Source organism: Xenopus laevis, chromosome 9_10L (assembly GCF_017654675.1).
Source record: "Xenopus laevis strain J_2021 chromosome 9_10L, Xenopus_laevis_v10.1, whole genome shotgun sequence".
Classification (NCBI taxonomy): Eukaryota; Metazoa; Chordata; class Amphibia; order Anura; family Pipidae; genus Xenopus; species Xenopus laevis.
In genome coordinates this window covers 29,767,252-29,911,430 of record NC_054387.1, presented here as the reverse complement: position 1 = coordinate 29,911,430, position 144,179 = coordinate 29,767,252, and the positions used below count along the sequence as shown (strand labels likewise).

At 39.1% G+C, this 144,179-nt stretch overlaps 4 protein-coding genes and 2 pseudogenes across 7 annotated transcripts; 2 read left to right on the top strand and 4 right to left on the bottom strand.

Moving 5' to 3' along the window:
• Positions 1-9,017: 9,017 nt before the first annotated feature.
• Positions 9,018-30,104, top strand: csnk1d.L (casein kinase 1 delta L homeolog). Of its 3 annotated transcripts, XM_018235120.2 has the most exons (10): positions 9,019-9,393; positions 12,677-12,787; positions 12,916-13,064; positions 15,108-15,336; positions 18,037-18,207; positions 18,862-19,010; positions 19,263-19,434; positions 19,957-20,096; positions 23,538-23,602; positions 28,511-30,104. In XM_018235120.2, exons 1-9 carry the CDS (start codon positions 9,318-9,320, stop codon positions 23,568-23,570), a joined length of 1,230 nt encoding a protein of 409 aa, XP_018090609.1. In that variant the 5' UTR covers positions 9,019-9,317; the 3' UTR covers positions 23,571-23,602; positions 28,511-30,104. The 3 variants fall into 3 exon arrangements, with proteins under 3 accessions (XP_018090607.1, XP_018090609.1, XP_018090608.1); XM_018235119.2 differs by lacking the exon at positions 23,538-23,602 and having other exon boundaries at positions 9,020-9,393; XM_018235118.2 differs by lacking the exons at positions 23,538-23,602; positions 28,511-30,104 and having other exon boundaries at positions 9,018-9,393; positions 19,957-20,894.
• Positions 30,105-41,102: 10,998 nt separating this feature from the next.
• On the bottom strand, positions 41,103-44,974 carry LOC108701006 (annotated as a pseudogene).
• Positions 44,975-70,002: 25,028 nt separating this feature from the next.
• Positions 70,003-74,250, bottom strand: LOC108701005 (monocarboxylate transporter 4). The gene is made up of 5 exons (XM_018235117.2): positions 74,054-74,250; positions 72,659-72,900; positions 72,337-72,480; positions 71,314-72,099; positions 70,003-70,997 (listed from the first exon to the last, which is right to left on the bottom strand). The coding sequence occupies exons 2-5, from the start codon at positions 72,879-72,881 to the stop codon at positions 70,675-70,677; spliced, it is 1,476 nt and encodes a 491-aa protein (XP_018090606.1). The 5' UTR covers positions 72,882-72,900; positions 74,054-74,250; the 3' UTR covers positions 70,003-70,674.
• A 20,132-nt stretch (positions 74,251-94,382) lies between these two features.
• On the top strand, positions 94,383-110,447 carry LOC121397896. Its single transcript, XM_041575999.1, has 2 exons — positions 94,383-96,518; positions 110,404-110,447. The coding sequence occupies exon 1, from the start codon at positions 94,383-94,385 to the stop codon at positions 95,775-95,777; it is 1,395 nt and encodes a 464-aa protein (XP_041431933.1). The 3' UTR covers positions 95,778-96,518; positions 110,404-110,447.
• LOC108701003 lies at positions 109,857-117,655 on the bottom strand (annotated as a pseudogene).
• Positions 117,656-125,317: 7,662 nt separating this feature from the next.
• LOC108701004 (monocarboxylate transporter 4) lies at positions 125,318-129,196 on the bottom strand. Of its 2 annotated transcripts, XM_018235116.2 has the most exons (5): positions 128,962-129,194; positions 127,917-128,158; positions 127,605-127,748; positions 126,198-126,983; positions 125,318-125,865 (listed from the first exon to the last, which is right to left on the bottom strand). In XM_018235116.2, exons 2-5 carry the CDS (start codon positions 128,137-128,139, stop codon positions 125,510-125,512), a joined length of 1,509 nt encoding a protein of 502 aa, XP_018090605.1. In that variant the 5' UTR covers positions 128,140-128,158; positions 128,962-129,194; the 3' UTR covers positions 125,318-125,509. The 2 variants fall into 2 exon arrangements, with proteins under 2 accessions (XP_018090605.1, XP_041432727.1); XM_041576793.1 differs by lacking the exon at positions 127,605-127,748 and having other exon boundaries at positions 128,962-129,196.
• Between the last annotated feature and the right edge of the window lie 14,983 nt (positions 129,197-144,179).

Genomic DNA, 144,179 nt, shown 5'->3' with positions numbered 1-144,179 from the left:
TCTGTTACAACTGTGTCTCACAATGTTATACATTTGTGAGACATATTTGCTTGTTAAAATTGTATGGATATCATTATATTTCAAACTCCATTCTGCACATTTTAGTTTTTGTAATATAATGATATCAATTTGTGCTCAAAACAGATTTTGTTCTCAATCTTATATAGAAATAAATCTTTTGTATAATTTTATCAGTGTATATGGTCACAAATACTTATTACCATGAGAGACATTCATTCTGTGTACTAGGAAATTTTTCGTATAAAGAAAGTATTTGGGAGTAAATCCATATCCATCCAAAAAGATCCGCACTCGCAGGTCTTAAAAGTAGAAAAAACCTTTACTAAATAAAAAGCTACAGAGTCGGACTAAGGTTTCGGCCTACCCTAATGCTTTTCTCAAAGTACCAATTTGCTGTGAACATGCTTTACATCTACATACTGGCGGGGGGAACTGTCAAGGATTAGGTAGGGGGAGACTGAAAGGGCGAGTCCTTGAGGCAGGAGCTGTATGTGCCTAGGGAACACTTGAAGGGAATGCAGGAACAGGTTGATGAGGGTGAAGAGTCAGTCTGGATCAGGTGCAGAACAGGACGGAGAGGGCGAAGATCAGGACTGGACTGGACTAGGCAGGAAGAAGAGGGCGACGACTCAACAGGAACAGGCTGGACGGGGCAGGAGTGGAACAGGAACAGACTGGATGGGACAGGACGGTGCGGGCGTAGATCAGATCAAACTGTGGGTAGAGTGCAGAGGGATCCTGGAGCGGATAGCAAGACAGGACTGGAGCGGATAGCAAGACATGAGCAGAAGGAGACTAGAGTGGATAGCAAGAGAGGACTGGAGCAAGATAGCAAGAGGGAGGCAAGGTACAAGGCAGGGTCAGAAAGCCAGAATCAGGCGAGACAAGGTCAGTACAAGGTGAAGTCAGGGCAAGATACAAGGTGGAACAGGAAGCAGAAATCAGGAACAAGCAAGGCAGGGTCGGATCAAGGTCTAGGCTGGGAAGGTAAGATAAGGTAAAGCAAGACAAGACAAGGACAGGCAGACAAAGGCAAGGAGGAATAAGGGAAAAGGGGCAAGAGCTAGAACTACCTAGTTAGGGGCACTGCTGCAGTACTAGGAAAAACCATGCAATGCTCTGGCCAGGAGTGGTCTAAGTGCTGCCCTTAAATAGGTAAGAGTCAGCCCTGATTGGCTGATTAAACTAGGCAGCAGCTGGGTTGGGGCTGTAGATGCCAAACAGGCTGCAGCTGAGCTGGGGCTGGAGAGGCCAATCAGGCGGCAGCTGGGCTGGGACTGCAGAGGCCAGGTTACACATAGTGAGCAACCCTACAAACTGCTCACCTGGCCAAATGGTTAAGGTATCGAGCCAGAAACCCAAAGGTCCCCAGCTCGAATCCCAGCAATACCTGACAGGAACAGCAGCAATAACGTTGGCGCTTGATCATCATCAAAAAGAGTAACTAAAAACACTGAGTGAAAGAAATTCGATTAGACCAACTATACATATATATATATATATATATATGCATGGATTATTGAGCTCATGAGCATATGATTATGTTCACTAATGTGTATCAGAAAGTTAGGCAGGATTGTATATTAACATGGATGCTGGATGGATTCCTGGGGCACATAAAGTAAACAGCACATGAATGGCAGTATAAAGATATGGAGATTGACAGAGAGCCGCAAAGAGTTTAAGGACATATGAACTCTAAGTTTGGTTAGGTGCAGTGGTAGAACTAAAGTGAAGTAAAAGAAGTTGAAAGGGAAATTTCCTTGCCGTATCAGTGAACAAGGAAGACGCATAAGCAAGTAAAAAATGTAATGACCGTGAGGTATATTTCTCCAAGTTAGACCTTAAAAACATTCTCAATGAATGATACATTAGTAACACCGGTAACATAGTTCATTCCTGTCATTGATTATATAAGAGGATGTTATATTTTGTCTTGTTTTTAACTATTGTTGTTACTACAGCATGTGTATAATTATTTATGAATTGTTCAAGTGGGTTTTTTTTTAGTAAATATACTAAAAAAAAACACTTGAACAATTCATAAATAATTCATGGGGCACTTAAATTATACGGATTGTATGAGGATTTTAAGGAGATATGTTTAATTGATAGTCGCTCGTTTTTGACGATGATCAAATGTCATTGTTATTGCTGCTGTTTTTTTTCCCCGCCAGTATGAAGACTTAAAGCATGTTCAGAGCTAATTGGTACTTTGAGAAAGGCCTTAGGGTAGGCTGGGGAAAAAAAAAAATATATATATATATTTATTTTCTTGACTTCTTTTCCCTATACAAATCATACGATTGAATGATTGTTATATAAAGCCATCACATTAGTTACACCTGCTTAAAGGAAAACTATACCCCCAAAATGAACACTTAAGCAACAGATAGTTTATATCAAATCGAATGACATATTAAAGAATCTTACCAAACTGGAATATATATTCACATAAATATTGCCCTTTTACATCTCTTGCCTTGAACCACCATTTCGTGACTCTATCTGTGCTGCCTCAGAGATCACCTGACCAGAAATACTACAACACTAACTGTAACAGGAAGAAGTGAGGAAGCAAAAGGCAGAACTCTGTCTGTTAATTGGCTCATGTGACCTTACATGTGGTTTGTATGTGTGCACAGTGAATCTTACGATCTCAGGGGGCGGCCCTTATTTTTTAAAATGGCAATTTTCTATTTATGATTACCCAATGGCACATACTACTAAAAAAGTATATTATTATGATAATGGTTCATTTACATGAAGCAGGGTTTTACACATGAGATGTTTTACTCAGTATCTTTTAATAGAGACCTACATTGTTTGGGGGGTATAGTTTTCCTTTAAGTAGAGAGTGATTTCTAAGACAATTTGCAATTGGTTTACATTTGTTAATATACGTGGTTTTTTAGCTTTTTATTCAACAACTCTCCATGTTCCAATTTCAGAAATCTGGTTGCTAGGGTCCAAATCACCCTAGCAACCATGCATTGATTTGACTAAGAGACTGGAATATGTATAGGAGAGGCCCTGCATAGAAATATGAGTAATAAAAAGTAGCAATAACAATACATTTGTAGCCTTATAGAGCATTTGTTTTTATATGGTGTCAGTGACCCCCATTGAAAAGTTGCTTAGAATTGGCCATTCTATAACATACTAAATATTAATTAAGGTGAACCACCCTTTTAATCTGAGTTTGTAGCCCCGAGGAAACAAATGGCCTGCTCTCATAAAGGGGTCATTATAGCAAAAAACTTTAAAAATGTGTAGTTAATGTACAGTATATTGGAAAGTTGATTTGAATTACACTGTGCAAAAAAGAGTTTTCAGGTGAGGGTATAAGTTGGAATAATTCTAAAATCCAGAGGAAAACTGGGGTGATATTACTGTTTACCATTTTTCTATTTATTTTTCAAAACACTCCCCTTATTTTTCATTCAGTTATATCATCTAGCTTGGCAATGAAAACGTTCCCAGGTCTGTAATGTTATGAGGTAGGCTGTAACTCTATAGCTAGGCAAACTCTAGGCTGGAGAGCTGCAGAACATAAATATAATAATTCTTCATTAGTTAAAAAAAAAAATGAATAAATTGCCTATATCAAGCTAAAATATGACATCAGTAATTGCTTGAAAATATTGCAGAAAACTTTAAATAATTTATAAAATACAAAATAAATAGATTGTCTGCCTCACACTTGGGGGCAGATTTACTAAAGGGCGAAAAATTCGCCAGCGTGACGTCATTTTGTTACTTCGCTGATTTACTAACGGACACAGGCGTAATTTCGCTAGCGAAGGAGACTAGCGGTAATTCGCTCTCTTACGCCTGGCGAAGTTGCGCTCTGGTGAAGAGACGTAACTATGCAAATTCACTAAGATGCAGATTTTACTAAACGTTACCTCTTGCGCCAGACTTGCCTTCGTCACCTCAGACCAGGCGAAAAAAATGTAAGTCCCAAAAAACGCTGGTGACTTTTCATTTTTCAGGGTGATAGGCTGCAAAAGATCGTAAATTTTTTCTGGGGTACCCGGGTTCCCCCCCCTACATATCCTAACATATGGCACATAAACTATACACTGGGCTCATGTGTAGGGCAATATAACAACTCTATTTTATTTTATTAAGGTTTCCCGGGCTTGTGTAGTGTAATATATTGGCTGCAACATATATGTCCATTCAACTTCCCGGCGTATGCAAATTAGGCAACGCTAGCGCAACTTCACTTTGCTTGCCATTAATGCTAGCGCAACTTCACCAGCGTTCGGCGCCCCGGACGCAACTTCAGATTTTTAGTGAATTAGCGCTGTTCTGTCTAATCTACACCTGGAGAAGTGTTGCGCTGTGAGCAAAGTGGACACTAGCGCAAATTCACCGCTTAGTGAATCTGCCCCTAAAACTGCATCCTTCCCTGATAATAAAATTACACCAATATTTGCTTTTAGTGGAGCTGATTTACTTAGGTTGGTGCTAGATTGTGCCAGCGCAGTTGCCCATAGCAACCAATCAAACTTGTATTAGATCAACCAAAACTCATTGCTGCTATGGACAAGAGTACTGGTACAATTTCTGCTTGCACCTGCACCATGACTGATAAATGATCCCCTCTAGTGTCCCCAGAGGTGAAACCTATCAATAAAATGTATAATGCTTCTTTTTGATTTCCGAGTGAATAAAGATCAAATGAAGCACCCAGTCCCAGAAGACTGCTCAGTAAGAAAAAGCAATTGTTATCCAGTCTCTTTCACAATAGAGGCTGACAGTAAGTTCAGTTTCTCTTCATTTCCATTACTGATACATTGCACTTTGCAGTTTGTCAATTGCATCTTTTAGCTGGTCCATGATAGGAATATGGCCAGAGAAGTTGTTGGTTTCTATGTCTTGCAGCATCTTCCGATACTCAAGTGGTAAGTCATTCTGTTTTGCTCCCATGCATAGGATCTGTTATAATAAGCACTTGTTTTAAATCCATATCTGCTTATACAGTAGAAACACATGCCTTTATCAAAACATCCATTCTTGAAAGGAGAACTCCATTCAAAATACATTTGTTTCAAATCAATGTAACACTAGTTAGAAGATGGAGTACTCTCTGATACCTACAACCCTTCACTTTTACCCAACTTGAACTTGGTCAATTGCAACTCCTGGTAGAGCATGTGTTACATGGGACCCCTTCTCTCAGATGGGCCCTCACTGTGTTGGTGGAAGATGGGTTTTACCACAATGAATTATTCGTGCAGAACTTGATCTCACAATAACTTAGGTGCCAGTCATTCTTTTTAACAAAATGTTAAACTTTATTTGCTGAATCTCACAGTCTGTTTGCTGGTGCTGCTTAGATGGTATAATAAACCTTCACTTGATATTACAATCCAGAGGTTATATGTAACTAGTCCCCATAGCTAGCAGATGCTCACAGTGATGAATTACTCCAGAAATCTTCTATTCCAGAGCCTAACTGCTTGAGTCCCTATATTGGCAGGTGACACTACAGGGTACTTATTCTTCTGGCCTCCTTGGTGGAGCCTCTGGCTGCTCTACTAACTTTCCCAATACCAACTTTCTCTCTGTTAGAATTCTGGATCTTTAGCTTATGAATGTGGTAGTCAAATGCCTTATTTACACTTGCTTCCAATACAATGATTAGGAAATGGCTGTAGTCTAAAAGTCTTGTATTTTATAGCCCTTACAGTAAATGTTCTATTTTAACCCCGTCTTCCCCAGCTCTAAAACTGATGAACTTGCAAAAGAGCATTAAGCACACAGCAAGAATGAAAGCAAGATACAGAGCATGTAGTAGTCAATTTTAGCATTTTCTTTTCAGATATTGTTCAGGGTTTCCCATTTCACAACTTTCTAACTAATGCAGTTTTCAGTGAACAGGAACACAGGTCTAAAGTATCATCATCATCATCATCATCATCATCATTTATTTATATAGCGCTGTCAAGATACGCAGTGCTTTAAAGTATCATAAAGTATCCTAAATTAGAACTTGTCCTGTAATTAAAAAATTATAAATTATTGTATTGCAATAGACAATTGCAAAAAAACTGTAATTTGATGTAAAATTGCGATGACTAGTAGTGAAAGCATACTGAACTGTAAAGCTTCTTACCTGCTTGTATTGTGGAGAAGTAAGGCCAAAGACACACTTTTTCATTTGGTAACATTGACAGGTGAGATTTCCTTCAGCTGTTTGAACATTTATCTCTATGGGTTCATAAATTCCATCAGGAACACCTTCCTGCCTGAAGCATATCAGTAACAATTAGACTTGATACAAGTGACGACAACAACATATTTCACACTGAATAATGCATAATGGTCATTCGATAAAAATTATGGAAAATGTGATCTTCTACATGCATCAACACGTAGCTTTCTCTTTGGTAACTGCTGAATTTGATGCATATAGAAGTTGATAGCAGCATGGATAACTGCTGTTATTAAGTCAGGGATACAAGTGTAAGGTGTCAATCAGTTGTCACATATATCCAGACATCGATGCCTGAAAGTCCCAGAAGAAAAATGGGACCTTGAAGCCTAGTCACAATCAGGTGCCTTGGAAGATCAGTTTTGGAGGGTGGGGCAAGTTTTGCTGCAGGCATGCTCAGTGCTTTCATTTTAATGTTAAACAGCGCCACTTTAAGGCACTGGTGGATACATGGCAAAGATTCCGTTTCTTAATAGCCCTATGTTTTCCTACTTTCTGAAATCAAATGTATCTGGGGCTTATGGGAAGGTACTCGGTTGTGAGTACAACTAATTCAGGGAGAAAATTCCACAGCTTCACAGTCCTCACTGTAAAAATGTTTTTTTTTAAAAAAAACCCTCTCTGCATCTTATCTTTCAATTCATTTGCTCTCCTATTCAATGTCCAGTCTGTTATTCAAACCACTGTCTGGTTGCTAAGGTAATTTGGACACTAGCAACCAGATACCTGCTGAAATTCCAAAGTGCTGATGAATAAAAAGGTTAATAATTAAAAAATGCACTTGTACATCATACTAAAAGTTAATTTAAAGATGGGCAGTTCCTTGCATTTGATGTAGACAGAGGCCCAAACAATTCCCAATTGTGCATGAGGGAAAGTGTTGATAGGGGCCTTGTCCCTTAAGGTGGCCATACACTCACCCATACTATTGTACAAAACAAATCTTCGTACGGTATTCGGTGCATGTATGGCGGGAGACGAACCAACCAAAATCGGCAGAAGATTTGGATATCGGCCGGCTCATCGATCAATGAGTATTGAAACTAACAATCTTTCCTGGAAAGAACTTTTCTAGGGAATTGCCTTGTTGCCTCCTACTATTTTGCCTTAAAGTAATAAAGGCTATTAGAATTTACCTTAGAGACCACAACTTCTCATGATGCCATAAATTAATGGAGGGGTACATTATTTATACAGAGGAGGAAAAAATCACTACCAGAGTCAACGTATGATCGATCCCCTTTAAGTAAGGTGTGGAATGCTGCAACAATCCTACCGTACTCCATACAATACATTTTACATATGTATGTAAGAACGCATGGAGTTCACACAGGATTTCATCCAAAAGAGCATCACTATTTTCCTTCTATTGCTTTTAGAGTTGATTCATCTTTAATAGATAAAAATTGCCATTTTACATCTCTTGCCTTGAACCACCATTTAGTAATGGTCTCTGTGCTGCCTCAGAGATCACCTGACCAGAAATACTACAACTCTAAAGCTGGCCATAGACACAAAGATCTGATCGTACGAATCGAGGATTCATATGATTTTCGGACCGTGTGTGGAGGGTCCCAGCATTTTTCATCCGGCAGAGATCGGTCGTTTGGTCGATCGGACAGGTTAAAAGATTTCTGTCGGCTGCGGGTAATATCTCTGCATGTTTTGCCGATTGTACGATTTTCAGAGGGAGACTGTCACTAGCTTTTGTTGGACATAACTTTAGTTTGATTGCTGTCAGGGGCAGAACATCGGCTGATCTGTTCTTTTGTACTTTATTTGATCGGAATGGTTAGTGGCAGCCGGTCGTAAAATGATTCGTACGCAGCGGCGATTCTTGCCTCTTCGCCGCCTGAGGCTGCCTTCCTTTGCCACCCCCACCCCTCCTCACGGCGCTCACCTTTTCAGCGCTGGAGGGGGTCGGGCAGTGCACGTCGCTAGTGTATGCACTAGAAGAGCGAGTGGCTCAACTCGCCTCATTGGTGGAGCGCCCCTGTTCATACAATCAGATGGCCAGTTTAACTGGAAGAAACACAAAAAACAAGTATAGTTTGTTTGTGTGCACCTTGAATCATATGATCCCAGGGAGCAGCCCTTATTTTTTAAAATGGCAGTTTTCTATTTATGATTACCCAATGGCACATAATACTAAAAAATATATATTATTATTATGAAAATGGTTTATTTACATTAAACATAGGAGTTGTTTTATGCAATATCTTTTTAAAGAGATCTACATTGTGTGTGGGGTATAGTTTTCATTTAAAGAAAATATCCTCTTGTCTCCAAGATGGCGACCCAGTCTCCAGATCTATTTTGTACTAAGTTCGTTTCAATAACCCTGTATTTTCTCAATTGCTTACAAGCCATCCAACCCCTTCTTGAAGCTACCTTAGTCACTCTTTGGGTTTTGTTTCATTTAGATCTATTTTAAAGACAGGGGTAGAAAACTGTGCTAAAAAGTAAAGTTACAATAAATAATACCTCAAGGAAAAGTACCCTTCTGCCTATTTATTACAGTGGCCCTAAAGTTAATATAAATATTACTAATTTGTTTCTATTATGGAGAAATGGATTCAGCACGGCATTATTTCTCAGGAGCATGATGTATTTTTGATAACAATAAATGAGTCTCCCTGACACAATCCATTTGCAGACAGGAAGCTTGCTCGTTTCCTTATTAGTTCCTAACTTATTATCATCGACCACAAGATGGGCGTAAAAATCGAGTTCGTAAACTGATCATGTGATATCTACCATGCTCCTCCTTCCCATCGCCGCTAGTTTGTTGCTAGGTAGAGTGACGTCACGAGTTTCGGTGACAGCCTCTTGCTTGGTTTGTTTGTTGGAATCGGCCTAGGGGTTCGGTATAATCCACCCAAATCCTTCGTTTTGACGCTTCCCGGGAGCGCGGAAAGGAAAGGAACACAGAAGGCACTCTTTGATCTATCGCCCCGGCACTATTTTATGCTTCCTAGTGCCGGATGGAAAACGTCAATCGATGGTGAAAAGTGGCCCGGGCTTTTAGAGACCAATAGCTGGGGAAGGAGGAACGGGCCCGCACAGCAGGATGGAGTTGAGAGTCGGTAACCGGTATCGGTTGGGCCGAAAGATCGGCAGCGGCTCGTTCGGGGACATATACTTGGGTAAGAAACTAAGCTTCCCCCCCCCTCTTCCCCCACAGAAATGGTACGTTTTCCGCTCAGATCTTAGTGACAGGCCCAAATATGTAAAGGACTACGGTACAACTACGGGGGTTCTGCGAGTCTTCGTACTGCACAAGCTGGGATCCTCCCTGGCCCCAATACACACTGTATTAGATCAGGTTTAGGACCACTAGGGGCTGTGGTAGTCATCTGGTATATAGTCTTTGGGGGGGGGGGGTCATGGAAATGGCACCTTCCTACAAGGATGAAGGAAAATATTGCTGGGCTGGAATCTCTTGAGGAGACAGGCCTGGGAGTAATGCTTGACAGCAGTCTTGTGTCTTTAAATGACAGCTGATTTACTCATAGGAAAGTACCACCCCATCATCCTGGAGCCTTTTGGATCTGGAGTCCTAAATCCTTGCATTTTACAATAAGGATCTTCTAAAAAGACATCTCCACCCCGCGCACCCCTTTAAAATAATAAGCATCCTCATTTTGAAATCCAGAGCACCTTACTGGGCTGCCTTTCAGTTAGATGCAGGAATAATGATGAAGGTATTTGCTTCTATTCAACCGTATAGATTTTAGCTTCCTATCTGACCTGTAACTAACCGTTCAGCTTAAATACAGTAGTAAAAGAACAAATCAGACCATGTTGTGGCCATGACGGCAATCGTATGAAAGTTATGTCCGGCAAATAGCAGAGACGGTCACCCGTTGATATCGCCAGATAGGCAATAGATGCAGAGATATTCTCTTTAGCCGACAGAAATCTTCCAGCCTGTCCGATCGTATAAACGAACGATTGCCATGGTACGAAAAACCTTGGGACAAGCTGTACGTCCGAAAAACGTACAAAACGAATTTTCGTGCGTCTATGGCCAGCTTAAAGGAAAACTATACCCCTCAAACAATGTAGGTCTCCATAAAAAGATATTGTATAAAAATGCTCATATGTAAAACCCTGCTTCATGTAAACAAACCATTTTCATAATATACTTTTCTAGTAGTATGTGCCATTGGGTAATAATAAATAGAAAATTGCCATATTAAAAAAATAAGGGCCGCCCCCCTGGGATCGTACGATTCACTGTGCACACAAACGAACCAACAAACCATACTTGTTAGGTCACATGAACCAATTAACAGACAAAGTTGTGTCTTTTGCTTCCACACTTCTTCCTGTTAGAGTTGTAGTACTTCTGGTCAGGTGATCTGAGGCATCACAAAATGGTGGTTCAAGGCAAGAGATGTAAAAGGCCAAGATTTACTTAAATATATAGACCAGTTTGGTAAGATTCTTTAATATGTCACTTAATATGATATAAACAATCTGTTGCTAAAGTATTCATTTTGGGGGTATAGTTTTCCTTTAAGTGGGCTAATACTAGTCTAATCTAATATGACTTGCAGGTTGATGTTCCTGGTCATCCCCCCCCCCCCCCAGGTATTTTATTTTATTTGCAGACTAGTCAAGTTTCACTTTGCCTCAGGGGCATTACCTTGCTGAAACAGGAGAAGGCCCTAACCCACCCAGTAGGAGGCAGGCAATTGTTAAGGCTATTGTATGCTGTAGTATTTAAATTTTCTGTCGCTGGAGCCGAGGCCCTACCCCAAACCACAAAAAAACAGCCCAAAGCATTTGATTCTCTCATACAATATACTTTTGGGCAGATAGGTTACCTCTGGCATCCTCAATATACAAAGCTGTCTTGTCTGGTTGTCGAAATGATGACCAATTTATCATTCCACAAAGTGGCACCAATAACATGGGCCTTTACACCGTTCGAGCATAGGCTTGGCATTATGCATGGTGATTTAAGGCTTATGTCTTAAGTCATGATTGACCATGAAAAACCCATTCTTCAGATGTATAGTTCTTGTACAGATAGACCGTTTGCAACTCTGCAATGAGCTTTCCAGCTTAAGACATGCAATTTTTAGAAGTGGTGTCCATATGCTTGTGGCCATAGACTGTATTAGTCTTTTAAGTCACTGCTATTCCAGTAACATCAACTTTTTAAAAATAAAAAAAAATCGTTAGTATATAGCAAGAAAAAACCCACAAAGACAAATGAAACTTTGAAATAGAATATTAATATTAAGAATTAACTTAGCGAAACTCCACTGCACTCCTCTTCAGAAAAGGTGATCCATCATTCGGCGCTCGATTTGTCCTCCATGCCTTCATTATCGGAGATAGCCAGGGAGGAGAAATCGAGCGCCGTATGATGGATCGTCGCCTTTTCTGAAAAGGAGCACAAGCAGAGTTTCGGTAAGTTATTACTTAATAAAGACTTAGCGATTTCAAAGTTTAATTTGTTTTTGTGGGGTTTTTTTCGTTGTATACTAACGAATTTAAAAAAAAAAAAAAAGAAATTCGATGTTACTGGTCCTTTAAGATATAATTCCTGTGAGCAGTGCAATTTCGACCCTAAACCTTGATGCCTAAGTTACAATGTTGGGAAGAAGTGGGATGACTCTAGAGTAAGCTTATCGTTGAGAAATAATTCCAAAAATCCTGCTAGAAGGCCTTCACTCATACACAACAATTTTAAATGGAATTTAAATGCAATCCATTCAGCCCAGCAAAATGCATCTATTTTATAGTGTCTCCAATGTGTCAGATGATTTGGTATTCTTACTGTTGCATCAGCTTAGATTGCAATAGTTGCTCTTAGTCTCCCACTTTAGTCAGCGGGCCATAACATGTTGCTCTGTCACATGCCAGAACTATGTATAAGGCTAACATCGCACAAGGAAGTTTGACAGCATTAGTAGCCCTAAGCCTTTTTTTTTTTTTTTTGTGAAAAAATAATGGGGGAAAAATGGGTGGAATTGTTTCCAGTCACTTCCTCATATAATGCAGGTGCTGTAAATATTCTCTGGAATGAGAGTTCTGTATATGTTGTTGCTGCTGTTTAGGGGGCCTCAATTATACTACTTTTTATCACTATGTTTTTCATGCAGTGCGATTAAGCATCTAGAGAAAAAACAAAATGCCAAATTTTATTTATTCATGCCTCATGGAACCCCAGACATCTCGCCTGCCTGTTTGTCCTGGCAGGTACTCTAATGGCTAATAAGAATTTAATAAACCATTGCTCTAATCTGGGCTCCCAGTTTTAAGAATCAATCCTTAATAGTTAATCACTGGGCATGTAGGTACAGTATTCCAATGAACAATGTGTAAATATTTTTTATATATATATATATATATATATATACACACATTTGTAATGTATTACAGAATATCATTTCATCTTTTTCTGTTTTTTAGGCACTGATATTGCAGCGGCGGAAGAAGTTGCAATCAAGTTAGAATGTGTGAAAACAAAACATCCTCAGCTTCATATTGAGAGCAAGATCTATAAAATGATGCAAGGAGGGGGTGAGTTTTTCTGTTTTAGCCTCCTTTCCCTTACCATTCTGGCTGCTCTAAGAGGAATTTATTTTTGTTGTTTTGTTTTTTGCAGATCACATACCCTTGCTTACAGAATTTGTCATTTTCTTTTTCAGTGGGAATTCCAACAATAAAATGGTGTGGCGCAGAAGGTGATTACAATGTCATGGTCATGGAGTTACTGGGACCAAGTCTGGAAGACCTCTTTAATTTCTGTTCCAGGAAATTTAGCTTGAAAACTGTTCTCCTTCTTGCTGACCAGATGGTAAGTTTCTTCTCCCCCGTGGATTCTTTTAAAAGGAATGCTCACCTTGCAATTTGTTATTTTTTGTGTATGGTTTGTAAATGTGTCATCCTGTTCCAATTTCTACAGTAATTCTTCCATTTTGATTTCAAAACTACTAGAAAAGTAGCAGAGGCAAATTGCCAGAAAAGGCTTTGTGACATTAACTTAAGATTTGTTTCCCTTACAGCTGACGTTTACACTGCATTTTGTAATATAAGACCTGCAGTTTGATAAATGACTCCCTGTTTTGTTGGGTAGCTTTTTCTATACCACCCTATAACCTTCTGGTTATCTAAGCAACAAGGAAGTAAAATAATATTCATAAACATGTACTGCTACTTGCCAAAACTAGAAGCACTAGTATTACTGCCATTGTTTCAGAAAGCACCATAACAAGTGATTAGCCAGTGCAGCGTTTTTTTCTTCTTTTAGTTGGTCAATGTGACTCCTGCAGTTCTTTCCTATATATGCAGTTTGGAAACTTTACTGGCTTGATAAATAGTACAATTGCATTGACAATTGAAGTTGTGAAAAGACTTCTGAGGCCAATAATAAGTCTCCAATATTAAAGGAGTTGCAATGTCTTGATGCAAAGGTCGCACAGCAGCAAATCTGTGCTTGGTCCCCAATGTGAAATCAAATGTCAGTTTGCTATAGGAGGAGAGCTAAATAACCAGTTTATTTCACCTGTAAATACAGGTATGGGCTCTGTTATCCATGAAGCTCTGAATTATGGGAAGACCATCTGCCATAGATTCAATTATAATCAAATAACTTTTTGAAAACTGAATCCCTGTAATGATAAAACAGTGCACTGTACTTGATTCAAACTACAATAACATTAATCTGTATTGGAGGCAAAACACTCCTGTTAGTTTAATGTAATATTTACACAGTATAGCAATCCAGATTACGGTATTTTATCTGGAAAACCCCATGTCCCGAGCATTCTGGATAAAAGATCCCATGCCTGTACCTGCTTCCTCTGGGTTCTCAAGCAATGTGGCTTAGTACAATACCTTTGCTCTATACAATTATTGGTGCACCATGACTTTCCCAGTTGCAAATATGCATGTGTAATATAAAAGCTAACATTTATAAGAGAGAGAGAGATAGAGATATACAGCTATATATATATATATATATATATATATATATATATATATATATATATATATATATATATATATATATATATATATATATATATATATATATATATATATATATATATAGAGCCTTCGTCAGGGAAAAGAAAATTTTCTTTTCCCTGACGAAGGCTCTAACATGGAGCCAAAACGTTGGAATAAATAAACCTGGCTTATCACTAATTTTTTTTGGCATTATTTTCTTCCTTGGAGTGCTGTTACTTGGCGGAATATGTTTATCTATACCCAACTGGCACCCAGGCCTCGGCTCTCTTATGGAGTGCGGTCCAAATTCGATTTGTATATGTGTATATATTTATATATATTTATATATATATATATATATATATATATATATATATATATATATATATATATATATATATATATATATATATATATATATATATATATATATATATATATATATATATATATATATATACACATATATATACACATATATACACACACACACACACACACACACACACACACACACACACACGTGTGTGTTCCTTTCAGCCGCAGACCACACTTATTTTTTTGGAGCATCTATATAATACTTTTATGATTTGGGAAGTCTTGTGGAATGTGGCACTATTACTGAATGTAAATCTATTCAGCTATATGTAGGTATATCTGCCATTGTTCCCAAGTGATATACTTTGTGAGCAAAGAGTTAACAGTACAGGTGGAGCAAGGTTTTTGTGCCACATGGTTTAGGCTTCATATTTAATGTAGACGTTGATTCTCATCAAAAAAAGATCATTCTGATATGATTCATGTTTGATGAAAAAAAGTGTTCACTGGGAAAACCCTCTGTTCCATTCTTTGGCATTGATTCAGAAATAAAATGTTTCTTACGTTATAGATCAGCCGAATCGAATACATCCATTCCAAAAACTTCATCCATCGGGATGTGAAGCCTGACAACTTTCTGATGGGACTTGGAAAGAAAGGCAATCTAGTATACATCATTGATTTTGGGCTGGCCAAAAAATACAGAGATGCTCGCACACACCAGCATATACCATATCGTGAAAACAAGAACCTAACCGGAACGGCTCGCTATGCATCTATTAACACCCACCTCGGAATAGGTAATTTTATTCAATTATTATGGAAGATTGATTGCTGTGTTAAATATATTATTTTAGTCTTTGGATCTCTATTTTAGTCTTTGGATCTCTGCCATTTGTGGCTAATTCTGATATTCAGACAAATGGCACGCAGATAGGTTTCATCAGCCTAATGTCCAGATCAATGTAAAGTGAATTATGTGCCAGGAATAAGCATACTCTAGCTTGCATTTGCTAACATTCTTGGCAAATGCAAGAAGAAAATGCTCTGCTTGTCTTAAATCTGGCCAATGACTGTCCTGTATATGTTGTCATTGGCAAAAGAGGCTGCAGTCCCCTGATCCAGACATGCAGAATGGATTTTGTAATTGGCTCTGTTAATGTGCTGGTTCTGTGTTTTGGACATATCTATACAACTGATGCTCAGTTTGCCTACATATTTTGTAACCCTGGTCACTTTATTTTATACAAGCAGAACATAAACTATTTATTTTATAGTTTTACAATAAATTAAATCATTTGAATATGTTCATTGGAAGCCAAGCTGTGTGTGCTGAATATGCAGTGCTTAAAGGAGAATTCAACCCAAAAGTTAAAAAACCCTACCCTACATAGACCCCCCCCCCCCCCCCGTTCTGTCCAGCGGAGTTCACAGGCGCCATCTTCAGCAGCTTCTGTAATATTCGGAATGAGACCGGCGATTCGGCATTTTAGTGATTTTTGGCGCATGTGCAGAAAATTGCTCCAACTGAGCATGCTCCACTACACCGGCGGCATTCCGAAGATTACTGAAGCGACTGAAGATGGCGCCCGCTGGACAGTAAGTAAAGAGTTAGGGGCATTTGTCCAGGGTAACAGCTAGGCTGGAGGGAGGGGGGTCTATGTATGTTTTTTTAACTTTTCGGTTTAGTTCTCCTTTGAATGGAGAACTTGTCTGCATGTTCTTTTGTTTTTGTATAAGAGCATTTTTTTTAACATGGCTTTTCAGGCTTTGGCTTACTAAGGATTTATTTAAAGCTAAAAAATGGTACAGGGCTCTACTGAGATTATTGTTTCAAGTTTATTGTGCAAAATAAGGCTGGCCTTCATTAGAAAAGAACAGGGAATAAGTTGAACTTGTGCTGAACATACATTTTTCCCAACGTTTTTTTTTTCTGTTTGTTTTTTAAACTGAACAGATTAAACAAAAACATTTCAACTGCTTTCACTTTCCTACATCCTGCTTCTAGCAACCGATTGTGGCCAGAGTAGTTAATCATGTTTCAGTGCACAGTTAAACCCCTGTGTAATTGGCATCTTATCTAGAACCCAAAACAGAGCTTTAAGTGATACTGACACAAAAAAATCTAAAGCTAAAGACTCTCTGTGTCTCACTTCTGTGTGCTGTGCTCACTGAAACAACACTTCAGTGACAGCTCTCAGAGTCACGTGACTCCCCTCCCCCTCCTCACCTGCAGGTCCTGTACAGAGATCTCCATGTTGGTGAGGTACAGGTAAGGGACTCCACTGCCGGCTCCCTTAAGTATGCTTAAAGCGATTCTGACACGTTCCTATAAAAATCATAGGAACGTGTCAGTATGAAGAAAATGCTGCACATAAAATATTTCTGCAATATTATGCTGCACATACCGGTAAAATATTTCCTGCAAAGGCCCCCCCGCAAATCCGCCCCCAGCCCTGCGCACCTTTCTCAGCCGAATCGGTTCCTGCACTGACTGATCTTCCGGGTTGCTTCACTGACGCAGGGCTGGGGGCGGAGCGATCCTTATATGGAAGGATCGCTCCGCCCCCAACCCTGCGTCAGTGAAGCAACCCGGAAGATCAGTCAGTGCAGGAACGATTCGGCTGAGAAAGGTGCGCAGGGCTGGGGGCGGATTTGCGGGGGGGGGGCCTTTGCAGGAAATATTTTACCGGTATGTGCTCAGCCTATGGAAGGATCGCTCCGCCCCCAGCCCTGCGTCAGTGAAGCAACCCGGAAGATCAGTCAGTGCAGGAACCGATTCGGCTGAGAAAGGTGCGCAGGGCTGGGGGCGGATTTGCGGGGGGGGGGCCTTTGCAGGAAATATTTTACCGGTATGTGCAGCATAATATTGCAGAAATATTTTATGTGCAGCATTTTCTTCATACTGACACGTTCCTATGATTTTTATAGGAACGTGTCAGAATCGCTTTAAGCATACTTCCGGGGTTCTGCAGGGGTTCTGCAGGTCAGAAGCTGCCGGTCGGAAGCGCATCAGTAACTGACCCGCGTATAAGCCGAGGCAGCGTTTTTCAGCTTGTTTTGGGTGCTGAAAAACTCGGCTTATACGTGAGTATATACGGTAAATCAAAATAGATAGTGATGATTTGTTTTTTTTATGATAGGGCTTTTTTTGTTATTGAAGTTCCTAAACCTGACTTTTGCCAACCTGACTGTCTCTTCTCAACCTGTCAAAATACTTTTATGGTACAATTACAAATAAAAATGTTATGATAGACAATGGTGTCAGTATCTCTGAAAAATGAGTGACTTGTATATACAGAGGTCATTATCTCTATTTAAACTAACTGATCTGATTAATGGGAAGGGGAGGTTACTATAAAACATATCAGTGATCTATTTATGGTATTAAGGAAGTGTAGAATATATTTCACAGTACATATCCAAAAATAAGGCTTTATTTGAAAGTAAAATTTCTTTTTATTTGTGGTTATATTTTATTTTTATTTTTTGTGTTTCAGAACAATCACGCAGAGATGATTTAGAGTCTCTTGGATATGTTCTTATGTACTTTAACCTTGGTTCCCTCCCATGGCAAGGGTTAAAAGCTGCCACCAAGAGGCAAAAATATGAACGAATCAGTGAAAAGAAGATGTCTACACCAATAGAAGTTCTTTGTAAAGGCTATCCATGTAAGATATATAATTTAAAATGGCCATACTGGCTATATTCGTACATGATGGGTTTTGCAGGAAGTGCTCTGTTGGGGGGTAAAATCACTCTCTAGGTACTGGAGGTTTTAAAGTGGAGTCACAATGCTACATCGTACATAAACGCTTCAGGCCAGGGCCAGACGATGGTGGATCTCAGCCTGCGCTTCTTCTCTGCCTGCATATACATACAGCGAATTGTGGCGCAGATATGTTTAGCATTTTGCGGCGAAATCCGCTGCAGTTGAAAGGCAAGGTAACCAGCAGGGCAGCGGATTCTCTGCCTACTTAACATCGTCTGGCCCTAGCCTCATAGTCTTGCACAGCAAATAAAAACAATGCAGTCTCCTTTAGCTAAAGCATGCACCTCTACTCACAATGCACCAGCTGACTGTGCCACTCACTTGAGGAAGGGGAATGTTTTACGTGCTATCTATATTGCAACTGCCGTGTGCACTTTCTGGGGCCAAATAACAAGTCCTAACAAGTCCTATTCCTTTAGTTTATGTTTAGGTCTGAAAGGGTATACCTCCCCTTTATTTCCTACCTAGATAAGAATTAGCAGAGGAAACTAAATAAAAAAATCAGCCAGCCTTTGTTGAAAATGTATATGTATATATATATTTTTTCTTCTAGCTGAGTTTGCTACATACCTGAATTTTTGTCGGTCCTTACGTTTCGATGATAAGCCAGACTATTCTTACTTACGACAACTCTTCAGAAATCTGTTCCACAGACAAGGCTTTTCATATGACTACGTGTTTGACTGGAACATGTTGAAATTTGTGAGTATTTTATAGAATTCAGAGTTAGATTTAAAGCATGAGCGAAATCTAAAACGGGTCATACATGGGCCACTATAAAAAATTGCCGAATTGGCAAGTTTAAAAAGCCATTCGCACAATGACCACATCTGCCCATTGATGTTGATTTGTGTTTACATAGGTCACTAAAAATTAGACACTAGATCCCTTGCCTGTATAGTCAACACCAGTCTCAAAATTAATTCTGTTTTTATTGACTGTTATTACTTTAAGGGTGCAAGTCGTGCAGCTGAAGATGCTGAGCGTGAAAGGAGAGAAAGAGAAGAAAGGCTCAGACACACAAGGAACCCTGCTGCAAGAGGCATACCCTCTACTGCTTCTGGCAGACTACGAAGCACTCAGGAAGTAGCGCCATCCACTCCAATTACCCCAACGTCACACACTGGTATGCAATAGATAAGTTTCCAAAATAGTCTCCATGTACATTAATAGCACTGTAGGATTGAAATGGAAAAAGTTTGGGTAGATCACACATTTTGTAGCCACTAACATCAAAATGAGTGTGGACTTAAATGTCAGTTTAGGGGGAATGCAGATAATGTATTTTCATTGTTTAAAAAAAAAGTTGCCAAGTAAATGTGATGTGCCAATGGCTTCAAAGAGCAGTTCTGAAGTTAAATGGAAGAGTGAGCTGTCGTTCCTCTCACTCCTGCCTTTGATATTCACTCCTAGAAATATTATTAATACAAAGTTGCATTGGTGGAATGGATGATAAAGGATTGCAGGATGGTCTGTGCAAACTATTCTCCAAAGCTGACTGTAGCTGCACCATTGGTTAGGAAACAAGGCTAAAATTAACCACACTGCCATATTGATGCATATATGTCCCACCTTTATACTCCGGAATGGCCTGTTCCTTTCACATTTGCTGCTCTGGATTTTACAGTTAGTTCTGTGTTTTTGCCAGCAAACACCTCTCCTCGACCTGTATCCGGAATGGAACGTGAGCGAAAAGTCAGTATGAGATTGCACCGGGGTGCTCCAGTTAATGTATCTTCCTCTGATTTAACTGGCAGACAAGATACCTCACGCATGTCAACTTCTCAGGTATGTGTGCTGTCAGAATGTGCAAAAGATGCCCTATTTTTGACTAATGGAGACTAGAACATGTTTGTGTCTGAATAATATGAAACTAGTCACAATTTCCACTAGTACTTTAACCTGACAAGTAGTTTTCCAGTAAAACATAGAGCAAATACTAATTTTGATTTCCTGAAATATTTTTGGTTTTTATTCTTCTAGTGAGGCACATTGCCACCTGGATGGGATTATAATTTAACTAATGGGGGGGAGGGCAATGGCCTTTTGTCCTAAGAACAGTTGATATGAGTGGGGGGGGTCAAGAAATGGAATACTCCATAACAATAACAATTTTGTGGTTTGCTCCGACTTTTTCCAGAGACTGACCATAAAGCTACTCTAGCATAGGCTTTCTTCTAGACTTAAGCACAGTTTCATTATAACAAGATGGACGCTTCACAAAACTGTGAAGGATTGGCCTGCAAAAGGATCACAGCTGTTTTGGATTATATATTAGCCTGTTGTTTAGTGTTAGAGATTGTATAATGAGAATGGCCATTGTTTCCATTCTCTAATAAAATTATTTTCACATTTGTTTATCCCCTATTCACAGGAAGGTTTGAAAATGTCATATGCTAATGCAGATTTAGCGGCAGATTTATCAAGGGTCGAAAAACTCCCATGAACTCGAAATTCGAATTAATTTATCCAAAAATTCAAATTTTTCAAACTCTGCTGAATGGGATTGACCCTCAAACTCTATTCGATTCGAGTTTTTTCTCAGAAAAAAACTATTTTCAGGAAGCCTGCAAACAACTCCAAATCCCAGAACATGCCCCATAGGCTAAATCAGCAATTCGACAGGTTTAAGGTGACAAATAGTTGAATTTGAATTCTTAGGGGCAGTACATGATACATTTTGAGAATCTAATTCAAATTTTTTTAAAAACTGTTGCTTGGGTTGCCTAGAACGCCCAGCCATCTTTGCCCGCCACTGGTTGTTTATATGCAATAAACAACATGGGTTAGCAAAACCGTACGATTTAAAGATACTTAAAGGAAGAATGGGTTCCCTTTATCACTAAAAATATAGCTAAAACTAGATATAAACTCTGCAAGCGGATGTTCTAATTTAGGCTGAGGGCTTTGCAGAAATCATCACTAAAATGGTTAAAGGGAAATATAGCCATATTTTCGACATGACCTAATTCAGCACTGCTTGTGTAGAAGAGGTGCATAAACACTATCGGAACTTCCAGAGAAAAATCTGTATGTATTATTTTTACTCTCCCCTTGGTCCGTTCTGAAGTGATGGTTTCTAGGCCTTGAAGTCCTTCTCTTTAAAGCAGAGGGATGTTTGCTTGTAACCTGGAGTTTGTAAATACAGGGTTCCTAGATAACTTGGAGCACTATGCCTATGCTGCAACACTGAAAAAAATATTGAAAAATATAATAAACAGGATGGTTTTGTGATCAGCATGGCATCTTGATATTACTATTTAAGAGAAGCTAATCTATAAAAAACAAATGAAGAATTGCTTGATTAAATAGGGACGTTTAATGGCATTACTTGGAGCTTTCTGGGTAATGTGTGTTTGCAAGAAACTTATATTAAAGTTAAGCTTAACAAAGAAGTATGCTAAAAAAACTGCACATTTTGTTTTCTGTAGCAGCCCTTGGCAACCATTATCCCTTTAGCAGTGAAGATCTGTTATGTTACGTGAAGCTTATGGACTGGCTCACAATATACTACATATATAGATGATAAATGCCCCAATTTATAGTTATTACTTCAGATTTGCATTAGATTTCATCTTAGAAACCAGCACCATTTATCATTATAATCAACCCTGTAGCTTCAACTTCTATGAAAAACAAACCTCGTTTTCAATCCCTAAATTTAGCTTCTCCACAGCTGCCCAGAGCACACTGAGCATGTGCAGTGTCACTGACACTCCTAACAACATCCAAGAGCCCCGTGCACAACTTTGAAGGCACTCATATTTGTTTTTAGGCTTTAGTTTAAAATACTAGATACCATACATAAGCCAGTGGGTTGATCACCGTATAATGTACATGTATCTTGACAAAGCCCCTTTATGAGAAAAATGGCATAACCAGTTGCTTTCTTCCCAGCTCAATTTGATCTTTGTAGCATGACCGAACACCGCTACTGAAGGCCAGAAAGAAGCAGAGCATGATGTAGACCTCTGGCCTTATTTACGAAAGAAAAATTTTGTATGAACAGTCAGTCATTAATTCCGTGTAGCCAGCAATTGTAAAGTACAGTATGGCACAGTTTCTACTTTTAGCTTATACAGGTGTTCCCAGTTTTCACTAAGGTGAAAATCCTGATCTGCCCTATCCTCTGTGTGGGCTTGAAAACTGGGCAGATTATCTTGTTGAACCCCCTTTTGTTAAAGCGATAGACATGTTCCAGCATAGAAACATGCCACTATCCTGATATGTCCTGCATAACAATTGTTGCTAGAATTAAACCTTGTCCCGTATCACTTTAATGAGGTTTCTGTAAGGCTAATGGCACACAGAGAAAATCTGTGACATTATCACCAATTTCTTACACAAACAATAGAGCTCTTTTCTTATTACCTCCCATTTCTGCCGATGGGAATCCTCTTGATAGAGACAAAGACCTGGATACTTTGAAGGTTGCTGCTTCCCCTAGTGGGATCTTCTAGATTTCCAAATTGTGGCGGAGGTGTTTTAACACTATTTTGAGCTTAAGAAAAAAAAGTTGCTCTCAAAACACCCCCGAAATCTCTGCATGTGCCATAAGCCTTAGGTTGAATCATGCGATTCCTTTTTCCTTCATTCTATTTATGCAGATTCCTGGAAGTTGGTGGCACTTATCTCTGTTTGCACTGTGTAATAATGATTAGCATAATTCCATTAAAATATATTGAACACATTTTTAGCATTATTGAACTTAAAGGACCAGTAACATAAAAAAATTGTTTCTACATAACGGGGAAAAAAACACCAAGACGCATTTAACTTTAAATTCGCAAAGTCTTTATTAAGAAATAATTTAACGATATACCGCTTGCGGCCCTCTTCAGAAAAGGCAAAAGGGCGACGATCCATCTGCGGCGCTCGATTTCTCCTTCCTGGCTATCTCCTATACAAGGCAGGGAGGAGAGATCAAGCGCCGCACGATGGATCATCACCTTTTCTGATGAGGAGCTCTAGTGGAGTATCGGTAAGTTATTTCTTAATAAAGAATTTGCAAATTTAAAGGTAAATGTGTCTTGGTGTTTTGTTTTTTTTTTTTTCGTTATGTAGAAACTATTTTTTTTTTTTAATTGTTACTGGTCCTTTAAGTTGATTTTAGGTGTGCAATGTCCCTTTAATTCAGGGTAGCTTTTTGGAATGCTGATAGAAGTAAATTGAGTGCTTGTGCTCGAATACTTGGGACCATTACAAGCAGCTGTCTTTTCCCTACCCCAGAATAGCCTTCCTTTCGAGCATCCCGGTCAATAAGAGCTCACCTCGTTGGTTGAAGGCAGCTCTCGGTGAGTGTCCTTAACAAACAACTGCAGTTATTGCTTAGATCTCCATAAAGTGCTTGTACTTTGGACAGAAATTATGGGAGCTCGCTGTGCCTGGCAATTATTAAGGAGAAACGAAAATGCAGGCTCCTCGAGCTGTATTTTTGTGTGCAATTTTGTTTTAATACATTTTATTCTTGGTTTTCTGTCCAGCTTGGTCTCCCACTTTGCATATATTCTGCGTTATATTCTTTAAGGAATAGTAAACTGATTATTTTGCCAATTAGCAGTATGGAAGAGTCCAAACCTATGTATGCTGCGAGTCTGTACTGCGTAATAGTCTTGATTAGTAGCTGCCATTCTGTTGCCTTTTTGTAGCGCTTGGGATTCATCGCACCTTGTGATGACCAAGGGCAAAATACAAATTCGTCCAGTGAAGGTAGGGCATAGACAATGACAGGAACGCACATTGTGGGTATTGTGGGAGTATCAATACTGGGCAAATTTGCTCATGGGCAGTAGCCTATAGCAACCATTTTTTCCAGCCAGCCTCAGGTAGAACGATGAATGCAACAATTTGATTGGTTGCCATGAGTTACTGCCCATTGTTCAATGTGCACAGTGTTGATAATGACCTCCAATGTCTTTGGTGCATATACCATATCTTGTGCCTACCCACTGGGGTTTTCTAATCGTACAAAGAGTGAGATGTTCAAAGTAGGGTTTACTATTCCTTTAAAGGAAGGCTAAGCTCCCTGATCAAATTTTTTAAATTTAAAGGGCAACTGAATCCTCAAGCAATGTTTTTGCCATAAACAGCTAAGCTCTTATTATAGGAGGTATTTAGTTGTCCTTTAACTCTCTAGTGCTACTGTAACTTCCCAATGTAGTCTTGTGCAGTGATCCATCTTCAGTACCACTCACCTTAACTGGCTTTCCTGGCTGGAATTGTTCATCCCATTGTGTGTGTTATAGGCTTGTGCCACGCTGCACACCGTTAACGCCACATGCCAGTCTGTGCATGTTCATGTAGCCAGCATGTAGTATGGGCCAAGGAGCCAGGAAAAGTGAGGACAATTGTTTTTGTCATAGGACTGCTGTGGATCATAACTTGTACAGCAGCTGCATGGATTTGCATATATAATTTTTGGCTTTAGCTGCCATTTTAGAATGTATGTGCATAGCAGTTATGTTTCCTTCGATAATGTACATGAAATGTCTGTGTATATTGCAATATGCTGAAAGAAGTTAAATTTTTTTACATTTAATCTGAAACTTTATTTCAAAGCAGTGGTGCCCCAGAGTCTACATTTTGTATATTGGGGTCTTCTCAAGTGTTATCCTGCCATCAAAAGTGCCACATGAGACAATACGCACCCATTGTTATTAGGGATGCACCGATTTCAGGATTCTGCATTTTTCAGCAGGATACGGATTCGGCTGAATCCTTCTGCCTGGCCGAACCAAATCCTAATTTGCATATTCGAATTAGGGGCTGGGAGGGAAATTGCGTGACTTTTTGTCACAAAAAAGGAAGTAAAAAAGTTCTCCCTTTCCCACCCCTAATTTGCATATGCAAATTCGGCTCGGTATTCGGCCGAATCTTTCGCAAAGGATTCGGGGGTTTGGCCGAATCCAAAATAGTGTATTCGGTGCATCCCTAATTGATAAGTTTTATTTTATTTTTTTGTACATTGCTCTACTGCTTTGATCCAGTGGCTACCAGCTCATAGGTTACTTGTAGCTAAAGGCCTCTACATGATTGCAAACCATGGTTTGTTTTTTTTTAAAGTTTCATTGTGCTTCATTGTAATTTTTATTTCTGCACACCAGAAAAAAAAATTCTGTAAAATCCAATACTACCTGGGTGCTATCTCTGGCAAAATGATCCAAATAGCAAAGTAAAAAAGATGCACACCAGGATTTGTATACAAAAAGTTCAAATTCCATATTTATTGGTTTACGTTAAAAAATCGGCCGTTTTTTTAATGAAAACAAAACACTCACACACATACTCACACTCTCTCTCTATGCAAGGTTTTATAATATAGTATAAAATACAATGTTGAAAAAGGATATATATATATATATATATATATATATATATATATATATATATATATATATATATATATATATATATATATATATATATATCTCTCTCTATATATATATATATATCTCTATATATATATATATATATATATATATCTCTCTCTATATATATATATATCTCTATATATATATATCTCTATATATATATATCTCTATATATATATATCTCTATATATATATATATCTCTATATATATATATCTCTATATATATATATATATCTCTATATATATATATATATCTCTCTCTTATGTATATAATATAGTTTAATAATATAGTATATAATATGTAGTAGGGACCTAGCCGAAACGTTAGTTGTTTTTTTTTTTCTGTTAAAATAAAAACCTTTTTTTTCTCCTGTGTGTGCTAGCTTCTTTTGAGCCATTGTAAATAGTAATATATATATATATACACATACACCCCATAATTCTAATTAACTTAAAGGGGTAACTGACGTTTAAATTAACTTTCAGTATGATGTAGACAGTGCTAGTCTGAAACTGGCTTTCATTTTTTATTGTTTGTGGTTTTTCATATGTTTAGCTTTTTGTTAAGCAGTTTGCCAATTTGATATTTCAGCAGCTATCTGGTTGCCAGGGTCTTCGTTACACTAGCAACCAGGCAGCGGTTTGAATGAGAGACTCGAATATAAATAGGAGAGGGGCTGAATAAAAAGTTTGATATAAAAAGTAACAACTATTCCTAAAAGAGGAATAGTTTTTCAACTACAGGGGTCAGTGTTTCCCATTTAAAAGCTGGAAAGAGGCAATCGGCAACGAAAAAAAATTAAGACCATTTGTAAAGTTGCTATGAAAGGAGATTCTATAATCATGCTAAAAGTTAATATGAGGTGAACTACCCATTAAAAAGACCGTATTCATATAGTTCATAGCAGTGACGGGCAACCTGCAGCCAGCAAACCCTTTTGCTGGTGATTGGAAATCAGGGGGCCTGTACTAAACTCCTAACCTTAGGCATGTTGAAGGGGTGGTTCACCTTTAAGTTAAAGGGATACTGTCATGGGAAAAAAATTTTTTTTCAAAATGAATCAGTTAATAGTGCTGCTCCAGCAGAATTCTGCACTGAAATCCATTTCTCAAAAGAGCAAACAGATTTTTTTATATTCAATTTTGAAATCTGACATGGGGCTAGACATTTTGACAATTTCCCAGCTGCCCCAAGTCATGTGACTTGTGCTCTGATAAACTTCAATCACTCTTTACTGCTGTACTGCAAGTTGGAGTGATATCACCCCTCCCTTTTTTCCCCCAGCAGCCAAACAAAAGAATAGTGGGAAGGTAACGAGATAGCAGCTCCCTAACACAAGATAACAGCTGCCTGGTAGATCTAAGAACAGCACTCAATAGTAAAAACCCATGTCCCACTGAGACTCCTTCAGTTACATTGAGAAGGAGAAACAGCAGCCTGCCAGAAAGTATTTCTCTCCTGAAGTGCAGGCACAAGTCACATGACCAGGGGCAGCTGGGAAATTGACAAAATGTCTAGCCCCATGTCAGATTTCAAAATTGAATATAAAAAAATCTGTTTGCTCTTTTGAGAAATGGATTTCAGTGCAGAATTCTGCTGGAGCAGCACTATTAATTGATTCGTTTTGAAAAAAAATGTTTTTCCCATGACAGTATCCCTTTAACTTTTAGTAAGCAACTTTTCAATTATTATCTTTTTTAATTTAATTATTTGCCTTCTTCTGTCTCTTTCCAGCTTTCAAATGTGGGTCACTGACCCCAACTAAATTCAAATTCTCTGTAAGGCTGCACATTTGTTATTGCTACTTTGTTACTCATCTTTCCATTCAGACCCTTTACTATTTATATAACAGTATCTTATCCAAATCAATGCATGGTTGCTAGGGTCATTTGGACCATGGCATTGCAAACTGGAGATCTGCAGAATAAAAAGCCAATTTTAATACTAAAAGTTAATTTAAAGGTGAACAACCCCTTTAAGAAGTTACTTGCCTGTTTTTGCCCACAGTGAGGCATTAGCCACCCTTTGTGACCATGTTCTGTCACATTTTTGGAAGCCTGCTGTTTGGAACCTTTTAAGGAAGTTAATGTATAACTTGTGTTTCATTCTATGTATATTACCTTTGAAATGACCTTTAATAACTGGTCTTATCTTATACATCATGTTAAAGGGGATGTTCACCTTCTAACTACTAGTTGCTTTCCGATAGATCACCAGAAATAACGTTTTTTTCCAATTACTTTCTATTTTCTATGTGTCGCCATTTTTCTAATATTCAAGTGTACAGTGTTTTTTCACCTTTTAAAGCAGGGGAGGGGTCGCTGACCCCCTAAATTGCTCTACATTGATACAGTTAGTTGACACATTTCTTATCTTTGTCCCTGCTGAGCAGAATCCCTAAGTTTCATTACAGGCAGCTGTTAGAATTGATACAATAGTTGTTAATACTCCAGAGATGGTGCTGAGAAACTCAATGTTGCAAAATTGTAACCGTTAGAGTCTGCTCCTGAATTACTGAGCTGCCAGACTCAAACCCCACAGACCGGAACATTCAACTTTAAACTTAGATTTTGGAAAAACAGTAAAAAAAGAAATAATGGAAAGTAATTGAAAAAAGTCTTTATTTCTGGGGAACAATCTGAAAACAACTGAACTGAAAAAAGTTTTTGGAAGGTGAACAACCCCTTTAAATGAAATGTGATTTTTAAACTGAAAGGTTAAAGCAAGACTGCTTAGTTCTGGGTGCTTGGGCATTGTAGTTCAACACGTGGCAGGTCATATCTAGTCTAGAAGCCAAAGTACGAATACTAATGGTTTTATTATGTTTCAGATTCCAAGTCGTGTGACTTCCAGTGGTCTTCCATCAACAGTACACCGATGAACACGTTCCCCACGCAGGGCGTATAGTGCATGGCTGATCTTACATTGGCTTCACGAGCAAACCGTATCACAAAAAACAAAATAAAAAAAAATAAAAGCTAATCTCTAAAGAGAAGGAATCCCAGGTGGTGTTTTCCATGCTTTTAAATGATGATGTTTTGTGAATGGAATCGTATTTACCAGCTGCCGACGTGAAGTTTCGAGCAAACTTCTATTGCGGCAAAAGCAGGCGTAGACTGTCACAAGCGCCAAATCTAGAATTGCCATTTTATTTTACCTTTCAATGGCCCTTTTTATTCTACTGTATCTAATTGGTTTTTGGAGATTTGTATTAGTTTGCTAAATAACCTCACATGTATATATACTGCATATAACTGTGCCAGTTTTGTCTGTCTATTACTTTCACAAGGACAGTGTAGAAGGTAGTTGGAGAATAGCAGTTCTGCCCTGTTAAGGACATGGGCAGGACCATTTTTTTGTAAGAGACCATGGGCTTGGATGAAAGTTTTTAAAATTGTGAATGGAATATGTAGATTATATAATTTAATGCTCCACTGAAATGCACTCATCACTCATTCCTGAACTGAAAGGTGAGCGTGTGACATTTTTAATGTGGGTAGGATACGTATAGCATTCCCAGACACTCTGTGGATCAGTAGTTAAGGATTTGTTTTGTAAAGCGTTTGCAGCAGTAATATGCAGAATTCTTAATTTGTCACTTTTATGGATGTCATGTATATATTTTTTGTTTTATAATTTGATTCCATAACCCAGACCTTGAACAGTGCATTAAAGCAGCACCCGTTGTAGCAGTGAGGTGCCTTTTTAAAACTTGCATCTGGCTGCTTGTAGCGTATGACAGGGGGTAGGCCAAGTAATATGTAAAAATGTCAATAAAATATCCTGAGCTACCCATTTTCCTGAACAGGATGAAATTATTTTCCCTTAGATCGTTTCCATATAGGGATTGTGCAATACGGGGCGGGGGGGGGGGGGTCCAAATGTTAAATGTAGTCCACAAATGTCTTTTAAAATTTTAAAAAAAAATGTATGCTCTTCACTAGATGTATAATCCTTGTATATTTTAAGGTACAGGAGCAAGAAGCCTGTTTACTAGATGGATATTCGCAATAGATGGCGATTTTGTGTTTTTAAGATCGTTCTTACTGAGTGTTTTCCACATTTTGAGGATTGTAATGGAAAGACTTGTATGTGTATGCTAGTTAACATGTAATATTTTCCGCATGTCTCCTGTTCTTTGTACAATTCTGCGCGTGGTTTCTCTGTAAATATTAGTGGATGTCATGCTAACTTACAGTCCTACTTTTCTAACCACTGTACACAAGTTCTCTGTGGACTAGATTGGGAAGCATACCGAACAACCTTTAAAGGGGGCGACTTATCCCCCTCTTTGGCCATAACAGTATGTACTGCTGAGATCTGAAAACATTCTGAATGATACTTATTGCTCAGCTACCAGTTTGTATCACTACTGTATTTGTGTACTTTACAAAGGTGTGTAAATAATAAATTCATAACTTCTAGTCTTGCTGATCTTTTATTTTCTTTCATTTGTGTTTGAAAGTTTTCTTAGCACTATATTCCCTTTTCATTTGAAAACCCTATGCCTCCGCTAGGGCACAAATGCAGATTTGTATTTTATGATTTTTGGTGGATTTTGGTGTACGATCAAACCCACAAGTGAGTTTTCACAGCAGCACACCATAAACAAGGCAGTATGACCACACTAAGAACCTTACTCCAAGTAGAGAATGTCCCATTAACAACCACCCTCTGTACCTGATCCTGTAGCCAGTTTCCTATCCATGTGCAAATGACTTCATTAAGTCCAACAGACCTTAGTTTAGAAAGCAGTCGTTTGTGGGGCACAGTATCAAATGCTTTGGCAAAATCCAAATAGATCACATCTGTCTGACATGACCTATCCTACATAAAGCCATGCTGATTACTGCTCATTATGCCATTCTCCAGGACATAATCTTGAATGTGATCTCTTAGCAAGAATTTACCCACCACAGGTGTCAAATTAATGGGCCTATAATTAACAGACTGAGATTGTAATCCCTTTTTAAATATTGGGATTGCATCTGCATTCCTCCAGTTCATATGTAGGCATTTAAAGCATTTAAATTGAAAAAGAGGCCTGGCTAAACCCAAACTAAGCTCCCTACATACTTACAGGAACTCCACGGACGATTTTGGAGCGATCCGACGCGCTGCGCAAAAATGCAGGCGTCACGTTGGATGCGACAGAAATAAGGTAAGTGAATGCATTGTCGGATGGTGTCGCAGCGTTGACACGACTGTCGGATGCAGGCGCATTGTCTGCGTCCGACAGTCGTGTTTCGTTGGATCAATGCTGCGACACCATCCGACAATACCATTACTTTCCTTATTTCTGTCGCATCTGACATTACGCCTGCTTTTTTCGTAGCGCGTGTCGGATCACGCAGAAATCTTCTGTGTAGTCCTATCCTACCCTTATTGATTAAACCTTTATATGCCATATTCTGTGTCAATCAATGACCTACCTATCAGTCTTCATTCCCAGCATATTTGCCTTTACTGTAACAAAATGACTTCCATTATTTAATAGAGCCACACTCTGTTTATTAATATAATTTAAAAAACTTTTTGGGGGCTAGTGTTATCCTGTGCCACAATCTTTCCTTCCTAACTGTTGGTTTACAACACTTGTTATACTAGCTGTGTTCTTTAAACATAGCTTCTGTCCCCTCGGATTTGTAGTCTTTTAAATGCTCTCCGTTCATATCAAAAAAGAAAAGCAACTAAGCTGGTAAAGGGTATGGGACATTAATGAATAAGGACTGGCCAAGTTGTGACTGGATACACTGGAAATGGGACACCTAAGGACAGATAAGATAAATATGTATAATTATATAAGGGAACCATATAATAATCTCTAAATATTTATTTACCAGAAAGTCCTTCCAGCTGACATGAGGGCAACCTGGTTTGAACAAAGGAGTTCCCATCTTCATATTCGGAAAGGACTGGTCAAACTGGCCATAGACGTACAGATTTAGTCTATGTTGGACAAACGATCGTCTGTGCCAATCTGACGACGTGCAACTAACCATTCACGTTAATACAAAGTAGTAAAGAGAACAAATCACACAATGTTAAGGCCATTAATTGACAGACAGCAATGTTATGAAATTTGTGTCTACCAAATAGAAATGACAATCTCCCACTGATATTGTCAGATAGGCAATACATGCAGAGGTCTTAGTGGCCGATATAAATCTTTTAACCTGTCAGATCGACTAAACGACCGATCACCATGGTACAAAAAAATGTCGGGACACTTCACACACAGTCCGAAAATCTTACAAATCATAGTTTCGTACAATAGTATCTTTGTGTCTATGGCCATCTTTTGTAGAAATATGTAAAATAAGAGGCTCAGCGCCTTGCTGCAATTTCACTTCACAGATTATTGAATCACAAATGCGCAAGTATTAGAACACTTGTGTAATACTGACCAATGTCTATTTTAAAAATAATTACAGGTATGGGACCTGTTATCCAGAATGGGGTTTTCCAGATTTGTAATTTGGATCTTCATACCTTAAGTCTGCAAAAAAATAATTCAAATATAAAATAAACCCAATAAGATTGTTTTGCCTCCAGTAAGGATGAATTATATCTTAAAGGGATACTGTCATGGGAAAAAACATTTTTTTCAAAATGAATCGGTTAATAGTGCTGCTCCAGCAGAAATCCATTTCTCAAAAGAGCAAACAGATTTTTTTAAATTCAATTTTGAAATCTGACATGGGGCTAAACATATTGTCAATTTCCCAGCTGCCCCAAGTCATGTGACTTGTGCTCTGATAAACTTCAATCACTCTTTACTGCTGTACTGCAAGTTAGAGTGATATCACCCCCTCCCTTTTCCCCCCCCAGCAGCCAAACAAAAGAACAATGGGAAGGTAACCAGATAGCAGCTCCCTAACACAAGATAACAGCTGAGTGGTAGATCTAAGAACAACACTCAATAGTAAAAACCCATGTCCCACTGAGACACATTCAGTTACATTGCGAATTTCAAAATTGAATATAAAAAAATCTGTTTGCTCTTTTGAGAAATGGATTTCAGTGCAGAATTCTGCTGGAGTAGCACAATTAACTGATGCGTTTTGAAAAAAAAACATGTTTTCCGATGACAGGATCCCTTTAATTTGGATCAAGTACAGTGTAGTGTTTTATTATTACAGGTAAAAAGGAAATCTGAAAAATGTGAATTATATAATTAAAAGTCTATGGGAGATGGCCATTCAGGTTAACGGATACCATACCTGTATAAGTAAGGCAAACATAAAAACTTAGGATCACATAGACTGGGACAATAGGATTTCCGCTAAAGACATTTGGTGTATAATTGACAATTAACGACTAGCGTTTTAACCCATGAAAAGTAGTGGAAGATGAATAATTATTGTTATTGAAAAATGAACACACAGCTTACATTAGAGCAGCACTACATTCTATTGCATCAAGTCCTTCAGCTTCAAATATTTTAGACCTTGTGCTGTCATTTCTTGTTTCTAGGGTACACCTAACCTTCTGAAACAAGGCGCCCCATGCTTATTAGAGAAAGACAGTTATTTGACCACAGTAAGATTATGGAGTTAAACTGTTTTAAAAAGAATATGAAGTTCACCAATCTCTTACCAAATTTTGCGAATAAGCTCACCAAATCAGTTACACAGGGAGTACTGGACCTTAATGTACCTGGAGGTAGCCAACAAGTGTTTTGCTCTTCGGCAAAGATATGAAAACCATAATTATTATGAATTATGGGATAAGATGCAACATTAAATTTACTAAACTCCAAATGCAAAAATCCGTAAATCCGTAAAATTCGTAATTTTTTTTTTTAAATCAGACTTTTAAAAAAATCACTAATTTTTTGGAATTTACTAAACCCCGAGGATGGAAAAGTCCGAATCAGAAAATCCGGCATCTCAGGCCTGTTGAGTTTGCTAATAAATCAATTCGCCATTTCGTTACTTCGTCGATTTACTAATGGGCGCTGGTGATAATTCGCTAGCGAAGTGGTCCTACTCTAGCGCTACTTCGCACCCTTACGCCAGGCGAAGTTGCGCTATGTCGAATGTGACGTAACTACGCTAATTCACTAACTTGCGCATTTTACTGAACATTACCTCTTGCGCCAGATTTGCCTTTGCCACCTTAGACCAGGCGAAGTGCAATAGAGTAGATAGGGCTTTCTTCAAAAAAAGTTGAAATTTTTTCCCAAGTCCCAAAAAACACTGGCGTCTTTTCATTTTTTAAGGGTGATAGGCTGAAAAAGATCATAAATTTGTTTGGGGGCACCCTCCTTCCCCCCTACATTTCATAACACATGGCACCTAAACTATACTGTGGGGACATGTATAGGGCAAAATAACACCTCTATTTTATTTTATGAAGCTTTCCCAGGCTTCTGTACTGTAATGTATTTGGTGCTACATATACGTCCATTGTACTTTAACCTGGCGCGTATGCAAATTAGCTTTCGTGTGGCGAAGCTGTCGCCGGCACAACTTCGGATCTTAGTAAATTTACTCTATTATATTTAAATAATCCAAATTTCCTTTTAATCTGTTATAAAAAAAACAGTAACTTCTACGTGATCCAAACTAAGATATAATTAATCCTTATTCTAAGCAAAACCAGCATATTGGGTTTATTTAATGTATACATGATTTTCTAGTAGATTTAAGGTATGAAAATCCAAATTACGGAAAGATTTGTTATCCGGAAAACCCCTCGTCCTGAGCATTATGGATAACAGGTCCCATACCTGTACACAGGCTGTATAGTATAGCACAGACACACATACACACAATGGGCACTATACAGGCAAAATCTCTTTATGCATGTGCTGTTTACAGCCCAGATTAAATGCTTGGTTGGGATATTGTTTAGCTCTTATACAGTGTGGACTCTTCCTGTATATACTGACTTACAATACCAGCACTATATAATTAGAAGCCTTGCTGGATTCGCCTGCTTATCTGTGGCAACACATTTGGCCTTTGTCTTTTCCCTGACCCCATTAAAGTGTCCAATATTAACTCTTTCTTATATTTCTCAATGCTAGCAATAAATGAAACACAAGTGGCACCTGGAGATGGCACTTGAGTTTGATGGCCTGGGCTGGATTTGAGCAATGGGCACCCCTAGGCTGTGAGGTCCTAGCGCCCACTGCGCTCTAGTGAGCGCAGGTAAACCGGAACTCCCTATAGAGTTGCTGGGCAGCATGCCGCCCTAGGCCCGGGCCTTTGTGGCCTCGCCACAAATACGGGCTTGTTGATGGCACTCAAACTGAGTGGACCCACCTAGACCAGGGCCCACGTTGAAAAATCCTAATAAGCTATACACTGCTAGTCTATTCTGACACTACCTTCCCGTCTCGTAATTTGCACATCATTCAGACACACAAGTTATAGAGCTGTGACAGACACCACAGGGGCCACATCGGCACACTGTACCTTGTTTACCCTGTTTTTAAAAAAAATCATTAAAAAGTGCATCAATTCATGGTATTTTAAAAAGAAAACAAACAGCTTCATTACTGATTATACAGCACTGTTTCTTAACTCTGGGGCTGCAGATGTTGCTGGACTACTAAAGAAACTGCAAATGCAAAAACTTTGCATTTCCTTCTTCTTGCCATGTTCTCAGGAAACAGCCTGGCACAAATCTACTTGCTGTAGCTGCTTCTTAGGGCGAACACTAGCTTGCAGCTATCGGGACATATTTGTGAATACAGTTCCACCCATCAGTTTTTCAGAACTATGAGTATATGAAGTATGCTAGGTGGTAGCAGAAGTGGGCTAACACCATGGCTCTGTGGGTAGCACTCATTATGCCTTGCAGGAGTCGTGCTTTACATTGTAAGATCCATTGTGGCGGGAACTGATTGATGTGAATGATGTATAATCTCCATACTGCAGAAATGTTTTGGTGTTATATACACTACATAATAAAAAGTCAAAACTACAGTAAATCGAAAAACTGGAGCACCAGTCAACAGGTGCAGTTTCCCTGCTTGGTATGACATGCTTATGGCTGGTTATTCCTTTTTGGGATGCTATTCCCATAACTTAAACTCATTAAAAGTATCCCTGACAGCTTTATACCTCAAGTTACAGCCTTGTATCAGTTCTTCAAAATGCATTCAACTGCTTTGTCATTCCTTGGTTTAGAATGCACACAAGTGGATCTGGGCTCACAAGGGACCCACCCAGTCCGACCCTGTTCAGATGCCAAAGAAGCAAATTTATTGTGTCTACAAGTATATCCACTTTAGGTAGAAAATTCATGGCACTTTAAAAATCCTTTCTGCATCTGAATATTAATCTCAATGGTTGCCTTAGTGCCCTCTACAAAAATCTAGGTGAAAATTGCACCAAATAGTTTTTTATATGTTCCCCTTACATATTTGTAGAAACTAATCATACCCCTCCCTTAAATCTGCACTAAATGCAAAATTATTGAGATTTTCAGCCAACTGAAACATTTTTGAGTGCATTTTCATTATTTGGTTTTGACTTTGGTTTTACCCTCTTGTTATAATCTATTGCACTGGGACACAAGCAAACTGTGTGACTTTCTTCTCCACCTTGTTAAGTGCACAAGAGCTAGACTTTGTTCTTTTCTTTGTTTCATAAATACAAATACAGATTATATACATACAGGATATTCACAATGCATAAGAGCACTCATTTTGTTTATAAGCTTGGTTGGTAACAGAAAGGAAGTATTTACAAAGACTGTATAGTAGAGTTTGGTTCCTATCAAACAATAACCCATTACAAATTCACCTTATTTTTACAGGCACCAGCACACATTACTCTGGCTCTTTCATTGCAAACACCACCTTGCTCTTAATCCTAGCCTTTTGGCACCGGGATGGACAAGAATTTCCACAAATCCGCGAATTAGTCTGGGACCACTTGTCACCTTATGATTTTATCAATGTATTGATCTATTGGCAACTTGTCACTTTACCTTTTTTGCACTTTTGGATCTAGTGCACTAGATCTCTGAGTCAAAACACTGATCTGGGGGGGGGGCATTAGGCTCCTTCCCCTCTGAATTCCCTGGCCCAGAAGAGGGGCGCAAAGTTGCTTGTTCCTTTTTGGAGGACCATCAATATTCCCGACCCCTCATTTGCCTTTTGGCTTGAGAGGAAAGGAGTAAAGGGACAACCCTAGTCTTGTAGCAAAGTGGATCCGAAGATGCTTACCTCCTGCGGGCCTTTTGGCCAGGAAAGTTGGGGACAAAAGGCCTCCCCTAGCCCCAGTGAAGGGGAGTCTGTAGACTTCTCAATTATTTTTGTGTCTTTTGAGCCGGTCATAAATTCCCACTCAACTAGCTTCAAACTAGTTGTACATTGAAAAAATGTGCTTTTATATTTTAACAACTGAGTTTTCCAGAGAACAGTATGTGTAACAGAAGTAAAGCAATTTACAGTTCTTAATCAATAGTCAGAACAGGATAGTGCTACACTAGTCCTTTACAGCAAAGTTTTAGCCCCACTTATGGGTCCAGTCCATACCAGGACCAAATTGGGGGCAAACATAATGGTCTTGTAAAATATGTTTAGATTTATTTACCAGCACCAATGACACACACAAATCTACTGTGTGTCCTTGTTAACCATTTTGCTCTGAACATAATTAAAAATTACAAAGATTCAATAGTTAACCATAGGTAGAGGGTCAATTATTTATTAGGGGAGGCTAAAGGTGGGCATATATGCACTAATTTAAAAAGGACTTAAACACAATTAGAGTGGTCCTCTGAGTCCTTTTGCAATTTAAAAAGTAAAATATTGTAAATTAAAAAAATGCTCAGAGATTTTCGAGGATTAGATCCCCTTTAACAACTACTAACTGAATTTATTAATTACTGTGGCCATTCACATCATAGATTTTTAAAGGGGAAGTTTAATTGTATTTTTACTTTTCTAGTTCTAAAAAGTATACTTTAAAACATTGTAAATGTAAAAAATGCTTAGAGACGCACCATGACTACGTTTTATTTTTGAGGATTAGATCCACTTTAACAACTACTAACTGAACTGGTTAATTACTGTGGCCATTAACATCATATATTATTTAAAGGGGAAGTTTACTTTTATTTTAACTTTTCTAGTTCTAAAAAGCTTACTTTAAAGGAGAATTCAACCCTAAAGTTAAAAAACCCCTATCCCCCTACCATACATAGACCCCCCTTTCCTCCTCCCCCCCAGCCTAAGTGTTAGCCGGGGCAAATGCCCCTAATGTTTTACTTACCCCTCGGTGCAGATTTAGGCATCTGAGTTCACAGGCGCCATCTTCTTCTCTTCAGAAATTTTCAGAATGAGGCCGGCGTGGTGGTGCATGCGCAGTTTGAGCAATTTTCTGTTCCACGGCAACTGCCAAAATCCTGGACAGCGCACTCTTCGGATCACTCAAGGAATCGCCTGGTCATCAATTCATTGGTAAAAAACTTGATTTTTATTAAATATTCAACATATTAACAAGCTGTATAACCCTGCGCCATGAGGTCTGACGCGTGTCGTGTCACTGCACTTCATCATCATTCAACTGCGCATGCGGCGAAACTCACAAAAATTGCCGAAGCGCCGGTCTCATTCCGAAGATTACCGAAGTGGCCGAAGATGGTGCCCGTGAACTCCAATGCCTGAATAGGCACCAAGGGGTAAGTAAAAAGTTAGGGGCATTTGCCGCTGAGTAACACTTAGGCTGGGCTGCTGAGCCAATACTTATTTTTCCTCTGCATTTAACTGGTTATACTTAATTCCTTAAGTATTAAGTTAAAGTTGAGGTTTAACTCAAAAAAAGAAGTGGGCATAGCTTACTCCATGCCAGCCACCCTCTACTGTGTCACTGCCACCATTCTTGTACCCCTCCTTGAGTGCACCATAAAACACGATACTTGCAAATACAAGGCACTGTCAGATGATTTTGTGACAAACAGAAGTAAATTGATCAGGTCAGCAACTGTTGGGTAATGGGTGGTGCAGCTTGGCTAACCACAGCTACTTCTTACATACTGCGCGCATAACATGAGTAGGAGTGTATTCAAGAGAAGCAGAGATCTGTGGCATCACCTTTTCACCTGACTTCCCCAGCTCCTGAAAAGAACGGGCTTGCCGCCTCCCAACCCACCTCACTTTGTTCCTTGTAGAAGGAATGATACAGTAGTTCGGCTTGGCTGGTGGCAGAGAAAGGGATTATTGGAAAGTGGCCTCACCAGCCCAGTCAAAGGGGATTTTACTGAACAAAAATGCTGAACTCAAATATAATTTTTTTGCCTAATAAAAGAAAACACAATTCTAAGAAAGTTTGCAATATACTTTCATTACACATTTTCTGTGGTTTTTATGTTATTTATATCTAATATAAGTAATTATAAAACAACTGGACTTGTTGAGTAATTGTTGAAGACATTTCACAACACATCTGAGCAGTGACACGTCTTCTTCAATAATTACTCAACAAGTCCAGTTGTTTTATAATTACTTATATTAGATAAACCATGACCTGGATGAATGAAAATCTTCACAGTCATATTCAAAGCAGTGTTTGTCTGTCCCTTTCTATTCTCTGCCCTGTGACTGTTGATGCAATGGGCCAGATTCAATTCAGTGAGAAAAAGTTATCTCATGGTTTATCACATGAAAGCTCATGGATGTGATTCAATATGAGAAGAAAAACTTTTCTCCAATTTAAATCCAGGTTTTTCCCATGGATTTCAATTGAGTTTTCATGTGATAAACTGTGAGATAAGTTTTTCTCAATTTAATTGCAATTCAAATTGAATCTCATCCAAGACTTTTAAGGTGATAAACATTTTCTCACTGGATTGAATCTGGCCTAATGTAAGACAAGCCAGCTGATTAACAGATCTGCGTTTCTGGGGAACTAAGACTTTTGCAACATTGGACCAGATTCAATACAGGGAGAAAAACTTATCTCCTGGTTTAACATGTGAAAACTCATGGACAAGATTCAATTCAAGGAGAGAAAACCAGTGTTGTTAGTGGAGTACAGCAGGGATCTGTACTAGGCCCCTTGCTTTTCAACTTGTTTATTAATGACCTGGAGGTGGGCATTGAAAGTACTGTTTTAAAATTTTTGCAGATGATACTAAATTGTGCAGAACTATAGGTTCCATGCAGGATGCTGCCACTTTGCTGAGTGATTTGTCTAAGTTGGGAAACTGGGCAGAAAACTGGAAAATGAGGTTCAATGTTGATAAATGTAAGGCTATGCACTTTGGCAAAAATAATATAAATGCAAGTTATACACTAAATGACAGTGTGTTGGGAGTTTCCTTTAATGAGAAGGATCTTGGGGTTTGTATAGATAACAAGTTGTCTAATTCTGGGCAGTGTCATTCTGTGGCTACTAAAGCCCCTTTTAGCTCTTTAAAACCTCAGATATTTTTTAATAAAGGTACATTGAAAAGTTGGTTAGAATTATGTTTAAACACTTTCATGTTCTTGTTACTCTTCCCTTAATCCTTAGGGAATTCTATACCTATGAAGACCCCTGCCATTCATATTTAGAGTGTTTTATCATGGTACCTAATAACATGTGATGTGGGAGATGAGATCCTGCAAACTGCAAGTTTTTAGAAGAGTTTCAAAATATATATGATCAGTAAGATTTATAACAATCAGGTGGATTATTATATTTGTCTATTTTTATGAAAATACTGTTGTAAATTTTCAGATTTCAAATACATTCAGTTGAGAACACTATTGCACTGATTTATAATTGATTTATATTTTTTTAACTAGTATGCAACTGAGTCATGTTTTGTATTATTGCGTAAAGCTGGCCACAGACGCAAAGATCCAATCGTACGAATCAACGTACGATCGGACTTCCCCATCTCCCGACCTGCCACTAACCATTCCGATCAAATAAAGTACAAAAGAACAGATCAACCAATGTTCTGCCCCTGACAGCAATCGAACGAAAGTTATGTCCGACCAAAGCTAGTGACAGTCTCCCACTGAAAACCGTACGATCAGCAATACATGCAGAGATATTACCCCCAGCCGAGAGAAATCTTTTAACCTGTCCGATTGACCAAACGACCGATCTCTGCCGGACGAAAAATGTCAGGACTCTCCACACACGGTCCGAAAATCGTACGAATCCTCGATTCGTACGATCAGATCTTTGCGTCTATGGCCAGCTTAACACTTTTTTTCCTTCAGTAATGTGAGTAAATAATTTTAGCAAACAAAAAAAAACCAATTATTACACTATTTTAAAATAAATTGTATTAAAGAGCACACGCAATTACAATACATAAAGCAAATTTTAAATATAAATAATAATAATACCCCATGTTTAAATTCAACATGGAACACAGCAGTATGTTGCCAGCACTTTAAATTATATTTTGCTATTTTTGCCAGAGGTATAAATATAAGCATTTGTTATAAGACATGCACAAAAATATTCAAAACAAAGCATGCACTTTATGACAGATATATTTGAATACATTTTTGCAGTCTTTTCTTGTTTCATCCTATTGATCTATTCAATTACTGCAGGATCAGCTTTTTGATTTTCCTCTAGTTTACCCTCTGAGGTATTAACCACCACATTTCTCTCAGTTTCTTTTTTCTTCTCAGGTTCTTCTGTTTTGATGTTCTCATTCTGTTCAGTTTCTTTTATGCCAGTGGTGACCATTTCCATTTGCACAGTATATACAGACATAGCTTTCATATCATCTTCTGCCTTTTTAAATTCCCCATTCTCTGCACTTCCTTCTTTACAGCTCGGCTCTTCTACTCTTTTCCTCATGCAGAAGAGATTTCCCGACATGAAAACCAAGGATGAGAGCACAACTTCACTACCAGCAACAATGAACACAAACATGTACTTTCCTGTTCCATCCAAGATTCGTCCTGCAATTCACAAACACATAATATAAGCATTTTGTGGTTGTTTTGAGTGTTTTCATAGATTGCTTTACAAGATCTATGGTTAATAGCTGATAAACATGATCTCAAGCTTTAATAATATTTAAAATGTAAAATTAGCACAAAAAAAAAAAGAAAATGTATAAAAGCACATACCAGCTAATGCATTAAAGCTTGACATATTTTTATGAGCCCATTTCTATTCATTTTAAAGAAAAAGAATTTATGATTCATTCTTAAAAACAGAATTTTAAAAATTACCTGCTGATGGCGGACCAACGAGAACTGCACAGGCCTCTGCCAGAAGGACCAGTCCAAGAGCACTGGGGAATTTTTTTGTGCCAACCAATGTCATCAGGACTTCAAATTGCAGAGCACCGACCATTCCATAGGAAATCCCAAAGAAGATGCAGAAAACAACCAGTCCTCCAAAGGAATCTGACATAGAGCCCATCAGATCAGTGAAGCCATTAAATATCATGGCAAAGCCAAATATGTAAGCTGAATAAGGTCGAATGCGTGGGAGACCAACAAAGATGCCACTTGTGGGTCTTGCAAAGATATCAACACACCCAAGGATTGTGAGAAGAAAAGATGCCGTTGTATCTGGGACATGAATGTCTTTACCAAAACTGACCACAAATACAGGTGGTACAAAAAGTCCTAGAGCCATGATGGTGGCAGCTAAGGTGTAGATAACAAATCCTTTATCTTTGCACACAGTGAAGTCAATTAGCTTTTTCTTGGGGGGGTTCTCAATGTTCTTTTTAATATCTTCCTCTGCTTGTTCCACTTTTGCCTTTTTGGGGGCTACCAGTGGCCTCATCAGAGCCCCACATACAGTGCAGTGAAAAACTAATCCACCACAATAAGAAAACCTCCACGCCAACCATACGTATGCTGGAGTGTTTGCCCAAGAGGCGATAAGACCGATAGGAACACTGGACTTCCGGCTGCAGCCAATCCATTAGCCAGTGGGCGCCGCTTGTCAAAGTATCGATTTAACATGATAAGGGAAGGCTGAAAACTTAATGCCAGGCCCAAACCTGCAATAGAAAATTAAAAGATACACATAACCATAAAAACATACACTGTGGAATTTTACAGGCAAAGTTAAATGAAAAAAAAACTGAGAAGAATTTACAAGAAATGTTTACAACCAGCAACCGCAACAACTAAATCTATAATAAAGTCAATTATCTACAAAATAATTTTTTTAAAAAATGTATCAATATGGTCAAAAATCAAGAGCGTTTCTTACTTATCTTCCCTATTCAAACCCCTTTCTCCTTTATCTTTGGTCTGTAAATATGAATGCCTGTGTTAAACAGCAGAACTATAGTACCCTCATTTATTCTGTTTTTAAATAAAATCTAGAAGATTAATAAAGTTAATAAAAAACAATATAAAAACATGACCAAATTAAATCAAAACTGCAATGTGATATTGCTCAGTGCTGCAGCTTAATGTTTTTGTTTGCACAGTTTTGTTTAGGTTTGTATAGTTTTAGTGATATGGAATTTACCTGTGACAATGCCAGCACAGATGTAGATTGTGATAATGCTGGTGCAGAATGAAGCTGCCACCATCCCAGCACAGGCCAAGAGACCTCCTACCATCATTACAGGGCGGCATCCAAACCAGTTCACACAGATGCTGCACAAAGGGCCTGTATAAGAAGAAATAGTTTTTTTAATGCCTTTAAGATGATGCTTTTATTATTTTAATCAGTAGATATGATACAGTACATGATCCAACTCACCTGTCCCATAGAGCATAGCCAGTAGAATAGAAGAAATCCATGCTGTGTCACTGTATCCTATCTCAAACTCTAAAATCAGCTCCTTGAAGAAGACACTGATGGCTTTGGGAAATGCATAGGAGAATCCAGTGATCACGAAACAGCCAACGAGGACGACCCAGCTCCATCCTCTGTCAGGAGCCTTGGCATCAGCTGGTCCATCATCCACAACTGCTCCTCCCATAGTAACACAATTTCACGAACTGTAAGAAGCAATACATATTTTTTTTAGAATATAAAGAATACAGTCAATACATACAATATCCATTAGGAATACTGGGAATTATTAACCAACAGAGGACTCACAATTGAATTGGATTTTCATTAAAAGGGTGGTTCAGCTTGAAATGAACTATCTGTATGCTATAGAATTGCCAATTTTAAGTAACATTTCAATTGGCCTTCAGTGTTTATTTTTTTTTTATAGTTTTTAGATTGTTTACTGCCCTTTTCTCTTCTTTCAAGCTTTCAAATGGGGGGTCACTGACCCCAGGAGCCAGAAAACGATTGTTCTGTGAGTAAACTAATGAAAAAACATCAATAATAAAAAATGAAGACCAATTGCATATTGTTTCAGAATAATACTCTCTACATCATACTAAAAGTTAACTCAAAAGTGAACAGTCGCTTTTACATCTTTTGCAAATGGGTTTGGCTACACCCTAGATACTGACATGTAATTTGCAGCAAACACTCATGTCCTAGATCAGTGATCCCCAACCAGTGACTCATGAGCAACATGTTGTTCACAGACCCCTTGGCTGTTGTTCTCAGTGGGCTCAAAACAGGTGCTTATTTTTGAATTCCAGACTTGGAGACAAGATTTAATTGCACAAAAACTAGATATACTGCCAAGCAGAGCCTCCTGTAGACTGCTAGTCCACACAGGGGGCTACAAAATATCTAATTACAGCCCTTATTGGGCACCCCAGGATTTTTTCATGCTTGTGTTACTCCCCAACTCTTTTTACTTTTAAACATGGCACAAGGGTAAAAAGTGTTGGGGACCCCTGTCCTAGATAGTAATGTTCTATCTAGCTTTCCTGCATTTCCCATTGCCTTGTCTGATGAAGACATTTTGTCATTGTAACCATCATAACTATTTTATAATATATACAGATACATGTAAAAAAGTACAATATATAAAATGATAAAAAACATAAATTAACATGTATCAGGTACTATGTAGAGCAAATTTAAGTTCTATCCGGTAGGAAGCAATTTTGATTAATAGTTATTTGCTATTATATCACAGTGGAAAATAATGACAATTGCTTCTCACATCTGTCCAATAAATTATACATCTGTACATTTGATTTCCAGCTATTTTCCAGTTTCCAGTTTTTTATACTTGATGTATTATGAGATTTAAAGTTACAGAGCATTACCGGTATGTCTTATTACATTAATTAGACCTACTGGTCTCATAAAGGAAAATATCTGAGGATGAACTTACCAGATCTTATTTTGGACCTTCCAGTGCAGGTTTCAAATTCAGTTTCTAAACCTCTTTTAGTAATCTGGCTTGTTTAGAGCATGCCTCTAGACTCATCTGATAAATGTCCTCCAAGTCTTTATGTCTTCTGTGTATTCTTTGAAAAGTAATAAGGATGCAGCACTTTGCAACATAAAATCTCCCTGTAAGCAAGCCTTCTTTTAAGGACAATTTGGGACCCACCTCTAAATCTTTCTTGATTGGTTTGCATGTTGCTGATATCACCCATGACATTACCTGCCAACCCATTGTCTGAGTCCTTTGTTTTCAGGTGTCAGGTTTATTTGTTTTTTATTGTTCTACCAGGCTGCAGTAGATGATTACCACTAATAAGGTTTAGTTCATTGAAAGTCATGATTTAACATTTAACTTTAAAACAACAGAAAAATTAAATGAAGATTTTATTTCTTGTTTGTAGTATAAATGTGCAGTTATTTTAAAAACCCAACAAAAGAAAAAAATAATACATTATTTGGACATGTAACAAATTCTGAAATGTAGTTCAGAATACCCAAAGACATCATTGTGTTTTTCTAACTTTAATGCCGATTTCATTTCTCTGTTTATACTTATTAATTTGATTTGATTCATGCACACTGGGGTGCAAATCGTATACATAGACTATCCATCATACCATTGCTCTGGAGATCACACTTTTGTTTATGTGTCCTGTACTATGATTCAGACCAGGGCCAAGCCACCTGGTAGGGCTGCCACCTGTCCGGTTTTCACCCGGACAGCCGTTTCTTTTTTCCAAATTAATAGATCTGAACAGGTATTTCATAACCCCGTCCCCATCGTCACCAGGCCTGCCCCCTGCCCGGTCTCGCTGTAAGTAGGGTTGCCACCTTTTCTGGAAAAAAACACCAGCCTTCCTATATATTTATGTTTTTTCCCTATTAATAACATTGGAATCAACCATCATTTTTAAATGATGGTTGATCCCAATGTTATTAATAGGGAAAAAACATAAATATATAGGAAGGCCGGTATTTTTAAAATACCAGCCAAGTGGCAACCCTAGCTGCAAGCAAAAGGTGGCAACCCTATGGCCGGCTGCCCTAGGCAACACATCACAGGGGAGGAATATGCACAGAGTCGTAATGGAGACAAGAGGTAGTGACAAGCGGTGGTGGGGGAACAAGGGCCTACACCAGTGGTAGGCAAAGGAAGAGGTACCGGTACTTGCCTGGCGTCCCATGTGTCTTCTGACTTCCCCTAGTTTCGGACCTACTATGATTTTATTTTTAATCTAATAAAAGTTATTTTTAAATGATCCCTTTTTTTCATGCTTGGGTGTTAGCATGCATTGTGGATGGTGTAAGTAAGGAAAGGGCAGAGGCAGGCTTTTACCTTTTACCTTTGTTACATATACCCGCTAAAGTTTCTGAGTGAGTTTCCCCAGGTGCACAATAGAGACTTAAGCACAGAGGTGGATTTACTAGCTGAGGGCAGTTTGCTCCAGGATCCCTGCAAGACAATACAGTAATAGCACACTGAAAGTGAATGGAAAGATACGAGTTTGGAATGAGTAACAGATATCTGAAACACAACAACTGAAATAAAGTAGAAATTGCACATCCAGCAACTTTTCCAGGACAATATCTTATTCCTTGCTATTGTCATTTACTCAGGAACCAACCTGGTACATTTCCACTTTGTTAATTCTTAGCTCTGGGACTGGTGATGTGCGGCTTGAAAACATTTTTTGCACCCGACCTGAATCTGGCCGCCAACTACATTTACAACTGCGCCAGGCCTGACAATCTCTGATGTTGTGAAAGGGGATGGGGCAAGAGTATGCCTATAAATGGAGTCTGCCGTAGCTGAAAGTCGGCAGAGTAAGGCTGTGGGCAGGGAGAGCAGAAGAAGACACTGGTATACACTTTTGTGTGTGCAGTTGTTAATCGTCGCATTCTGGGTGTTGGTTAAGGTTTTAAATTATTTGATTAAAGGGGTGGTTTATCTTAAGTTAACTTGTATATTATAGAGTTCAAATTGGTCTTCATTTTTTTTTTTTTTTTGTAGTTTTTTTAATAATTTGCATTCTTCTACTGACTCTTTCCAGTTTTCAAATGGGGGTCACTAAAAACAAATGCTCTGTAAGGCTACAAATGTATTGTTATATATTCATATTCCAGTCTCTTATTCAAATTAATGCATGGTTACTAAGGTAATGTGGACCCTAGCAAACAAATTGCTGAAATTGCAAACTGGAGAGCTGCTAAATAAAAAGCTAAATAACTGAAACCACAAATAATAATAAAAAAAATGAAATGAAAACCAGTTGTCAATTGTCTCAAAATATCACTCTTTACATCATACTAAAAGTTAAATCAAAGGTGAGCAACCCCTCTAAAATGGGAGATGGCTATCTCATAATTTGAAGCTTTCTGGATACCAGGTTTCTGGATAATGGATCCCATGCCTGTATTTGCAGTGTAAAGGATCCTTTGCACTGGCATATACATTAGGTGTCCTTAAGTCAATATCAGAAATTTGGTGTTAAATTGGGGTCTAGTGCTATTATTCCAACTTTTCAAAGTTAAAAAGCATTTTGTTGCCCGGCGACAAATCTCCTCTTGGGGTGACTAATCTTTCCGAACTGCCTTCCCCTGCCTTTCATCGGGTAGAATCAAAATCACCGGCCGGAAGGCACTCTGAGCGCTTTGTTTTCCAAAGTCGCCCAAAGTTGCCTCACGAAGAAACTTTGGCGACTTTGGAAAACAAATTGCTCCGAGTGCCTTCCCGCCGGTGATTTTTAATCTAGCCGGCGGAAGGCAGTTCAGGAGATTAGTCGCCCTGAGAAGAGGAGATTTGTCTCCGGAAGATAAATCTCCCCGAATCTGCCAGTATGTCTCTGCCCTTAGTCAACTATAAATTACCCCCAGACATGCTACACATAGATACTAAGACCAGAATAAATAACACTGAAAGCTGTTATCTCTTTAGCAATAGAGACTGGAGCACAGAGGCAGATTTACTGGTAGAGATGTCGCGAACTGTTCGCCGGCGAACTTGTTCGCGCGAACATCGGGTGTTCGCGCTCGCCGGAAGTTCGCGAACGTCGCGCGACGTTCGCCATTTTGGGTTCGCCATTGTTGGCGCTTTTTTTTGCCCTCTCACCCCAGACCAGCAGGTACATGGCAGCCAATCAGGAAGCTCTCCCCTGGACCACTCCCCTTCCCTATAAAAACCGAAGCCCTGCAGCGTTTTTTCACTCTGCCTGTGTGTGCTGAAGAGATAGTGTAGGGAGAGAGCTGCTGCCTGTTAGTGATTTCAGGGACAGTTGAAAGTTTGCTGGCTAGTAATCGTTTTGATACTGCTCTGTTATTGGAGGGACAGAAGTCTGCAGGGGTTTGAGGGACATTTAAGCTTAGGTAGCTTTGCTGGCTAGTAATCTACCTTCTACTGCAGTGCTCTGTATGTAGCTGCAGTGGGCAGCTGTCCTGCTTCTGATCTCATCTGCTGACTGCTGCAATAACAGTAGTCCTTGTAAGGACTGCTTTTATTTATTTTTTTGTTGTTTTACTACTACTACTACTACTACTACTACTATAAGAGCCCAGTGCTATTAGTCTAGCAGTGTTGGGGAGTGGGACTGGTGTGCTAATCTGCTGCTCCTAGTAGTTCAGCAGCACCAACTTTAATTTTTTTTTTTAATATTCTTTTTTTTTTATTTTACTTTTTTTTATTTTACTACCGCTGTAGTAGTGTATAAGTTGACCTTTTAGGCATTATTTGCCCTGTAGGCATTATTTGCACACTGTTTTCTTCAACCCGCCATCGAGCTGTGTGACCTTGTTCACATTCTGTCTAAATATCCATAATATTACCGTCTCCAGAAAAAACACCGGAGTCACTTTTTTCAAGCAGCCATAATATATTTTACGTAATCCGTATCCACCGCTGTAGTAGTGTATACGTTGGCCTTGTAGGCATTATTTGCACACTGTTTTCTTCAACCCGCCATCGAGCTGTGTGACCTTGTTCCCATTCTGTCTAAATATCCATAATATTACCGTCTCCAGAAAAAACACCGGAGTCACTTTTTTCAAGCAGCATTCATATATTTTACGTAATCCGTATCCACCGCTGTAGTAGTGTATACGTTGGCCTTGTAGGCATTATTTGCACACTGTTTTCTTCAACCCGCCATCGAGCTGTGTGACCTTGTTCCCATTCTGTCTAAATATCCATAATATTACCGTCTCCAGAAAAAACACCGGAGTCACTTTTTTCAAGCAGCATTCATATATTTTACGTAATCCGTATCCACCGCTGTAGTAGTGTATACGTTGGCCTTGTAGGCATTATTTGCACACTGTTTTCTTCAACCCGCCATCGAGCTGTGTGACCTTGTTCCCATTCTGTCTAAATATCCATAATATTACCGTCTCCAGAAAAAACACCGGAGTCACTTTTTTCAAGCAGCATTCATATATTTTACGTAATCCGTATCCACCGCTGTAGTAGTGTATACGTTGGCCTTGTAGGCATTATTTGCACAGTGTTTTCTTCAACCCGCCATCGAGCTGTGTGAGCTTGTTCACATTTTGTCTAAATATTGATAATATTATCGTCTCTAGAAAAACCACTTGAGTTACTTTTTTTCAAGCAGCATTCATATATTTTACGTAATCCGTATCCACCGCTGTAGTAGTGTATACGTTGACCTTGTAGGCATTATTTGCACACTGTTTTCTTCAACCCGCCATCGAGCTGTGTGAGCTTGTTCACATTTTGTCTAAATATTGATAATATTATCGTCTCTAGAAAAACCACTTGAGTTACTTTTTTTCAAGCAGCATTCATATATTTTACGTAATCCGTATCCACCGCTGTAGTAGTGTATACGTTGACCTTGTAGGCATTATTTGCACACTGTTTTCTTCAACCCGCCATCGAGCTGTGTGAGCTTGTTCACATTTTGTCTAAATATTGATAATATTATCGTCTCTAGAAAAACCACTTGAGTTACTTTTTTTCAAGCAGCATTCATATATTTTACGTAATCCGTATCCACCGCTGTAGTAGTGTATACGTTGACCTTGTAGGCATTATTTGCACACTGTTTTCTTCAACCCGCCATCGAGCTGTGTGAGCTTGTTCACATTTTGTCTAAATATTGATAATATTATCGTCTCTAGAAAAACCACTTGAGTTACTTTTTTTCAAGCAGCATTCATATATTTTACGTAATCCGTATCCACCGCTGTAGTAGTGTATACGTTGACTTTGTAGGCATTATTTGCACAGTGTTTTCTTCAACCCGCCATCTAGCTGTGTGTATTATCGTTTCCAGAAAAACCAACTGAGTTTTTGTTGTTGTTGTTGTTTTTTTAAAAATAATGCCAGGCAAAGGCAGGCCGCCACGCAGAGGCCGTGCTAGGGGCCGTGCTGCTATGCAATCCTGTGGCCCTAGCAAATTTCCCAGTTTTAAAAAGCCAATGACCCTGAACTCCCAAAATGCTGAAGAGGTAGTTGACTGGCTTACACAGCACACCCCATCCTCTACCGTTTCTAACTTTACCACAACATCCTCCTCATCCTCCACTGCTATGGCCACCCCACGTAACACTTCCTCCACCACCGGTGCCCCTTCTTCACTGGGGTCAGAGGAGTTATTTTCCAATGAGTTTCTTGAACTGAGTAATGCGCAACCATTATTGCCAGAAGAAGATGAAGGAGATGAGGACCTTACACCAGATTTAATTCTGGCAGAGAACACGATAGAGATGGACATAATGAGTGATGAGGAGGAGGTCCCCGCTGCTGCTTCCTTCTGTGATGTGTCAGAAGAAATTGATGCATCTGAGGAGAATGATGATGAGGAGATTGATGTTTTGTGGGTGCCTAGTAGAAGAGAGCAAGAGGAGGGTAGTTCAGATGGAGAGACGGAGAGTCAGAGAGGCAGTAGGAGAATAAGACTTAGAAGAAGCAGGGAGGACAGCCCGCAGGGATCAGCAGGGCAACAACATGTATCGGCACCTGTGTTCAGCCGGCCAACGCACCCGCCATTGCCGCCAATACCGCCAACTCCGCCAACTTCTACTGTTACCGCCAGATCGCACACTTCCAAAAAGTCAGCAGTGTGGGATTTTTTTAATGTGTGTGCCTCTGACAAAAGCATTGTAATTTGCAATGAGTGCAGTCAGAAACTGAGCCTTGGTAAGCCCAACAGCCACATAGGTACAACTTCTATGCGAAGGCACATGAGCGGCAAGCACAAAGCACTTTGGGAGCAACACCTCAAAGGCAACAGGCAAACTAAAAGCCACACTCCTTCTGGTCCAGCATCTTACTGCTCTACCTCTGCTCTCCTTGACCCGTCTGAACCACCCTCCACTCCGCCTTCCACCTTGACCACCTGTTCCCATTCCCAGTCATCTGCCACCAGCCAAGTTTCTGTGAAGGCCATGTTTGAGCGTAAGAAGCCAATGTCTGACTGTCACCCCCTTGCCCGGCGTCTGACAGCTGGCTTGTCTGCACTCTTAGCCCGCCAGCTTTTACCATACCAGCTGGTGGACTCTGAGGCCTTCCGCAAATTTGTAGCAATTGGGACACCGCAGTGGAAGGTACCCAGCCGCAATTTTTTTTCTAAAAAGGGAATACCACACCTGTACCAACATGTGCAGAGCCAAGTTACCGCATCTCTGTCACTTAGTGTTGGGCCAAAGGTCCATATGACTACTGACGCATGGTCCTCCAAGCATGGTCAGGGCAGGTATGTCACCTACACTGCCCACTGGGTGAACTTGGTAATGGCTGGGAAGCAGGGAATGGGTAGCTCAACAACAACAGTGGAGTTGGTGTCACCGCCACGGATTGCACGCGGTTCTGCCACCACCTCTACTCCTCCATCGCTCTCTACCTCGTCTTCTTCTTCTTCTTACTCTGCTGCTGGGTCCTCCTTCTCCTCCTCCACACCTGTGCACCCCCAGCTCCCCCTAGGCTATTCGACGTGCCAGGTACGCCGTTGTCACGCTGTCTTGGGGATGACGTGCCTGGAAAGCAAAAACCATACCGGATCTGTACTCCTGTCATCTCTGCAGTCACAGGCCGATCGGTGGCTGACCCCACACCAACTGCAGATCGGAAAAGTGGTGTGTGACAATGGAAGCAATCTGTTGGCAGCGTTGAGACTAGGCAATTTAACACATGTGCCCTGCATGGCACATGTGTTAAATTTAATAGTCCAACGTTTTGTCTCCAAGTACCCAGGATTCCAGGACGTTCTCACCCAGTCCAGAAAGGTGTCGGCCCATTTCAGACGTTCCTACACAGCCATGGCACGCCTTGCTGACATTCAGCAGCGCTACAACATGCCAGTCAGGCGTTTGATTTCTGACAGCCAGACTCGCTGGAATTCAACGCTCCTTATGTTGGAACGTCTGCTGCAACAACAAAGGGCCGTCAACGAGTACCTTTTTGAACTGGGTGGTAGGACTGGATCTGCACAGCTGGGGATTTTTTTCCCCCGTTACTGGGTGCTTATGCGCGATGCCTGCAGGCTCATGCGACCTTTTGAAGAGGTGACAAATATGGTCAGTCGCACCGAAGGCACCATCAGCGACCTAATACCCTTCGCTTTCTTCCTGGAGCGTGCCGTGCGACGAGTGACAGATGAGGCTGTAGACCAGCGTGACGAGGAGCTGGAAGCGCACGATTTCTGGTCGGAATCACCAGAACGAACCCAGGCACCTGCTGCAACGCAGGGAGAGGTGCCAGAAGTGGAGTCAGAGGAGGAAGGTGGCTTTGTGGAGGAGGAGGAGGAGGACCAACAGGAGCAGGCTTCCCAGGGGGCTAGTGGTGACCTTTTGGGGACCCCTGGTCTTGTACGTGGCTGGGGGGAGGAGACCGTGGATGATGCAGTCCTTGATAATGAGGAAGCGGAGATGGATAGCTCTGCATCCAACCTTGTGAGAATGGGGTCTTTCATGCTGTCATGCCTGTTGAAGGACCCCCGTATCAAGAGGCTTAAGGAGAAGGACCTGTACTGGGTCGCAACGCTACTAGACCCTCGGTACAAGCATAAAGTGTCAGAAATGTTACCAACATACCACAAGTCCGAAAAGATGCGGCATTTACAAACCAGCCTGCAAAACATGTTGTACAATGCTTTTAAGGGTGATGTCACTTCAGGAACTCATCAACATTCCAGGGGCAGAGGTGCCAGTAATCCTGCCACGAGCACACCTGCAAGGACAAAGCCCTTTGGCCAGTCTGTAACGTCAGACATGCAAATGTTTTTCTGTCCAAGGCAGCGCCACAACCCTTCTGGATCCACCCTCAAAGAACGCCTCGACCGGCAGGTAGCGGACTACCTGGCATTAACTGCAGATATCGACACTCTGAGGAGCGATGAACCCCTGGACTACTGGGTGCGCAGGCTTGATCTGTGGCCAGAGCTGTCACAATTTGCCATGAACCTCTTGTCTTGCCCAGCCTCAAGTGTGCTCTCAGAAAGGACCTTCAGTGCAGCAGGAGGGATTGTAACTGAGAAGAGAACTCGCCTAGGTCACAAAAGTGTCGATTACCTGACCTTTATTAAAATGAATGAGGGGTGGATCTCGGAGGGTTACTGCACGCCGGAAGACTTGTTCTGACTTCTATGCAGCTGTCCTTCTCTTCAAGCCTCATGACTCCACACACAGCTGTCCTTTAGCGTCCTCCTCCTCCCTCCGCCACCGTTACAAACTAGGGTGCAAACCCTACTGGTTTAATTTTTTCTGGCCTCTGTGCTTCAGTGGCTGCAACCAAAAAAACTGGGCAAACAATGTCTACAAGGTCAACGTATGGCAAAAAATGACTATTTTCAGCATTTATATGGCATATTTTTTCTGGCAACTGTGCTTCAGTGGCTGCGTCCAAAAAAATGCATATTTTCTGCATTTATATGGCATAATTTTTCTGGCAACTGTGCTTCAGTGGCTGCGACCAAAAAAATGCATATTTTCTGCATTTATATGGCATAATTTTTCTGGCCTCTGTGCTTCAGTGGCTGCAACCAAAAAAATTTATATTTTCAGCATTTATATGGCATAATTTTTCTGGCCTCTGTGCTTCAGTGGCTGCAACCAAAAAAATTTATATTTTCAGCATTTATATGGCATAATTTTTCTGGCAACTGTGCTTCAGTGGCTGCGACCAAAAAAATTACTATTTTCAGCATTTATATGGCATATTTTTTCTGGCCTCTGTGCTTCAGTGGCTGCGGCCAAAAAAACTGGGCAAACAATGCCTACAAGGTCAACGACGTTGACCTTGTAGGCATTGTTTGCCCAGTTTTTTTGGCCGCAGCCACTGAAGCACAGAGGCCAGAAAAAATATGCCATATAAATGCTGAAAATAGTAATTTTTTGCCATACGTTGACTCAACGTATATGGCAAAAAATGACTATTTTCAGCATTTATATGGCATATTTTTTCTGGCAACTGTGCTTCAGTGGCTGCGACCAAAAAAATGCATATTTTCTGCATTTATATGGCATAATTTTTCTGGCCTCTGTGCTTCAGTGGCTGCAACCAAAAAAATTTATATTTTCAGCATTTATATGGCATAATTATTCTGGCAACTGTGCTTCAGTGGCTGCGACCAAAAAAATGCATATTTTCTGCATTTATATGGCATAATTTTTCTGGCCTCTGTGCTTCAGTGGCTGCAACCAAAAAAATTTATATTTTCAGCATTTATATGGCATAATTTTTCTGGCAACTGTGCTTCAGTGGCTGCGTCCAAAAAAACTGGGCAAACAATGTCTACAAGGTCAACGTATGGCGAAAAATTACTATTTTCAGCATTTATATGGCATATTTTTTCTGGCAACTGTGCTTCAGTGGCTGCGTCCAAAAAAACTGGGCAAACAATGCCTACAAGGTCAACGTATGGCAGTTGTTTAAAGAGAACAGTAGATTACTAGCCAGCAAAGCTACCTAAGCTAAAATGTCCCTCAAATCCCTGCAGACTTCTGTCCCTCCAATACAGAGCAGTATCAAGCAGATTACTAGCCAGCAAGCTTACTATCATCTGTCCCTGAAATCACTAACAGCTCTCCCCCTACACTATCTCTTCCAAGCACACACAGGCAGATTTTTCAGATACATTTTTGCCCTTGATCCCCCTCTGGCATGCCACTGTCCAGGTCGTTGCACCCTTTAAACAACTTTAAAATCATTTTTCTGGCCAGAAATGTCTTTTCTAGATGTTAAAGTTCGCCTTCCCATTGAAGTCTATGGGGTTCGCGAACCGTTCGCGAACCGCTCGCATTTTTGCGCAAGTTCGCGAATATGTTCGCGAACTTTTTTTCCGACGTTCGCTACATCCCTATTTACTGGCTGAGCCCAGTTGCACTGGGATCCCTGTCTCATTAGCAGGCAATAATGACAACAATAGCGGGTATTGGGCCTGCCTGCACATGACTGTCTGAGACATATTCGTGAATACAGTGCTTAGGGGCCTAGATTGCTTGTGCTTTTCATCCAAAGCAAATTTTAAGGAAACCCCATGTCCATTTCCTAACTAACATGGGTTTCTCTAATTTTATCTGAACTTTTAAAACAAATAACTTTTTCAGCACCTAAAAATTGGCTCTGTGTGTTCCCAATGTGTTCCATACATAAAACTTTCCATAATTCTGCCATTTTTAATGTCATACCACTAGTATAGGACATTATTATATATTATTTGAAAAGAAAACCTGTAGGTGACAATCATTTATAAATAATACATTTCAAAAATGGTGAATTGTATTGTTCTAAATGATTGTATTGTTGTAAATTGCTAGACTGTCCATTCTGATAACAAAAACCTTAAATACATTAACAACTGAATTAAGGTAGAAACTGCATATCCATCTACTTTCCAGGGACAATGACTTATTCTAAATGATTGTATTTTTGTGAATGGGTAGACTGGCCACCCTGATAACTAGTGTGGGACCCCAGCAAAAAGAACCCAAATTACTACTGTATGACAAACTCTTTTATTTTACATAAAATAGGCACTGCTACAAAACTGACCAAAGGAGAAACATAACATCTACATTGGTAAGTGGTACAGCACCCCCAGGCTATGATTGCTTCCCTATAGGATTCAGAGCCTGATAATCTTGGCATCATCAGGACAGGTTCTTGAAACAGATTTCCCGATTATAGGGATAGGCACAATATTAGTGGAAATGCCTCTGCCTAATATAACTTTATCATTTAAAAGGATCTTGTTGGCGCTATATAAAAAAAATGATGAAGATGATTCTGTACATAAAAATCTATACAAAAAGGAAATAAAGGCTCAAATAACAAATTAATGTTCCACCTGAATTGTTTTATTAATAAGAGCAATTTAGTGCCTTGGTATTGTTGGTATTGGGTGTTAAGCTTCAAAGTGCAGAAAGGCCGTGTCTCATAGACCCCATTATAATCAAATAATTACATTTTTTATAAATGATTCCCTTTTCTCTGTAAAAAAAAAAAAAAAGATACCTTATACTTAATCCCAACTAAGATATAATGAATCCTTGCTGGAGGCAAAACCAGTCTATTTGGTTTATTTAATGTTTACATGATTTTATAGTAGACTTAAGATATGAAGATCAAAATTACGGAAAGATACGTTATCTGGAAAATCCCAGGTCCTGAGCATTCATGATTACAGGTCCCATACCCGTATTAGCAAATCTATCATTATAACAATTAGGACATTTAAAAATGAAATTAAACATTTATCAAAGCAGATATATTTCCCAGTTTACCAAAATTAAGCTGCATTGAGATTCGTTGTGATGCATTTTATAATGCATCTATCTGAAATGATTTAACTGTACACCAACACAAAAAATGAAATGGTACAATGAATTTGGCTTAGGCAAAATGTTAGTTGGTATATACAGAATTTGATATGGAACAACACTGCTCAATTTCTTTAAATTAAAAATGCCTTTATTGCATTATTTTCCAGCATTTCAGCTACATTTCTGGTGCTTCCTTGGCCCTTAATCAAGCTCAAATATCCACAATTTATACCCTATTACACCACCTAGTGGATATTCTCAAGAACTTAAAACACCCGGGGGCAAATTTACTAAGCTCGAGTGAAGGATTCGAAGTAAAAAAACTTAGAATTTCGAAGTTTTTTTTGGGTACTTCGACCATCGAATAGGCTACTTCGTTCTTCTACTACGTCTTCGACTACTAATCGAATGATTCGAACTAAAAATTGTTCAACTATTCGACCATTCGATAGTCTAAGTACTGTCTCTTTAAAAAAAACTTTGACTACCTACTTCGGCACTTTAAACCTACCGAGCACCAATGTTAGCGATTTTTCCTTCGATTGTTCTATCAAAGTATTTGCAGTAAATCCTTCGACTTTGATATTCGAAGTCGAAGGATTTTACGTTGATGGTCGAATATTGAGGGTTAATTTACCCTCGATATTCGACCCTTAGTAAATGTGCCCCCCAGTGTATCCAATTACACAATGTATCATTGTGAACAGTTAAACAATGTAACAAAGAGAAATGTAACAAGATTTATAAATGTCCAAACATATGTGTCTCAAGGTATATAGTGAAAAGTAAGTCCATATTCAGAATATCTGTAAAAAAATATAAAAACAATAAAATATCCATTAAAAAGGAGGACTCATCTAAAAATAGGACCGATATCATATTCGTTATTTAGGCCTAATTGATTCAATGGGGCAAATTCACTAAGATTCGAAGTTGCGCCAGGCGCAACTTCGCCGCACTTCGCCAGGCGTACTTTCGCCAGCGCTCCGCAAATTCACTAAAATCCGAAGTTGCGCACAAGGGTAGCGTAAGTTTGCGAAGTTATGCTAGCGTTGATTTGCCAAGCGAAGCGAAGTTTCGCTAGCGATGGTTCATTTGCATACGGCGCCAAATTCAAATTTCAATGGAGGAATACATATCAGCACTACAAATGCCTAGAAAACCTTCAAAACATCAAATAAAAATTTTATTTTGCCCTACACATGTGCCCACTGTATAGGTAAGTTGCCATGAGTCAGGAAATGTAGGGGGGAAGGAGGGGAGCCCTAAAAAAAAATTCGATCTTTTTCAGCCTATCACCCATAATGTAGAAAACACGCCAGCATTTTTTGGGACAATCCCTATCTACTCTATTGCGCTTCGCCTGGTCTGAGGTGGCGAAGGAAGTCTAGCGTAAAAGGTAGCGTTCAGTACACTGCACGCGTTAGTGAATTTGCGTAGTTACGTCCGTAGCAAAAATTCGCCAGGCGTAAGGGTGCGAAGTAACACTAGCGAATCTACACCAGCGTTCGTTAGTGAATTTGCGAAGTAACGAAAATGCCCAACGCTAGCGAATTGACGCTAGCGTTCGGCGCTTCGGTGCTTAGTGAATTTGCCCCAATGTTTCTAGCTTTCTAATCCAGAAGGCTTCCCTATACAACAAATCTTTTGTCATTTGGGTTTAACTGTTTCAATAACTTGAAATTTCATTAGCCTTTTCATTTTCCCTATGACCTTACTCAACAAAGTGACCTGCTACCGCCTGTTCTTTCTTGATTGTATTTATGTTCTCAAATCCGCTACCACTCGGTTCTCGTTGTTTACTCGACATTTGTCAACCCACAAGGGAACTTGATGTCAAAAATAGCATATGTTGGTGGTGAAACAGGAAGCAGCGTTTCACGGGCTGCTGCCGCCTGAGGTGGCAGCCCCGATGCATAGCTGTAATGTCTTAAAATGCTTAAAAATATAGATGAATAAGACATCTCAGAGTTTGTAGTCCCTTACATATTTGTAAATTGTGATCATAGCCCTCCCTTAAAGGGGAGAGAAAAGGAAATGTAGAAGTATTGAGAATTACAACATTTATGTTGGTGCAAGGATGTTGAAGGTAACACACTGAGCTTGAAACCATTGTGGGGATATTACCTTGGCAGTATTCTTCTTCTGACTACACATTTATTGTTATTGCTACTTTCTATTCAAACCAATGCATGCATGGTTGCTAGGGTCATTTGGACCCTAGCAACCAGATTGCTGAAATTACAAGCTGGAGAACTGTTGAATAAAAAAGCTAAATAACTCAAAAACCAAAAATAATAAATTATGAAAACCAACTGCAAACGGTCACAGAATATCACTCTTTACAATCTACTAAAAGTTAAATGAAAGGTTAACAACCCCTTTAAAATAGGAGATGATTGATAACGGATTTACGGATAATGGATTCTGTACCTGTATTTGCAATGTTAGGGCAGAGACAGACGAGAAGATTCAGGGAGATTAGTCGCCCGGCGACAAATCAACTCTTCTTCGGGCGACTAATCTCCCTGAACTACCTCCCCACTGGCTAGAATCTAAATCGCCGGCAGGATGGCACTCGGAGCGATTATTTTTCCAAAGTTGTCCGAAGTTTTGGACGGGTGACTAAATCTTCCTGAATCTTCTGGCCTGTCTCTGCCCTAAAGGACCCTTAGCACTGGCTTATACATCTATTTAAGCATGGGTGTCCTTTAGTCAAATTTGGTGTTAAATTGGGGTTTAACACTATTATTCCAACTTTTATTTTCAAATCTTTTTATTGAGTTTTCAAGCAGAAAATTTTATTTCCCCCAGATAACCACTCAATTAAATATTGTGTAAGAGCCACCAAGATAGAAACTCTAAAATCAGGCAAATTCAACCCGCCCTGAGAAGATCGTAATCTCAATTTAGCATGGACAATCTGTTTTTTTCTTACTCCAGATAAATATGCTTAAATTCTTATCCAAAATGTTAACATCAGTATGTTTTAGGGTCAGTCCACACTGGGCATTTTGGGGAGATTTGGTCGCCTGGTGACTAATCGCCTCGTTTTTGCGGAGACCAATTTCCCAAAAATGCCTTCCCTCACTCTGCACCGGCTAAAATTAAAAAATGCCAGCGCTAATCACACGCAGCGATTCATTTTTCGAAGTCGCCCAAAGTTGCCTCACGACGAAACTTTGGGTGACTTTGGAAAACGAATTTGCCTCGGAACTTCGGCGACTATGTAAAATGCATCGCTGCATGTGCTTTAGCGCAGGCGACTTTTCATATTGACTGTGGGAAAACACTCTGAGGCAGTTGATTGAGGCGGGGTGATTGTCGCTCAGAAGACGAGGCGATTAGTCGACAGGCGACAAAATCTCCTTGAATCTCCTCGTGTGAGAAATTAAAGAATAATTAATCCATTTATCACACTGTGAAATGATACATTTAATTATCTGGGATATATTTGAATGAAAAAGTCTAGAGCGATCTGAAGATAATAGCATATCCAAATATTTAATTCGATTTTTTAGGAGGTTTCAGTGTAAGATCAAGTAGTAGCTTAAAATAATGGTTTTCTCAATATTTACTTAATATATTAATATTTCAAAGACTTTTTTTAAGTGAACTTTGTGGATTCTCTAAGATGATCAATAGATCATTAGCAAACACAGAGACCTTTAAATGTTTTTAATTTTTTCTAATACCCTGAAGATGCTTAGAAGATTTAAAAATCTAGTTTCTATACTAATATTAAATAATAATGAAGATAGTGGAAAATCCTGATGGTACCCTTATGAATGGAACATACATCAGAAAGTTCACCAGCTGCCAAAATTTGTGCCATTGGTCTAGAATAAATGAGAATTCCTATCATACTTACCATAATTCTCTTTTCCTGGAGTTCCCCCATGGCAGCAACTAATGGGTTAATCCCCTATCATGAGAAGGACAGGCTTAACAAGCAACCAATTAATTATCCATAAGAACCCTCTCCCTCCCCTTATTCCTTGTCTTTGTCCAAGCCCCGAGGGTGGGAGCGAGTGCTGCCATGGGGGAACTCCAGGAAAAGAGAATTACGGTAAGTATGATAGGAATTCTCATTTTTCCTGGGTTCCCCCATGGCAGCAACTAATGGGAAATAAAAAGCTAACAGGGTGGGCAATAATCACAAAACGCCATCTGCAATTCAAAAAAAAAAACTTTACTGATGAGGAACTAAATCAAGAACTGCAGAAGCAAACTGAAAGGCATCTGAAGGATTAACTTCCAATTTATAATGTCTCAGGAAGGTTCTGGTTGATCGCCAACTAGCTGTCTTGCAAATGATGTCAGTAGGAACCTTCCTCTCTGCTGCCCAGGATGTAGCCACTGCCCTCACAGAATGTGCTGTGATTCCCACTGGAATCTCCATCTTCTGCTCTATATAGGCCCTCTTAATCACCGAGATTAACCATCTGGCCAAAGTCGCCTTCGTAGCAGGCTGACCCTTCCTTATTCCGGCTGGAATGACGAAGAGACTCTCCGAACTCCTCCAAGGAGAAGATCTCTCCAAATATACACTCAAGCTTCTTACAGGATCCAGAAGGTGAAGAGTCTCCCTTCCTCTGTTCTCCATGCTTGATAATGCTGGTAAGACTATCTCCCTATTAAGATGAAACTGGGAAACCACCTTTGGGAGTACTGAAGGAAGTGGTCTCAGAATGGCCTTTTCCTTGTCACACACTGTGAAAGGCGGAGAAGCCGACAAGGCATATAAATCCGAGACTCTACTTGCCGAGGCCAAGGCGATCAGGAAAACTGTCTTGAGCGTTACAAAGTAGTCAGAGGCTTGTTCCAGGGGCTCGAACGGAGCCTTTGATACACCATGCAGTACTAGAGGAAGGCACCAAGGGGCAGACAGTTTTCTGCTTGGGGGTCTTAACTTTAAGACTGCTTTGAAAAACTGAATTATTAATTCTTGCTTTGCCCAATGGAAATTAGTAAGGGCTGTAAGAGCAGAAATTTGCACCTTTAGTGCACTCAAGCTCAATCCTTTCTCGAAACCTGTCTGGAGAAAGGATAAAATACTGCCAATAGGTGGAGAATACGGGTCCACAGCCTCCTTGGTAGCAAACTGGATAAACTTCTCCCAAATACGATGGTATGCAGCATTAGTCGAAGGCTTCCTTGCCCTTAAAAGCGTAGACACTACTGGAAGGGCAATCCCCTCCTTTAGTAACCTTGACCGTTCAATTTCCATTCCATTAAATTCAAGCTTTGAGGGTCTGGATGGAAGGCTGAGCCCTGCCTCAAGAGACCTAGTCGACTCGGAAGTTTCAGGGGAGGCCTTACTGCTAAGCTCAGAAGAAGAGGAAACCATGGCCTGCGTGGCCAATATGGGATCACTGCAATTACCTTGGCCTTCTCCTGACAGATCTTCTTCAGCACTGCATGAATCAACGGAATTGGAGGAAAGATGTATCCCAGTGGGAAAATCCAGGGTATTGAAAGAGCATCCCCTGCCAGCGCCTTGTGATGTGGTTTCCAGGAATAAAAGCGGGGAAGCTTGGTGTTCCAAGGGGAGGCCATGATATCTACCCACGGAACCCCTAACTTCGATGTTATCCATGAGAACACTCTCTGATCCAGCTCCCACTCGTGATGATCTATGAATCTCCTGCTTAGCCAATCCGCCTTCTGATTCTGTGCTCCAGGTAGATGTATTGCCATCAAACTCTTGACATGAGTCTCCGCCCACTGCATGATACATGCAGTTTCCTCTAGCAACTTCCGACTCTTGGTCCCTCCCTGCTTCCTTATGTACGCTACTGCTGTAGAGTTGTTCTATTCTTAACTTTACATCCTTTCCCTCTAGGTGATCCTGAAAGGTAAGTAGAGCCATCCTCACTGCTCTCAGTTCCAGAATATTGGACGAGTCTCTCGACTCTAGAGAACTCCATTTCCCCTGCACACTGAACTGTAGGTAATGCGCTCCCCAACCTAAAGTACTCGCATCCGTGGTCACCAGACTCCAGACTGGCTCCTTGATAGGCAGACCGTCCTGCAGATTCCTTGTTACTAACCACCATTCCAACTGTTCCCTGAGTCCCTCGGGGATTACTATCTTCTGGTTCATGGAGCAACGATTCCACTCCTGTAGGAAGAAAAACTGAATGGCTCTCGTATGCCAACGGCTCCATCTCACCATCTGAAAGGACGACGTAAGAAGCCCTAAGAGGCGAAGCCACTGTCTTGCTGACAACCCTTCCTTCGCAAGAACCTCCGCTACTACTTGCTGTATCCTGTTCACCTTTAATTCGGGAAGCGATACTCGATTCCTCTGCGTATCGAGGAGGGCTCCTAGATAGATCAGCTGTTGTCTTGGTACTAAACTGCTCTTCTGATAATTCACTAGCCAGCCGAATTGCTGCAAGACTCGAAGCACCCGCTCCGATATGGTCAGTAACTGCTCTCGGGAGGATGCCAGAAGGAGGAGGTCGTCCAAGTAATGGTAAATTCTGACTCCCTGTTCTCTTATCAGAGCGATTAACGCCACCAGAATCTTCGAGAATACTCTGGGAGAGGTGGACAGACCGAAGGGGAGACAGACAAACTGGAAATGACCCTGTATCGTTGCAAATCTCAGGAACTTGTGATGCTGTTGTGCAATCGGGACGTGTAAATAGGCATCTTGAAGATCGATAGATATCATCCAATCCCCTAACTGCACCATCTGAACAATTGTCGAGAGTGATTCCATCTTGAAATGTTGAGGACTGATGAATTTGTTGAGTTGTCTTAAGTCCAGAATTGGTCTGTATTCTCCTGAGGCCTTTAACACGAGAAAGAGAGGTGAATAGAAACCTTGAAATCTCTCCTCTTCTGGCACAGGTAGAATTGCCCTCTGGAGAAGAAGTTTCTGGACATAGTGATGAATAGCCTGTAACTTGGCTGGAATAGGTGGAATGGTTGAAGGAACATAATGAGGGGTTTGAGGTCTTTGATTGAACTCTATCACATACCCCTCGCTCACCACTGTGCGTATCCAATTGTCTTGAATTGAGCCAGCCCAAACCCCAGCAAAATCCCTTAAGCGACCTCCTACTTCCTGGAGTTTGGCTGGCAGGTCTTAAGAAAAATCTTGTATTCTTGCCTCCTCGAAAGGAAGGAGAAGGTCTTTCCTTCTCCAACTTAACAGAAGATTGTCCCTCCTTCCATGTACGTGGCCTTCCATACTCTCTTCCCGGCCTATAATTCCTCTGATTATTGGAGAAGAGGTTATCTCTGAAGGATCTTTTATTAGTAGAAGAGAAGAACCGGTTCTGGCGTCTCTCTTGCGGTAGAAACATAGTCTTTCCACCTGAAACTTTCTTGATGGCCTCATCCAGCTTCTCTCCAAACAACTTCTGACCCAGAAAGGGAAACACACAGAGATTATACTTGGAATTATTATCCGCCTGCCATGAATGAAGCCATAATGCACGTCGAACCGAGACCGAAAGGGCCACACTCCTAGCTGAAAGTCGTATAAGGTCTAGAGAGGCTTCTGCCATGAAATCTGCTCCCAATTTGAGTTCATTCATAGCCTCAATGATTTTCTCTCTGCTAATCTTCTTCCTTAAGGCTTCTTCGATATTCGCCACCCAGAATCTGAAAGCTCTAGACAAGGCAGAGAGAGCTACCGCTGGTTTAAGGGCAGATCCGGAAACTGTGTAGGCCTTCTTTAGCTCCTTATCCATCCGTCTTTCCATAGGGTCCCTGAAGCTGGTAGCATCCTCCACTGGAAGCGTGGATCGTCTAGCCAACCGAGCTAAGGCTGCGTCAACAGCTGGAGGAGAATCCCAAAACTTAGAGTCTTCCAGAGAAAAAGGATAAAGTTTAGCTAATCTATTTCTGATAGATGGTTTCTTCTCCATCTTGCTCCATTCCGAAGCGATCATTTCCTTTACTTCCTCAAAAATCGGGAAAAAATTGGATCTCTTAGGTTTCAACATGAATAATTTCTTAGTGGTAGAAGATTTGTCTTCTTCTTCCCCACAGTTCAAGGCTTCCTTAATGGCCTTAACTAATGAATCCACCATCTTGAAATCAAATAAATGTGTAGAATCCGTCTCTGATTCTTCCTCAGAAAGGACTACTGAATGTTCATCCATTTCTGACTCCTCCTCGCTCCCATCTTCCTCCTGAGAAGTCTTTCTCGATCTCTTCCTAGACTTCTGAGCTGAGGAGGATTGAGTCGCAGAGCGCATTCCCTCTGTGACAGCTCTTTTGATCATCTCCAAAACATCTGAGGATTCATTGGAGGTCTCTCCAGCCACCTCAGTAAGGCACTCCCGGCACAGATATTTCCCATTCAAAACCCTATTAGGGCATGCTCTACATATGGGAGTCGCTGTATCTTCCCCAGCGATAGGTACTGAACCTTCCTTGGAGCCAAGCTGACCTTCTATATTGCCAGAACGAGACCTTTTTGCAGAGAGCCTGTGAAGAGAAAAAGCACAAGACAAATGAAAAGAGCGCATAGAAGAGAGACAACAATAAAGAAAAATGTCTCATGGTCCCACCTAGAACTAGAGCAACGAGCGCTACGGGCAGTGGGGGAATCCATGGTAAGGGCTACTCAGACCAGGACACCGCAAACAGCAACAGCCAAAAACAGCAACCCGCACTGCTACCTTGGCGTCCCTTTAAATACCTTGGACGCCACGATCCGAAAAACCCCGGAAGTGACGTCACTTCCTGCCGATGGAACGCAATGGCGCTGTGGAACGCAAAGCGCTACCAGCACTGGTCTTCCCCCACTCCCAACAGCGCCTAGTCTCTCCCCAACCACGCAAGTTACCCTGGCGTCCTCAGAGGAACGAGAGGGGGGGGGAGAGACCCTCTGACAGGCAGAGCGCCGAGCGGATACCCTTTGCAGAGGCTTCACCGAAGTGGAAAAAGGCCAAGATGACCCAGGTGAGACCAAAAACAAAAAATAGCCTATCCAACTCAGACAGGAAAAAAAAAGACAAGGAATAAGGGGAGGGAGAGGGTTCTTATGGATAATTAATTGGTTGCTTGTTAAGCCTGTCCTTCTCATGATAGGGGATTAACCCATTAGTTGCTGCCATGGGGGAACCCAGGAAATATATATTGTATAACGAAAAATATTAAGACAGTTAAGTAACTGATCACATTTAGCGTAAACTATTTAAAAACAAGGGGATCTTACTCTTCTTAGCGGCATATATAGCTGAGATTAGTTACCTTATAGTTCTGACACTTGAACAACCTTTTATGAAACCATTTTGTTCTGAAGAAATAATAAAAGGAAAAATTAAAGTCAAACAATCTGCAAATATCTTTGATAATATCTTAATATCTTGGTTAATTAGTGTGATAGGCCTAAAGGAAGCAGGGTTTGTAGGATCTTTGCCTTCCTTTTGAATCTCTTTGATGTACGAAAGATTACTAGAGGGTAAATTCCTCCCACGAAAAACCAATTCTTCTAAAGATCTGTCAAAAGCAGCATCATTTTGAAATCTAAGATCTTATAAAAGTAAGGGGAAAACCCATCAGGACCTGTGGCTTTAAGCTTTTTTTAAATTCTTAATCACCCTCACAACTTCCTCAGCTTTAATAGACACATTAAGGGTCAGGCCACATTGGGCGTTTTGGGGAGATTTGGTCGCCTGGCGACAATCTCCCCAAACGTCTTCCCTCACTCTGCGCCGGCTAAAATGTAAAAATGCCGGCGCTAATGACACGCGGCGATTCGTTTTCCGAAGTCGCCAGGCGACCAAATCTCCCCAAAACGCCCAGTGTGGCCTGACCCTAAAGGAATTAAGTTGATCCTCATATTAGACAGATAAGAGGAAAACTCAGTTTATTCATGAAGCTATCTCTTTTACCAAAATCAAAAGTAGAACTCAACTACAAAAAATGATGATAATCTTGCATAATCTTCTGGGATCATTTGTGCAGATATTATTGAAGTATTTTAGCTATATCAGTTGTTTAGATAATGATCAGTTTTTTGTCATGTTGGCTAAAAACATATTAAGATTATTACTTAAATTCTTAAATCTAGCTCTGGAGTACAATGAAAAAAACTGGTTTCTAAGTTTTGACCAACATTTGATTTTTCCAAATTTTAAAAGTCAAATATAATTTTTCCATAATTTTTCCAAAACAAGTAAGATATTTGTTAATGATTTTGTGGTGTAAGTAAATGAATGTTACTCCAATCCAATGGGAAGATTTGTTGGCCGCGATTTTTTATGCATGGCTGTGGCGACAAAACTCCCAAAAATGCCTCTTTGCTTGTGGTATGTCCAACATATCGCTAAATCACCCAAAGTTTTCTCTGGAGGCGGCTTCGGGTGATTTATGGATAAGTTGTGCATACTGCTATGAGAGGTTTGTTGCCTGCAGACGTGCATCTTTCCATGTTCCACTGCCCTAACTCCATTATAAATACCCCCCAAAAGTGCTACTCATAGATACAAAGACCAGAATAAATAACACTGACAGTTGTTATCTCTTTAGCAATAGAGACTGTTGCACAGAGGGGAATTTACTGGCTGAGGTTAGTTGCACTGGGATCCCTGACTCATTAGCAGACAATAACACAATAGCAAACTGAAGGTGGGTGAAAAGATATGGGTTTGGAATCGTAAACAGAAATCTGAAACAACTGAACTAAAAGTAAAAAACAAGGAATTGTTCAATTGAAGGAATTGTTCAATATAAACAACTTCGGGCGACTATAGAAAGCGCATCGACGCGTGTGCATTAGCGCAGGCAACTTTTCATTGTAGCCTATGGGAAAAAACTCAGAGGCAGTTCGGGAGATAGTCGCTCAGAAGACGAGTCAATTAGTCGCCAGGCGAATCTCCTCGTGTGAACTAAAGCTGGGGGCTGTTACAAGTTTTGTTTGCTTTGAAATGTCAGTAAGGGAAGGTGTTCAGTTATCCATGAGGATCAAAATCTTTAATTTTTTTGAGGACAGCCTATACTGAAGTTGCCAGTAAATTTGTAGTTGCTCATCTTCTCCTCCCCTCACTAAAATTATTTGATGATAAAAACTCACTTTTAAACCCTCCCTCTCCTCTTCGGGCAATACTGGGGGCAGATGTGACATGGGGGTGGAGGGCTAGAGCAGATATAACACTGACATTTTTGGGCACAGGTGTGACATTGGGAGGAATGCAGGGGCAGGTCTGACACTGATGGATATGTTATTGGGGAAAATATCGGGGCAAATATGTCTTTGGGGGAAATGCTGTGGCCAGATTAGTTTATTGGAAAAATATTGGGTGGCAGATGCCATTGGGAAAACACTGGGGGGCAGATGTGTCATTGGGGAAAATATTTGGGGCAGATGTGTTATTGGGCTAAATAATGGGTGCAGATATGTCATTAGGAAAAAATACTGGGGGGCAGATGTGTCATTGAGGAAAATACTGGGGAACAGAAATGTCATTGGGAAAATAAGGGAACATATGTGTCAGATATACTGTGGGACAGATGAATCACTGGAGAAAATACTGGGGGTGCAGATTTGTCATTGTGGGAAATTACGGGGGAGAGACACAGGGCAAAATACAGGGGACAGATGAAACATTGAAGTATTGGTTAATATTGGAATAATGTTTTGTTAAACAGGTGTGGAATTTGGGGTGTTGCCAAAAGTGGGCATGGCTTAAAAAAATGTTGACGCGATATTCGCGCCAGGGGTGTTGGGGCCCGCTAGTTGACTTTTTGCCCAGAGCCCACCAAGGCTTTAAAAAGGCCCTGGCTCCAGGTCTGGAGTAGGTGGTGCATGAAAGCAGAAAAGTAGGGTGGCCCCGAGACAATTCAGCAATGTCTCTGCCTATATCTCTCTCTTTCCCTGAGCCACTTCTGCTGCCAGTCTTGCTCAGTCCAAATCTGCTCCCTGAGCCAAATTTATAGGTGCAGAGCTGGGTTATGTCACGCTCAGCATCATATATATATATATATATATATATATATATATATATATATATATATATATATATATATATATATATATATATATATATATATATATATATATATATATTTACTTTGAAAGCAGCTAGTAAGTTGCAGGTAAAACGTATTCGTCCCTTTTATAAAATGTATAATGAAACCATAGAATTCTTAATGAATCAAATGAAAATTGAGCATAGGACTGGCCAGATATGGGATGACTTTGACGTAGTTGGCCAGCTTAAATATATTGCAATATATGGACAAATAATCCCTGTTTTGTTTAAAGGGTAAGGCATTTTTCAGTAGCAGTAGGCACAAAATGTCTCTGTCTTAAATATATTGATAATGGGTTGAGTGCAGAGGAATCTTGTATTTGTCTATATATATATATATATATATATATATATATATATATATATATTTATATATACAGTCAGTTCGTATGGACGCACACCTTCAGCCAAAAACTTAACCTGGGTGCTGGTCGAAAAAATCAATATATATCCGACGTTTCTTTTTGTTTGTAATTCCTTGGAGTGCTGTCACATATATATACAGGGCTGCCATCAGGGGGGGACAGGGGGGAGAGTTGTAGGGGCCCAGAGGGTATTTTTTTTCTCATGTGGGGTCCTAGTCACCAATATTTTTTAATGGGGGGCCCTGGCCACAAATGTTTGTTTATGGGGGGCCCTGACCACCAAAATCTTTTTATTTTTTATTTACATGTGGGAACCCTAGCCACCAATATTTTTTTTGTTTTTTTTACTGTGTGGTGGGGGGCGGACCTGTGAGGTCCCCTACAGACAGGGGTGGGGAGGGCGGACCTGTAGGTGGGGCTTGCGGTGGGCCCAGGAAATTTTGTTGTATGGGGCCCTGCGATTTCTGATGGTGGTCCCATTTATATATATATATATATATATATATATATATATATATATATATATATATATATATATATATATATATATATATATATATATGTATATATATATATATATATATGTGTATATATATATATATATATATATATATACATAGACATCCCACTATTTTTATCAAGGTAGATCTCCTGATGAGGGCCAGGTGTCGAGAGATCCCAGAGTAACAAAGTCTGGGCACACCTGATTTAGTTGATACATTTCTTATCTTTGTCCCTGCTGAGCAGAATCTCTGGGTTTCATTACAGACAACTGTTAGAATTGATACAATAGTTACTAATACTCAAGAGATGCTGCTGAGTAATGTATTAACTAAATGTTGCAAAATTGTAACAGTTCAGAGTCTGCTCCTGAATTCCTGAGCTTCCAGACTCAAGCACCACCGACGGGAAAATTTTAAACGTTAACTTTAAACTTAGATTTTGGAAACACAGTAAAAAATAAACAATAGAAAGTAATTGAAAAAAGTCTTTATTTCTGGGGAACAATCTGAAAACAACTGAACTGAAAACTGTTCTAGGCAGTGAAGCAGCCCGCTATAATGTTGTCAAAAGGGATTTGACTTTATGAAAAAAGCTTCTGGGTAAAATAGGAGGCTGACCAAAAAAATATGTACATTTGGAAAGGAGAATCTTTTTAAATAAATTGATTAGACCAAGGAGTGGAAGATTATACCACGCCGCAAGAATTTAGGGGGGCGGCATGCTGCCCAACCACACCCACATTGGTTCAAAAACACTGGGGATGCGCTGGAGATACAATTATTTTTTAAATTTCCCGTGCGCCAATCCCTATTGCTCCTGTTCCCCTGAAGGGGACAGGGGCGGCAAACGATAGTGGGCCTAGGGGCGCCGACTATGTAAATCCGGCCCTGACTCCAATGTTCAGTGAATCAAATTTTCTTTATTGCATACATCTGTGTATCCAACGTTTCCGATATGTACACTCCTAGATATTTGCGTGTTGTAGACCATTGAAGATTAAAGTACTATTTTTGTACTTCAAGTGGGAAGGGATCAATTGGGAAAAGATATAAAAATATTTAGATCAAATCCTACACATGATTCAAATAGATTTCCTATTTCTTGCTCTATTCAATTCCTGAAGGATAAGCTTTTGGATTTCCTTTATTTTGCCCTCTGAGGTATTAACCAAATTCGTTTCACTTTTTTCTTAATCTCTGTTTTGATATTCTCATTCTGATCAGTTTCCTTTAAGTCAGTGGTGAACATTTTCATTTGCACAGTATATAATAAGATAGTTCTCATATTATCTTCTGTCTTTTTACATTCTCCGTTCTCTGCACTTCTTTCTTTACAGTCCGGCTCTTCTCCTTTTTTCCTCATGCAGAAGATATTTCCCGTTGTAAAAACCAAAGATGAGAGCAAAACTTCACTACCAGCAAAAATGAACACGAATAGGTACTTTCCTGTTCCATCCCATATTTGTCCTGCAATTCACAAACATGTAAAATAAGCATTTGGGTTTTTTTGTAATTTGTTATATGAGTGTTTTCATACAGTGCTCTACACAATCTATGATAAATGGCTGATAAATACAACCTCAACCTTTAATAATATTCAAAATGTATATGAATATAAATTATTTTAACTATTTAAGTGGAAGTATAACATTGGTAACACTCTTACAATAGACGCAGTAAAAAATCAAATACCAACTAATATGCTAAAGCTTTAAATAACTTATGGACCAATACCTATTCATTTTAAAGAAATACATTCTTAAAAACCAATCTAAAAAAATACCTGCTGAAGGTGGGCCAATGAGAACTGCACAGGCCTCTGCCAGGAGGACCAGTCCCAGAGCACTGGAGAATCTTTTTGTGCCGACAACAGTCATCAGGACTTCAAATTGCAGCGCACCAATCATTCCATAGGAGATTCCAAAAAAGACACAGAATACAACCAGTCCTCCAAATGAATTTGATATAGAGCCCATCAGATCAGTAAAGCCATTAAATAACATGGCAAAGCCAAATATGTAGGGTGTGTAAGGTCGAATGCGTGGGAGGCCAGTAATAACGCCAAATATGGGTCTTGCAACGATATCAATACACCCAATGATTGTGAGGAGATAAGATGCTGTTGTATCTGGAACTCCACTATCTTTACCAACATTGACCACAAATACAGGTGGTACAAAAATTCCTAAAGACATAATGGTGGCAGCTAAAGTGTAGATAACAAATCCTTTATGTTTGCACACATTGGCATCAATTAACTTTTTCCTGCGGCTTTTCTCAATGTTCTTATTGATGTCTGCTTTTGCTTGTTCCACTATTGCCTTCTTGGGAGCTACCAGTGGCCTCATCAGAGCCCCACATACAGTGCAGTTAAAGATTAATCCTGCCATAATAAGAAAACCTCCACGCCAACCATATGTATCCAGGAGTGTTTGCCCAAGAGGTGATAAGACCGATAGGAACACTGGGCTTCCTGCTGCAGCCAATCCATTAGCCAGTGGGCGCCGCTTGTTAAAGTATTGATTTAACATCATCAGGGCAGGCTGAAAACTCAATGCCAGGCCTAAACCTAAACAAATGAAAAGACAATTATATACTATTGATTATTCCAGGTACATTGACATGATAAACAATAACTGAGAAGAATCTGTCAGTTATAAATAAAAAGACTTTAAAAATCTCAATATCAATCTAACAGCAGGGAATCATCCTGGATTTTACAATTTAATCCATAATAAATCAGACCCTAATTGTTTTGTTTGTCCAGTTATCTTTGCTAATAGTTGTGTGTTGATATGTTATTTACCTGTGACAATGCCAGCACAGATGTAGATAGTGATAATGCTGGTGCAGAATGAAGCGGCCACCATCCCAGTACAGGCAAAGAGACCTCCCAGCATCATAACAGGGCGACACCCAAACCAGTTCACACAGATGCCAACCAGAGGGCCTGTATAAGAAAAAAATGGTTAATTTTTTCTACAATTTTAACACATTTTATAAAGTGTTCAGTTTAAAATATACAGTTTATATTCAACTCTAGCCTTTAAGGTAAGGTAATGTTTTTAGTATTTCTAGCAGTTTTTTAATCAATAAAAAAATGATCCAAAATATATGATCCAACTCACCTGTCCCATACAGCATAGCCAGTAGAATAGAAGAAATCCATGCTGTGTCACTGTATCCTATCTCAAACTCAGCAATCAGTTCATGGTAGAAGACACTGATGGCATTGGGAAATGCATAGGAGAATCCAGTGATCACGAAACAGCCAACGAGGACGACCCAGCTCCATCCGCCATCAGGAGCCTTAATGTCAGATGGCCCATCATCCACAACTGCGTCTCCCATAGTAACACAGTTTCACTACCTATAATATGCAAATATCAATAAATATATTTTTAGAATACAGAGAATATCAGAGAGTCAGTGTAGCTACTTAGAATAACAACCAAAGAGTGCACCAGAAAAATTAGCCAATTTGCTTTTCTGACATACTGATATAATTGCATTATTTTAACATCAGAATTAAGGTTTCCTGTGCTTATAAAAGTTTTAAAAAAAAATCTGAACTTTTTTTTTACTTCATTGTTTCCAATTATAGGGGAAATGGGTGCAAGCAAACATACGGTACATAGATTTCTGTAAAATACCATTTAATGCAAACACTTGTCCTAAATAGTAGCATTGTATTGTGTTTTTTGTTCATTGAAAAAATTCTATAGATACAATGATAACAACTAGAAATTAGCATTATAGGAAATATATAGGAACCAATTTTGATTAATACTAATACTAATACAGTAGAACAGTATTAACAGGAAGTGACACTGGATGGAGGACAATTGCTTCTAACATCTAATCTATAAATAACTGCACATTGCATTATACATTTATATATTTTTCATTTCCAGTTATAGGCTGTTTTACAATTATTGCTCTGCAGCTTAAAGATTCTTTTTGTTTCAAAATGCATCAGTTAATAGTGCAGCTCCAGCAGACTTCTCCACTGAAATCAATTTTTCAAAACAGCAACAGGTTTTTTTTATATATAATTTTGAAATCTCACATGGGACTAGACATTGTCAGTTTTTTCCTAGGTGCCCTTAGCCATATCACTTCAGTCGCTCTTTACTGCTGTACTGCACTGCAGTGTGATATCACCCCCTCAGCATCCTAACAGCACTCAATAGTAAAAATCCAAGTCTTACTGTGACTACTTCAGTTACACTGAATTGAAGAAACAATAGCATATCTGAAAGCAGTTATATCATAAAGTTCTGGCTCTGGAGATGGCTACCTACACACCAATATCATAACAATTCTACTGGCCTAGGAATAACATTTTATATAGTAGAGTGAATTATTTGCAGTGTAAACAGTGGAATTTAGAAATAAATACTACATCATAAAACAGCGATGTTTTTTTATGCTCAGTATATTATGAGGTTTATAGTTGCAGACTTTGTATCGTATACAATTAATAAGAGTGGTTTCAGAAAGATATCTGAGAATGTACTTACCAGTTCTTATTTTGGACAATATCTCAGGTACATTTAATGTAGAATGTTTAGCCAGGACAGCTTCTGAATCCAGCTTTTTAATCTTCTTTAGTAATCCGGCTTTTTTAAAACGTGTTTCTTGACTCATCTGAGAAATGTCCTCCAAGTCTTTATGTTCTGTTTCCAGCAATCCAGAAAATGTAACCTGTATCCAAGCTGAGAGACTTGTTTAAAGACATTTTTAGCCCGCCTCTAAATCATTCTTATCTTGATTGGTTTGCATTTTGGTGATGTCACCCATGACATTATCTGCCAATCTATTTTTAGAGTCTTTTGTTTTCAGCTGGCATGTTTCTTTCTTTTTATTTTACTTTTGTACAAGACTGTAGTAGATGTTTACCACTTATACAATTTAATTTATAGAAATGGTTGATTTAGTACATATATCAGAAAAGCATTTGTATTGTGCAAGTCTGAGCTCACATTAATCAATATTCTAAATTCACATTCCTCAATATTCCACAATCTCTCCTTTTATCACAAAGTCATAACAACCACCTGCCCCAATCCCCTCTGGTGTCTGTGTTGTCTACTGCAAAGCACAGAAAGATAAAAATGAATATGCACAGAAAGGTAAAAATAAATACTATGTTAATACAAACATATGTCTAAGTTGCATTTAAAAAGTAAATGTACCTGTTCCAACTTACATACAAATTCAACTTAAGAACAAACCTACAGACACTATCTGGTATGTAACCCGGGAACAGCCTGTACTGTTTTCTTTTTACAGAAAAAAGGGAAATATATTTTAAAATTTTGAATTATTTGATTTTTATATAGTCTATAGGTGATAATTGTCCAATAATTTTGAGATTTTGGGAAAATGGGTTTCCGGATAACGGATCCTATACCTGTATATTATTTGTGCATGTGACATATTTGGAAATGTAGTTCAGAATATGGCAAAATATAATTGTGTTTACTTACCACGATTATATTCTCTGTTTTTTTTTAACAATTTGACTGTGTTCTTGCATTGTTTTATCAGCTTTAAGTATAGCAAAGCCATTTGCGCTGTTTATGCTTATTTATTCTGTTAATGCTTATGAGAAAAAGCTTTATAAAAGCTTAAGCCACATCAATGCTTTCTTCTTGCAGACACATCTATTAATACTTATAGTTACTCTGCAGGTTTTGGAGGGTATAAGCACACTGGGTTGCAAATAATATATATATATATATATATATATATATATATATATATATATATATATATATATATATATATATATATATATATATATATATATATATATATATATACTACCCATCACACCATTTGGTCCAGAGACCACACTTTTTGACTTAGATTTATGCTATGCCTTATTGAATGGTATAGAGCATAGCCTATAGCCTCATCACATGCCTATCAAAGAGTGGACATTTTCACTCTGGCTAAAAATTCATTTTTTGTGATCTTTTTTTTCCATGGGCTTCTTCTTTTAATCTTGGATGTTTGTCTGCCCTGTACTATGATATTATGTATCTAATAAAAGTTATGTGTAAGATAAGAGTCACCTTTTTCATGCTCAGGTGTTAGCTTTCAGGGTTGGCTATGCAAGTAAGGGTAAGGCTTTTGCAGTGGGGGGCCTTTGGCCTTTATTCCATACATCCACTCTATTGCATTTTTCCCAGGTGTGTAATAGAGATTGGATCACAAAGGTGGATTAACTGGATGAGTTCAGTTGCACCGAGATCCCTGCATCATTTGCAAGATAATACAGGAATAACAACCTGAAGGTGGGTGGAAACATATGGGTGTTGAATGAGAATCAAAAATCACATTACATTAACAACTGCAGTTAAGTAGAAACTGCACATCCAGCACATCCAGGGATTCCTGTTTTCATTTACTCAGGAACCAGCCTGGCATATTTCCTTTTAGTTGCCATTTGGGTTTATCATAGCTGCCAAATATTAGGACATATTTTTTGCATATATAAGCACATGTAAAGGGGACTTGCCAGTCTAACAATTCATAACAATAATTATAAATATTTAAAACATTTTAATTGTATTGTTCTTAATTATTGTATTGTTGGGTTTTGGTAGACTGGCACTGATAATAAGTGTGGGACTCCAACAAAAAGAACCCAAATTAGTACTGTATATCAAACATGTTTGTTAAATTTTACAAAACTGACCAGAGGAGAAACATAACATCTACATTGGGTAGTGACACAGCACCCCTAGGCTATGATTGCTTGCCCTATAGGATTCAGAGGCAAATCATCTTGGCATCATCAAGACAGGTTTTAGAACCAGGTTTCCTGATTATAGGGACAGGCACAACATCAGTGGATAGGTCTCTGCCTAATATAACTTTATGTGAAAAAGGATTCTGTACATAAAGTCTTGTACATTAGTCCTGTAATGTAGTGGCTGGTTATTGTTATAATTAGAGTTATTAACAGATCTATATTCCTGTCAATAAGGAAATTTCAAAATTAATTGAAGCATTTATCAAAGCAGATACATTTGTCAGCTGACCAGAGTTTGTTCAGCTTGGTGTTTCTTTTTCAAGATGCATTTTCACGATCAATCTGAATTGATTTAACTGTAGACCAACACATAAAATAAAAATGAAAAATGAAGATGAAATGGTAAAATGACTCATTTAGGCAATCCAGTAATTGAGAATGAATAAAGACTTGCCTTTATTAAGTTTAATTTTTTCACAAATCATCTCTATCTTCCAGGGGCTCCATGTTTCAGGATAAAACCACTAGACCAACTCTGGTTTGCCCAGAAATAAGTCACAAGTGGTAATGACTCTAGTATGACACTATGACAAGTTCAAGTTCAACATTAATACCTAAAACCTTGTATTTCAGATGCTAAAGAGACAAATCCATTGTGTCTACCATTACTCTTTCTGCTCCTGAATATTAAACCATGTTTCTTCAAATCTGAAGAGATTGTCCTATTTCTCTTGCATATACTCTTGGTGAATAAGGCCCCAAAGAGATGACCATCCATTACAAATTTGAAGAAATCGCTCATATCCCAACTTTAAAGAGGCATTATTGTGAAATTATCTTTTTTATTTGAACTTGAACTAAAATGGCTATTTTAAAAATATATATAATTATTTCAAATTCTTGTTTTTGAGTTATGGGAATTTTCATGTCGGCCTCTGCTAACCAATCAAAATCCTGTTTGTCTGCTTCCTGTAGGTCAGACTGGGGAAGTACACTCCTCCACTGCTCCCCAAGAACCAGAGGCACGCACATAAGAAGACTTTTGTACGTGTTGGTTGTGGGTCCTACAATGGCAATATTTTGCAGGTTAGGGTTTGGTGTGGGTTGAGTTTTTCCTTGACCCGAATATCACTTGCCTGAACTCAATAGTATAATCTCTTGCACCGAGTCTCAAGTAAACTTTGTGCTTTTCCTTTCCACTTTGTTAAATGCACAAGAGCTAAACTCTGTGACTTTCTTTCCCAGTTTTTTCCTCTATGAAATGACAAGTTACCTAAATAACAGCAAAGGCAAGCCACCACTCAAGAGCAACAACTATGAGCTGGAAAAAAACATTGGGCCAGATTCAATTGAGTGAGAAAAAGGTTTATCACATGAAAACTCTTGGACGAGATTCAATTTGAGATGCAATATTTTCAGAAAAATGTATCTCATGGTTTATCACAATAAAACCCTATAGTCTATGGTGAAAAAACTGGAATTGAATTTGAAAAAAAAAATCTCCATAAATTGAAAATGGCCTGATATTTGTTAATTGCATGAGGTGGTCACATCTTGCCATGTGTGTTTCACAATACATGCAGAATGTACTAATGCAGAACAATGAGAGCAATGGCATTTCCAGATATTATAAATTAGTAAAGATATGCAGTAGTTGCACATGTAACAACCATGTCCCATTACTGGGATTACCTTTCCTGTCAAGCACTGTATCTTGTGTCATGTTTTGCACTACAATTGGTACTGAAAGCCTGTCAATTAGTATGAAAACTACCCATCTAGGGCATGGACATTATCCACTATGGGACTGTGGATGACCCTTGAAATATACTTTGGAGGTGCACTTTTTAGTATTATTTTTCTTTGCTTTCATTGTGTTGTGTTTTAAATGTCCATCAACCATTGTTAAAAAAAAAAAAAAAAAAAAAATATATATATATATATATATATATATATATATATATATATATATATATATATATAAATAAAAGGCATATGTAATAAATTTAAAAACATTTTTAGTCACTGCTTATGCAAAACTGCTTGTCTGGAAAACAAAATAGTATCACTATCAGCCTCTCTGGAATATGTCTCTTTTCAGGCAGAAGTCAGATTTTGATTGGTAGTTAGAGCTGTTACATCTTTTTGGTGGGCTCCCTTTACCAAGAAGATTTCTCCAATGTAACCAACTTCGGCACAGATCCTACATGGTGATGGAGTGGGTTATTTTGAAAGAGTGAGCCCTATTATATTTTTTAGAAAAACAGTGCATTATATCTGTAGGATGCTGCATACATGTATATAATAGCAGTTATGAAAAATAAAATAGGAATATACATTGTCAAATGTGTCAGTTTATGGTATTTCAACAATGTAGATGAAAAACAAAGAATAATGTGCTTCATTACTAGTTACAGTAATAGTTACTTCATTACAGCATTCTTTCTTAACTCTGGGTCCCCAGATTTTGCAAGACTGCAACTCTTAGGATTCCCCACCGTATGATAAAGTTACTATTATTAAGGCAGATTTATCAAGGGCCAAATTTTCGAAGTAATGGGAACTCCCATAACTTCGAAATTCGAATTAAAAAAAAGACCAACCTGAAATTTATCCAAATAATCAACGTTTTTTTTCTGAGTGAATAGGCCGTTTTCATTCAAATTTAAATCGTACGAATCAAAGTACAGCACATTAGATCAAAGAAAACTGGAAATGTATTCCTCAGTGATCCACCAGTAGCTTTAGTAAATCAGACTCTTCCACAGACCAATGGAGTAGCCATCTCCACCTCAGTAACATGAAATAACAAGAAAGTCTGGAGAGTCTTTGCAAGTGTGTAGTTTTATTATCGCACTACATGTTTCGGACCCATCTGGTCCTTCCTCTGGTGCATTAGATCAAAGTTTTTCGATTCAAAGTTTTTCCAAAAAAAACTTAGATCTTTTAAAGACTCCAAATAGGTTCTAGGAGGTCCCCCATTGGCTAAAACAGCAATTCAGCAGGTTTTACATGGCGAGTGGTAAAAGTCGAATTTTTAACGAGACAGTACCTGATCAATTTCGATATTCGAATTTACGATTTTTTTTTCAAATCCAAATCGAATTTGGACTATTTTTCGAATTTTTTTAATTCGAATTTCACTTGGACCCTTGATAAATCTGCCCCTTAAAGTGTGGCTCCTATTTCTTCCTAAAGAAATATATGTTTAATTTGACATGACTTTGTTTTTGTTGACAGTGGTATTGAAACAAATAAATACAAAATAATAATAATATTAATAATAATATAGTGGGTACGAACGTTCAGATTAAGCCCAATATAGCCATGCCCGTTAGTGGCATTTCGGGGAAAGATCGGCTCGTTTGGCGATGTCGCCAAACAAGCGGATCTTTGTGTCTATGGCCACCTTAACTCCACTTATGTAAATTCTCCCCCAGAAGTGCTAAAGGCCAGAAGTTATAACACTAAGAGCTGTTATCTCTTTAGCAATAGAGATTGGAGCACAGAGACGGATTAAACAGGCTGAGGCCAGTTGTACTGGGATCCCTGTTTTATTTGCAAGACAATATAACCGTGAATGTAAAAAGATTTGCTAATGAAGTAAAGTAGAAACTGCACATACAGAAACTTTCCAGGGGCTAAGTTTAACATGTAGAACTTATGCTGAAGGCTGTTCCTTCCTTTTTGAGTTCTTTAGCAAGGGTCGAGTTATGGAGGTTTTTTTTTTTTACCTGGAATGGACTGGAATGACCTTTCAACTGGAATAATATATTTTTTAAAGGAACTGTAACATAAAAAAATAAGTGTTTTAAAGTAATAAAAATAAAATGCATTGTTGCCCTGCACTGGTAAAGCTGGTGTGTTTGCTTCAGAAATACTACTATTGTTTATATAAATAAGCTCCAAATCCACAGGTTGTGGTGTCCCTTAAAAAAGGGGAGATGGGAAAAAACAGTATACAAAAATAGTGTAGCGTTCCTGGTATGATCACACACCCAGGGGCATATTTATCAAGGATCGAATTTTGAATTTGAAAAACTTCGAAAGTCGAATTCAAAAATGCCCCAAAATGCAGTCAAAGTTTTTTTTTGGCCAAATAGGTCAGTTTTCTATCAAATAGGTCTGTATTCGGTCAAATTCGAATTGTACGAATGGAAGCAATAGAGCATTTGATCAAATTCGAATGAAAGTTTTTCCCACACAAAAATTAGATTATTAAAAGTCCACCAATTGACTCCAAATGGGTTCTAGGAGGTCACCCATAGGCTAAAACAGCAATTTAACAGGTTTAAGATGGCGAATGGCTCTTAAAGCATCAAGTTGTCAGTGGTTGGCCAAAAATGGATAGTAATAATGCTGTTAATACCCACAGTTCAGTTCATGTGAAACTCTGGTGGTACATTATACTCACAAAAATCAGAAAAAACAATTGCACATTTGGGGGTACATTTACTTAGCTCGAGTGAAGGATTAGAATAAAAAATACTTCGAATTTCGAAGTATTTTTTTGGCTACTTCGACCATCAAATTGGCGAACTTCGACCTTCGACTATGACTTCGAAACGAACGATTCAAACTAAAAATCGTTAGACTATTCGACCATTCGATAGTCTAAGTATTGTCTCTTTAAAAAAAACTTCGACCACCTACTTCGCCACCTAAAACCTACCGAGGTACAATGTTAGCCTATGGGGAAGGTCCCCATAGGCTTTCCTAAGTATTTTTTTATCGAAGGAAAATCGTTCGATCGATGAATTAAAATCCTTCGAATCGTCCTTTGAATTTTTCCTATGATCGTTCGAACAAACGAATTGCGGTAAATCCTTCAACTTCGATATTCGAAGTCGAAGGATTTTACTTCGACGGTCGAATATCGAGCGTTAATTAACCCTCGATATTCAACCCTAAGTAAATGTGCCCCCAAGGGTTACAACTGTTAAAAGCCACCTTCCTCCTTAGTGGACAATAAAGAGAAATGTGCGGAATCATTTTGGTACTTTAATAAATAGTAGTAAAATTGCACTGGTCACATTCGGGGGAATGTAATAAAAGTCGGTAAAGGAAAAATTATTTGCAATGTGAAAAGTTATGTCTTTGCGTGAACAAATTTTGCCTTGCACGAATTTAAAATAGCTTTTGCGAACCCAGAAACTGTGTAGCGTCCACTTCCGACAGTGGAAGACCGTTTGTGAATTTTATAGTTTGCGCCAAAGCGCAGTAAATGTAATAAAACTTCTTACTGAAAAAGTCATTACGTTTGCTCCAATAGATTACAACACCTTCAAGCACTTCTTAAGAGTGCGCAATTAAAAATAACATTTTAAGGAACAATATTACAATGCGAGATGTGGATTTTTATTCTTGGTGTGAATGGTTTTGCACTTTTATTACATTCCCCCAATTGACTTCTGCGTGAACTCTGCAGGTTTTAGGTGGCTATCAAATTCGAGGTTGTTTGAGGTTGTTTGAGATAAATCTCAAATTTGAATTCAAGTTTGGATTATTCCCAACTCCAATTTGTGAGCTTTGACCAAAAATCCAACTTGAAAATTCAAATTTGAATTTACAATTCGAACCTTAATAAAACTGCCCCCAAGTTTACATGTATCACAAACCATTAGCTACCTAGCTAGCTTCCAGCTGTTCCCTATATCAAGATAACAAATCTTAGGCCATTTTTTTATTTGCCCCAAAAGTAGGTAACAAGGGACAAGTATGGCTCATTACTCAAGACTGAGTGAATTTACACTTCAGAAGTATCCGAAAGCAACCACTAAGTAATTAGCATTTTTTAAGCAACTGCAGGTAAAACAATGAAAACATTATTTATTGCTCAAATAAAAATTGTCCCAGTGTTGATCAATGCACTCTGGTGACTTACGTGTGGCTAAATGATAAGATCTATATCAAAATTACACAATTTGTATTGAAGACTCACAGTTATCAAGTTGAACAAGTAAATCTTGCGTGGCTGGCTTCCAGCTGGTAGAGATGATGAGAAAAAATATTGGATCATCTTAAAAGGGTGGTTTAACCTTCAGATAACTTTTATAGAATACATTTTAAGCAACTTTTCAAGTGGTCTTCATTATTTATTTTTTATAGTTTCTGAATTATTTGCTGCCTTCTTCTGACTCTTTCCAGCTTTCAAATGGGGTGTCATTGACTCCATATAAAAACAAATGCTCTGTAAGGCTACACTTTTATTGCTATTGCTACTTTTTATTACTCATCTTTCTACTTAGGCCTCTCCTATTTATAATCCAGTATTTTATTCAAATCAATGCATGGTTACTGGAATAATCTGGACCCTAGCAACCAGATTGCTACATTTGCAAACTGGAGAGCTGCTGATTAAAAATCTAAAAATCTAAATAATTTTCTTTGAAATTACAACAGAAGAACTCCAGTACAGGTATGGGACCTTTTATCCAGAATGCTTGGGACCTGGAGTTTTCTGGATAATGGGTCTTTCCATAATTTGGATCTTCATACCTTAAGTCTACTAGAAAATCATGTAAACATTAAATAAATCCAAATAGGCTGGGTTTGCTTCCAAAAAAGGATTTATTATATCTCAGTTTGGCTCAAGTACAGGGTACTGTTTTATTATTATTATTATTATAGAGAAAAAGGTGTTAAGATCAGAAAAAATAAGCAACAGGCCTCAAAGACAGGTCAAGCTGCTTATGCTCTTAATACTGCTGAATTGTGATATTGAATTCATTTGGAAAATAGGAACAGAAAGTGTTTGCTGTGGTATGTCGTTCTTATCAAGAAGCCATGAAACAATCAAAGACATTGAAAAACAGTTGAAAACAGCTCAGTGTCTCAAGGATATTATGTCTGCAATTTCTTGAGGTTTTTTTAGGTGCTGAGATAATGTCTGTATAAAAAAAAACGAGAAATAAATTAAAATTAAATATGTGATATAATAACCTATATATGAAATTGAATCAAATATGTTCCGTAATCAAAAATGTTGATGATGTTTTGACCTTGGTATAAAATTATTGTAACGTTCACGTTATCGGGAACCTTGCACAGTGATGGGTACCTTCAGACGCACAGGTGGACCCTGTGGATCCCAGTGTTCACCGACACCCTTTTGGGGACCCTGGATTTCTGCTGCGGAAACCAACAAGGAAGTGCGTAACTAGAATCAAGTCCGTAAGTGAGGTACAGGCAGGGATTTAGAAAAGACGTAGTCAGAATCAGGCAAAGGGGTCACGGCAGGAGGTAGGAAACGAAGTCACAAGTCAGGCAGAAGTCAAAACCAGAAAACAAAATCAGAATCAAAATGCTTCGGCATGAACAGAGAACTGAAACCAGCTTGGACACCATCAAAATGGAAGATTGGCCATTTAAAGGAGTTTTAGCGGCAAAAATTTAAATCCGGCGCCTCTAGTGATGTCATGGCGCTCGGCGTCAAACGCCAGCGCCATTCTAGATGTGGACAAGGAAGTGCGTACCTGCACACCAACACCCTAGGAGAGACGCATCGGGAGGTAAGAGACTTCGGCAATCTCCCGGCGCGTCTCACAATTGTATTACACAGTGTGAAGAGGGCCGAGCCACTGTTCAGACCTGTCTGATTGCTTTTTTGCTAATCTGCAGTTTGGTGCACCTTTGAGCATTATCCATGTGTCCAGATGTGGTAATTACGTGGGAGTTTAACTACCGAACTCTTCATCTGGAGTCAGAAGTGTGATCCACCGTACCTCAGGATGGAATCTTGGACTGTCAACCATAATTGTGTACAAAATGGGCTCACAAGGTAAGCTTTTACCTATTTTTGCACTCACTTATTGATTGATGTACTATTTCTGTCTCCCTATAAGGCTGGATTTTAACCGTTCACTCTCAGTTGTTTAAGTAGTAGACGTCTTGATAAGATTGACTGTTGTAATGATTGCTTTAGTGTGTTGACAGTGTTTGTTTCCTATTTAGATTAGGCAGGAAAATTTTGTTTGATGGATGGTTAAGCGTAATTAGTGGCTCTGGTAAAGAAAAAGAGAGTGACCCTATTTGTGCTTGTTGTCAGAGGATTGTCTTTCGCTAGGCCTTCTCAGAAAAATAATGCATTAGGAAGTAGCTAGGGAAAGTGTTCACTTGTGACTTAGAGAATTTTTGAAAAGGTTTATTTAAAGAAGATTTGGTTGGGAACACTGGACTAAGGATAAGGGCACACGAGCAGATTCGGGGAGATTAGTTGCCCCGATGACAAATTGCCTCTTCTTCGGGACCTGCCTTCCCCTACCTTCCCGCTGGCTATAATGAAAAATCACCAGCGGGATGGCACGAGCAGCGATTATTGTTTCTGCAGTCGCGCAAAGTTGCCTTATGAGGAAACTTTGGATGACTTTCGGAAAACGATGCTGGCATTTATTCAGTAAAGCCGGTGGGAAGGTAGGGGAAGGTAGTTCCGGGAGATTGTCTCCGAGGGCGACTAATCTCCCCGAATCTGCTTGTGTGCCCTTATCCTAAGCTGCTTCATTTTATAGTATTAAGATATAAACTGCAGAAGGGGAGATTGTAAGATTACTTGTTATTGATTAGGACAATTTGCCACAAACAAAAACTAGCTCCTCACAGAAGTGTGACCTGAAACCACCTGAGGCAGCAGCATTGCTAGTGCAGTGAGCGGTATTTCGATTGCTGCACTAGAAGAGAGAATTTCCAAAAAAAATTTTAAAAAATGGAAATTCGGCTCTTAAAGTTACCAGAGGTGGCTTTTTGCCGCCCCTGGTAACTGGCCACTCGGTCCCGCCTGAGGCAAGGTTCTCACCTTGCCTCATGGCCGGGGCGGCCCTGCCCTAAACAGCAATAACCATTGCCCCGTTCTGACATGATTCAGTAGAAAACCTTGACTTGGCTAATAATTGGTTTTGCTTTTTGTATTCTTGTATTGGCCTTGTACAACTGTTGTAGCCACTAGCTGGGGAGGGGGTGCCCCCAGTAGTGATATAAATGAGATAAGAGAAGTACCGTATATGAGATATAAGAGAATTAGAGATATAAGATAAAAGAGTTGTTGAAGAAAATGAGAATTGTTGTCTGCTCTTTAGAGCAGACGAGGCTTACTCCCTAAATATGAGTAAATAAATACAGAAACTGGGAGTAATCATTGCCAAGGGAAAGAGACATGGGAAAACAAATCAAAGGTGGTTGATTGTATGAATAGTAGTAAGGTTACTGCTAGAAAGTCGTGTATGTTTCTGTTATAACTAATAAGATGTAAACCATGATGATGATATCCTAATATTTTCTGCTAGTCTGTCTGATCTGTCTGATCACCGTACCCATGTCCATGAGGTATTGCGCAGGTTGAGGCAAAATCACCAATCAATAAATGTGTATTCGAGGTGTTTTCCGGTTAATTTTGTCCCAGCAGGTTTTAGAAATGGAGCCAGCTAAGGTCCAGGCCATCTTAGATTGGGCACAAAACCTCTGATCCAGAGGTTTTTAGGATTTGCTAATTATTACAGACATTTTATTAAAAAAAATTCTAAGCCAGTGACACCCATCACGGCTCTCCCTAGGAAGGGGGCTGATTCCAGTATGTGGCCTAGAGAAGCGATAAAAGCTTTTGAAGTTTTAAAAGAGCCATTTATTTCAGCCCCGGTACTGCGGCATCCAGACTCTGTCCTTTTCTGGTGGAGGTGGATGCTTATGAAATCGATGCAGGGCCAATTTTGTCTCAATGGCACCCTGTTACCAATAAGGTTTATCCCTGTGTGTTTTTTCTAAAAAATTCTCGCCTGCTGAAGTGAACTATGATATTGTTAACAGGGAATTGCTGGCCCTCAAGTGGGCTTTCCAAATGGAGACATCTTGTAGAGGACACTAAACATGTAGTCACAGTCTTTATGGATCATAAAAACCTGTTGTATATTGAATCCGCTAAACGCCTAAATCCCAGATAAGCCAGATGGGTTTTGTTTTTTACCCGCTTTAATTTTGTTATTACAGCCGAGAGATAAGAATAATAAATCGAATGCCCTGTCTAGAAGTTTTGCCTCCAGTCCCAGAGAAGAATCTGAACCAGACTATATTGTGGGTAATGAAGTGGTTTTGGCGGCTCTGAGTCCAGATCTGTCTTCCTCATTGTCTAAGGCTCAGAGTAATGCTCCTGCCAATATGCCTCCAGGCAAACTTTTTGTTCCTTCATGAGGTTATTCTGGTTGAAACTCATGATTCTAAACTAGCTGGACATCCGGCCACACGAAGACCTTCATTTCTGTCTCACACACTTTGGTGGCCAACTTTGAAACAGGATGTTGGCAATTATATAAATTCATGCCCAGTTTGTCAATGTTCTAAACCTTCTAGGTCATTACTTCAGGGGCTGTTACAATCGCTTCCTGAAAAGCCATGGACCCACATATCCATGGATTTTTTATTGTGGAATTACCTCTCTCTAAAGGGAACACTGTTATTTGGGTGGTAGTGGACAATTTCAGTAAAATGTCCCATTTCATTCGCCTTCCCACCCTCCCTTCTGCCAAATGCCTTGCAGAACTCTTCCTATCTAACATATTCAGGCCTGGTTGTCTTCTAAGAATATTTCTTTAAAAGTACCTTCAGCCAAATTAAGTCCCAAATTTATTGGTACTTTTCCTGTATCTGAGGTTATTAATTCCACTTCTGTCAGGTTAAAACTGCCTCCTGAATTTAAAATTTCAGATGCTTTTCATGTGTCCATGTTAAAGCCTGCCAGAGTGGTATGACAGTTTTCTTCTTCTCCTCTTCCAATTTCTGTGGAAGGTCAGTCTGAATATGAAATTCAAAGGTTGGTGGATTCTCGCCTTTCCAGAGGTAAACTACAGTTTATCGTACATTGGAAAGGTTATGGACCGGAGGAGAGATCTTCCCTACCTCTGACGTTAGGGCTGATCAGCTTGTTAAGCAGTTTTTTTCCACGTTTTCTAACAAGCCTAGGGGTCCATACCAGGTTCCCTTACAAGCCTAGGTGTCCAGTGGCCCCCTCTAGGTGGTCCAGCGGGGTGGCGGGGATGCCCGCAGCCTTGCATTTTTTACATGCGCACTTCTGGGTTTGACACGTGCCAGCATCATGACATCGTGCCTTGGCGCAAATTTAAAAATATAAAGGAGCCTTGGGCAGTTACTCATTGCCCAACGTAAGTCTATTTCTGAGTTCCTGGGTGCATTTCTAGTGTGAATCTTCTGTATTTGACCCTGCCTGTCCCTGTTCCTGCCTTGTCTGCTGCCAGTCCTGACCCTAGCCTGTACTTTGATGATTCTCTCAGATCCTTTCTTGAACCTGATACTTTGGTATTCTGACCCGGCTTGTAAACCCGACTATGTTTTGTCTCTTGATTCCGTACTGCACCGCCTGTTGTGATTCTGACATGGCCTTTGACCCTGACTATCAGTGTCGGACTGGGACACCAGGGGCCCACCAAAAAACCTTAGATCAGGGGCCCACCAAAAGTTTTTAGACCAGGGGCCCAGTCTCAGTACTATTTTCTTCCTCTCCTCACTCAAACTCTATTCTCCTAGTCTCTTTTCTTTACATACTATAATCTATTATTCCACCTATTTAGAGACTTTGTGGGACATTCACTAAGACTTGTAGTTGCGCTCCGCAAATTCACTAAAATCCGAAGTTGCGCTCAGGGGTAGTGTAAGGTTGCGAAGTTGCGCTAGTGTTAATTCGACAAGCAAAGCGAAGTTACGCTAGCGATGGTTAATTTGCATACGCGCCAAATTGAAGTTACAATGGAGGTATATGTAGCAGAACTACACAAGCCTGGGAAACCTTCAAAACAGCAAATAAAATTTTTATTTTGCCCTACACATGTGCCCACTGTATAGTTAAGGTGCCATGAGTTAGGAAATGTAGGGGGGAAGGAGGGGAGCCCCAAAAAATTTTCGATCGTTTTCAGCCTCACCCATAATAAAGAAAAAACGCCAGCGTTTTTTGGGACTTAGAAAAAATGTTAACTTTTTTTGAAGCAATCCCTATCTACTCTATTGCGCTTCGCCTGGTCTGAGGTGGCGAAGGAAGTCTAGCATAAAAGGTAGCGTTCAGAACAATGCGCGCATTAGTGAATTTGCGTAGTTACGTCCGTTGCGCAAATTCGCCGGGTGTAAGGGTGCGAAGTAACACTAGCGAAGTTACGAAGTTAGGCGCTTCAGCGCTTAGTGAATTTGCCCCTTTGTTCTCATAGAAATAGGGAATGGCAATGAAATAGGCCAAATATTTAGCAGCATGAGGGCCCACTGACACCTAGGCCCACCGGGAGTTTTCCTGGTATCCTGGTGGGCCAGTCCGACACTGCTGACTATGCTTTGCCCCTCGATTTGGTACTGATTTTGGTTCTGACTCCAGATTTTGGCACTGCCTGTCCTGTGACCATGGCCTTCCTATATTTTTTTCTTTTTCCCTATTAATAAGGCATCAAGCTGGTAAAATAAAGGCAAGGTGGCAACCCTAGGCCTCTTCCCTTTTAGGGTCAGTCACACCAGCTTAGCTAGTGGCTCAGTTCTACCCAAGAGGAGAGCCAGGACTAACTACTGGTAGGGTTGCCACCTTTTCTGGAAAAAAATACCGGCAATCCTATATTTTTATGGTTTTTCCTTATTAATAACATTGTCACCAAGCAGCATTTTTACCAGCCAGGCCAGTGAAATACTGGCTGAATAACTGGTTCCAAGTGTTGCCTTTTACGTGCCTTCTGTCCTGCCTTTGTCCATAGAAGGCAAATATGTTGGTATAAGTGAAGTAGAGCCTGCACTTGCAGATTTACTTCAAAAAGTTTTATTTCACGTCATGTTTCGGGCAAAGCCCTTTATCAAGTGATATCCACAATGCAAACAAGCATACACTAAAAAGAGTCAACCACACCCTCTAGTGTAATTACATAGGAAAGTCCACTGCTGTGGGGAGTAACATGATGAGCCTAGCCCTTAATTAATAGTAATATATCTGGTTTTGTAAAAAGTCCTTTTGGGCTCGAATTAGTTACAATCATACAGTGTAAAAATATAAACCTTTATTCAAGCATTTTAAAATGGTAGTATGAAAAAGCATGCCCCACACTAAACAAAGGGCTGTTCACTCAACGCGTTTCATGGCTCTCGCCACTTCCTCAGGAGCTAACAGACACCCCAAACACCAGATATATATAAGGGACATCAAGCCCCTCCCTGTAGCAGGCCCCCACCCATCCCCATAAGGTTTAACCCTTTCAGTGAAAACCATATGTAAACATGCATCTTCAGACAAAGGTTAACCCCCACATTAATACTCAAAACCTATACAATAAAATAAAACCAAACACAATATAACGAATCATCGTAAAAAGCAATACATAGTATTCATCTTATCTCTCCCACTCCAGATAAACACTGTTGCTAATAGTAGCTAAAGACTCCAAAAAAGTGAACATTGATGTAATAACCATTTCGCTTATGTAATATAAATCTAGAAAGCCCTAATAATCCCCGAAATAAATAAATATAACGAAATGTATCCCTCATTCAACATTTAACTCATTATCAGCATATTAACATAAAGGATACAAACATTATCAGTGTATCTTAATAATGACTCAATGGATTGAATATCCAAACCCCATGATATCATGAACAATGATCCGCCAAGAATTAATAGAAGCAGGAAACCTCCCACTCCCTATTCAACCCCCCAAAAGATTCAGTTGACCTAAGCTGATATATCCAGTATGCCTCCTTACGTAGTAACAATTTATCCAAATTCCCACCCCTTGGTCCCACTGTAACTGTATCAATAACCTGGTAATGTATTTTAATATCCCCATTATGTTTGTCCAGTATATGCTTAGCCACTGCGGACTTAGTGTCCTTTCTGTTCACTGAGGAAAGGTGTTCCAGTATCCGTGTACCCGCTCTTCTTACAGTTTTACCCACATATTGGGCCCCACAGCTACATGTGACAAGGTAGACCACCCCAATCGAGGCACAATTAAAATATCTCCTTATACCATAAGTTCTCCCCGTTGACGTTGATCTGAATTCCTTTGAAACAAGTAGATAATGGCAAGATTTGCACCTGATTCTGCCACATCTATAGTTCCCCTTATACCTAAGCCATGTCTTATTGTTACCACCCCTTCTGGAATCATAAAGGCTTTTCGACAGCCATGACGCTAAATTCCTATTCCTCTTGAACACAAAAGAGGGGTGGGGGTCTAAAACAGCCGCCAATATCGGATCCTGCCTCAAAACATTCCAGTATTTACTCACACTAGTTCTAATGAGTCTGGTGCTTCTATCAAAAGTAGTGCAATACCGTAGCGTACTGTCTTTACGACTCGTTCCCCGTCTACGATCTTTGTCCCTAGCCAAAAGGGCTTTTCTATCCAGCGAGACTGCCTTCTCATACGCCTCCCTGATTACCTCATTCTCATAACCTCGTTCCAAGAACCGGTCCCAAAGTTGCATTGCCTGCACATTAAACCGCTCCCAAGACGAGCAAATCCTACGTAGGCGAATAAATTGCCCTACCGGGATTCCCTTCTTACAGCTAAGGGGGTGGGCACTGTCAGAGTGTAGTAGTGTATTCCTTGTAATTGGTTTCCTATATAGGTCAGTGACCACTGCATCCCGTTCCACTGAGAATAGGACATCCAGAAACGGAATATGTAACTTATGTGTCTCCATGGTAAAGGCAAGACCCTGCACTCTCCCATTGCAATATCGGACAAACTCCTCCAAAGACTCCTCGTCTCCATCCCAAATACCAATACAATCATCGATGTAGCGAAAGAATTTAACCAAATGACCCCGAAAGTGGTAGGGGGCCTGAAAAATGTGGAGTTGCTCAAACCACCCCATGTACAAGTTAGCATACGTTGGAGCGAACGAGGCCCCCATCGCCGCCCCACACTGCTGAAGGAAGAAATGACCATCGAACAAAAAATAATTGGTGTGTAACAGAAAATTAACTGAGTCAAGTATAAAATTGCATTGTACGTCGGGGAATCGAGACTCACCATGTAGCCAATATTTAATCGCCTCCATCCCTAAGGCATGGTTAATAGACGAATATAAAGCTACCACGTCCATCGAGAACCACCTATAGCTTGACTTCCAGCTTGTGCCCTGTATCTTATTAATACACATTGTCGTGTCCCTAAGATAAGTGGGTAGCTGTTCAACTATGGGGCGTAACAATTTATCTACATAGGCAGACAAACCTGACCCCAAGGACCCAATGCCTGCTACAATAGGGCGCCCCTTAACCTGCTCCAAGGATTTGTGCACCTTGGGCAGTGCATGGAATATGGGTATCACCGGGGATTCACACTTCAGACATTCCCATTCATTTTTGGAAAGTACCCCATCCTTGTAACCCTCCATAAGAATGACCTCCAACCGTTCCTTAAATTTAGTAGTTGGATCACGATCAAGACGTATATACGTATTATTATCATTCAACTGACGTAGAATCTCTTCACGATAGTATACATCATCTAAGACCACCACAGATCCCCCCTTATCCGCCTGTTTCACCACAATTGTATTGTCATTACTGAGTTCCATCATAGCCTTAAATTCACCTGATGTCAAATTCTTGCATCTATTTCTATTACTGCCACACAAACTCCTTTCTATATCAGATTGTACCAATTTTTGAAACATATGTATCTGCGAACTTCTAGAGTTAATTGGATAAAAATCAGATTTATTCCGCATTCCCGAATGCTTAACTGCCACATCTAATCCCTGATTACTCTCCTCACTCAATTGACATAAAATATTTAGAGTGCTTAAATCATCAAAATCATATAGATCCGTAGTCGGTACCCCATCAACACTCCCAGTTAACCCCTCATATTCCGAATTAATAGGATCAATCATAGTATCATCAGGGCTACTGAGTATAGCAGCAGAATCATCAGTTATCAATATTCCCATATCCTCAGCCTCGGTATTAGTATTCATTAAAGCAAAATGTCGTTTCAAAGTCAAATTCCTCACAAATCTATTCAAGTCCATGATCAATGAAAATATATCGCTATTCAAATCCGGGATGAAGTTAAGTCCACGTGAAAGGACAGATAGTTCATCTCGTGTCAACACTCTTGATGATAGATTAATAACATTGTTCAAATCACTTACAGTCGATGTTTTCAGTGAGGCCGACCCAGATGCATCCAAACTTGGTAAAAGACTTCCCTCCTCTCCGGTAATCACCGCCGTCTGGACCGGGACCCTCTCCCCGGCCGCCATTGTTGAAACGGCTGCTCCATACCTGCGCCCACCTCGCCTCTTCCTCCTCCTCTTCCATAGCTGCGGGTTCTCATCGGGTCCAACCCTGGCGTGGATTGATGCCTCTGATAGTATGGTTGTGGCTCCCCTATCCAATCGTTGTCTGGGGTCTCGGGGTCCGACCTTAAAAAAGAAGAAGAAGAAGGGGAGGGGGGAGGTGTGCGAGTATACGATGCCTCTGTCCCACGCTCATTAAAGTGTACGGCACGATCTCTTTTGAGTATGGATCGTGGCCCTGTGCCACCATAGGAGGAACTCCATGCGCCAGCTCTCTGCGGGGTGAGTGTTGAATCATTACCCCTCCAGACATACACCTGGCCGTTCTCATAGTCCCGTTTATCCCTCTGGAACTTCTCTCTCTTTCCCGATTTGACAGTATGTTCAAACTGCTTAATCTGTCTTGAAAGAGTATCCAACAAGGTCATATCAAAACCAGTGCATTTAGCCGACTGCAAAGTATTATGAGTGTCCGTAATGTCTCTCTGGACCTTCTCTAACTGCTGTTTGTCATAATCAATTATAAGGCCCATTAGCTTAATGGAGCAATCCGTCAGTACTAAGTTCCAAGCAGTTACAAACTCGGCTGATATATCAGAAAAGGTAGGATACTTTTTAATTCTCAGGCCGCGAGGTATGCGGTTACATTTAATATAGTTCTCCAATGAGGATATATCCCACCATAAACGGACTTCTCGCTTCATATTACGTTCTAATGAACGGAATAAATGTTGTGCATCAGGTAAAGAATCCTCCTCCATTAACCCCTCATTAGTCAATGTCTCTGCAAATACAATTTCTGCTTGCCGCAGTCTGTGTTGATCCACCTTGGTTGCGAGGGGAGGAGGCATATTAGGTAGCATGCAACGATCCAATCAAAGGTATAATAAAAAGTTCAATAACCATGAAAAAGAGTAACAAAAAATGTGTACCGGGTGCTACAACCACCGAGGGATCCTCTTAGGTAGATACAAAACTTGCAAAAAATAGTGGGAGCACTTACCAGGTACTAGGATTCACCTGTGCATGTCACAAAACCGAAGATCCCAACGGTTGCTTCCAAAGAGAGAGTGAGTTTGTAGGTGCAGCACCAAGGAATCCAGGAGGTAGAAAAATTAAAAATATAAACCTTTATTCAAGCATTTTAAAATGGTAGTATGAAAAAGCATGCCCCACACTAAACAAAGGGCTGTTCACTCAACGCGTTTCATGGCTCTCGCCACTTCCTCAGGAGCTAACAGACACCCCAAACACCAGATATATATAAGGGACATCAAGCCCCTCCCTGTAGCAGGCCCCCACCCATCCCCATAAGGTTTAACCCTTTCAGTGAAAACCATATGTAAACATGCATCTTCAGACAAAGGTTAACCCCCACATTAATACTCAAAACCTATACAATAAAATAAAACCAAACACAATATAACGAATCATCGTAAAAAGCAATACATAGTATTCATCTTATCTCTCCCACTCCAGATAAACACTGTTGCTAATAGTAGCTAAAGACTCCAAAAAAGTGAACATTGATGTAATAACCATTTCGCTTATGTAATATAAATCTAGAAAGCCCTAATAATCCCCGAAATAAATAAATATAACGAAATGTATCCCTCATTCAACATTTAACTCATTATCAGCATATTAACATAAAGGATACAAACATTATCAGTGTATCTTAATAATGACTCAATGGATTGAATATCCAAACCCCATGATATCATGAACAATGATCCGCCAAGAATTAATAGAAGCAGGAAACCTCCCACTCCCTATTCAACCCCCCAAAAGATTCAGTTGCCTTAGGGATGGAGGCGATTAAATATTGGCTACATGGTGAGTCTCGATTCCCCGACGTACAATGCAATTTTATACTTGACTCAGTTAATTTTCTGTTACACACCAATTATTTTTTGTTCGATGGTCATTTCTTCCTTCAGCAGTGTGGGGCGGCGATGGGGGCCTCGTTCGCTCCAACGTATGCTAACTTGTACATGGGGTGGTTTGAGCAACTCCACATTTTTCAGGCCCCCGACCACTTTCGGGGTCGTTTGGTTAAATTCTTTCGCTACATCGATGATTGTATTGGTATTTGGGATGGAGACGAGGAGTCTTTGGAGGAGTTTGTCCGATATTGCAATGGGAGAGTGCAGGGTCTTGCCTTTACCATGGAGACACATAAGTTACATATTCCGTTTCTGGATGTCCTATTCTCAGTGGAACGGGATGCAGTGGTCACTGACCTATATAGGAAACCAATTACAAGGAATACACTACTACACTCTGACAGTGCCCACCCCCTTAGCTGTAAGAAGGGAATCCCGGTAGGGCAATTTATTCGCCTACGTAGGATTTGCTCGTCTTGGGAGCGGTTTAATGTGCAGGCAATGCAACTTTGGGACCGGTTCTTGGAACGAGGTTATGAGAATGAGGTAATCAGGGAGGCGTATGAGAAGGCAGTCTCGCTGGATAGAAAAGCCCTTTTGGCTAGGGACAAAGATCGTAGACGGGGAACGAGTCGTAAAGACAGTACGCTACGGTATTGCACTACTTTTGATAGAAGCACCAGACTCATTAGAACTAGTGTGAGTAAATACTGGAATGTTTTGAGGCAGGATCCGATATTGGCGGCTGTTTTAGACCCCCACCCCTCTTTTGTGTTCAAGAGGAATAGGAATTTAGCGTCATGGCTGTCGAAAAGCCTTTATGATTCCAGAAGGGGTGGTAACAATAAGACATGGCTTAGGTATAAGGGGAACTATAGATGTGGCAGAATCAGGTGCAAATCTTGCCATTATCTACTTGTTTCAAAGGAATTCAGATCAACGTCAACGGGGAGAACTTATGGTATAAGGAGATATTTTAATTGTGCCTCGATTGGGGTGGTCTACCTTGTCACATGTAGCTGTGGGGCCCAATATGTGGGTAAAACTGTAAGAAGAGCGGGTACACGGATACTGGAACACCTTTCCTCAGTGAACAGAAAGGACACTAAGTCCGCAGTGGCTAAGCATATACTGGACAAACATAATGGGGAAATTAAAATACATTACCAGGTTATTGATACAGTTACAGTGGGACCAAGGGGTGGGAATTTGGATAAATTGTTACTACGTAAGGAGGCATACTGGATATATCAGCTTAGGTCAACTGAATCTTTTGGGGGGTTGAATAGGGAGTGGGAGGTTTCCTGCTTCTATTAATTCTTGGCGGATCATTGTTCATGATATCATGGGGTTTGGATATTCAATCCATTGAGTCATTATTAAGATACACTGATAATGTTTGTATCCTTTATGTTAATATGCTGATAATGAGTTAAATGTTGAATGAGGGATACATTTCGTTATATTTATTTATTTCGGGGATTATTAGGGCTTTCTAGATTTATATTACATAAGCGAAATGGTTATTACATCAATGTTCACTTTTTTGGAGTCTTTAGCTACTATTAGCAACAGTGTTTATCTGGAGTGGGAGAGATAAGATGAATACTATGTATTGCTTTTTACGATGATTCGTTATATTGTGTTTGGTTTTATTTTATTGTATAGGTTTTGAGTATTAATGTGGGGGTTAACCTTTGTCTGAAGATGCATGTTTACATATGGTTTTCACTGAAAGGGTTAAACCTTATGGGGATGGGTGGGGGCCTGCTACAGGGAGGGGCTTGATGTCCCTTATATATATCTGGTGTTTGGGGTGTCTGTTAGCTCCTGAGGAAGTGGCGAGAGCCATGAAACGCGTTGAGTGAACAGCCCTTTGTTTAGTGTGGGGCATGCTTTTTCATACTACCATTTTAAAATGCTTGAATAAAGGTTTATATTTTTAATTTTTCTACCTCCTGGATTCCTTGGTGCTGCACCTACAAACTCACTCTCTCTTTGGAAGCAACCGTTGGGATCTTCGGTTTTGTGACATGCACAGGTGAATCCTAGTACCTGGTAAGTGCTCCCACTATTTTTTGCAAGTTTTGAATCATACAGTGTACAATTATTAAACCATTTCTAGAAAAACTATTTTTAGAAAAAGTGACAACCAAGAAGCTGGAGTGAATAAATCAAGTCCATAGATTAAAGTCCATAGTTTAAAGTCCATATTTTCAAAGTCTTTAAATGAACAACTCCCAGGTACTGCCATTCTGGCCTACCTAAAGGGTCAATTGCTGTAATAAATCCATCATTAAGCACACGTCTGCATCAAATACCACATTATGAAAATTATTGTTTAAATATTTTATCTGCCCAATAATTATGTTACTTTTATGTCTTACGGCACTGTGGGTTTTCATTAATCGTTAGAAAGGGCAGCAGAATTTTCTGTTTATTTTATCTGAAAAAGAGGAACAAGATATAAATAATCACAAAAATGGTGCAATGCTCCAATATTCATTTAAGCCGAAGGGAACCAGACTGTTTAGTCTCTTAATCCTTACTGACTCTCGTTGGAGGAGCAATTTCTTCATTTCACCCCCTCTCTGTGGTTTAAATACAACCTCGAGGACTTGCCACTTGAGTTGTGACTGATTCTGATTATTGACAGAGAAATGTCTGGATACAGATGTTTCTGTCGGGGGGTGTTTATTTTATAATTTCTAATGTCAGACTTGTGTTCTTTGATTCTTTCCTTTACAGGTCGTATTGTTTGTCCAACATAGACTTGACCACAGGGGCATTTTAACAGATATATTACTCCTGTGGTATCACAAGTGGCATAACATTTGAGATTCATTTTGTTGCCCCTCATGGGGTAACTGATTGAGTCTCCTTTTATCACAGAGGAACAGCACACATCCTAAACAGGGGTACGTGCCTTTTTTCGCAGTCCCCTGGAATAAAAAGCTTTGTCTAGTATTCGTTTTTGGTTACACTGCACATAGGTAATCTACGGCCTTTTTTGTAGCAAAACATGGTTGGTTCTGTGCACACTTTACAAAATGACTTGTCACCCTGAAAAATGGGCCAGAATCTTTTAACCACTCTTTCAACTTGTTTACTCTTATGGTGGTACTGGCTTACAAAGGGCATCCTGGAATTATGTTCGGTGAGATTTGAACCAGTAAGTAAGGAATTCCTTAACCACTTCTCTGGTTGTTTTATAGAGGGTTGTCTTATTATAAACTTATCCCCAGAATCAAATGATTTGTTGAGTAAATTAGGTAAATTGGATAACATGGGTGAAGACATTACACTCTGTAGCATTGACATAGTAAGCCTTTATACTTCCATTCCTCAGGATGAGGGTATCTTATGCGTGGAAGACGTACTCCTGGATACAAACCTCCCAAATGCACTTTTATATAATATAGTCAATTATCTGCAAAATAAAATTTTGTAACAAATTTATCAATGTGTGTCCTCCAGTGGTCCTTTCTTGTTTTTATAACTCTACTTTTTCCTTTGTCTTTGTTATGTAACTATGCAATGGCAGTATTAAAGAGCAGGACTATAGTACCCTCCTTGTTTATTGTTTTTCTTTGATAGAATATAGCAGATTAATAAGGTTTTAAATAAAAACAAAATAAATCAGGATAAAAGCACTACATGCCGTCTTTTGTTAAATATTGTGTGAACTAGAAACTGATACATTCTTCTTGGAACAAAAGCAGTAAAGGCATTAGTTCATGTAATGTCAAGGCCATCACTGTAAGCACATTTGGAAAAAAGACACAACTGCGTCAATCTTTGTACTGCTCAGTGCTGCTATAATAAACCTTCCCCTGTGCTGCTATAATAAACCTTCCCCTGTATGTTTTTACCGGCTAACGGTTGTGCATTGATATGGAATTTACCTGTGACAATGCCCGCACAGATGTAGATTGTGATAATGCTATTACAGAATGAAGCTGCCACCATCCCAGTACAGGCAAAGAGACCTCCAACCACCATTAGAGGACGACAGCCAAACCAGTGCACACAGATGCCAACCAGAGGGCCTGTATAAGAAAAACATGGTTGAAGTCTTTTATTTTCTCCAATTTTATCTAATTTTAGTTTAAATAGTGTTTTGTTTAAAATAACCAGTTTATATACGACTCTAGCCTTTATGGTCAGGTAATTTTTTAGTATTACTAGCAGAGTTTTTTTTATCAATAAAAATAAATGATCCAGCTCACCTGTCCCATAGAGCATAGACAGTATTATAGAAGAAATCCATGCCGTGTCACTGTATCCTTTCTCAAACACTGCAATCAGTTCATGGTAGAAGACACTCAATGCTTTTGGAAATCCATAGAAGAATCCAGTGATCACGAAAAGCCAAAGAGGACGACCCAGCTCCATCCGCCATCAGGAGCCTTAAGGTCAGATGGTCCATCATCCACAGCTGCCCCTCCCATAGTAACATGGTTTCACTACCTAATGAGCAAAATTAAATAAATATTTTTTTAAATATAGAGAATATGGCTAAATATCCAGAAGGTTTTTTTTTTTACAGTGAGAGCTGTGAAGATGTGGATTTCTCTTTTCTTTTTCTTTCCCTGAATCAGTCGTACAGGCTGAAATATTAGATATCTTTAAGAAGAGTTTTTTTGTAACAGGATAATATTCCATAATGTTCAGTCATTTAGAATATATTAAATGATCTTCCTTTGAGGAAACATAACAGTGTTTGTCTGCATATGTATAAGAAATTGTGCATTTAGAAAGGATATATTTTTCAAACTTGAAAAGACATATAGCTTTATGATTAAATATATATATATATATATATATATATGTGTGGGGTGTGTGTATTAGAAGGGACCAGTGCTCTAGTTTCATCATAAGAAGTGATTTATTTCATATATATATATATATATATATATATATATATATATACACACACACACACACTGTATACATTCCAAAGGGCTACCAGCACTCGACTAAATCAATTTGAGTGCCTGGGTGCAGAAGCATCAAAAATTTACGCCATACTTCACAAAGAATCCACACTCTCAGGGCTTATAAAGTAAAATAATAATTTATTTACAGAACTTCAATCTGACGTTTCAACCCTATCCAAGGCCTTTCTCAATGTATGGTATAAATATATATATATATATATATATATATATATATATATATATATATATATATATATATATATAAAATTACATAATGACAGAAATAATATCACTGAGCACCATTAAGGATATCATTTACAGAATATTCAAAGCTTTTGTGTAATTTAAGTTATATAATTTATAAAACAAGCAAAATATCAAAAATAGTTAATCATTGGCATGATTAGGACTGATTTATTGAAAATCAAAGTTTTTTCTTAATTTGAAAAAAAATGCGGACACTAAAAATTTGAAACCTCGAACAGCTGTGATTTATTAAATAAAAAAAGCAAAATGTTGCAAAAAGAATATCAATTTATAAGCAATTTAAAGTTTTTTGGGAAGCCAATCGGAATGTTCTCTAACAAATTTATTTATGCCTTGGACATAGGATGTAGGGACTATTTAAGCAAGAAAAGTCCATGAAAATTCTAGCAAAGGGTTTTGTAATATGTAAAGGAATCTTTACACTGGCCCAAATGAGTATGTTTCATTACAGTATTGTTTGTTCTTTATTAAAATCAAATTTAAACTTTCACTTTCACTTTCCGGTGAAAATAAACAATTTTCAACACTCCGATTTTGAATTAACTCCACATGTGAATCCCCCCCAGAAGTACTACTCATAGAAGATACAAATGCAGAAATTAAAAACACAGAGAGCTGTTATTTCTTTAGCAATAGACACTGGAGCCCGGAGGTTGACTTACTGCCTCAGGTCAGTTGCACTTGGATCCCTGTCTCATTTGCAAGATAATACAACGATAGCAGAGTGAAAGTGTGTTCAAAGATATGGGTGTGGAATGAGAAACGGAAATCTAAAACACACATTTACAATTGAAGTTGAGTAGAAACTCAACATCCAGCAACTTACCTAGAATAGTATCTTATTCCTGCTTCTTTCCATGCACTCAGGAACCAGTCTGGCACATTTCCACTTAATTTTCAGGACTTACCATAACATATGAAGCTTTCTAGGTGGTAGCAGAAGTTCAAATACAGGAAACTGGACCAAATTTCAACATGTGCAGATGAAAAATTTTAAAATATGAGAAGCTGGTCCCCTGCAAAATCTTGCACTTCCGTGCTGAAATCCACCATCTTTGCCTGCACCTGTGCAGAGGCAATGTTTTGGGGTGCAGGCGGAGCAGCAGCAGAGGAGCAGTGGAAGAGCATATTCGAAGCCTACAGAGAAATTCAGGCTGAGAATCCGATTCTCCACATCCATATAGCAATAGCCGAAGTCTGTTCCTATCTTTTTGAGATTCCCATAAATAAAAGCATTTTCAAAAAGTATTTCCAGCAGTTCTATCGCACTTTAGGTACACCATTATATCAAATACTGTTTGCCAGGTCTTCAAAATGCATCTAACTACTTTGTCATTCCTTCAGTATACTCATTGCAGTTGCTCCCTTAACTGCAATGATGATAAGGCAAGACCCAAATATAACCAGGGTACCCATAGAGTCACAAACCCAATAACTAATGTTATTTGCTGATGATATGTTATTGGTCCTGACCAATCCATTATTTTGTCTGCGACACTTGTTTAATATGCTTAATGGTTTTGGAACACTCTCTGGGCTGAAGGTGAATCCAGCAAAATCCAAAAGCCTTTCCTCTTGTAATACCAAAAATTAATCTTAATTTTGACTTTCAGTGGAAAGTGAAATATAGACATTACCTAGGGGTGAATGTAAATACATCACTTAAAGGCTTATATCAAAAAATCATCCTCAGCTTTGGAAAACGCCGGGCCTGCCCGGCCAGTCTTAACGCTCAAGAGTGCCTATTCTGCCTATCCATAATTCCGGCCCTGGCTTTTGAACAAACCTAACAAATTATTTTTGCCATGGTCTAAATTACGGATTTCGTGGTTTGGTAAAATAAATATGGTAGAAATGGTTTTGTTACCCAAAATGTGATATGTTTTTTGATTGCTCCCAATGGAAGTTACACCGCAAGCATTGGCTGTTTTGCAGAGAAAATTAACAAAATTTATATGGGGTTCTCAGAGAAAACTCTGGTCAACTGCAGATTGTAAATATGGACAAGTTAACATGGCTTACAATTAACCATCATAGCTCAAACATAACATAGTTTACATAAAAAAGCAGATGAAATCGGTGTGGCAAAGATGACACTTGGACGTTTTTCTTGAAGCAGGGTCCAAAGATAAAGATTATGTATGGGTAGATGAGGAGTTTGTTTAGTTTTCCATGGTTCCCAATTTTTGATGTTTTCGGCGCTTTTTTTAATACCTGCAGCTATTATCGTATCCCACCACTGAGCAGGGGAAAATTGTTTTTGGAATGTATTCTCCTATTTAGTCATATATGGTAATTTATGGGTCGCCTTTATCTTCTCTGAAGTTGTATTTTATAACAATCTGAGAGACTACCTTTGCCACTCCATGCATTTCCACAAAGATATTCCATCAATGTGGAGCTGCGAAGTGTCTTATAATTCGGGGTGGCCATTTGCAGAAAATTTAATCTTTGTTGGTGAGTATGTCTTTGGGTTTGTGGTATGTTATTTTTCTCCATAAAGTCCTCAAAGCATCTTAGAGAATTTGCAAAATACAAATCTCCCAAAATGTTAATGCCGGCTGCAGTCCATTTCTGGAGGCAGATGTGTGATATGAATTGTCCGAGTACTATAAACAGTAATAATGGTGAAGGAAAAGATCCAAACTTGTGCATTGCTGATGTTGAGTCCCATATTTATGACAGTTTTGCAGTGGCCAATAGATTTTCCACCACTGGTCTATTTTGTTTGCGTAACCAAAAGAATTGTTGTAGCTTTTTGTCTTGTACCATGTTTGCCTCCATATCTACCCATATTTTGTATCCCTGCAAGGCATGCATTCTTGCAACTGTTTCTAGTATTGAAGCGATATAGTAACATTTTATATTGGGAATCCCCATCTCTTCTAATGTCCTGGGATATTGCGTGATGTCAAAGCCCTTTCTTTGGAGCTTATGCTGCCATTTGAACTTGTTGATGCTTCTCTGTATAGTAACAATATTTTGGGGACCAGATTAAACTTTATAGATGTAATGTGTCCAAACCAGGAGATTATTTTTGCCATCTATTGCATTCTCTTTCTACAGTTTTTGTCAGTGGTTGGTGTGAACATTTACGCATGCGTCCTGTCCGGCGCAGGCGCGCTAATGCGCGCCGTCGCGTGACACGGGACGCCGGCGACGGGCACGGGCGCGAAGGCGTCGGTGGCGGTCGCTGGCGCAAGGACGCGGGCGGAAACGCCTAAAACGGACGTGCTGGCGTCAGTTCCGCAACGCCAGCACAAAGACGCCAGTTTGGCGCCAAAGTAACAATATTTAAACCAGATCCAGACTAAGATGCATTGCCTGGTTATTAGGTTGTTTGACTGAAACCCTAGCGTCTTATACTCCTGAATTCTTGTTACCGACCCTTGCCTGTACCTGGACTACGATTTCTTCTGCCTGTCTCGACTCTTCGGCCTGTCTCATCGTTTACGAATATCGCTGCCTGCCTTCTGACCTCGGACCTCCTGACCACGACTTTGCCTAATCCTTTTGTACTTCGCTTGATCGTCTCATTGGCTACTCTCCACAACCCTGCTCCCTGTTCCACTCCAGGTGGGTAGCGGTTGTGTGAGGCGCTTGTGGGTTCAATATCTACAGCTCCAGCTCCTTCTACGACTGGATTATACTGGTAAGCTTGACAGTATAACCAGGCCAAGATGGATCCAGCTGAAGGAGCATCTCCGTTTGCTGTCCTGACCCAGCAGCTGTCTACTCTCATGCAAGCTGTTCGGGAGCTGCAAAGTGGCTACTCGCAGCTACAGGAGCACATTAGAACTCATCCGCCAGCTGTACTCCCTTCCACGGCTGCTGCAACTCCTCCTGCTCCATCAGAAGTCCAGGTGATTACCTCGGAAATCTCGGAACCCAAGGTGGCCTTTCCGGAGAAATTTGCTGGTGACCGAAAGGTGTTCCGGAACTTCAGGAGCAACTGTAAGCTGCTGTTCTCGCTCAAACCCCACACATACCCTACTGAGCAAACCCGGGTTGAGGTTATTATTTCTTTCCTCACGGGAGAACCACAGACTTGGGCCTTTCGTCTCATGGATCGTCACAGTCCTGTATTGGCCACAGTGGATTCTTTCTTTGACGCAATGGCGGTCATTTTTGATGATCCACACAGAGCCACTACCGCCGAGGCTGCCTTGCGTGCCCTGAAGCAAGGGACCCGTCCAGCGGAAGATTACACGCTGGAGTTCCGGCAATGGGCGGATGATACTGAATGGAACCCAGCAGCACTAAAGAATCAGTATCGTTTTGGACTTTCATCCGAACTGAAGAATGAGCTAGCCCGTACTGGCATCCCCGACAGTTTGGAGGACCTCATCCTCCTTTCTATCCAATTAGATCAGAGGCTCAGGGAATGCAGAGAGGAAGAAAGGGCTGAGAAAGCGGGCCTTCCACCTCAGACTTGGATGTTACCATCCGCTCCACCTCCTGTCCGAATGCCTTCTACATTTTCTCCAGCTATGCCTCCACCCGTCTTCAGTACAGCTCCAGAACCCATGCAGATTAGAGCCATTAGATCTGCATTAACTCCAGAGGAGCGTATCAGGCGTCACAGGCTCAACCTCTGCCTCTACTGTGGACAAGCAGGTCATTTGCTTCGGGGGTTGTCCGACCCGCCCAGCGGGTAAGAAGTTGCTTGAAAAAGACTTTACCTCTTGCCATGTTCCTGTGCCTCTCCTGACAGTTTCTTTGTCTTTACAGTGGGGAGACAAGCGGGTAGAACTCCAAGCAATCCTTGACTCTGGGGCCAGCGGGTGTTTTCTGGACAATAGAGTAGCACTAAAGTTCCAGATACCGCTCCAGACCAAGAAGAATCCCATAGCTCTCCGTGTGGCAGATGGCTCTCTGATAACCTCAGGCCCTGTGGTGCAAGAGACTGTCTCACTTTTTGTTTTGTTGAATAAAGGGCATGCTGAAGTCATGAACTTTGATGTGGTTTCTTCTCCTTTATTCCCCGTCATCCTGGGATTACCCTGGTTGCAGAAACACAACCCGTTCATCAACTGGGCTACCGGTGAAGTAAACTTTCTTTCGAATTTTTGTTCTTCTCAATGTATTTCCTCTTCAAATAGAGTCTGTTCCTTATCCCCTGCCTCTGAAATCCATGACCTTCTTCCTCAGGTTTACTGGGAATTTTCGGACATTTTCAATAAAAGAGGGGCTGACAAGTTACCTCCTCATCGTATTTACGATTGCCCTATTAATCTTCTTCCTGGGGCTCAGATTCCTTTTGGACGAGTTTATCCTTTATCCGAGTCTGAACTTGTGGAGCTTCGTTCTTATTTAGATGAGAATCTGGCTAAAGGTTTCATTAGACAGTCTTCTTTTCCAGCAGGAGCCGGGATTTTCTTTGTTGAGAAGAAGGATCATTCATTAAGGCCTTGCATCGACTACCGGGATTTGAACAAAATCTCAGTCAAAAATCGTTACCCACTTCCTCTCATTCCTGAACTATTTCAACGTTTGGCGGAGGCTAAGATCTTTTCTAAGATGGATCTCCGGGGCGCTTACAATCTGGTCAGAATAAGAGAAGGCGATGAATGGAAGACGGCTTTTCGTACTCGTAATGGGCATTTTGAATACCTAGTCATGCCCTTTGGTCTCTGCAACGCCCCTGCAACGTTTCAACATTTTGTTAATGATGTATTCAGAGACTTCCTTGATATATTCGTCATCATATATTTAGATGATATTCTTGTTTTTTCTAATTCTTTGGAAGAACACAGATTACATTTAAAGAGGGTCCTGGCACGTTTGCGCACTCATCAGCTGTATGCCAAGATCGAGAAATGTGTGTTTGAACAATCATCTGTGGACTTTTTGGGTTTCTTCATTTCTCCTCAGGGTATCCAGATGGACTCCAGGAAAATTTCTGCAATTCTTAACTGGCCAATTCCGTCTTCCAAAAAAGCTGTTCAACGTTTTATTGGTTTTGCAAATTTTTACAGAAAATTTATAAAGAATTTTTCTTAAGTCATCCTTCCAATTACTGAGTTGACTCGCAATAATCAAAAGTTTGTTTGGTCCACACAGGCTCAGGGGGCTTTTGAGAAACTGAAGACTCTCTTCACTTCAGGCCCAATTCTTCACCATCCAGACGTCTCCCTTCCTTTCATTTTGGAGGTTGACGCTTCAGAACTTGCGGTGGGTGCTGTCTTGTCGCAGAGAACTGGGATTCAAGAGGATCTTCATCCTGTTGCTTTTTTTTCTCGTAAGTTGGCCAAGAGCGAATGTAATTATGATGTAGCTGACCGTGAATTACTTGCTATCAAGCTAGCTCTTGAAGAGTGGAGGTATCTCCTTGAGGGGTCTAAACATCCGATTCTCATCTTTACGGATCATAGGAATCTAGAGTATCTACGTTCGGCCAAGAGGTTGAGACCTAGACAAGCAAGGTGGGCTTTATTTTTCATGAGATTTAATTTTCATCTCACATACCGTCCTGGGTCAAAGAACGTTAAAGCGGATGCTTTATCTCGAATGTTCTCTCCTGAAGACGAGGTTCCTCTGGCTCCTGAGACGATTTTAAACTCTAACAATTTCCTCCTGCTACAGTCTACTCTTATAGATGAAATTAAAGACGCATCCATAAACATCTCGGAACCATCATTAGTTCCCAAGGAGGGTTTTCTTCTTCATCAAGGTAAAATTTTTGTTCCAGAACAAATGTGTTTAGAGGTCCTTAAGAATATTCATGATTCCGAATTGGCGGGTCATCCAGGTATCAAGAAGACCATTTTCTCGGCTAAGAGGTTATTTTGGTGGCCTGGGATGGCTGAAGACTGTTTTAAGTTTGTTTCATCATGTGAAGTTTGCACCAGATCCAAGGACTCTCATTCTAAGCCTACTGGTCTTCTTCAACCACTGCCAGTGCCTTCTCGTCCATGGGGTTCAGTTTCTTTGGACTTTATTTCTGATTTACCATTGTCCTGTGATTGTTCCACCATTGTTGTTTTTGTGGACCGTTTAACCAAGATGGCTCATTTTAAGTCGTTACCAAGACTTCCTTCTGCCTCCGAGACGGCCGATACCTTCATTAAGGAAGTAGTAAGACTTAATGGTCTTCCAGATGAGGTTGTGTCGGATCGGGGACCGCAATTCACATCACAGTTTTGGAAATCGTTGTGTGGAGCACTCAAGATTTCGGTGTCCCTTTCTTCTGCTTTTCATCCCCAGTCCAATGGCCAGACCGAGCGAACTAACCAGACTCTCGAGCAATATCTGAGATGTTATTCTTCGTACCTCCAAGACGATTGGGTGAATCTTCTTCCTCTTGCAGAGTTTGCTTATAATAATTCCCACCATTCTTCAATCAATCAGTCCCCTTTCTTCGCAAACTATGGTCTTCATCCAGTAACTTTTCCCTCTGCCATTGTTGCTGACATTTTAGTTCCTGCTGTCAAGGACGATTAACTTTTCTGTCAAATAATTTTCAAAAACTTCAAGAAAACGTGAAGAAGGCTCAACAATATTTCAAAACTTATGCTGATCGGAGATGGAGAGGTGACCCAGAGTTCAAGGTGGGTGACTGTGTATGGTTGTCAACTGTTAACCTTAAGCTTTCTTGTCCCAGTAGGAAGTTGGGTCAACGTTTCCTGGGTCTCTTTCCTATTATTCGTCAAGTCAATCCTGTGGCTTTCCAGCTTAAACTTCCAGCATCCTGGCACATTCATCCAGTGTTTCATGCTGCATTTCTGAAACCGGCCTCAACGTTTCGTTTTCCTGGGCGTACGGCTCCTCCTCCGCTTCCTGTTGTGGTCGATGGTCAAGAAGAATTTGAGGTTGAGGAGATCCTAGATTCCAGATTAAGAGGCAAACGTCTCCAGTACCTGGTGAGATGGAAGGGTTATGGTCCGGAAGAGAATTCTTGGGAACCAGCTTCTAACATCCACGCTCCGGAGTTGCTGGAAAAATTCCATGGAACTTATCCTGGTAAGCCTTCTGGTTGTCGCGTCCTGAGGCCGCTCCTTGATGGGGGGCAATGTGAGAATTTACACATGCGTCCTGTCCGGCGCAGGCGCGGGCGCGCTAATGCTCAGTTCCGCAACGCCAGCGCAAAGACGCCAGTTTGGCGCCAAAGTAACAATATTTAAACCAGATCCAGACTAAGATGCATTGCCTGGTTATTAGGTTGTTTGACTGAAACCCTAGCGTCTTATACTCCTGAATTCTTGTTACCGACCCTTGCCTGTACCTGGACTACGATTTCTTCTGCCTGTCTCATCGTTTACGAATATCGCTGCCTGCCTTCTGACCTCGGACCTCCTGACCACGACTTTGCCTAATCCTTTTGTACTTCGCTTGATCGTCTCATTGGCTACTCTCCACAACCCTGCTCCCTGTTCCACTCCAGGTGGGTAGCGGTTGTGTGAGGCGCTTGTCGGTTCAATATCTACAGCTCCAGCTCCTTCTACGACTGGATTATACTGGTAAGCTTGACAGGTTGGTAGTTCAATTTGTGTATCAAGTTAGAGTCTTTAGGTCGTTTTTTTTCCCAGATATGTGACATAAGTCTCCCTCCAGTCAAACTGGTAGTTCTGAGAGACAACTTAAATAGTTTGTTTTGATATGTTATTAGGTAACACTTGAGTTTTGTTGGTATTAATCTTATACCAAGATAGTGACAGAAGTGTCATGATTTCTTTAAATAAATTGGGTAGAGATATGATTAGTTTGCTAAGAATCAATTGGATGTTGTCTGCAAATGCTCCTATTTTTTTGTGACCAGAAGGGGTGATTATAACCGATAAATTTTAGTTGTCCCATATACATTGAGCCAAACACTCGACTGTTAAAGTAAATTTTAAGGTCAATAATGGGCAGCCCTGTCTGGTCCTGTTTATGCGTTTTGTTTTAGAGTATAGTGATTGGATACCTTTTAATAATTTATCACCTAGTTGAAATTTTGTTAAGGTTGCCTTCAACCACCTTATTTACATCTAGGTAGAGCAGAAGAGCAGGCATTCTAGATTTCTTTAATATTTGTAAAATGCTGTGGTATATCCTACTACTGTCTGATCCTTGTTGATTTAGAAAAAAGCCCACCTGATCATTTTTCATCAGGGAAGGTAATACCAAATTCAGTCTTCTGGTTAGCAGTTTTTTTTTCAGGTCTGTTTTTCAGATTTGTGTTGAGACATGTAATGGGTCTATAATTTTGGCATAAATCTTGACTTTTCCCCAGATTGGGTATAGTTACAGTATGGGCTTGAAGGTATTCTGGGCTGATTCAGCCAGTATCCATGATATTTTGGAATAACTTTAATAGATAATGGGATAGGATGTTAATGAACGTTTTTTAGTATAGATTGGTGAATACATCTGGACCTGGTGCTTTTTTCTGGTTTCAGCTCTTTTATAATTGATTTGAATTCCTCTATTTTAATTGTTGTAATTGGGTTTGTTAAGCAGTTCTAACTGTTGTGTTAAGGGTGTTGGGCGACCAGTTTTATTTATGTATGTGTTGATGCTAGCCAGAGTAGGTTTTGGTAGGCCTGTGCTGGATCCTATATTGAATAAGATTTTATAGTACTATAGTGCTAATTCATTTGCAATTTGTTTAGGTTCTGTAATTGTTAACTGTGCTTTTGTTAAATAATGAATTTGGACTTGCATCTGTTTCTGTCAAGTAGGTTTGCCAGCATTCTATCAGCCTTGTTACCTTTAATGTAAAATGTGGTCTATAGGTAGTTTTGGCTGCTATTATTCATTTAACTTGGTATGTGTTTCAGTTATTTCTTGACCACATTTTTTGTAGTTCTGGATTAGGTCTTTTTTATAGTTCTGTTAGTTATGTTTCAATTTGCATTTGGAATTTTAGGGGGCAGCATGCCACCTAGCCTAGGGGTGGCCCAATTAGAAATCCGGGCCTGTAGTCATGTTTTCCAAATGTCCTTATTTTGTGCACGAAAGACTAAACTGTACTGCATGCTCAAGATTATAAAATGATAGACAGTAAATGTAAAACCATTATTTTATTCAGTACAATAAGATGACAAAAAATATGTTCTCCTACCAAGAATATTGTTACCCAGATTTTATTTTTGGGAAAATTAATATTTTCAGATTTCAAATATAAGAACAATTGCACTGATTTGTAATTTTTTGTTTTTAAGAAAAGAAAAGTCGAATATGTCAAACATAAAAAATATACAAAACACTATGTAATGTCCAGTTTTATAACTGAGCACATAAAATTGAAGCATATATGTAAAAGTAATAGCCCAAGCTGAAACCCCTTTAGAACACTGCAGTATGTAGACAAATCTTTACATCATATTTTGCAAATTTTATTTACTCTGTAAGTACTCATGTACGCTGTTAAGTGCAGCGGTATTTATAGGTATTTCAAATGAGATACAAAAAATTGTCAGATTCATACAAATTATGACAGATATATTTGAACACATTTTTGCAGTCTTTTTTTGTTTCATCCTTAGTGATCTATACAATTCCTGTAGGATCATGCTTTGGATTTCCTCTAGTTTGCCTTCTGACGTATTAACTACCACATTTCTCTCACTTTTTTCCTTATTCTCAGGCTCTTTTGTTTTCATGGTCTCATTTGTTTCTTTTACACCAGTGGTAACCATCTCCATTTGTACAGTATATACAGACATAGCTTTCATATCATCTTCTGCCTTTTTAAATTTCCCATTCTCTGCACTTCCTTCTTTACAGTCCGGCTCCTTTCCTCTTTTCCTCAGGAATAAGATATTTCCCAATGTGAAAACCAAGGATGAGAGCGCAACTTCACCACCAGCAACAATGAACACAAACATGTACTTTCCTGTTCCATCCAAGATTCGCCCTGCAATTCAAAAATTTGTTAATGAAGCATTTCAGATTTTCTACTGTTCATATAACAATTTAGTATTTGTTTTCATAGATTACTATACAAGATCTATGATAAATGTCTGATAAACATGTTCTCAAGCTTTAATAATATATAAACTATATGAATATAAATGAATATAGTTATTTAAATAGTGATGTAATACTGATAACACTGTGAGAGATTAAGTAAAAAAGCACATACCAACTAATATACTGAAAGTTTAAATCATTTTTATGAAACCAATTGCTATTTAGTTTATAGAAAAAAAATGTTAGTTTAATCTTTGAAAAACAAGAAAAAATTACCTGCTGATGGTGGACCAACGAGAACTGCACAGGCCTCTGCCAGAAGGACCAGTCCAAGAGCACTGGAGAATTTCTTTGTGCCAACCAATGTCATCAGGACTTCAAATTGCAGAGCACCAATCATTCCATAGGAAATCCCAAAGAAGATGCAAAAAGCAACCAGTCCTCCAAAGGAATTTGACATAGAGCCCATCAGATCAATGAAGCCATTACATAACATGGCAAAGCCAAATATGTAGGGCGCATAAGGTCGAATGCGTGGTAAACCAGTGACAACGCCAAAGGTGGGTCTTGCAAAGATATCAATACACCCAAGGATTGTGAGGAGATAAGATGCCGTTGTATCTGGGACACCAATGTCTTTGCCATAATTGACCACAAATACAGGTGGTACAAAAAGTCCTAGAGCCATGATGGTGGCAGCTAAGGTGTAGATAACAAATCCTTTATCTTTGCACACAGTGATGTCAATTATCTTTTTTTGGGGGGGTTTCTCAATGTTCTTTTTAAGATCTTCCTCTGCTTGTTCCACTTTGCCTTTTTGGGAGCTACCAGTGGCCTCATCAGAGCCCCACATACAGTGCAGTTAAAGATTAATCCAGCCATAATAAGAAAACCTCCACGCCAACCATATGTATCCAGGAGTGTTTGCCCAAGAGGCGATAAGACCGATAGGAACACTGGACTTCCGGCTGCAGCCAATCCATTTGCCAGTGGGCGCCGTTTGTCAAAGTATCGATTTAACATCATCAGGGAAGGCTGAAAAGTCAATGACAGGCCCAAACCTACAATAGGAAAATGAAAGATACACATAAAAATAAAACATACACTGTGGTATGAGCCAGGCAAATTTAAATGAAAAGAAAACACTTCAGAAGAATTTACATTAGACAATAAATGTTTAGGACCAATGGCAATAACTAAATCTATAACAGTCAATTATCTGCAAAAACGATGTAACAAATTCATCAATGTGTGTCCTCCAGTGGTCCCTCCTTGTTTTCCTAACTCTACTTTCTCCTTTGGCTTTGTTATGTAACTATGGCTGTATTAAAAAGCAGGACTATATATTACTCCACTAAAGAGGCAATCATGCATGCCGCTAGACAATCTCCCCAGCTGGAATATGAAGGACACGCATTACAATTTTTTGCGGATATTGCTCCAGCAACGATAGCTAAAAGACGTTCGTTACGTCCAGTAACAGCGATTTTGCAACAGAATAATATAAAATACAGATGGGCCTTTCCATTTCACCTTCACTTTATGTTCCGGGGAAAGTCTTATTCAGTATCAGCCTTGGATGAGGCGACTGAATTGTTACAGCATTTACAACTCAAGCAACACCCTGCTGCTGTACCGTCAAACCGAGACGCTGGCTGAAATAACTTTAGCTGTTTTGGTATAACTGTAATGGTGAGCTCTGGGTCATAATTGATATGATTTGTAGTATGATATTATGATTTTTTCATCACGCTAATTGCTTTAATTATTTGTGAGATTTCCAAGTTCAAGATGTGCATATATTCTTTACACTTATGTTTATAAGAGGCTCCACGATCCACCCTTTCTCTTTCCTTTTTCACTTCATAGGGTTAAAATATGAAGCGTCACAAAAACGTGACGGATGTGTTTACTAAGATTGTGATTTATATTTTGCATCTATATCAAGATGTATATGGTTTTTCAGTTACTTTGATGCTGTTAAGTCAAACCCGTCTACAAGCTATTTGGTCTCCTATAGTAGCGTACATTATAATCCAGGTTCTTCTCCCTAAACCAGTTTACTGTACATACACTGTCGTACGATTTCAGTTATTTACATGGCTAATTTAAAGGTTATTACTCATAACTTACAAGGTTTCAACTCTCCGCAAAAACGATCAAAAGCCTTTAAGTATTATCGTTCTATCCACTCAGATATCTTATTTTTACAAGAAACACATTTTTCTTTAGACTCTCTGCCCTCCTTTTTATCAGTTTACTTTCCCCTATATTACCTTGCTTCAGGTCCTGAGAAGAAGAACGGAAGTAGCAATATGTTTTGCAAAAAATCTACATTTTAAATTACAAACTATTAAGAGAGATCCTAATGGAAGATACCTACTGTTAATTGGTGAAATACAAGATAAGTCTATAACATTGTTAAATTATTATGCACCAAATACAGGACAAAGTAAATTTTTTGAAACTTTACAGAATATTTTGCAGCAATACCAACAAGGCCCGTTGATAATGGCCGGTGATTCTAATATTTGTTTAAATGCTAAGCTTGATAAAACTTATAAAGGAACTTCCCAATCTGGTATAGATATGTCACAATCAAAAAAGATACTAGAAATCTTGCGACAATTGTTGATAATAGATGCTTGGAGGGAAAGATGGCCTACAACTAAAGACTTTACGTTTTATTCTAATCCACATAAGACCTATTCTCGGATTGATCATATTTTTTTATCGCAGACTCTATTGCCAAATCTAACTATTGCCAAGATCCTACCAATAGCTTGGTCAGATCATTCTTTAGTACAAGTAGAACTGAGGTCTTTGATCTGTAAGCCGTCTCAATACAGATGGAGATTAAATAATGCAATTTTAGCAACCCCGCAATTTAAGCTTCAAATAGAAAGAGCCCTTAATCAATACTTTACTCTTAACCAAGGAACGGTATCATCATCTGTAACGTTATGGGAAGCCCATAAATCTGTCTTGCGAGGTGAATTAATGAGTATATCCACGGCTCGTAAAAAGCAAAAGATGGAGAAAATACGAGACCTACAAAATAAATTGCTTACTTTAGAATTGCAAAACAAAACTGTACATTCCCCTAGAATACAAAATGATATAATGACTGTTAGAAGAGAATTAGATCTACAATATACTCTTGATATTGAGAATACAATCCAATGGCAAACTAATAGAAGATATAGTAAAGGTAATAAGCCAGATACTCCTTTAGCTAGAACATTACACTCTACTATGACTTCGAATATTCCTCTTCATAGAATTCGAACTAAATCAGGAGTTATTACGGGTAACCCACCTATTATATTGAAAGAATTTTCGGATTTTTACTCTGAGATATATCATTCCCCTACTAATTTCGATACTACCTTAGCAGATAAGCTATTTGCTGACATTCACTTACCTGTTCTCACTACTGAACAAAGACAGATTATGGACAATAACATTACAAATGATGAAACGTTATTAGCTATTAAGCTGCTTCCGAACTCCAAGACACCAGGTCCAGACGGTTTCTCAATACTATATTATAAGAAATTTGCCCCAATTTTATCTCCATATCTTACTGCAATGTTTAATAAGCTTTTGCAGGGAGGCAAGATGCACTTGGAGTCTATACTAGCACAAATAGCATTAATTCCGAAACCAAACAAAGACTCGTTAGACTGTGGTAATTATCGTCCTATTGCTATACTGAATAATGATGTGAAAATTTTGGGGAAAATATTGGCTATCCGATTGAATTCCTTTTTGGCTTCCTTAATTCATCCGGACCAAGTAGGCTTTGTTCCTAATAGGGAGGGTGGAGAAAATATCAGAAGACTAATTCAGTTAATATACACCCTTAATGCATCTAAAACTCCGGCTTTGTTACTGTCCTTAGACATACAAAAAGCGTTCGATACAGTTTCTTGGGATTACCTCTATTACATACTTGGGAAGTGGAATTTTGGGAATAAATTTATCTCCCTAATACAAGCCTTATATAACACCCCACAAGCTTTCTTAAAATGGGGTCCATTTGAATCCAGTAATATAATGCTACATAGGGGCACAAGGCAAGGATGTCCCCTATCTCCATTGTTGTTCATATTAGCAATTGAACCTTTAGCTACTTTAATCAGACAAGATCCTGGAATAACTGGAGTTTCAATAGGTCAGCAAATGCATAAACAAATGCTATTTGCAGACGATATGTTAATGACAATAACTAAACCGCTCACATCATTACCCCACTTGTTTAATATTCTTGATAGCTTTGGCGTGATTTCAGGCCTTAAAATAAATCCGACAAAATCAGAAGCCTTATCTTTAGGAATATCTTTGATGCAAAAGAAATTGCTCCAACTTAACTTTGACTTCCAATGGAGGGATAAGAATTTGATTTATTTGGGGGTCAAAATAACTTCTAAATTGGAAGAGTTATACCAAGCTAACTACCCTGCACTTTGGTTAGAAATTGAAAAGACACTGTCCGGATGGAAAAAATTATATGTCTCCTGGTTTGGCAAAATAAATGCTATAAAAATGATAATTCTTCCTAAAATACTATACTATTTTCGAGTATTACCTACAGAAGTTCCTAAAACTGTTATAGCCAAGGTACAGTCAAAGCTTAATAGATTTATTTGGTCATATAAGAAATCGAGGTTATCACAGAAAACTATCTCATTGCCGAAAAATAAAGGAGGGCTGAGTGCTCCTAATCTTCTTTTCTATTATCAAGCAGCACAAATAGTGCCATTGATTCACTTTTATAGGCCATTTCCTCCATTGTGGGCTCAAATTGAGATGGAACGGTTAAAACCTATAAATCCAACTGTGTTGCCTTGGATTCCTAAACGAGAGAGACCCAAAGTTTCAACTCCTGTATTGAAATTGTCCTTAGCTATATGGGACCAGGTTACACAAAATACGCCTCTGAAGTCTCCACATCTCCCAGCCATGCCTATATTTGGAAATCCTAAGTTTCAGCCAGGTTTACAGGGAAAAGATTTTCAATGGTGGTTAGAGCAAAATAAAATTTATATTAACCATTTTCTGGGTTTACAGGGTGTTATGCAATGGTCCTCTATAGTTGCCCAATATGATCCCCCTAGGATTGAAAGCTTTCGATACCTCCAAATTCGTCATTTTATTAATAAGGTAATTGCAGGCTATACTAAAGTTTTAACATTAACAGCATGGGAGCAAATGTGCCTTAAATTTCCTTGTAACAAAGGTATAATAACTATCCTATATAAAGAAATCCTAAATTCAATTAATACTGCGCCCCCTACTTATACAACACAATGGGAAAAGGAATTAAATAAAACAATTGACAATACTACTTGGCAGCAGATATGGGAAAATACAGCCAAAAGTTCTATTAATATCCTGGCTCAAGAGACACAATATAAAGTATTATCTAGCTGGTATATGGTCCCTGCCTAGTTGCATAAATATTACCCTAACTCAAGTTCATTATGCTTCAGGAACTGCGGGATGGAAGGTACCATGTTTCATGTTTGGTGGAAATGTAAAGAGGTATTTAGATTTTGGTCTAGGGTATTCACTCTGATTGATTCCATTACGGGTGTTAATCTCCGTAAGGATCCATGCAGGCACTGCTAAATACGTCAATACCCAATTTGGATAAGTCTACTCGAAAATTGATTCAATTTATCTTTATAGCTGCTAAACAGTCCATTGCAACATCCTGGAAAAAACGTTCCATTCCTATAGCGGTGTTCCGCCTCAAAATGAACTGGATAATGGTTAATGAAAAATTGTTAAGTATCACAACAGATAATTATAATGTTTATGCCAAAATATGGTCACCGTGGATTGCTTATACCACTTTGTGATTTGGCAATCGGTATGGGATAGTTATTGAGCCTGGGCATGGAATTATTTAGAACAAGTAATAGTATTTATTTATTTGAGTTGAAACCTATAAGGGAGATTCCTGGACCAACTAACATATTTTAATAGGAGACATTAAGATATGTAACAGAATGACGATAAGAGTTTAGACGGTTTAAATTTTATTCTATTTTTGTTAATTTCAATATTATTGTTGACATGTAATTTGAATCCTTGCTATAGTTACATTGAGAGACTTATATATAAAACAAGGACTCTAACAGTTCTGATTCTTTTGCTTTCTGTAATGTGCTTGAAAAGTGACAATACTGCTCTCCTCTGCGCAGGAGAATTATATTCCATCTGCATAAAAAGAAAAATAAGATATGTTAGAGAATATGACATTGTTTTTCAATAAAAATGTTTTGAAAGAAAAAAAAAAAAAAAAAAAAAAAAAAAGCAGGACTATAGTACCCTCCTTATTTATTGTTTTTCTTTGATAGAATATAGCAGATTAATAAGGTTTTAAATAAAAACAAAATAAATCAGGATAAAAGCACTACATGCCGTCTTTTGGTAAATATTGTGTGAACTAGAAACTGATAAAAAAAGCAGTAAAGGCATTAGTTTGTGTATATTTTTACCGGTTAATGGTTGTGCAATGATATGGAATTTACCTGTGACAATGCCAGCACAGATGTAGATTGTGATAATGCTGGTGCAGAATGAAGCGGCCACCATCCCAGTACAGGCAAAGAGACCTCCAACCACCATTACAGGACGACAGCCAACCCAATTCACACAGATGCCAACCAGAGGACCTGTATAAGGAAGACATGGTTAAAGCCTTTTATTCTCCAATTTTAACTCATTTTCAGTTTAAAAAGTGTTTTTATTAAAATAACCAGTTTATATACTACGCTAGCCTTTTAGTTTTTAGTATTGCTAGCAGAGTTTTTTTTATCAATAAGAATAAATAATCCAACTCACCTGTTCCATAGAGCATAGCCAGTATTATTGAAGAAATCCATGCTGTGTCACTGTATCCTATCTCAAACTCTGCAATCAGTTCATGGTAGAAGACACTCAATGCTTTTGGAAATCCATAGGAGAAACCAGTGATCACGAACAGCCAAAGAGGACGACCCAGCTCCATCCGCCATCAGGAGCCTTAATGTCAGATGGTCCATCATCCACAACTGCGCCTCCCATAATAACACAGTATCACTACCTGTAATATAAATAATATTTTTTTTTTAAATATTGGCAATACGGCTAAATATCTAGAAGGGTTTTTTTACAGAGAGAGCTGTGAAGATATGGCTTCTCCCTGAATCAGTCGAGCCGGCTGATATATTAGATAGCTTTAAGAGGTTTTTGTAACATCGGATAATATTACGTAATGTTCAGTCAGTTCGAATATTTATAAATGATCCCCTTTTAAGGCAAAATAACAGTGCTGGTCTGCATATTTATAAGAAATTGGGCATTTAGAAAGGATATATTTTTCAAACTTGAATAGTATAATATATGTATTAGAAGGGACCAGTATTCTAGTTTCATCATAAAAAGTGATTTATTTTATAACATGGTATATCCAACATTTCGGTCCCTGTTGGGTCCTTTATCAAGAATAAGGTGCACATGACATGATCAGTATTTATACACTCCCATTGCCTCTTGAGTGTATAAATGCTCATCATGTCACGTACTTTATTTTTGATAAAATTCCCAACAGGGACCGAAACCTTAGTTACAGCCTTATTTAAAAGGACATAATGACAGAAATAATATCACAGAGCACCATTAAGAAAATAATTTACAGAATATTCAAGGCTTTTGTATATATATACATATATATATACATATATATTTACACTGTATATATATATATATATATATATATATATATATATATATAGATATATATATAGATATATATATATATATATATATACATGGAGTGAACTTACTAGTTGTTATTGTGGACAATATCTCAGGCACCTTGATTGTAGAATGTATAGCTTCCAGGGCAGCTTTTAAATCCAGTTTCTTAGCCTCCTTTAGTAATCTGCCTTGTTTATAGTGTGCCTCTAGACTCATCTGATAAAATGTCTCCAAGTCTATATGTCTTCTGTTTATGTTCTGTTTCCAGTATATTCTTCAAAAAGAAATAAGGATGCAGCACTTTTCAACATAAAATCTCTCTTTAACCAAGCCTTCTTTTAAGGAAAACTTAGGACCGCCTCTAATTTAATCTTTTTCCTGATTGGTTTGTAATTTGTTGACATCAACCCATGTCAATACATTTCCATAAACCTTTGTTTTTCAGGTATCAGGTAGCTTTTTTTTATTTTTTTACCAGACAGTAGTAGTAACACTTATTATGAAGAATGTTATTTATAGTAACATTAATATGTTGAAACAAGCAAAATATGAAAAATATTTAATCATTGGCATACTCAGGGACTGATTTTTTGAAAATCTAAGTTTTTTCTCAATTTGAAAAAGACATGCGGACACTAAAAATGTACAGGTTTTGTGAAGCATCGAGCAGTTGTGATTTAGAAAATAAAAAGAGCAAAACATTGCTAAAAAATATCAATTTAAAAGCAAGTTAAAGCTATTGAGGTTTTTTGGACGCCAATCGGAATGTTCTTTAACAAATTTTTTTGTGCCTTGGGCATAGGATGTAGGGACTATTTAAGCAAGAAAGGTCCATGAAATTCCTAGCAAAGGGTTTTATAATATGTAAAGGACTCTTTACACTGGCCCAAATGATTATGTTTCATTAAAGTATTGTTTGTCCTTTATTAAAATCAAATTTAAAAAGACTGGGATAAATTGACAGTTAACACTGTTATTCCAAGATTTGGAAGTAAAAAAAATCTGAAAATGGTGCTTGAGATGTTTGTTAATTTGGTGTTAGAAGACTTTCTGGTTAAAATAAACATTTTTCACTAAAGCAATTTTGAACTAACTCCACATGTAAATCCCCCAAGAAGTGCTACTCATGGATACAAATGGCAGAAATTAAAACACTGAGAGCTGTTATACTTTTAGAAATAGAGACTGGAGCACAGAGGTTGACTTACTGCCTCAGGTCAGTTGCACTTGGATCTCTGTCTCATTTGCAAGATAATACAATGATAGCAGAGTGAAAGTGTGTTCAAAAACATGGGTGTAGAATGAGAAACAGAAATCAAAAACACACATTTACAATTGAAGTTAAGTAGAAACTGAACATCCAGCAACTTTCCAAGAACAGTATCTTATTCCTGCTATTTTACATGCACTCAAGAACCAGCCTGGCACATTTCCACTTTATTATCAGGACTGACCATACTGTAGCCCGAGGTCTGGGGACATATTTGTGAATACAGTTCCAGCCATACACTTTCTGTAATCTTATTTTTTCAGCAATGTATGAAGCTTGCTAAGTGGTAGCAGAAGTCCCAAAAAAAGAAACTGGACCAAATATCAACATGTGCATATGAAAAATGTTCAAATATGAGAAGCTGGTCCTCTGCAAAATCTTGCACTTCCATGCTGAAATCCACCATCCTTGCCTGCACCTGTGTAAAGCCAATGTTTCTGGGTGCAGGCAGAGTAGCAGCAGAGGGGGCAGAGAAGGAGCGTATTCTCGGCCTACAGAGGAATGCAGGCTGAGAATCTGACGCTCCACATCCATGTAGCAAAAGCCAAAGTCTGTTCCTTTCTTTTTGAGATTCCCATAAATGAAAGCATTTTCAAAACATATTCCCAGCAGTTCTATAGCACTTTAGGTACACCCTTGTATCAAATACTGTTTGCCAAGACTTCAGAATGCATCTAACTATTTTGTCATTCCTTCAAAATACTTATTATCTATTATTCATTAGACACTTACAGATATCAAATTTACCTTTTTTACAAGCCATTATCTACCTAGATAATTTCCAGTTCCTTATTAAATCAAGATAACAAATCTTAGGCCATTTTTTTTTTATTTGCCACAAAAGTAGGTAACAAGGGACAAGTGGGACTCCTTTCTCAAGACTGTGCAAATGTGCACTTAGTCAGCACACAAGTCAGTAATTAGCATTTTAAGCAACTGCAGGTAGAACAATAAAAACATTATTTACTAAAAATGTTATACTTGTGATACATGCACTGTACTATATCCCTCAATCGTTCTTGAAATGGGGACCCTTTGTGTCAAAAAATATAATATTACATATAGTTAAATCGGGTTGAATAAAGACAAAGTCCATCAAGTTCAACCCCTCCAAATGAAGACCCAGCATCCATACACACACCCCTCCATACTTTCACATAAATTATATATACCCATACCTATACTAACTATAGCGTTTAGTATCACGTTTAGCCTATGATATTATGTCTGTCCAAAAACATCATCCAAGCCATTCTTAAAGGCATTAACTGAATCAGCCATCACAACATCACCCGGCAGTGCATTCCACAACCTCAATGTCCTGACGTCGAAGAACAAACTACATTGCTTCAAATAAAATTTATTTTCTTCTAGTCTGGGGGACCAGACAGGGATTTCCCCATTACTATTCATATTAGCAGTTTCTCCCTTAGCTGCAATGATGATAAGGCAATACCCAAATATAACCAGGGTATCCATATTGTCACAAACCCAATAACTAATATTATATGCTGATGATATGTTATTGGTCCTGATCAAACCATTATTTTGTCTGCTACACTTGTTAAATATGCGTAATGGTTTTGGAACACTCTTTGGGCTGAAGGTGAATCCAGCAAAATCCAAACTTACTTTTTGGAATATCATAAGCACACCAAAAACAAATTCATCTTAATTTTGACTTTCAGTGGAAAGTGAAATATAGACATAACCTAGGATGAAAATACATCATTAAAAGGCTTATATCAAGCAAATCATCCTCAGCTTTGGACAGCGCCGGGCCAGCCCGGTTGGTTGTAATGCTTAAGAGTGCCTACTCTGCCTATCCCTAATTCCGGCTGTAATTTTTGAAAGAAATTAACAAATTATTATTGTCATGGTCTAATTACAGATTTCGTGGTTTGGTAAAATTAATATGGTAAAAATGGTTTTGTTTCCCAAAATGTTATATGTTTTTTGATTGCTCCCAATGGAAGTTACACCGCAAGCATTGACTGCTATGCAGAGAAAAATAAAATTGATATGGGGTTGTCATAGAAAACACTTTTTGCCTCTGGTCAACTGCAGATTGTAAATATGGACAAGTTAACATGGCTTACAATTAACCATCACAGCTCAAACATAACATAGGTTACATAGAAAAGCATATGAAATCAATATTGCCAAAACGACACTTGGGCGTTGTTCTTGAAGCAGATTCCGAAGTTATAGATTATGTATGGGTAGATGAGGAGGTTTGTTTGGTTTTGATGTTTTGGGCTCTTTTTCTAAACCTGCAGCTATTATTGTTTCCCTCCACTGAGCAGGGGAAATTTGTTTTTGGAGTGTATTCTTCCATTTAGTCATATATGCTAATTTCTGGGTTTCCTTTATCTTCTCTGAAGCTGTATTTTATAACAATCTGAGAGACTACCTTTGCCACTCCATGCATTTCCACAAAGATATCCCATCAATGTGGAGCTGCGAAGTGTCTTATAAGTGGCAATTTGGAGAAAATGTGATCTTTGTTATTAAATATGTCTTTGGGCTTGTGGTATATGATTTTTCTCCATAAAGTCCTCATAACATCTTAGAGAAATTGCAAAATACAAATCCATTTCTGAAGGGAGATGTGCGATTTGAATTGTCTGAGTGCTATCAACAGTAATAGTGGTGAAGGAAAATATCCAAACTTGTGCATTGCTGATGTTGAATCCCATATTTTTCATGACAGTTTTGCATTAGCGAATAGGTTTTCCACCACTGGTCTATTTTGTTTACTTAAGCAAAAGAATTTTGAGAGATTTTTGTCTTCTACCATGTTTGCTTCCACATCTACCCATACTTTATATCCCAGCAAGGCATACATTCTTACAACTCTTTCTAGTATTGAAGCAATATAGTAACATTTTATATTGGGAATCCCCATGGGATATTGCATAATGTCAAAGCCCATTCTTGGGGGCTTATGCTGCCATATGAACTTGTTGATGCTTCTCTGTATAGTAACAAACATAATATTTTGGGGACCAGATTCAACTTTAGTATACAATCACTTTAGTATAGTGATTGTATATCTTTTAAGAATTTATCACCTAGTTGGAATTTTGTTAATGTGGCCTTCAACCCTCTTGAACACCTTATCTACATCTAGGTAGAGCAGAAGAGCAGGCATTCTAGATTTCTTTCATATTCATAAAATGCTGTAGAATCTCCTACTACCGTCTGATCCTTGTCTATTTAGAATAAAGCCCACCTGATCATTTTTATTCAGGGAAGGCAATATCAAATTCAGCCTTCTGGTTAGCAGGTTTTTTTTTCAGATCAGTTTTTAAGGTCTGCGTTGAGACGTGTTATGGGTCTATTATTTTGGGATCAGTCTTGACTTTTCCGCAGTTTACGTATAGTTACAATATGGGATTGAAGGTATTCTGGGCTGATTTGGCCAGTATCCATGATACTTTAGAATAACTTTAATAGATGATGGGATAGGATGTTAATGAAAGTTTTATAGTATAGATTGGTAAATCCACCTGGACCTGATGCTTTTTCTGGTTTCAGCTCTTTAATAATTGATTTGATTTCCTCAATTGTAATTATTGTAATTGGGTTTGTTAAACTGTTCTAACTGGGTGTTGGGAGACCAGTTTTGTTTAGGTATGTGTTGACGCTAGCAGTAGGTTTTGGTAGGCTTGGGCTGGATCCTAAATGGTATAAGATTTTATAGTAATGTGCAAATTCATTTGCAATTTGTTTAGGTTCTTTAATTGTTAACTGTGCTTTTGTTAAATAATGAATTTGGGCTTGAGTCTGTTTCTGTCTAGTAGGTTTGCCAGCATTCTGTTTGCCTTGTTACCTTTAATGTAAAAAAGATGTTTCAAGGTTGTGGTCTATAGGTAGTTTTGGCTGCTATTATTCATTTAACTTTGTATGTGTTTCAGTTATTTCTTTGACTCAATTTTTGTTGTAGTTCTGGATTAGTTTTTTTTATAGTTCTGGTAGTTGGGTTTCAAGTTGCATTGGAATTCTTCTCTTTTTTAATTGTTTGGTCTTGATATTAGTTCTCCCTGAAGAACTGCTTTGTGTGCCAACCATTTACTTGCAAGTTAGACTCTGCTGGAATGTTGTTCCTAAAGTATCATTTTAGGGTGTTATTTCGAGTAGTGTTTTCCACAAAAATTTGAGTTTTTCAATTCGAGATTGATTATACCTCGACCCTGGAAATAACTCAAGTCCCAAAATACACCAAAAACCTGCCAAGGTCATGTAGGAGTCAATGGCAGAAGTCCCTTGAACCATTTGAAGATGTCAATAGCCTCCATGATGTTCTATATTTTTGGAGGGTTTTGCCCAAAAATGGAATAATTTGAGTTTTATCCCACCAAAAACTAGATTAATTAGTCATCAGTGCATTTTCTCCAAAATTTTATCATGAGATGGACGTTCTATGCCTATTGGGGTGTAGTCCGACCACGTTCGTAAACCTATCCATGCCTTACTGATATGTGAGGTAGTTTGGGGGTCATTAAGGAAAAGATTGATTCTGGTATGTGTGGAACCTAGGGGAAAAGTATCTTTTGCTGTTCATCTATTAATGCATTATTGTGGATGATGTTCCTAAAAGTATTTGCTTGGCTCAATTTTATCCTTTTGGTTAAATCTTTTATGCCCCTAATTACATCCAAATGGAGATGTAGTGTAATATTAAAGTCACCAGCAGCTATACATTTCCCTTTTTGTGGTGTAGGAACTTGGACAGAGTGTGTGTGAGAAATTAGATCTGATTCTCACCAGGGTCTAAGAAATGTCATAAAGCAAAGGCAGATATATTTATCTGCCTTTGCTTTATAGGCATCTCTTAGGCCTTGGTTTCATTTATGCGGGGTGTTTAACCCCCTCGCATTTAGAGACTATAAAGCAGACCATTTCATAAAGTTAGACCGAAGCCCATTTTGAGCTATTTCTTGTGTACTTTGACTAGCAAATATCAAATTTAATAATGTACTGTCTCTTTAAAAATTCGACTTCCACTATTCGTCATCTAAAACCTGCCAAATTGCTGTTTTAGCCTATGTGGGACCTCCTAGAATCTATTTGGAGGCAATTCGTGGACTTTGAAAAATCAAAGTTTTTGGGGAAAAACTTTGAATCGAATTCGATTGAATGTGCTCTTCCTTCGATTTGGACGATTCAAATTCAGCCAAATATGGACCCAATCGATCAAAAACGGACCAAAAACAAAGATTCTACTTAATTTTGGTTGGTCTTTTTGAATTTCAACCCTTATTAAATATGCCCCTAAATGTAAAACCATTATTTTATTCACAACAATAAAATGGCAAAAACATGTTCTGCTTACAAGCATATTGTTACCTGTTTTTTATTTTTTGGAAAATTTATATTTTCAGATTTCAAATAAGACCAAATGCACTAATTTGTAATTTTTTGTTTTTAATAAAGGAAAGTCAAATGTGTCAAACATAAAAAATACACAAAACACTATTTAGGGGCAGATTTATCAAAGGTCAAAGTGAATTTTCAAAGTAAAAAACTTCGAATTTCGAAGTAATTTCTAGTCTTTTTGAATTCAAAGTTCAAAGTTTTTTTAACTTCGAAATTCGACCTTTGATAAATATGCCCCTTAATGTTCAGTTTTATTACTGAGCACATAAAATTGAATATATATATAAAAGTAATAGCCCAATCTGAAACCCCTTTAGAACACTGCAGTATGAAGACAAATCTATATAGCATATTTTGCAATCATTTTTATTCATTTACTCTGTAAGTACTCATGTACGCTGTTATGTGCAGTGGTATTTCTACGTATTTCAAATGAGATACAAAAAATTTCAGAATTATACACATTATGACAAATATATTTGAACACATTATTGCAGTCTTTTTTTATTTCATCCATAGTGATCTACACAATTCCTGTAGGATCATGCTTTTGGATTTTCCTCTAGTTTGCCTTCTGAGGTATTAACTACCATATTTCTCTCACTTTTTTCCTTATTCTCAGGCTCTTTTGTTTTCATGGTCTCATTCTCATTTGTTTCTTTTACACCAGTGGTGACCATCTCCATTTGTACAGTATATACAGACATAGCTTTCATATCATCTTCTGCCTTTTTAAACTCCCCATTCTCTGCACTTCCTTCTTTACAGTCCGGCTCCTTTCCTCTTTTCCTCAGGAATAAGATATTTCCCAATGTGAAAACCAAGGATGAGAGCGCAACTTCACCACCAGCAACAAGGAACACAAACATGTACTTTCCTGTTCCATCCAAGATTCGCCCTGCAATTCAAAAATATATTTGGTAATCATTTGGAATTTTCTACTGTCAATATAACAATTTAGTATTTGTTTTCATAGATTACTATACAAGATCTATGATAAATGTCTGATAAACATGTTCTCAAGCTTAAATAATATCTAAACTATATGAATATAAATTAATATAGTTATTTAAATAGTAATGTAATACTGATAAAACTGTGAACGATTAAGTAAAAAAGCACATACCAAATGATATACTGAAAGTTTGAATTATTTTTATGGGACCAATTGCTATTTATTTTAAAGAAAAATAATTTTGGTTTAATCTTTGACAAATAAGAAAGAATTACCTGCTGATGGTGGACCAACGAGAACTGCACAGGCCTCTGCCAGAAGGACCAGTCCAAGAGCACTGGAGAATTTTTTTGTGCCAACCAATGTCATCAGGACTTCAAATTGCAGAGCACCAATCATTCCATAGGAAATCCCAAAGAAGATGCAGAAAGTAACCAGACCTCCAAAGGAATTTGACATAGAGCCCATCAGATCAATGAAGCCATTACATAACATTGCAAAGCCAAAAATGTAGGGTGCGTAAGGTCGGATGCGTGGAAAACCAGTGACAACGCCAAAGGTGGGTCTTGCAAAGATATCAATACACCCAAGGATTGTGAGGAGATAAGATGCCGTTGTATCTGGGACACCAATGTCTTTGCCATAATTGACCACAAATACAGGTGGTACAAAAAGTCCTAGAGCCATGATGGTGGCAGCTAAGGTGTAGATAACAAATCCTTTATCTTTGCACACAGTGATGTCAATTATCTTTTTCTTGGGGGGTTTCTCAATGTTCTTTTTAAGATCTTCCTCTGCTTGTTCCACTTTTGCCTTTTTGGGAGCTACCAGTGGCCTCATCAGAGCCCCACATACAGTGCAGTTAAAGATTAATCCAGCCATAATAAGAAAACCTCCACGCCAACCATATGTATCCAGGAGTGTTTGCCCAAGAGGCGATAAGACCGATAGGAACACTGGACTTCCGGCTGCAGCCAATCCATTAGCCAGTGGGCGCCTCTTGTCAAAGTATCGATTTAACATCATCAGGGAAGGCTGAAAAGTCAATGACAGGCCCAAACCTACAATAGAAAAATAAAAGATACACATAAACATAAAACATACACTGTGGTATGAGCCAGGCAAATTTAAATGGAAAAAAAAATTAAGAATTAAGAAGAATATACATTAGAGGATCAATGTTTAGGACCAACGGCATCAATTAAATCTATAACAGTCAATTCTCTGCAAAATAAAACGGTGTAACAAATTTATCAATGTGTGTCTTCTAGTGGTCCCTTCTTGTTTTCCCAACTCTACTTTCTCCTTTGTCTTTGTTATGTAACTATGGCTGTATTAAAAAGCAGGACTATAGTACCTTCCTTGTTTATTGTTTTTCTTTGATAGAATATAGCAGATTAATAAGGTTTTAAATAAAAAGAAAACAAATCAGAATAAAAACACTACATGCAATCATTTCTTAAATATTGTGTGAACTAGAAACTGATACATTCTTCTTGGAACAAAAAGCAGTAAAGGCATTAGTTCATGTAATGTCAAGGCCATCACTGTAAGAACATTTAGAAAAAAGGCACAACTGTGTCAATCTTTTTACCTCAGTGCTGCTATATTAAACCTTCCCCTGTATGTTTTTCTTTGTATAGTTTTACCGGCTAATGGTTGTGCAATGATATGGAATTTACCTGTGACAATGCCAGCACAGATGTAGATTGTGATAATGCTATTGCAGAATGAAGCTGCCACCATCCCAGTACAGGCAAAGAGACCTCCAACCACCATTACAGGACGACAGCCAAACCAATTCACACAGATGCCAACCAAAGGACCTGTATAAGAAAAATATGGATAATGGGTTTTTTTCCACCAATTTTAGCTCATTTTCAGTTTAAAAGGTGTTTTGTATAAAATAACCAGTTTATATACTACTCTAGCCTTTTAGTTTTTAGTATTGCTTTTAGTTTTTTTTATCAATAAAAATAAATAATCCAACTCACCTGTCCCATAGAGCATAGCAAGTATTATTGAAGAAATCCATGCCGTGTCACTGTATCCTATCTCAAACTCTGCAATCAGTTCATGGTAGAAGACACTCAATGCTTTTGGAAATCCATAGGAGAATCCAGTGATCACGAAACAGCCAAAGAGGATGACCCAGCTCCATCCGCCATCAGGAGCCTTCACGTCAGATGGTCCATCATCGACAACTGCCCCTCCCATAGTAACACGGTTTCACTACCTGTAATGAGCAAAATTTAATAAATATTTTTTTAAATATAGAGAATACGGCTAAATATCCAGAAGGGTTTTTTTACAGTGAGAGCTGTGAAGATGTGGATTTCTCTGCCTGAATGTGACGGCTGATACATTAGATAGCTTTAAGAATGGGTTGAACAGCTTTTTAACAAGTAAGGCAATACAGGCATTATGGAATATAGCTCAGGGACTGGTCCAATTTCCATCATGGAGTCAGGATGGAATTTGTTCCCCCTCTGAGACAAATTGGAGAGGCTTCAAGCTGCGTTTTTGTTTTTTGTTTTCTTGCCTTCCTCTGGATCAACTAGCAGTTAGGCAGGTTATATATAGACTTAAAAGATTGAACTTGATGGACGTGTGTCTTTTTTCAACTTAACTTACTATTTTAATATGTAATACAGTCAATGTTGCTACACATAATATAAAAACAAAAAATAATTAGCCCATTTGTGTGTCTGACATACATACATACAAAGACATAAAAACCCTCAGAGAAGAATAATTAGTTCAGAGAAGAAAATACTGACCATTGTTTTGTTTTTTTTAATCTTAGGATAATATTCTGTAATATTCAGTCAGAATATTTAGAAATCATCCCCTTTTGAGGCAAAATAGCTTGAAAATAGTGTTAGTCTGCATATATATAATATAATTGTGCATTTAGAAAGGATATGTTTTTGAATCTTAAATTGACATATATATATACAGATAGAAATATACATTGTGTGTGTGAGAGAGAGAGAGAGAGAGAGACAGAGAGACAGAGACAGAGAGAGAGAGACTTACTAGTCGTTATTGCGGACAATATCTCAGGCACTTTGATTGTAGAATGTATAGCTTCCAGAGCAGCTTTCGAATCCAGTTTCTTAGCCTCCTTTAGTAATCTGCCTTGTTTAGAGCGAGCCTCTAGACTCATCTGATAAAAGGCCTCAAAGTCTATATGTCTTCTGTTTATGTTCTGTTTCCAGTATATTCTTCAAAAAGAATCAAGGATGCAGCACTTTTCAACATAAAATCTCTCAGTAACCAAGCCTTCTTTTAAGGAAAACTTAGGACCGCCTCTAAATGAATCTTTTTCTTGATTGGTTTGTAATTGTTGACATCAGCCCCTGCCAACCCATTTCCATAACTCTTTGTTTTCAGGTGTCAGGTTGCTTTATTTTTTAGCCAGCCAGTAGTAGTAAAATGTATTATGTGGAAAGGTATTTATATTAACAATAAAAGTTGAAACAAGCTAAATATTTTATCATTGACACACACTAAGGGATTGATTTCTCAAGTCAATAAAAACGCAGATCCAAAAAAGATATTTTTAACCTTATGTGCATGCGATTTGTTTTTTAAAAAAAATGTGCATAGTCTGTCGCATTTATTTATTATATAAGTTTGCATTAGAGAAAAAAGTTGCACATGTTTTTTTCCATTTCCAACCTGTTTCTTCAAAAACTCATATTTTGATAAATTTGCCTTTTATATATATTTTAAACCTGGTAAAAAGTATGGTAAATTAGCCAAGCAAAACTTGGTGAATTCATGGGACATGTAACCAATCCTGAAATGTATTTCAGAATACCCCAAAAAATGATTTGTATTTAAACTTTTTGTTCATCGTTATAGCTATGCAATCTTATGTGATACCTGCAGCTTTAAGTGTCAATTCAACCTAACATCCCAGTTAAATGCAATTTGCAGCTGAACAACTTCTGATGGATTAACACACTTATCATGCATAATTCATTTTAACACTTTACTGGCTGTCAGAAAAGTGTTAGAATCTCTGGAAAAATATCCTAATATCCCCCTTCCCTGTTTTCCGCAGTTTTATATTAATACATATGGTCCTTATTGTGCTATGATGCCACATATTGGACAATTAATATATAACTGACATTTCCTATTTCAATTTCTGCATGGTAGCTGATAAAAGGTTTGCTTAATTGCTGATATTAGAGGAGTGTGGATTAAATATCCTAAAATTTAAATGAATATGTTTGTGCAGTGTATTGAACTGTTTTTAAGAAAAAGGAGTTGGTTATATTTAAGTTAGATTTTTATATAACTTCATTTTTATTTATTATGTATTTTCTTTTTTTATCATTATTATAATTATATAACATACTGTAAGCTTTATGGGACCGTGTTCTACATACTTATGTCTCTAATACTTAGTACTTAATCCATAATGTAAAGTTACAGAAAGCTGACTTAAAGCCCCCATACACGGGCCCATAAAAGCTGCATATCGGCAGCATATTGGCCTGTGTGTAAGGCCATCCAATGGGTGCTCCCAATCGATATCTGTCTGAAAGTCAGGCAAATGTCGATCGGGCAGTGTAAAAAAATTCCGTCAGATCATGCCCGCATCTGTTCTTTGATGCAGTCCCGCAATCAGACCACCCGCATTGCCTTCATTTTGATCCTATGCCCATAGCAAGCTCAATTTGGTCTGGCATTGCCAGAACTGAAACTAGGGGCAGGCAGAAAGGCATGTACCTAAGGTGAAACAGTCGGGAGGGAGTTGCTGCTTGCCTATGCCTCAATGTGGGCATATCGGGTGGAGATATGCCCGTTTGGCGACATCGCCAAATGAGCGGATCTCCCTGTGTATGGTCACCTTTAGGCATAGGCAGGCATCACCCTCCCTCCCGACTGTTGCCCCTGAGGGCCATACCTTTCTGCCTGCCCCTAGATCCAGTCCTGCCAATGCCAGAATAAATTGAGCTTGCTGTGGGCATAGGATGTAGGGATGTAAGCAAGAAAGGTCCATGAAAATTCTAGCAAAGGGTTTTGTAATATGTAAAGGACTCTTTACACTGGCCCAAATGATTATGTTTCATTTCAGTTTTGTTGGTCCTTTATTCAAATCAAATAAAAAAAGATAGGGTTAAATTGACGGTTAACATTGTTATTCCAAATTTTGCAAGTAAAAAAAACCCATGTCATAAGGTGGTGTAAAAAATCTTAAAGTGTTATAATTTTCTGGTGTAAATGAACATGTTAATCCAGTCCAATTTAAGCCTAATGCCACTTATGTAAATTTCCCCCTAAAGTGCTACTCATAGAGCCAAAGGCCAGAAGTTATAATGAGAGCTGCTATATCTTTAGCTATAAGATTGGATCACAGAGGTGGTTTTACTGGCTGAAGCCAGTTGTACTGGGATCCCTGTCTTATTTGCAAGATAATACAGGAACAAAAAACTGAAGGTAAGTGGAAAGATGAATGAGAAACAGGAATCTGAAACACATTTGCAACTGAAATAACATAGAAACTGCACATCCAGAAACTTTCCAGGGGCTGTTTTTTGTTCCTGCTCCTTGTACTCAGGAACCAGTTTGGCACATATTTCCACTTATCGTAGAGAGTGATATTCCGCATTGGTTTTAATTTTTATCTGTGGTTTTTGAGTTATTTAGCTTTTTACTCAGCAGCTCTCCAGTTTGCAATTTCAGCAATCTGGTTTCTAGGGTCCAAATTACCCAGCAACCATGCATGGATTTGAATAAGAGACTGGAATATTAATAGGTGAGGCCTGAATAGAAAGATGAGTAATAAACAGTAACAATTAAAATACATTTGTAGCTTTACGGAGCATTTGTTCTTAGATGGTGTCAGTGACCCCCCATTTGAAATCTGAAAAACGTCTGAAGACGAAGGCAAATAATAAAATAAACTACAAAAAATAAATAAAGAAGACCAATTGATAAGTTGCTTAGAATTAGCCATTCTGTAACATACAAAAAGTTAACTTGAAGGTGAACCACCCCTTTATTTAATTCTTGCGGCTGAGACTAGCTTGCAGATATTGGGACACATTTAAGAATGCGGAGGCATATTTACTAACAATTTAATTTATACTTTTTTCAAGAATCAGATTTTTTGTCATGTTTTTTTATTTATCTAAAATGTAAAAGAATTGAGATATATGAAGTGTAAAAACCATGAAAAAATCTAATAAAAAACTTTGCAGTTGTGGTCATGTAGAAGTAAATGAGAGCTGCACCTATTTGACTTTTAGAGGTTTTCACTAGTAATTATCTGAAAAACGTACATTATTTCTAGGTTTTTCATATTTTTTTTAGTGCATCATTCAGCATTTACTTTTTACATCTGTGCTTTTAATAAATTACAAGGCATTCGTGGTTTCAAAAACCTGTAAAACCACTTAAATGAAAATGTTGATAAAAGGGATGCCCCATGTTCCATCCATAAACATTCCATAATTGTGCTATTTTATTATTATGCTGACAGGGATATGAAGCATCATTGGTGCTGTAGTGCGTGAATGTGCAAATACATTTAAAACATGTGGCAGTGTTCAGATATAACACAGGCAGTTGCACATCTGCTCTGCTTCTCCCCTAACTATACATCATTCCCTGAAATTGCCATTTATAAATGCTAGGCACTAGTTTCTGGGTACTGTGTAAAGGTGGCCATAGACGCAAAGATCCGCTCGTCTGGCAACATTGCCAAACGAGAGGATCTTTCCCCGATATGCCATTAACGAGCATGGCTATATCGGGGGTAGTATGGCAGTATGGTCGAACGATCCGATTACGATGTGCTATGGGCTCCGGCGGGATCGGTCGGGTCAAAATCAAACCTGACCAATCGACCAAACGACCGATCTCCGCCAGATGAAAGATGTCGGCACACGCCACACACCATCCGAAAATCGTACGAATCCTCGATTCGTACCATAGGATCTGTGTGTCTATGGCCACCTTAATCACCCTATCCAATAACATAGGTTGGAAAAAGACACACTTCAGTAGAGTTCAACCTTTTTTGTCTATATAAAAGTGCCTAACTGCTAGTTGATCTAGAGAGGAAGTCAAACTATTTCTTCTGAAGCCTTTCCAATTTGCCTGGGGGGGTAAAATATTCCTGCCTGACTTCAAGCTGGAAATCGGACCAGTCCCTGGATCAACTTTGTAAGAGTTCATTTTAGTATCCTTGTATTTTCTCATTTGCTCAAAAGTCATCCAACCCTTTCTTTGAAGCTTGCTAATGTATCGGCCAGTACAATTGATCCTGGTAGAGAATTACTCAGCTCTCACTGTAAAAAATAATCCTGCATATAAAGCTGAAACCAAATGACCAGCAGCCAGATTGCACTGGTTTATTTTTAAAGATTGGTAGAACCAGATGTAGCTGTGGTTAGGTGAGAAGGAATAAGTCAAGGCGGGGTAGAGCTGGGCTGGGAGTGGAGAGTGATGTGTTCACTTCCTTATCTTCTGAGCAGGGTCGGACTGGGGTTCGGGGAGCCCACCACGGCTGCTGTTCAGGGCCCCCCTCCGGACCCCCCTGCCTTGTTGTTTTCCCGCAGTGGGCTTGTGCGGATGTTAAAGCAGTGGCGTAACTACTGGGGGAGCAGGGGCGGGCCAGGCCCCCCCCCAGCAGAACATCCCCGCTGCAGCCGGCTGTAGTCAACTGCAGCCGCAAAGAAAATCGGCATAGAGGGGGGGGGGCCTGGCCCGCACCCGGGCCCGACACCACCTAGTTATATTGCTGTGTTTGAGGCAGGAAGAAGCCGGCAAACCATAGGATCGGGATGCAGATCTGGGCCGGTGGGGCCCACAAGAGACTAGGGCCCACCGGGTTTTTTCCCGGTATCCCGCCGACCCAGTCCGACCCTACTTCTGAGCAGTTAGAAACATGAGGCAAAGAAACACGAGGCAAAGCCCTGTCTGTAGTGTAATTTTAATAGCTGCAGTATGTAAACATTAACTCCTCAGTATACTGCTGGCGTTGAGGTAGAATTATTTGGGTATACTGTTAGTCTTTTGCTGTATATGATCTATTTTATAGCAGTTAATCTGACTGCAGTCACGGCAGCAAGGAAATCAGCCTAGACCCAAATCCTCTCTATCACATAGAAAGTCAGGCTGTGACACTGAGCTGCTGCTACTGCAAATCATTGGAGCAGGGGTCCCCTCTCAAATGTAGAAAAGTTGGAAAGCAACACAAACATTCTTTTTTTTTTTTTCAACATCATAACATTTATTGTGCACATAACATGACACAGTTGCATTCACAATCATTTTGAGTTTTATACCAGTTTCAACAGCCATATACATCCATTATGTGGTTATATATAAGAACTCATATCATTTGCATGTCAAGTTACTACTATAATTTTATGAGCATTATATTAAGCAAGTACTAACAGAAAATAAAAAAAACTATTTTAACCAACTAATCTGTTTACCATTTCGTCACTTAGTGGCATTTGAGGTGTCAATTACTTTATGGGTCTGTTTCTCCTATGCTCACTTAGGGAGAGGGCCAATTGCCTCAAATTTTCCTTGAGATGCCCTCTTGGTATACAGGTATTGCATTTTAGTGATATATTTTTTCATTTAATCCAGCCAGCATTAATGTGTTGGAGGGTCTGGTTTTTTCCATTGCCTAGTTATATATCGACGGGCTTGAAATAGGCATTGTCTAATAGTTAGTAGTTGGAACTTGTTATATTGGGAACTTTCGCCAATACTTAATAAAGCCAGTTCTGGAGAGGGTTGTAGGGTTACTCCTGCAGCTTCTGAGATTGTTCTGAATACTTTCCGTCAATAATGATACAAGCTAGTACATTCCCACATCATGTGTATAAAGGAGCCAATGACTACTTTAAATCTGGTACATAATGATGAATGCTGTGGGTTCATTCTATTCAGACGGATTGGTGTGAAATATGTATAATATACCTCTGTATCATTTTGTAATCAGCATTTGGGGAGACAAACCGAGGGGAATCTAGGGCATCCTGCCAATTGTCTGCTTTTAGTGTGGGGATATCTTTTTGCCATATTGTATAAAGGTTTGAACTGAGTTTATCATGTTTGCAGAATATAAATATCTCAAACAAATTAGAAATTAGATGCTTGCTGTCTTGTAGCTCTAATACTCTACAAAAAGGGGGTTTACCCATCTTGAAGGGTTCCGAAGTGTTTTGAAATGGTTTAATTGTGTTGTCTAAAAGTATGTCCCTTATTAATTTTATGCCCTTGTCAGTCCATGACCTTGTTGATCCAATGTTTTGGAATTCACAGAGTGACTGGTTTCCCCAAATGGGAGTGTCTGGGTGTTTTGCCATGGATAAGCATATCTGTTGAGAGCGCCTCCATATTTTCTGACCTAATTTTATTAAGGGCTGTTCCAATTTGGGGGTTCTGCCAGGTGAGATTCTCAGCATCCTATGTAAGATTGCCGTTTCAGGTTCCCCTGTTGCCTCTAGAAGGGCTGTTGATAAGCATCAGGGGTCAGTTGTGATCCAGGGTTTTATATGGGCCAATATCGTAGCCAAAAAATATAGTTTAAAATCTGACAATGCTGCCCCCCCCCCATGAGCTGCAGATCTCTTTAGAATATCAAGTCGTAATCTGGGTCTACCAGATCCCCAAATAAAGGGCCCCATTCGTTTGTCAGTTTCCGAAAAAAGCTTAAAGGTATAGCCATGGGAGAGTGAGATAGCATGTACAAAATTTTTGGGAGTATGGTCATCTTTATCAGACTAATTCTGCCTTGCGGATTAAGGGGAAGGTTTGTCCATTGTTTGAATTTGGATTCCACCAACTCCAGTAGTGGGGATACATTCGATTCCCAGGAGGATGAAGTTGGCAATGAGACCTCCACCTCCAAGTATTTGAATTTTGAGACTACGCCCAACGTTTGTTTACTGGGAGTAAGGGTATCTGGGTGGGCATCTACTGAAAACAGGCTGGACTTGGAGAGGTTCACTTTCAGGCCAGAAAAGTTGCCTAATGCTGTGAGGACATTAGCCAGTTTATGCAGTGAATTGTCACGTAGACCAAATGCATATAATTGTATTTTTTCTTGAATGGGCCCATATTTCCAACCTATGACCTCTGGGTCCCTTCTTATAATGGCTGCCAGTGGTTCAATTGTCATGGCAAACAGGAGTGGGGACAGCGGGCACCCCTGTCTCTTCCCACGTGTGAGCGTAAAATGTGGGGAAGGTGTGCCATTAACTACCACCAGTGCTGAAGGTTTAGAGTACACTATTTCGGGCCAATACACATTTTGCTTATTACCTGCCACAGGAATTCCCACTCAACTGTATCAAAGGCTCTGGGTCTGAGGGTTCCAAAAGTGATCGCATTTACTTACCTAACACCCAGGGTTTGTGTTCTTATCAAGAGAAAACTGCACAGGCCCGAGGTTATTCGAGCGAGCACCACAGAGCGATCACCTTCTTCTTTCTTCTCGTGGCTGCACATGCGCAGTAGAGCGAAAAGCCAAACTTTAATGAAAAAGACAGCTATTTCATTCTACTGTATATGTATCTGCCTGGGAAATTTGAAGAAAGAAGAAGCCGGAAACTATTGCTCCGTGGTGCTCGCTGAAAGAATCCTTGGCCGGTGCAGTCTTCTTCTGGTGTCAGGTAAGTAAATGCGATCACTTGGGGGTGACTAACTTTTTGCACCCCAAGTAAAAATGCCTTTCCTTCTCCTTTAAGTTCAAAATCCAATCCAGTCCAAAACTGATCTAAAGATGCCAGTGGGGTACATAGAGGGTAATGTAGTGGGTAATATAGTAACTGGTGGAGGTTTTTTACCCATATCTCCCAATTTAGATAAGAGATCTGGAGGCTGGTTGTGGAGGAAAGGGGGATCAGGTCTAAAGGCTCATTGCAGTGGAATGGGGGATTGGTTCTGGCGGTTGGTAGTTGTGGAGAAAGGGGTATCAGGGTTCTGGAGTCTGGTTGTGGGGGGAAGGAAGATTGGATTTGGCAGTTTGTTACAAGTAAAAGGGGATCTGGTCTAGTGGCTGGTTGCAGTGGAGACGGGGATCAGTTCTGGCGGTTGGTTGCAGGGAAAGGGGGGATTGGGTCTGGCGGCTGATTACGGAAGCCAGTGCAGGGATTGACAGAATGGCGAGGCAGAGGAGGAGCGGTTGCTGAGGTATATGAGCCTCGCAGCAGTGTCATTATGGACTGGAGAGGTGACAGTCTCTGGAGGGGAAGGCCAATTAAAAGAGAGTTACAGTAGTCTAGACGCGATATGATGAGAGAGTGAATAAGAATTTTGGCAGCATCTTGGGTGATAAATGATCGTATTTTGGATATGTTCCTTAGGTGGAAGTGACATGATTTAATAAGTGACTGGATATGAGGAGTGAATGACAGGGCAGAATCTAGGATAACCCCAAGGCACCAGGCCTGGGGAGAGGGGTGATAGTGGAATTGTTAACTATGATGGATACTTCCGGGATGTTACTGGTGTTAGTTGGAGGAAAGAGAACCATTTCAGTTTTTGAGAGGTTTAATTTAAGGTAGCGTCGCGACATCCAGGTAGAGATAGCGGACAGGCAGGAGGAGACGCGAGTTAGGAGTTCTGGGTTGAGATCAGGAGACGAGAGATAGATCTGAGTATCGTCAGCATAGAGGTGGTAGTGGAAACCATACGAGTTGATTAATTTGCAGAGGGAGGAAGTATAGAGGGAGAATAGTAATGGTCCCAGGACAGAGCCTTGAGGAACTCCAACAGAAAGAAGTAGGGGAGAAGATGCTTCTCCATTGTAGGAGACACTGAAGGAACGATTGGTGATGTAAGAAGAGAACCAGGACAGGGCTGTGTCACGAAGGCCAAGCGAATGGAGGGACTGGAGGAGGAGAGGGTGATCTACAGTGTCAAATGCAGCTGAGAGATCAAGCAGTATTAGTAGTGAGAAATGATTGTTGGCTTTAGCGGTTAAAAGGTCATTAGTTGGTCGAGTCAGGGCAGTTTCCGTGGAGTGTTGTGGCTTAAAACAAGATTGTAGGGGGTCCAGCAGCTTATTGTCAGAGAGGAATGAGGTTAGTCGGTTGTAGACTAGGCGCTCAAGTAGTTTAGAGATGAAAGGTAGCAGAGAGATAGGTCGGAGGTTGTCAAGATTGGAGGGATCAAGAGAGGGTTTTTTCAGAATGGGGGTGACGAGAGCATGTTTTAGTTGAGAAGGAAACAGTCCAGTTGAGAACGAGAGATTAAATAGGTGAATTAAGGCTTTGATTAGACAAGGATTGATATTGCGGAGAAGTTTCGAGGGAATTGGATCAAGCGGGCAGGTGGTAAGTTGAGAAGAGGCCAAAAGCTTTGAGACTTCCTCATCAGTGACAGGGGTGAATGAGCACAGGAGAGACTGGGGAGTGTGGAGGGAGGGTGGTGGAAGTCTAGGGGGGTTGAGTAGTGTAATGTCCCTTCTGATAGTGTCAATTTTGTTTTTGAAGTGCTCAGCAATATCTTGAGCAGAGACAGATGTGCATGGAGGGGGTGAAGAAGGGGAAAGGAGAGTGTTAAAGGTGGAGAAAAGTTGTGCTGTTTTTTTAGAAAGGGAGTTAATGAGTGAAGTAAAGTATGTTTGTTTGGCTTGGAAGAGGCTGGTGTTATAGGAGCACAGGGCAGATTTGTAGCTCCAAAAGTCTGACTCTGAGCGGGATTTGCGCCAGCGATGCTCAAGTGCACGTGAGTGTCTTTGGAGCGCTTTTATGTGAGCAGTATGCCAAGATTGAAGTGGTTTGGGTCTAGAACGTTTAGTTTTTATAGGAGCAAGCTCATTTAGGGCAGTGGTGAGAGTGCTATAGTAGACAGAGGTAGCCACAATAGGACATGAGATGGCTGAGATATTAGAGTGAAAAGAGTCAAAGGAAGAAGAGAGATGTGACACGTCTACAGCTTGCAAGTCACGGTAAGTACGTGTTTGGGGAATAGCAGGGGGTGAGGAGGGAGTTAGTGAGAGTTGAAATGTGAGCATAGTGTGATCAGAGAGGGGAAATGGTGAGTTAGTAAAAATGGTAAATATGAGATCCAGAGCATTACCATTGGAGTGAGAGGGGCAGTCTGAGCACAAAGATAAGCCTAGGGAGGAGATTAGTGAAAGAAGTTTAGAGACAGAAGAGTTGTTAATGTTGTTAACGGGTATATTAAAGTCACCTAATATGATGGATGGGATGTTAGATGAAAGAAAGTAAGGAAGCCAGGCAGCAAAGTTGTCCAGAAATTGTGCAGTTGGTCCTGTAGGTAGATATATAACAGCAATGCAGAGTGAAACAAGAGAAAAGAGCCTGATGCAGTGAGTCTCAAATGAGGAGAATGATAGAGAGGGAACAGGTGGAAGAACTTTAAAAGTACAGTGGGGAGAGAGAAGCAAACCCACCCCACCTCCAGGTCTGTTACCAGGTCTGGGAGTATGAGTAAGGTGTAGGCCCCCATAAGACAGGGCAGCAGGTGAGGCAGTGTCAGTAGGAGAAAGCCAGGTTTCAGTAAGTGCGAGTAGGTTAAGGGAATTTGCAATGAAGTGGTCATGTATAGCGGTGAGCTTGTTGCAGACAGATCTGGCATTCCAGAGAGCACAGGAAAGATTAACTGGGTTTTTGGGTATCGGAGTAAGAGTTCTGTACTGTTTGAATTTTCTCCAGAGAGAAGGAGCCCGTGGCCTTGATATAACTGGGATGGGGTAAGGGCCTACATATTCACTGTATATGCTTCATGCAATACAACATAATAAACCCATAGCAATGGTTTATAAATATTGATCACAGACCAGTCACTTCACGCAAACAGTTCTGCAAAAATATACATTATAAATTGTCTCCGTTGAAAGATACTATCAAATGTTTGAATCAATGAACTTTTAAGATTCCTTCTGATAGGCTTTTTACCCTTATTTGCTAGAAACCATCCTAATACATTCATACACACTGAATACATCTTTGAAGACAAAGGGTGGTTAAATGAAACCTCGCAGGGAGGTTTACCTCAGACTGGGCACTTGAATTTTAGCCTCACTGCTTGGCACATCACTTAAGATCATGCCACTTCTGTTTGGTGCCTTATTTTGTTTACATACTGTACATACAGACTGAAATAGCATATGGAAGAGTTGATTGGATTTTTGCTAAAACATGGTATCTAGACCTGAAATGAAAATGCAGAGAAAAACGATTAAAAAAAATACACCTACAAAAAATTATTATTATGCTTTGGCAGAGTGACAAATGGTTGCTTCTAAAGGGCCTAAGTGCAGCAGCAGCATACCAAGGGGCAATGTAAACTTTGCACAAAATGACCGCAAATAGAACCTAAGGACTGGGCACAGAGCCAGGAGAATTTTAGTGTGACAGCTGCCAAAAGCTGACCTCTGCTTGTCTTGTACATTCAATGTTTAATAAAATAGAGTCAAAATAAAAAACAAAACAGTATGAAAATGTAAAAGGAAGGCTAAAACCAGGGGGCGGTACCAAAAGGAGACGTGGCACAGGTAGCTTCTAACAAGAGGATGGGGGCAGCAGGGATGGAGCTGGACTTGGGTGCAAGAATCTGTTGGCCCAGCTCTGCCTATAGCTACTAATAAACTGACATTTGCTTTTTGAAAGCGGATCTCCAAAATTCACAATCAGTTTAATAAAGAGCATTTCTTGGAATTCACTAGGTATTACCTGGCAGTGTCGTTACAACTCTGTTGCATGGCACTATGTCACACCACCAGTGCTACATTATGAGTCACATTGCGCCACAGCACCAAACACAAGTGCACAATGTTCAATGGCCAAATGTAGGCCACCTTTTTGGAGTTTGTGTGTCCCTTTGCTTTGTCACGTGAGTGTTCAAATAAATCAGTCAGTGTTCACTTATTGGTTTGTGTTTATTTTAGAGGATCCCTGTCCTACACTTATGGTGATGGGTTGCAATTGGATTAAAATTTCCCCCATTTTTTAATATATACATTGGTTTTGTAGCTGCTCCATTTGGCCTCTAAACAAAATACTTTTTGCAGACACATTCATAAATTGGTGTTAGAAAACCCTATTCTAGTAGCTAAAACTTAGATTCTCTTAATTTACACAGATTAGATATTAAAATTCCTTTAAGATAAGTGATAATTGGAAAAATGTAACAGCAGATTGATTTAAAGGGAAACCTTGGTAAATATTTTGCAAAACAAACTACTCCGCTGGACCTTGACCAAGCACGGTGTAAGAAATAAAGAAAATATAGCCCTTTGTTGTACTCCCAAATATTTTGCTAGAAAAAAAATGTCCCAATCCATCATCCAATGCTGAAAAATAGTAGTTTTATTTTCTGGGCTACAAGTAGTCATTTTACTTTCTGTGTTCTTATCTCTGCACAATGAGACCTTAAGATTTTACTTACATTACCAGGCCCTGGTGTATTTTTTCCCTAAATAAACATTATACATCATTTATAATGAACTATATATGAACGTACTGAACCAACCTAGAGGTTCAGCATCTCTATAGTAGTAATGATCCAGGCCTTCAAAGTCATCACAGGAGTTTCCCATCTTGAATTTTGTTAATAATGTCTGTGACATGCACATGAGCAGCTGTTGAGAAGCTAAGCTTAGGGGCTGTCACAAATCATCAAGCAGAAAATGAGGTTTGCCTGTAATATAAACTGATGCTTCAGGGCTGATTATGAAATTATGATGCTAAATGTGCTGATTATGAGCTGATAATTATTTACTAATAAGCCTCAGTCTTATATTGGGACATTAATATATATATATATATATATATATATATATATATATATATATATATATATATATATATATATATATATATATATATAAAATATTGTAAATGGGGGACCCTAAGCTCAGTAATTGACGGCAGCACAGAAGATGAGCAGTGAATCTGCAGATACGAAGATGGGAAGCTACTGGGGTATCTTCAGAGTCACAGAACTTCCCTGCTAAAGGGCTGTGATTGCCTTGGGCCGGTATAGTAGCCCAAAACATTTTTTTTTTTAACATTTCTGCCCTACTTCTTTAGTTAAGCTTTACTTCTCCTTTAAAGGGCAAGTCAACCCAATCTAAAAAAATGCCTAATAAAATAAAAACATAATTCTAAGCAACTTTTCAATATACATTTGATAAAAACTTTCAGTGCTTTTAAAGTTATTATAAAAACAATTGCTATTGAAAGCAGCATTTGCTTAACTCATGGATATTTTTTAAACCTTGTTGCAAAAGGCTTCATTCCCCAGCAAAGACAGGTCTGTAAATCAGCTGCCTTGTCTTACATTGTATCAACAGTCTGAGCCATCAGCACAGAGAATTAGAAAGGGACAAACATTGATTTTTTAATAGCAATACTTATACAGGTACGGGATCTGTTATCCAAAATGCTCAGGACCTGGGATTTTCCAGATAACAGATCTTTCCTAATTTAGATCTTAATACCTTAAGTCTACTAGAAAATTATGTAAATGTCAAAAAACCCAATAAGCTGGTTTTGCTTCCAATAAGGATTAATTATATATCAGCTTGGAAACCTCCTTTCTTCTAATCAAAAATTATGCTCTTGTGTCTAAGGGAAGGACCTACTGTTAAATAAAGCATCAGAAAGTTTGTTATATGGTATCTTTATATATGTATGCATATTTATTATATCTCTCCTTAAATGCCTCTTCTCCAGTGTAAACAACCCCAATGTGGCCAGTCTTTCTTCATAACTAATACCTTCCCAGGAAAGCCCTAGAGCTACAGTATAAGCACAGAGGCTGCATGACAAGTAATCCGAATGACCAGCAGCCAGATTGCACTGGTTTATTTTTAAAGATTGGTAGAAACAGATGTAGCTGTGATTACGTGAGGAGGAATGAGTCAAGGTGGGTAGAGCTGGGCTGTGAGTGGAGAAAGAGAGGGATGTGTTGTCAAGGGAAGAAGCAGTTCACTTCCTTATCTTCTGAGCAGGTAGAAACGCGAGGCAAAGAAACATGAGGCAAAGCCCTGTCTGTAGTGTAATGTTAAGAGCAGTTAATGTGACTGCAGTCACTCAGGCAGCAAGGAAATCAGCCTGGGCCCAAAAAGAATCCTATCTATCACATAGAAAGTCAGGCTGTGACACTGAGCTGATGCTACTGCAACTCATCAGAGCAGGGGTCCCCTCTCAAAAGTAAAAAAGTTGGAGAGCAACACAAACATGCTGGAGGTGCCACATATGGGCTGTGATTGGCAGTTGGTAGCCCCTATGTGGATTGGCATCTTACAGAAGGCTCTAATTGACAGAACACCTAGATTTTATGCAACCAAAATCTGCCTCCAGCCAAGAATTCAAGAATAAAATAATAATAATTTTTATTGGGCTCAATTTTATTTGTCTGTGCATAAAGTAGTGCCACCATTGTCAATATGACATCTGATGATCACCTAGCCCTCTGAGCTGTGCATGTGTGGCTGGAGGGAGGTCACTACAGAGTGGATGGGCTAAACCAGAAACAGCAGGAAAAAGTGGTTGTTTGACCTCTGAGCTAGGCATATATGGCCCCATTAGGGGTATAAGTGGCTTGCATATTATTAAATCCCAGATGCATGACTTTACATTTATTGTGATTGAATCTCATCTGCCACTTATCCACCCAGATTGACAGTTTGTCAAGTTCCTGCTGCAAGGACTTCACATTCTGGATGGAATTAATTGGGCTGTATAGTTTTGTGTCATCTGCAAACACTGATACATTACTTATAATACCCTACCCTAAGTCAGAAATTAACAAGTTAAATAAAAGTGGACCCAATACCGAGGTCTTAGGGACCCCTTATAACCACCATCTGTACCCAATCCTGTAGCAAGTTTCCTATATACGTGCAAACAACTTTACTGTGACCAACAGCCTTTAGTTTAGAAAGCAGATGTTTGTGGGCCACTGTGTCAAACTATTTGACAAAATAAAAATAGATGACATTTACTGTAACCCCACAGTACAATTTGTTACTTATTACTCATTATTACTCATTATAAAAAGCAATCACATTTGACATGACATATCCTTTATAAAGCCATGCTGACTGTTGCTCATATAGTCATTCTCCAGAACATAAAAATAATTGAACTACATAAGTAGGGATGTAGCGAACGTCGGAAAAAAAGTTCGCGAACATATTCGCGAACTTGCGCAAAAACGCGAGCGGTTCGCGAACGGTTCGCGAACCCCATAGACTTCAATGGGAAGGCGAACTTTAACATCTAGAAAAGACA

Excerpts from the sequence above, each read along its gene's own strand:
- LOC108701005 (XM_018235117.2), bottom strand. The coding sequence starts at position 72,881 with ATGGGAGACGCAGTTGTGGATGATGGGCCATCTGACATTAAGGCTCCT. Across the intron at positions 72,100-72,336 it reads CTGTGCTGGCATTGTCACAG|GTTTAGGCCTGGCATTGAGT; the intron begins GTAAATAACATA and ends TCATTTGTTTAG. Across the intron at positions 70,998-71,313 it reads CATTGGCCCACCTTCAGCAG|GACAAATATGGGATGGAACA; the intron begins GTATTTTTTTAG and ends TGTGAATTGCAG.
- LOC121397896 (XM_041575999.1), top strand. The coding sequence starts at position 94,383 with ATGGAGGCGATTAAATATTGGCTACATGGTGAGTCTCGATTCCCCGAC.
- LOC108701004 (XM_018235116.2), bottom strand. The coding sequence starts at position 128,139 with ATGGGAGGGGCAGTTGTCGATGATGGACCATCTGACGTGAAGGCTCCT. Across the intron at positions 127,749-127,916 it reads TGCTATGCTCTATGGGACAG|GTCCTTTGGTTGGCATCTGT; the intron begins GTGAGTTGGATT and ends TTTCTTATACAG. Across the intron at positions 126,984-127,604 it reads CTGTGCTGGCATTGTCACAG|GTTTGGGCCTGTCATTGACT; the intron begins GTAAATTCCATA and ends TTTCTATTGTAG.
- csnk1d.L (XM_018235118.2), top strand. The coding sequence starts at position 9,318 with ATGGAGTTGAGAGTCGGTAACCGGTATCGGTTGGGCCGAAAGATCGGC. Across the intron at positions 19,011-19,262 it reads ACTGGAACATGTTGAAATTT|GGTGCAAGTCGTGCAGCTGA; the intron begins GTGAGTATTTTA and ends TATTACTTTAAG. Across the intron at positions 19,435-19,956 it reads TACCCCAACGTCACACACTG|CAAACACCTCTCCTCGACCT; the intron begins GTATGCAATAGA and ends TGTTTTTGCCAG.